The 107,839-nt window shown below is 33.1% G+C and overlaps 7 protein-coding genes, 1 long non-coding RNA gene and 3 other non-coding genes across 17 annotated transcripts; 7 read left to right on the top strand and 4 right to left on the bottom strand.

The window, feature by feature from the left end:
- Window positions 1–11,711: 11,711 nt before the first annotated feature.
- SS4 (starch synthase 4) lies at window positions 11,712–18,526 on the bottom strand. Of its 2 annotated transcripts, none has more exons than XM_078295882.1 (16): window positions 18,224–18,526; window positions 17,698–17,851; window positions 17,525–17,606; window positions 16,607–17,423; window positions 16,101–16,152; window positions 15,852–15,974; window positions 15,691–15,766; window positions 15,072–15,256; window positions 14,052–14,246; window positions 13,568–13,639; window positions 13,262–13,471; window positions 13,036–13,161; window positions 12,801–12,950; window positions 12,620–12,681; window positions 12,238–12,313; window positions 11,712–12,153 (listed from the first exon to the last, which is right to left on the bottom strand). In XM_078295882.1, exons 1-16 carry the CDS (start codon window positions 18,352–18,354, stop codon window positions 11,977–11,979), a joined length of 2,688 nt encoding a protein of 895 aa, XP_078152008.1. In that variant the 5' UTR covers window positions 18,355–18,526; the 3' UTR covers window positions 11,712–11,976. The 2 variants fall into 2 exon arrangements, with proteins under 2 accessions (XP_078152008.1, XP_078152009.1); XM_078295883.1 differs by having other exon boundaries at window positions 17,525–17,600; window positions 18,224–18,520.
- Window positions 18,527–24,859: 6,333 nt separating this feature from the next.
- Window positions 24,860–24,947, bottom strand: TRNAS-UGA (transfer RNA serine (anticodon UGA)). Its single transcript has one exon. It is a non-coding gene; the product is annotated as a tRNA-Ser (tRNA).
- Window positions 24,948–25,321: 374 nt separating this feature from the next.
- On the top strand, window positions 25,322–25,394 carry TRNAT-AGU (transfer RNA threonine (anticodon AGU)). The gene has a single exon. It is a non-coding gene; the product is annotated as a tRNA-Thr (tRNA).
- Window positions 25,395–34,000: 8,606 nt separating this feature from the next.
- Window positions 34,001–36,337, top strand: LOC144547576 (putative serine acetyltransferase 1). 2 transcript variants are annotated; one of them, XR_013509109.1, is made up of 3 exons: window positions 34,001–34,501; window positions 35,512–36,045; window positions 36,148–36,337. XR_013509109.1 is itself a non-coding variant. In XM_078296251.1 (2 exons), exons 1-2 carry the CDS (start codon window positions 34,056–34,058, stop codon window positions 35,993–35,995), a joined length of 930 nt encoding a protein of 309 aa, XP_078152377.1. In that variant the 5' UTR covers window positions 34,001–34,055; the 3' UTR covers window positions 35,996–36,337. The 2 variants fall into 2 exon arrangements, 1 of the variants encoding a protein (XP_078152377.1); XM_078296251.1 differs by having other exon boundaries at window positions 35,512–36,337.
- Window positions 36,338–37,600: 1,263 nt separating this feature from the next.
- On the bottom strand, window positions 37,601–39,352 carry LOC144547429 (Nucleic acid-binding, OB-fold-like protein). The gene is made up of 2 exons (XM_078296082.1): window positions 39,221–39,352; window positions 37,601–38,242 (listed from the first exon to the last, which is right to left on the bottom strand). Exon 2 carries the CDS (start codon window positions 38,195–38,197, stop codon window positions 37,784–37,786), a length of 414 nt encoding a protein of 137 aa, XP_078152208.1. The 5' UTR covers window positions 38,198–38,242; window positions 39,221–39,352; the 3' UTR covers window positions 37,601–37,783.
- A 1,586-nt stretch (window positions 39,353–40,938) lies between these two features.
- LOC144547299 (RGG repeats nuclear RNA binding protein A-like) lies at window positions 40,939–44,131 on the bottom strand. Its single transcript, XM_078295910.1, has 6 exons — window positions 43,772–44,131; window positions 42,781–43,141; window positions 41,961–42,102; window positions 41,667–41,825; window positions 41,467–41,526; window positions 40,939–41,336 (listed from the first exon to the last, which is right to left on the bottom strand). The coding sequence occupies exons 1-6, from the start codon at window positions 43,953–43,955 to the stop codon at window positions 41,136–41,138; spliced, it is 1,107 nt and encodes a 368-aa protein (XP_078152036.1). The 5' UTR covers window positions 43,956–44,131; the 3' UTR covers window positions 40,939–41,135.
- Window positions 44,132–49,987: 5,856 nt separating this feature from the next.
- Window positions 49,988–53,027, top strand: LPXA (bacterial transferase hexapeptide repeat-containing protein). 4 transcript variants are annotated; one of them, XM_078296349.1, is made up of 11 exons: window positions 49,988–50,150; window positions 50,272–50,321; window positions 50,527–50,651; window positions 50,855–50,963; window positions 51,066–51,158; window positions 51,242–51,358; window positions 51,555–51,638; window positions 52,164–52,268; window positions 52,518–52,604; window positions 52,681–52,821; window positions 52,881–52,998. In XM_078296349.1, exons 1-10 carry the CDS (start codon window positions 50,033–50,035, stop codon window positions 52,798–52,800), a joined length of 1,008 nt encoding a protein of 335 aa, XP_078152475.1. In that variant the 5' UTR covers window positions 49,988–50,032; the 3' UTR covers window positions 52,801–52,821; window positions 52,881–52,998. The 4 variants fall into 4 exon arrangements, with proteins under 4 accessions (XP_078152475.1, XP_078152474.1, XP_078152476.1 ...); XM_078296348.1 differs by having other exon boundaries at window positions 52,681–53,021; XM_078296350.1 differs by lacking the exon at window positions 51,242–51,358 and having other exon boundaries at window positions 52,681–53,027.
- An 875-nt stretch (window positions 53,028–53,902) lies between these two features.
- On the top strand, window positions 53,903–53,975 carry TRNAV-UAC (transfer RNA valine (anticodon UAC)). Its single transcript has one exon. It is a non-coding gene; the product is annotated as a tRNA-Val (tRNA).
- Window positions 53,976–56,893: 2,918 nt separating this feature from the next.
- On the top strand, window positions 56,894–58,550 carry LOC144547553 (uncharacterized). The gene is made up of 2 exons (XR_013509102.1): window positions 56,894–57,062; window positions 58,120–58,550. It is a non-coding gene; the product is annotated as an uncharacterized LOC144547553 (long non-coding RNA).
- A 25,829-nt stretch (window positions 58,551–84,379) lies between these two features.
- On the top strand, window positions 84,380–87,677 carry LOC144547455 (inositol oxygenase 1-like). The gene is made up of 10 exons (XM_078296106.1): window positions 84,380–84,515; window positions 84,761–84,881; window positions 85,042–85,123; window positions 85,242–85,446; window positions 85,642–85,701; window positions 85,792–85,844; window positions 86,279–86,401; window positions 87,030–87,178; window positions 87,276–87,357; window positions 87,468–87,677. The coding sequence occupies exons 1-10, from the start codon at window positions 84,497–84,499 to the stop codon at window positions 87,492–87,494; spliced, it is 921 nt and encodes a 306-aa protein (XP_078152232.1). The 5' UTR covers window positions 84,380–84,496; the 3' UTR covers window positions 87,495–87,677.
- Window positions 87,678–94,356: 6,679 nt separating this feature from the next.
- Window positions 94,357–98,361, top strand: LOC144547407 (calcineurin B-like protein 4). Of its 2 annotated transcripts, none has more exons than XM_078296048.1 (9): window positions 94,357–94,484; window positions 95,931–96,026; window positions 96,334–96,416; window positions 96,513–96,572; window positions 96,681–96,789; window positions 96,894–96,946; window positions 97,074–97,154; window positions 97,265–97,377; window positions 97,822–98,361. In XM_078296048.1, the coding sequence occupies exons 2-9, from the start codon at window positions 95,948–95,950 to the stop codon at window positions 97,889–97,891; spliced, it is 648 nt and encodes a 215-aa protein (XP_078152174.1). In that variant the 5' UTR covers window positions 94,357–94,484; window positions 95,931–95,947; the 3' UTR covers window positions 97,892–98,361. The 2 variants fall into 2 exon arrangements, with proteins under 2 accessions (XP_078152174.1, XP_078152175.1); XM_078296049.1 differs by having other exon boundaries at window positions 94,373–94,451.
- The last annotated feature ends 9,478 nt before the right edge of the window (window positions 98,362–107,839 follow it).

Here is a 107,839-nt window from a genome sequence, read left to right as displayed (position 1 = left end):
TATCCTCTCAGTTATCGCAAAGATCACCTCACTTTACGGTTTGAGATTAAATCTTAACCAGTTTGGATTCGGATATTTGTTGGCTTTGAGATTTGTGCCAAGTTAAAAAGAACGGTCTAGGTCGAGTAATTGTAAAAGATTCCCTTATCAGGTATTGGAGAGAATTTATTCTCATATTGTGGGGTTAGTTGTTTAAGCATTAACGGATATAGTGAAAAATATTCGGAGATTATTCGAGATTCTTGTATAGGAAAGAGAGAGGAATAGACGTAACGAGAACAAGCAGCCTTTAGAGTCTAGAGGGTCTAGAGGCCAAGAAAAAGAGATTCGGAGGTCGGAGGAATAAGCTCGAATATTCGTATCGTATTCCAATTTTGGTGGATAACACGCCGGAAACGACTTCTGGAAATCAATGGTTGGAGCAACGGATATATCACATTGTTATACTACGTGTCAAAACTGTGTATTTGAACTACTTCCTCTTGGAGCTTTTTTTTCAGATGGATATAAAAAAATGTAAGGTTAGAAAATTTAGATTTGGTCGTTTTCCTTTTGTAAAGAATTCAACTTGCTCGTCAAATTTCATTCACGTCAAAACAATCCTTGAATTTTAAAATATTTAAAATTAATTTTTATATATCAACAAACGATCCTCAAATTAAAAAAAAAAAATAGTCAATTTATAATTTTATATATGCAACAAACCTATAGTTAGAGTGATTTAATAAAATATATTATCAATAATTAAGATAACATATTCTCAAGTAATCCCTATATCAGAACTAATAAATTAACCTCTAAAGAAAACTGCCAAATTTACATTTTAAAAGCTTAACATTATAAAGTTTCTGCGTCTTATTATAATTTCTCCAAAAGTACTTGCCAATTAGCTATATCTCTATTGATGCTGCCAAAATTAATTACCGTATTTGTTTGAATTGGAATCGTTCAATTTGAATGTTAAAATTATCTCTCTTTAAATTTTTCGCTCCAGATATCGTCAGATAACCAACTCATACTGTGAATTACCTCCGCGGATAAGTGATAACACTCGGTAAAATATGGACTGTTACTATCAGTAATTGCTACTTCGTGTTAATGGAGGTAATGGATATGTCCAGTTTTATAAAAAAAGGAGTCGATGGAGTGTGGTGCTTTGATCCCAGTCCCCAGATGCGGACCACCGTGTAGTTGAAACTTGGAACTTGAAAGGAATCTTAATTAGAATATTCGGTTCGGACGCGAAGAATCTCCCGTGACCAAACTTCTACAGTTGTAAATTAGTTAAGTATTCTATGGACCTGGTATGGTATTTATTAGCCACGAATGGCTAGTGGTCCAAATTCAAGAAAGAAAAAGAAAAACGAATTGGTTTTGTGTTAAAAAATAACATGATATTTGTGATATTGTAATTTCAAGAATAGAAAATGTTAATGAGATTCCATCTGGACAAACATACTTTTTCTCTATTAAACGACCAAGTTAATTTTGGGAATTTAGGAGTTCATCGGCATGCTATTGATTTATTAAAGGGAAAAATATGTTTAGCCAACAAATATGGTAAATGAAATTATTTTCTTATGTTCGAATCCTATTTATTGATGTTTTTTTTAAATGTCTTACTTTAAGACTTTTGTGTGTGTGTGTGTGTGTGTGTGTGTATTAATGATATTTCATATTTACAAACTAACCTTACAAAATAATTATAATTTCAATTGAAAATATATATAATAATGATTAATTTCTTAAAATAGATAAACTAGCATTATATCTAATACATCATTAATTTACAATTAGCTCGTAATGGATTATTGCACTAATGTAAAACTTAATATTGTAAATTACTAATCCACAACTAAAATCAAAATTAATTGTAAGAGTACAAATTTATTAATTGACGGATAATTGGTAAAAAAAAATCATCTCTTACAATTGCAGAATAATTTTCTTGGGAATAAGAAGAAAAAAATTCTCATGTTTATGTGCAACCAAACTTGATTTTCCAGTTATAATTATTTCTCCATGTTTTTTTTAAGCAGAAATTATTCTATAGCTAATGTTGGGTCATACATGTTCGACTTTTTTATGAATTAATCTACATTTCTACTCGTTTTTTTTTTTTATTTCAATTCGAATATTTTTATATTACACATCCTTCCTCGTTAATTTTCTTCTTATTAAAATTTCCCGTTTTTATTCTAAACTTGACCAACTTTTAAATTGGCTTCATATATAGACTGTCAGGATGATTTGAACAAAAATGAAAAGACAAGTGCTATGTTTGAAAAGAGTCTCTTTTTTTTTTTAAAACCGGATAGTAGCTATTAGGATATGTTTGAAAAGAGTCTCAATTACAAAATTAATCTCTCTAATATGAAAATGCACAATTACCGCCAACCGTAAATATATATATATATATATATATAGAGATGGACTATGGTGAATTGCAATGCATGGAGGGTTTGTGCATTAGACCATAAATCTAAAATTAAAAATTCAACTGGCTGATCCAAACCGTTCATCTTGTTCTCCATATTAATATGTGCTTGGAGACCAAATTTTACATTTTTCTGAATTTTTTTACTATTTATTAAGTATTTTACAAAATTGTTGATCCAACGGTGGCTGCTGATTTTACTGTTTTGTTAAGCCACCGTTGGATCAACAATTTTGTAAAATACTTAATAAATAGTAAAAAAAATTCAGAAAAATGTAAAATTTGGTCTCCAAGCACATATTAATATGGAGAACAAGATAAACGGTTTGGATCAGTCATTTGAATTTTTAATTTTAGATTTATGGTCCAATGCACAAACCCCTCCATGCATTGCAATGCACCATAGCCCATCTCTCTCTATATATATAGATAGAGAGAGAGAGAGAGTAAAGCTAGGGTGTGATGTGCTCACCAAGAGAGTTTGGTGATGAGCACAACTCCAAAAGCATATCGGATCGACTTCAAACACCGAATCTAAACCGTTGAAATTCATGTACTTCATGAGTGATGCATGTACACACAAAATTTTAAAAGTTTAGAGTTTATTTGCTACAAAGTCAGGTGATCAAAGGAATGAATCTTTTATAAATTAATTTATAAGTTGTTTTATATATTCAATTTTTGTCATTTCTTTGACCGCTTGATTTTGTAGCAAATAAACTGGAAACTTTCAAAATTTTGTATGTACATGCATCACTCATAAAGTACATGAATTTCAACGGTTTGAATTCAATGTTTGAAGTCGATCCGATATTCTTTTAAAGTTGTGCTCATCCAATTATCTTGGTGAGCACATACACCCTAGCTTTACTCTCTCTCTCTCTATATATATATATATATGAAAATGCAAATGCCGATATCATTATTCATTACCTGTTTGTTTAAGCTGAAGAAAATAATTGGGATTAGTAAGAAAGGAACCTTTGATCAACTAATGTGACGTCAGAGCTGATGATAGATATTAATAAAATCATGTACCATGTTTTTGTAATGCTTAATTACGGACACGTGGTTCTCCTAATAATTCTTTTTTTTTTTTTTTGAAATTTTAGAAGACCTTGTTGACACAATTATTGAATTAATCATGACCTTTAGACCAAATAAATAAGTTGAATTTAACTTCTACACGTCTTAGAGTACGTAGTTGGCAATTGCATCAATTTGTTTGGTAGCTAGGTAAGCCCAAGGGTTTTATGATCAATGGTGCTAATGTATAAAAAGCATGAGCATGAGCATGAGAATTAAATCTTATCATCTTAAAATACAATAATTATTATTATTTTGCGCAACTTCTAACTTTTGTGGGACATATTTCCTACAGAAGCAAATTTATCTATTTTAGCATAATTTGAACCCTTCAATATATGAATATGGTTAAAATGTCTCATTGTTTAATTTCATACTTCAACCATATCTTACATTTTTATCTCTGTTTTTAAAGTTCAAATACTCCGAACCACTCAACATATTTTCTACTTTTTTCATATTAAAATGTACTTAGAGACCAAATTCTCTATTATTATATTTTTTTTTGAAAATATTTTAACTAAAAGAATAGTAAATATTATTCAAATTATATAAAATTTGGATTTCAAACACATTTTAATATGAAGATCACGTTGAACTGTTCGAATCGATTCTTAAAATTTTAAAAACAAAAATAAAAATGTAAAAATATGATTGAAAAATGTCAACCTTACTCTTAATATTATACATTGGCCAATATTTTTTATTCGGCAATAATATTTTATTATGATATTTCGACAAATGTCAAAGCAAATCCTTTGAATTGTGTCTGACAACAATGTTTGCATAAAATAACATTGTTATTCAAAATAGTATTAGAATAAAAGTTATTAAATGTGGTCTAGAAGAGTAAAAAGGTAACACGTTTAATTAATTGCAGTAACATAATTGCGATAATTATCATTTAGTTATTATTTTGAGATTAAAAAATGAGAGTCAAAAGTTTCAACTTTAAACACTTTTTAATTACAGTAGTAGTAAAGATATTTTAGTTGGATTTCAAATATTTGATCTTTTCACACTAAGGATATTGTCTTAATTAGCTACTTAATCAAATATTGATTTGCGTACTTATTATATAATTCTAATTTATATCAATCGAATTAAGGATAACTCTTCTATGCTGAATAAATTTTCTGTTTTGACTTCTATTTAGATTTAATTTGTTTCACGGACCGCCACAAAGTAAATTCATTTTTGAGTTTTGTATATAGTCTGTAGCTGTTTGACATGCAACTAGGTGTCACTGCTGCTTATAGCAACTTGGTAAGACATCTCACTCTCCTGCGGGAGAAGTGGGTTCAATTTCTACCAAAAGTAGAAAAAAATTGTGTGTGTATGGAGCCTACGGGCAATTCTAAAAAAAAAAATGCAACTAAGACAAGTGTCTATGCGCAGGTGGCCATAAAAAAAACAAAAAAAAAAAACCCTAGAGAATGACCATAATAAAAACACTCCATGTCTATTCAAATTTTGGTCCCCTACCAGCTATTTTTTAATATTTTAATATTTAATTTTATCTAGTTAAGAACAATATTCAATTATTATTTTTTTATTAAACGAATCTATTTATCAATCATACAACATTTAAAATTTGTAAAAATTTACAAATCAAAAATCAAAATGTTGTGTTGTACGAACTACATGTTATATCATCGTTGCTCTTAGGCGATCATGTTGAAAAGGTAATTCAGATTATTTACCTATCAAACTGTCGAAATAAATTTATTTTATGTCATTAACAAATATGTCGGTTTTACTAACATATAACAATATTTTATAATAAATATGTATTACTTATAATCATATCGCCATTTCCAGTTAACACAACAATTTTTCTTATTTTGTATATTTACAAAGTTATAAACCTTTTAAGCTACTTTATTATTAACGTATTTATTGCTCCATTTAGTAATTAACTGATTTATTTAATATTTAAATAATTATGACTAATATTTAGCGATCTATTAAACAATTTGTGATATCTGTGAATTGGCAGTATCTGAACAAATCTGAAATGTATGACTCATATTTCTCAAAAAAAAAGGTAAATCAGTTGAGTGATTTAAAATAATTGCCATTACATGTACGCTCGACAAGTGTCTACAATGTACCGGAATACAAAATAGCTAATCAGCTATAGACAGGTAATGTGGCCAAATGAATATCGATTACCAATGAAAGTTTTGGCTGTTTACCTAAGCACATGCCACGTGACACTGCATTCGCGGCCATTTTTATTAATACCTCAAAAAAAAAAATTTAATTTTAAAAATAATCTTGCATTCTATTTTTTTTCAAAAATAACCTAACCGCTTGGCCCACGGGCGGCTCAATAAATAAACAAACCGCCTGGTCCACGGGCGGTCTCCTAGGAGACCAAACCCCCCCCCCCCCCTCTTTTTTTTTTTTTTTTTTAGAGATCTGAGTATTTTGATTTAAATAATTTTGTGAATAAAATTTTTTCTTATTTATAGTGTATGCCAAAAAAAATAAGACATTTGATAAATTTATGAAGTAATGTCATAACTCTTTATAACTTTGGTTTTATTTGTCAGTTAGATATCACAAGTCTAAATATAACACTAATGAAGGACTTGGCCTTTATTCAAAAAATTTCAAGCTCTGACAGCTTGTTGATCTTTTTCTCTTTTTCCAGTTTTTATAATATATGTATAATATATACATATACACATATACACATACATACATACATACATACATATAGATATACATATACACATATACATACATATACATATACACATATACATATACATATACACATATACACATATACATATATACATATACATATACATATATACAATTTTTTTTTATAAACTCATTTTTTTATAATATATGTATATATGTATATATAAATATATACATATACATATATTATATAGAGATAGGCTAATGTGCTTTCGGTAGCATATGGGCTGAAATACACACGGTCCAAATTTAAAATTTCAAAATTCAAAAAGTCGATCTGAACCGTTCATCTTGTTCTCCATATTAATAAAAATGGCGAACAAGATGAACGGTTCAGATCGACTTTTTGAATTTTGAAATTTCAAATTTGGACCGTGTGTATTTCAGCCCATATGCTACCGAAAGCACATTAGCCTATCTCTATATAATATATGTATATGTATATATTTATATATACATATATACATATATTATAAAAAATGAGTTTATAAAAAAAAATTGTATATATGTATATGTATATGTATATATGTATATGTGTATATGTATATGTGTATATGTATATGTATGTATATGTGTATATGTATATGTATGTATATGTGTATATGTATATGTATGTATGTATGTATGTACGTATGTATGTATGTATGTATATGTATATGTGTATATGTGTATATGTATATATTATACATATATTATAAAAACCGGAAAAAGAGAAAAAGATCAACAAGCTGTCAGAGCTTGGAAATTTTTGAATAAAAACCAAGTCCTTCATTAGTGTTATATTTAGACTTATGATATCTAACTGACAAATAAAATCATAGTTGTAAAGAGTTACGACATCACTTCATAAATTTATCAAATGTCTTATTTTTTTTGGCATACACTCTAAACAAGAAAACTTTTTCTTCACAAAATTATTTAAATCAAAATACTCAGATCTCTAAAAAAAAAAAAAAAAAAAGAGGAGACCGCCCGTGGGCCAGGCGATTTGTTTATTTACTGGGCCGCCCGTGGGCCAGGCGGTTAGGTTATTTTTGAAAAAAAAATAGAATGCAGGGTTATTTTTAAAATTAACTTTTTCTTTTGGGGTATTAATAAAAATAGCCGCTGCATTCGGCAATAATATTAAGAAAAATTTATATATATCCCGTCAAAACTTCTCTTTTTAGATATATCCCCGTCACAACTCTAAATTTAGTTATATCTCCATCTAAACTCTATTGTTTTATTTATATCCCATTTTTTCATATAACCTCTTAAAATTTAAAATAAATATTGATAAAATAATTAAAAGACTGTTTTGCCCTTCATCAAAATTAATGTACTAATCTCTCACAGTTCTTTCCCGTTAAATCCTCCCCCCATTTTTTTTCCCAAGCTAACCTCTCCCTTCAGCTTAAATTTCATATAGAGAATAGAGAGATAGAGCAAATTTAAGGATCGTGTAAATAAGGAATGTAATTGTGGAGTCAATTTTGCGAATTATGAAGTGATTGTATGAGTTCCACCAGACTTGGCAGTTATGCCATTTGTATGAGTTTTCTGAGATTTTAATCAAATTGATTTCATCTATTCTTTGTTCAATTCTTGCACTCTTTGATCAATTGCGATCATGAGTGTTGCATTGGCCATTGCCATTAGTATTCTATGCTGGATTTAAAAAAAAAAAAAAAAAAAAACCTTGTCAGTTAGAAGCTGATTGAAAATCTTACTTACATGAACTAAAGGAAATAAATATGGAGATTTAAGAATTGCACCACTTGTGACAATTTACCTGAATTTTACATAATATTACATAAATGTGTGATTTAGTATTAAGAACCATCTTTCACTACTCATTTTTGTACCAGTTAGACTACTATAGCTGTATCTATTGAGGGATTCCAATACTGGTACAGATCATTTGCAAGAAGAGCCAAACCCACAACAAGCACAAGCGATTAAAATAGCCCTGTTGGTATTTCAACAAGTTTCGGGGCTAGCAATAAACCTTGGTAAGTCCAAGCTATTGCTAACCAATGTGGAGCAGCAAATTGGGACAGATATCACACGAGCTATTGCTAATCGACTGAGTATTGGCACAGCTAGGGAGAACATGGAGCGGAATCACCAACGGACCAGGTGAAGAGACGCAGGCAAACTGGTAAATAAAATAGGAGGAAAAGACACTAAGGTACTGTACTGGATTGGTACAAGCTGCACTTGTACAAAGGAGGAAGAGTCAGAACCGCTCACACGTTTAAAATTGTTTTCAATCAGAAGTCATACATTACTCTTAGAACTTGCCTTAACCTTTTTACAACTTTGTACTTTACTGTTTTTCATTTACATTTACATTTTGATTTAGTTTCATGTAATATTTCCGTTTATGAAGGCTCAACTGTTTTGAGCAAACCAAAATTTCAATTTCAATTTCAATTATCAATTAAATATGGACAAAGATCCATGTTTTTCCTCAAAAAAAAAAATTTCTTGTTTTTCAAGTAGTAAATAGGTTTTAATGTAAAGGTAGAAGTTTTTATTTTTATTTTTCAATTCCAGTAGAGATCAATTGTTAGATTTCATTTTCTGTTTCTAGCTTATGTTTGATGTAATCTGCACTTCAATTCTTACCTATAGCAATTTTTAAGTACAATTTAATGAAACCTAGAGTACAATTTTCAAGTAGTTACTAGGTTTTGCTCTTCACCTTTTCACAAGCTTTTTGTCATTTTATTTGTTTGTTTCTTTCATACTAGTTTGATTTATACCTATAGCAATTTTTAAGTACAATTAAATGAAACCTAGAAAACTCGACTTACATAGCACAGTATAAGCCATGTCTGCCAAATTCTGAGTTACCTTGTTTTCTCTAACTCATTTTTCAAGGTTTCATTCTTTGATAGGTTTCAAAACAAAATCGAAGCTAAAAGAAAGCTATCAAATACAAATAAAACAGAAAGAATTGAAGAGGAATGGGCATAGTCGCCTAGGGATGGGTTTAGGGGGAAAAAGAACAGAGCAGGAAATAACGATGATGGATTAGTAGAGTAATTTTGATGAAGGGCAAAACAGTCTTTTAATTATTTTATCAATATTTATTTTAAATTTTAAGAGGTTATATGAAGAAATGGGGATATAAATAAAACACTAGAGTTTTAATGGGATATAACTAAATTTAGAGTTGTGATTGGGATATATCTAAAAAGATAAGTTTTGATAGGAATATATATAAATTTCTCTAATATTAATTAAGAAAGTGTACAGAAGATTAAATAATGTTCATGCTGCAATCAAATGAAATATAAAAAGCGTCTTAAGATATATATACAATGGTGAAGGCTGCAGTGATAATTCGAATTGTTCAATGTGATCAAACAATAAATTAACAAAAATAATTTTTAATTTTTATATTATTATTTGAATAGAAAAAAAATAAATCCTTGAAAAAAAAGACGTGATTGTTCAAATAAAATGTTTTCTAGAAGAGTTAGGAAAGTTGAAGAATTTTAAGCGAGGTCCAAGAATCTTCTTAAACTCTTCAAGAATGATAGTTTCCATATAACCAGGGCTGGCCCTGGTGCTGGGCAGCCAGGGAGACCGCCCCGGGCCCCAAGATTTATGGGGCCCCAAAAGAAACAAAAATATTTTGCATATATTAAAAAAAATTAATTTGTATATATTAAAAATAAATAAAATATTACGGCCCAAACTTTGAATATTCAAAGGGTTCAAACTTTTCTATAAATAAGTATGATCTATTGACATATCAATAAAAAAATTGTATATATCAGTATTTTAAATAACGGTATGCGCTTGTCGAACGAACGAGATACTGTCAAGCAATTAATCGGTATGCGGCCGATTAATTAGAATTATGTGGACAATTTTGTATTTTCATTAAAATTATGTGTATATATTCGTAATTTATTAAAAAAATAATTTATTTAACTCATCAAACTTATCAAATAAACTTAATTTAACTTAGTTCTATTATTATAATATGAAACTACGCCTAACAATACACACACACTTTACATATGTGTAAGTAACACATTTATTTAATTAAATTTTTTTTCGAGAATTAAGCATTTTCAAACACTAACAATATATTATTTGAAAGACATGAAACATTCCAACATAAAATCACTAAAGTTAGGTTGTAATAACAACTTAATTTAATATATGAACATGATGTACTAATTGAAAAAATTACATCAGTAAGTAAGAAAAATATATAGTATATATATAATAGAGGAATTAATCAATTAATTCAAAATAAGTAAGAAGAAAAAACATATATAAAAAATTGAATGTATAGCCAAGCACAAATAAAATTGCAATACATGTTTGTGATACTTATTATCACACAGTTACAGAAAAAAAATAATCACTGGAATAAATGAAAATAAATGAGAATAAACGGAAAAAACGGACAATCAAACGAGAATAAACGAAATAATTGGAAATAATCGAGAATAATCGGCCAATTAATCGGAAAAATTCACTAATAGACCTCCGATAAGTGTATTCATAACTGTTTGACAGCCATTAACAATTAAACAGGCATATAATAGGCCGTTAACCCCCTTTTTTACAACACTGGTATATATAAAGGATCAAAAAATTTATTCCTCCCCGGGTCCCAAAATCTTCAGGACCGGCCCTGCATATAACTAAAAAGTTCTGTGATATAATGTTATAATGTTGAATTATTGTTTGTCCTTGTGAGATAAGATAACAATGTCGAATCCATGGTTTGTGGCTATTTAAGATACCAAGTCGCAAGCTGACAGGGGCTCACGAATCACGAGGTACATGATTCGCCATTGATAGCACGTCACAAATCAGTAATATATTGCAATTAGAAGATGATACGGCAATGGGCATAGCATTGATTGGTCCGTACTGCAAATTGATATTTTCATTTTTTAATTTAAAAGATTAATCTGAACGTTCAATATGTTCTATGTGATAATGTATTTGCAGATCAAATTTTATAATTTTCATAATTATTTTACTACTTTTTAAGGTAGGTTGTAAATCACTTTATCTAAAGATACTGGACCATTTAAATATAGTAATTTTCTACATATAAAAAAACAATAAATATTTTTTAAAAAATGTAAAATTTTAGTTTACAAGTATGTTTTCATAAGAAAATCATATTGAGACTTGAGACCTTTTCACAAGCATGTAAAATTATTTTACTATTTTAGTTCAAATGTAGTAATTTGCATGTAGAACCAGAAAACACAAAAAAAAACGGTGTCTAGACTTGAGACCTTTTTCGCGTAAAGAAAGATTATACCCAAGCATCATAAATGTGCTCCTGCATTACCAATAGATCTTTTAAAAGTTTTTGTTCATGATGACAAAAATTTTGCACGTATAACGCGCGTTGGATATGAGAATCAAAATAAATGTAAGTACATAAAAAACCATTCCGCCAGAATGTAGATCTCGAATAAGATGCAAAACAGCGCTATGTACATTTTTCTTTATCCAAATGAAATGACATATACAATAAAAAAAAATACAAGAAGCTATTTAGATATATGAACTTGTATTTATTCCAAATATACTTATTCTTTCATCTTGGCTACACATAAGCAGATAATGTTAGTTATATTTTTTGAAATTGAGGAAATGATATTTTATTTGGAAACATATCCTAATCATTAGGACCCCCCACCCCACCCCAACCTTTTTTTTTTTTTTTTCAACCAGAACGGAAAATAGAACATCGGAAAATAAAATTATGTCTGAGCAAAGGTTCTAGCTCTAGCAAGAGACTTCTGATAAAGCTCTTCATATTGCGATGCTGATGATTCCCAGCTGAAATCAATAGTCATGGCCCTTTTCACCAATTCTTGCCATCCCTCAGGATTTTGTTTGTAGTACTTAAATGCCCTTTCCATTGCACCATTTAAACTCTGCAAGAAGTATCAACAATATAGACCTCCGTAGAAAGTTTTCAATTTGTAAAATTTCACTTTTGAAAAAGAGAAATTGTGTACCTGCTCATCAGCATTGACAAAGGTGAAGCCATTTCTCAACTCCGCTGGTATCGAATTATTATCGAGATCAAATACACTGGCAGATAAAAGCATTTCTCAAATTAAGCATCAGTTATGCAAGAATTTTTACATTAATTTATTCTCAAATCTGAAAATTTAATTGTATATTGTTTGTGTCTACATGTAGACAGTTGACTGTGATTTAAGCTTGATTGACTTTGATTATTGCAAGTGAATTGCAAGCATAATGTGTGCCTTAAATGCAAACCAAAAGGGTGATACAAGATTGAAACAAAGTATAAAATAAGTTAACCGGTGACAAACTTGACCAACTGTAAAATCAATAAATAACCTTAGAGAAATATTACGTTATTGCCCATACCTGTCATTCAATCCTCCCGTTCTTCTTGCAATGGGAATGGATCCGTATTGCATTGCTATCATCTGTATAAAGCAAAGATAAGCATAAAGCAAGAGTTATATTCTATTGGGGTGATTGTTAGCATTCCTTTTCCTTTTTTTGTATAATGTTTCTTTTCTATATGCATGGTTGGATTCTTTACCTGTGTAAGACCACAAGGCTCGAAAATAGAGGGAATAATAAACATATCGGAAGCTGCATATATCAAATGTGAAAATACATCATCATATTTTAATATCAGTCGAGCATCAGCATGGCTCTTGAAATTCTCAGCAATCGACTCAAATTCCTTCTGTAATCCATAAAATTCAGCATAATAAATAATTATTATATAATAATTTATCTTTTCTAATAGATACCAAACAAAAGAATGTAACCTGTATATGTGGAACCGGGCTGGAACCAAGAAGCACAAATTGACCTCCCAATTCCAAGGTTTTGTACATGGCATTCCTTATGAGGTGCACTCCCTTTTGTGGTACCAGCCTTGTTATACAACCAACCTAATTCAGTGAGGGGGAAAAAGCAATAAGAATGCAAAAAATCACAGAAAAGGATCAAATAAAAAAAATATATATTAAACTTAGAAAAAGAGAGAATTACAAGTGGTTGAGACGGATTACTAGTGGAGAGCCCAAGTTGCTTCCTGATATAATCTTTGTTAATAAGCTTCCCTTGTAGATCATCATAACTATACTGAGCCTTAATAAAATTATCGGTACGGGGATTCCATGTGTCGGTATCAATTCCATTTAGGACACCAAAAAACTTTCTGGAGTGAGTTTTCAGAGCAAGATGTAGACCCCTTCCCCCCTAAAAATAAATAATAATACAAAATAAGCACAGAGGCAAAAAAAATTGACACTGCAGATAGAAGATTTCGCATTTTAGATTAATAAGTTTAATTACCTCAGGAGAGCGAACCTCTTGAGCATAGGTTGGTGAAACAGTTGTTACAATGTTAGAATACACAATAGCCCCCTGTACAATAAAAACAAACCAAAAATGACTAAATCAGTAAGAAAACAAGTAAATCACTAAATATAATATACAAGTTCACATTACTTATCTACTAACTTTCAGTGATTACATTGTGTATGCACTTTTGAAGGCATGAAAAATATAAGGTATAGCCCTACAAAAGATGAAACTAACATCTATAACTCTCTTCCCATCTACTTATAGACAGAAGGTACCCTCTCTTCAGTGGTTTCTGAACCAAATAAAGATCAAAAGAAGGTTTTGTATTTTATCTCACAAAACTAAAACAGGAGTTGGGTGATATAATTCACAAATAATGTATATAGTCTTTTGCTTTGTAGGCCCATATACTTTCTGCTTTAATAGGCGGCATGATATTTCTACAACTTTCTATAAAAAAAAACTATCTTACCTTAACAGCATTGATTCTACCATGTGATGAATCGTCTTGCAACCTATCAGGCCTATCTAAGTGATCCACATCAAGCCCACACGGTTTCAGGTCATGAGCAGGAACTGAACCTTGGTGCTCAAAATTGTGACATGTAAAACATATCCTAGCTGAGTTCAAGCCCCTGTTTGCAAATATATCCCAGTAAAGTGGGGCCTGAAAAGAAAAAAAAAAAAGTATTGTTATTAATACAAAATAAAGATGACTTCTAGAAACCAGAAAAGCTGTTGTTTGAAAGAACGTAAGAGGATTACTGAACCAACTGATCTATATACTGAAAAAGATATTAGTAATTAGTGGATAAACTATAAAATATATCTAGAACATAAATTGATACATAGAAGCAAGCAGATCAATTGTGGGAATGTTGACCCTGCCCAGACACTCAACTACTCCGACTCAGTAACCTGTAAGCTAGCTACCTAGATTTCTTAATATGCTGACAGGTTGGGTTTGGTTTAGATTAGAAGTTAATGACTCAATTTAGTGTCATACTCCTATTAAAAAAAAAAACTAAAAACTAAAAAAAGAAAAGAAAAACACTGTTATCAACATTTGCGGAAAACATATGTTATTTCTGGCATATCAAGCACCCATAGCCACAATGAGCACCAAGTGTGAGTAAAAAGAATGATCACTCTGCTGTCGCTCCCTAGAAAACTCCAACCAAATTAGACTACATCATTCCTCTATTGAATTTGTCTACCTTGATTTCTCCTTTTCCTCTAATTTTTGTTTTATCTATCTACAGAAATCACTCTGAAAAAAACTGCAACAATTATGGTATTCACCAAGCATAATGGAAGTGACAAACTTAAAATATTTTTGAAATCGGTGCCTTCTCTTTTAGAATAGCAAAAAGTTTTCAGTGTTTTCTGCTAGTAGGTATAAATATGGGTGTCTTTTTGCAAAAAGAAAACCAATTTTGTTAAAGCAAAATGTTGATGTTAATTTTTTTGGGTCAATAGTGGGAGAGCTTACAACAAAAGCAGTCTGCCAATCATGACAGTGTATTATGTCGGGTTTCTTCTTGGCCTCAAGAAGTAATTCAAGAGCTGCCCGGCTAAAATACATAAATCTTCTAAAGTCATCTCCATCTCCATAGAATTTCCCCCTCGAGAAGTACTTGGCTGGATGTAGTGGCTCTATGAAATACACAGGTAGCCCTGAAAAGTAAATCAATTCTCACTTTAACCTCGAAATATGTTACTGTTGTTGCAAATAGTATACATCCAGAAGACACAGTTTTCTTATGGCAAAAGACAGTCTGTGGAGGCATTTTGTGACCTGCTTATACATCTCAAGTTCATTTAATGGCATGCCCATCCCTGTAACCTGATAGGTACCTTGCATCCTCCTCTTCATAATATTAGTGAGGATGGAAGGAGGTTTGAGCATCTTTTCAAGTAAAAAAGGATATGGAAAATATAAAAATCATGTTTATTTTAGGAGTATACTTGTCTTGTGCTAAGAAATTGACCAATTTTACAGAGTATACTTGGCTATAGCCTTACTATGACAATTCAGAAAACTATGCCAGCAAGCTAAAAAAAACTTGGATATCGTTACTAAAAATGATAAGAAAAAGATTCTCATAGACCTTCCACAATGCCGACCCAAATCTTGTTTTGGAAAAGCTGACCTTCAAAATATGACTCCACAGTTTCATGTAATACCTGCGTCATAAATGTGTGCATCCTTTGTAGTAAGTCTTGATTTGACTTAAAATATCTGCATGAATTAAAATTACAAGGCATATACCTTGAGATCTTGAACTCGGTCGTGATCCATGCAATCATACTTGGGTAAAATAATTTCCACCAGGTTCCCCTTTCGCTGAAGTGCTTTACAGAGACCCGATACAACATCACCTAACCCACCAACCTTAAAAGAGTAGACAAATTCTTATTTGTTTACTGTACAGTTTTATCAAGATAACATTTACATATTAGTACTGCTGCTCTACACCGATAACAATACTTTGGTAATACAAAGAAGCTACTGTTTTACCTTTGCTATTGGTGCCATCTCTGCTGCTATGTGGACCACATGCAATCCAGAACTGAGTTTAGAGAAATAGAAGTTACTCCCACATCGCCAATTCAACATAGTATTATTTTTTTTTTTTGCATACAATGCCATTATTATCCAAACGAAAAAGAAAAATATCTTCTTTTATGTACACTGCAAAAGGGAGAAAAATCTCACATACTGCTCAGAAGCATAAAAAAGATATCACAGTTGCTCTCTTTTCATAATATATACGGAAGTGCCAGAAACCACTCTTTTCTTGCTCACTTGTGCAGAGGTTAATATTTAGATAGGAGAGGTATTTGCACTCCTCTTGAAGTGAATGAGGACATAAAGGCATGCATTAAATAACTTTCCATGATTCTCACATACAAATGATATTTGATTTGTAAGGGTATTCTTGACTTTTTGACAATGTACCGGGAATATATGAAATTACCTTACCGAAAAGAAAGTCACAAAGTTAGAGAAGGAAAATAGCATACCTATTCCTTGGTAATGTCAGTTTCAAAAAGTTGGCAATGATTTCACTTTCATTCAACCCCTTGCAAGACAAATATGTCTCTCGTAAGTACAAATCTCTTTTCATCACTAGGTTCCTAAGCTTCTCTGCATCAGCAACTGAGATCTTCTTCTCAAGCAACCAGCCATCAACCATGAGAGATAAGAAGCTCCAAAATTCCCACGAAACTTCCTTCAAGTCACGTACCGACTTCTCGCTCTCCTCTTTTAACTTGTCCAGAGTTTTCTGAAATTCCTCCACTGATTCTTCATACAACTTCATGAGAGCGTTTATCTCCTTGTCAGAAACCCTAAGTTGTTCCTCTAAGGTTTTCACCTTTTTTTGTAATTCTTCATTAAATTTATTTTCATCTTCTTCAGTCTGTGCAACTCTCTCTTGTAAGTCTTTGATGGATGCCTCCAGTTGACATTTTTCTCTCTCTAGCATCTCTACCCTCTTTTCTTTTTCTTTCAGCTCCTCAACTTTTGACTTAAGTACAGAATTCTCTATGCTGAGAGTGTTAATTTCACTGAGAAGAGAAGAATCACTACTGGTATTGGTCCTGGTCCTGGTACTACGAGTGTCGCTCAAAGAAGAGATTTGACTTTCAAATTGCTTAAGTTGTGCTTCTAAAAGCTTGGTGTCAGCCTCCTCTTGATTTGCAACTTTTAGTTTTGAATCAGTTTCGGCTAATTTTGTTTCCAAAATTTTAATTTCCGAATGTAAGGCCTCTTTTTCAGCAAGAACTTTATCTACTTCTTCTAGTGCTTTAATACGTGCTTCATTCAAGAGGAGAATATCTAAAGTAACAAGGAAAAAGAAAAATCAGAATTATTAGAATGTTTGACAGAATAACAGAAAAGAAATTCGGAACAAGGTTTACAAATAAAAAAGTACACACTTTCTTCTGCATTCTTGATCATTTTCATTAAATCTTGAAGAGGTAAGGTTGGGGGTTCTGATGTGCCTTCATCTTTCTGAATCTAGTAAAAAAAAATATTAGACTTAATTGTTGACATAATAAATTAAGAACAATGCTCAAACCCAAAATTAAGAGAGCATTGGTGGTAGTACCTCTTTTATTTCATCCTCTCCAGTAGAAACTCTCTCATCGATTGTTTTGTTGTTATCAACAAAGTTATCAGTCTCACTGGAAAGTGGGTCCAGGTCAGCCCTTAACTTCAACTGACTTGGCAGGGCCCGTTTAGTTTGCCTATTTATCTTTGGACTGTACATGCATTTGATACTAGTCAGTACTCAATCCCACAGTGAAGTAAAAAATGGTAACAGAACATAATTGATACTGATAAATATGTATCTGACAAACACAATACAGAAAGTCTTACTGACTAGATTTTACTGCTAGTAATGAAGAATTAACTGCATTGGCCTTAAAATAGTTTTTACTAATTCAGTAAAATTTTCCTAAAGAGCATACAAAAAGGAATCAATCAACAAACATTTTTTTATTAAAAAAATAGAAAATTATTTATTTATTCCATCTCACATATGATTCATGATCACAACCAATCAAATAAAGTGAAAATTGAACTGTTTAAAGAAGTTAACTCGTTTGCGTTAGACAGAGAGAGAGAGGCACCTGAAATTCCTGTGGCGCATCTTACACGAGACAGCAATAAAGCGACGAGAGAAACCAATTGGAGGGACAACCTTGCAATATCTCGGGACATGACCGAGAAATAGAGCGCATGCCTCCGATGCCATCGCCATGGGTCAGGGTTACGTGGGCGCCCAATGGAAAGATTTTACTGAGAACTGGAGAGAGAAGAGGGGATCAGTAGTTCAGTAGTTCGCCATCAATGGAGAGCTCCACGTCAGCGTGTCACGGTTTGGGCGCGACTAGGAGGAAAAAGCGAAAATGATAAAGATCTCCAATTTTCTAAACTCCGAAACAAATCCTCCAATTTATTAATGGGCCGTTATTGCGCCTCAGCTTTTGGTACATTTCTGAATAGTAATAAATATAAGCCCAATACTTTCAAGTAATTTAAGGCCTACTTCGGCCTCAACTGTCGTTCTGACGGTTTTAATTTAGATACTTCGTTTGAATTTTAGGCCTACTCTTCAACCATATAATTTTTTTATTTTGATTAAATAAATTATATGTTAGAAATTTGCGCTATTTCCGGTCTCTGAAAAATAGTGGGACCGGATATCTCCTCTCGGAGAATACAATTTTCCTCTCGACATGCAATATTAGACAACTAATATATTGTAAAAGTGAGGCGGGATAGTAGCACAGTTGGTTAGAAAAAAGTCTTAGAAGTATAGTTATCTCTATGATTACCTAAAGTTTGAGTGTTTGAACCCTGCTTATGCGAAGCTTTAAGAAAAAAATATATTGCAATATTTTGAATACATTATTCATTTATTTGTGAAATAAATTTTGAGATGATATGATCCAATGAGAACTAGTCTCCGTTCAGCAAATGAGTTTAGACGCGAGATGAAGAAGATGAAGATGTATTCTTTTCTTCTTCTTTTTTCTTTTTTCTCTTATTCAATTCAATCATGTAGCTAATTTAAAGGAACATCTAATCTCAATTTGAAACGAAAGGTATATTTGTTTAAATAACAAATTCATGAATAAAATGAGATAAAAAAAAATGTTAAATTTCTATGAGTATATTAAATATTAAGATATTTTCATAAAAGAATTAATTATTTTAAAAGTTTACGTGGATATACTAGAAATTTTTCCTTTAATTAATTCCTAGGGACCATTATTTATTTGTCTGAGTTCATGTACCAAATCAACTGTCAGTAGAAATATAAAATTACTGGAAAGTTAGGATTAAAGTGTACCAAGTACCAACAATCAGTCAACATGTAAAAAAATCACTTGGTAATAAAGATGATAATGGACTATTATTTGCACTGATGAAGGTGATACTTATAATAAGTCTAGATCAATTCACTGATGAAGGTGATAATGGACTATTTTCTTTCAATGCAAATATTTTGACTCAAGAAATATTTTTTTTCTTGTTTACGATGTACCGAAAAAAAGACCAAAAAATGTAAAATTATATTAACCATGAAAAAAATGGAACCAACTCCGTTGCTCTCCAAATAGGAGAGCAGGACCCTGTTATTCAAAATCGAACCGTTTAATTTTTTCATGCACGGATCTCAACACAGATAAACGGTTCGATATTGAATCACAGGGTCCTGCTCTCCTATTCGGAGAGGAAGTATGTTATATGACCAAGGCCCGTCCTGAAGATTTTGGGACCCGGGGCGGAATAAATTTTTCGATCCTTTATATATACCAGTGTTGTAAAAAAGGGGGTTAACGGCCTATTATATGTCTGTTTAATTGTTAATGGCTGTCAAACAGTTATGAATACACTTATCGGAGGTCTATTAGTGAATTTTTCCGATTAATTGGCCGATTATTCTCGATTATTTCCAATTATTTCGTTTATTCTCGTTTGATTGTCCGTTTTTTCCGTTTATTCTCATTTATTTTCATTTATTCCAATGATTATTTTTTTTCTGTAACTGTGTGATAATAAGTATCACAAACATGTATTGCAATTTTATTTGTGCTTGGCTATACATTCAATTTTTTATATATGTTTTTTCTTCTTACTTATTTTGAATTAATTGATTAATTCCTCTATTATATATATACTATATATTTTTCTTACTTACTGATGTAATTTTTTCAATTAGTACATCATGTTCATATATTAAATTAAGTTGTTATTACAAACTAACTTTAGTGATTTTATGTTGGAATGTTTCATGTCTTTCAAATAATATATTGTTAGTGTTTGAAAATGCTTAATTCTCGAAAAAAAAATTAATTAAATAAATGTGTTACTTACACATATGTAAAGTGTGTGTGTATTGTTAAGCGTAGTTTCATATTATAATAATAGAACTAAGTTAAATTAAGTTTATTTGATAAGTTTGATGAGTTAAATAAATTATTTTTTTAATAAATTATGAATATATACACATAATTTTAATGAAAATACAAAATTGTCCACATAATTCTAATTAATCGGCCGCATACCGATTAATTGCTTGACAGTATCTCGTTCGTTCGACAAGCGCATACCGTTATTTAAAATACTGATATATACAATTTTTTTATTGATATGTCAATAGATCATACTTATTTATAGAAAAGTTTGAACCCTTTGAATATTCAAAGTTTGGGCCGTAATATTTTATTTATTTTTAATATATACAGATTAATTTTTTTTAATATATGCAAAATATTTTTGTTTCTTTTGGGGCCCCATAAATCTTGGGGCCCGGGGCGGTCGCCCTGACTGCCCAGCACCAGGGCCAGCCCTGTATATGACTAGGTCCCAATTAATGCATATTTTTTTAGTTCACTATAGCTAGATTTACATTTGTTTGATATGGTGCTAGCAGCTAAATGTATTTACTGATTAACTAGTTAACTTTTTTTTTTTGGTTTATAACTGTGTATATTGAATTTATTCTAGATACATCTGGTATTGAGTATGGTACTATGCATAGCACATACCTAAGGCCTAGTTTTACATGCAGCAGGGCAGTTGGTAATTTAGATGCCCGTTTCGTTGAAGGAAACAAAGTTATAAAACTGAATTACAAATTAAACCATCAAAATTTGCCGTACTTTAAAAAAAAAACTCGTTTAAACAAAAACAAGCATGCAACATTTTGGATTTTCAAAAATAAGCTCCAGAATGGAACATATTGGGTGCACAGTTCGGTGGTTGTTTCATTTTACATTGGATTCCACCTCCTCCGCCTAGGGGTGGCAACGAGCTGTTAAAGAGCGAGCTAGGTCACACTTGTACTCGGCTTGTTGGTGTATCAAGCTGAGCGAGCAAGTTTGGATTTTAGGTCCCGAGCTAAAATTATTGCTCAAGACTGACTCGTGGCCTGTCCGAGCGAGCCGAGTTAGCTTGTTACTAGCTTGGCAGATTTATAAATTTGTATATTTTTTTTCTGCTATATCTTAAATTTTCATAACACATCTTATCAATTAGGACTAAAACAAAATAATATTTATATTACTAATTAATGAGGAATATTCTTAATTCAATTGTAATTATGCAAATCAACTACTATAAATTAACTTTACAGCTAAATTTATACATACAAATATATCAAAATTTTAAATTCATACAAACATATTCACAGAATAAATTCATGCATACAAAATCAACAAATTCATACAAATTAACTTAGTTGCTTATAATTAATTCACACATATTCCATACAAAATTACCAATCAACTTAAACACAGTCCAGAATGCAATTGCCATAACATTGGCTATAACATCCATAGACCATAATATCTCCAATCTGAAGTGAAGGGATCCGATTAAACTATTAAACTATGTATATTAAATAGCTCGTTAACGACCGAGCTGGCTCGTGTCGAGCCAGGCCAAACTCAAACTCATTAATTCTGGCTTGAGTATGTACCAAGCGAGCTAATTTTAACTCGATCCACTAACGAATGAGCTGTTACCGATCGAGTCACGGGCGAATACCAAGCGGGCCACGAGTCACGAGCTTTTTTGCCAGTCCTACCTCCGCCATAGCAAAAAGTGCTTATATTATTTTACATTAGACTCCACACTCTACCTTAATTAGGGTTGCAAACGAATCAAATTGAATCGAACTTATCTTAGTTTGAGTTTGGTTTGAATTAATTTCAAATCGAATTTTTTATGAACTCAATTTCGAATCTTTTACGACAAGGAAGAGTGATCGTAGTCGCCGAAAGCGAGAGGTGAAAGTCATATAGGGTTTTAGAACTGAGAGCGAGGATTATGACTTACGAGTTATGACTTATGGCTGGACTGCCTTATGTTTTAACTTTTAAGTAATCAGCGAACATAAGTCATCAACGGAAATCAACGGTTCACGTTACTTTGAATTTTGAACTAAAATAGTTCACGAACTAGGTCCAGTTTGAATTAATTTCGAACTATTTCGAATCAAATTTTTTACAAACTTTTTCAAATCAAACTCGAATCGAATCACGTACTACGAATTTTTTTTTGCAGCCCTAACCGTAATACTGCTATGGTGGAGCTTATTTTCAAAAATCCAAGATGCTAGTGCTTGTTTTGTTTAAATGATTTCTTTTTCTATTTAGAAAAAAAATCTAATTTGCCTACTTGAATTTTTTTTTTTATGATTGTCGGCAAAGTGCGACAACATATATATTGATAAAACAAAAGTATTTACAAATGTAAGCTAAAAAAATCCCTTGATCACTTTGTACAATTGATGGGGTATTTTCATTAAAAATGTAAAATTTGTTAAGCCGATCTAAAGCAATAAAATGAAGTCGGTCATTATGTAACCAACTCTCCATTTCAAGGGTGGTATTGTTGATCAAATACGGGACCGGTTTACGTCTGTTCAAGAATAGGCATATGTTTCTTTCTCTTCAGAGTGCCCACGACCCAGCCACCCATACCACATGCCAAATCGATCTCCGTCTTTTCTGAAGTTCCAGTTTTGCATGCTCCCATAGATGTTGTATGTTCTCTCCCTCTCAATAAGTGACCCCATGTTGTGCCATTAGTCCCCTCCAAAATCGTTTTGCGTAACTGCACTCTCACATGATATGGTCCTTTGTCTCGACAATGTCTTTCTCACAGAAATAGCAACCCATGGGAACAAGACAACCTCTGTAGGTAAGTACCTCCTGTGTCAAGATTTTATTATCTAACATTAGTCACATAAAAATTCTTGTGTTCATTGATACATTTATTTTCCAAAGTTTTTTTTTTCGTTGAAGAGATGATCCATGTATGGTGCATTGCTCCATATGCCAAAGAGTGAGAAGATTCCTGATGACGACCATCCCCATCCTGTGGTATCCCAATCGGTACCAATGAACACTTATAAAAAAGTAGGAGATCTATCAGGTCCTTCATGAAGAAAGATATTGTGTCTTGTCTTATCAAATTACTTTTGCCTACCCAAATTATAATTTAGATTCTTAAACCATATGAAAATTTTATTTTGATTAGACAAATTATATAATTTTGTGCTATTTCCGGTGTCCGAATAATAGTGGGACCGGATATCTCCTCTCGGAGGATATAAATTTTCTCTGGACTTGAAATATTAAACAACTAACCTATTGTAAAAGTAATTTGAATACATTATTTGTGAAATTATTTTCTGTCTCTATTAATTTTTCAAAAAATATGAACCAAAAAAAAATTGTTCAAAATATAATCAAACTAGACACTTTATTGTATCAGGTGAGTACGGCCTTTGATTAAATTCGAAATTTCATGTGACAACCAAACAGCCGATTTTTTTTAAAATACCCAAAAAAAATTATTTTATTAAAAATAATCAGGTTCTGAGTGAAATTTTAAAAATACTTAGGCCGCACATTTTTTCCGCGCCCCGGAATTTTTATTCCGGGCCGCGGAAAAAATTCGCGTCCTGAAATTTTTATTTATTTTTTAAATTTATTATTCCGAGCGCGGGTTTTTTCTGCAGCCCGGATTTTTTTTAGAGTTTGGAAAAAGAAAATATTGTTTTTTTGTTTTTTTGGCCCAAATTTGCACTTCTGGTTAACATATCAAAACACCTTCAAAAATCATGAAAATTTACCGACATGCATTCTTGACTTCATAGAACAAGACTGTGAAGTTTCATACAAAATCTCAAAACAGATCGTAATATATGATAAATATCTAATGCGTTCCCCAACTGGAGAGGTTATTTTTGGAGGAGAAACGATGCGTTTTTGGGATCTTCGTGCTCCTTGGTTAGAACCTCTAAGGGGTCCAAATGGTTTGGACTTGAGCAGGCTAAAAAAAGACATACAACCTTGGCAAGAACGACGTTCGGCATAATATATGACTCATGCTCCTTTAGGTTCTTTAAATTCTATGGGTGGTGTAGCTACGGAGATCAATGCAGTCAATTATGTCTCTCCTAGAAGTTGGTTAGCGACCTCTCATTTTGTTCTAGGGTTCTTCTTTTTTGTAGGACATTTGTGGCATGCGGGAAGGGCCTGTGCAGCTGCAGCAGGGTTTGAAAAAGGAATCGATTGTGATTTGGAACCCGTTCTTTTCATGACTCCTCTTAACTGAGATTTTCTATATCTATTCTATTGTTTTTTTTTGTTCTGGCTCGGCATCTAGCCGAGCCTTCCTTTCTATGAAAGAAAGGATAAGGGAAAAAAAACAAATGAAAAAAACCAATTTTTGCAAAAAATAATTGGAGAGAGAGGGATTCGAACCCCCGATAGTTCGAAGAACTATGCCGGTTTTCAAGACCGGAGCTATCAACCACTCAGCCATCTCTCCCAAAGATAATCTATATCTTATTCCTACGAATCAAATCATACCATATATTACTCATATGAGATGAGTAACTAATTATCTAGCCATCTCCTATATTAATTATTAATCTTAACCATTTCGAGATATCTATGTATAAAGTATACATAGATATATGAACGAGTATTAAATAATCGAGAGTTCTATATTTATCTTTTTTCAATTTATTCACTTTTTTTTCAAATGAAACTCAAAAATTGATTGAATCGAATTTAGATTGTATATTTATCTATTCTTCTTTATTTTTTTATTTTTTTATTTTTTATTAAGACCAATCTTTTCAAATTTTATATAACATATTTGAGATTTTTTGAATTTCAACAGTTTTTTTTCTTATGTGAGCTCACTTAGCTCAGAGGTTAGAGCATCGCATTAGTAATGCGATGGTCATCGGTTCAACTCTGATAGCGGGCTTTTTTTCTTTTCTATAGATTCTCTATAATTGAAAATCTTTCAGTTTTCAAAAAAAAAAAAAAAGACTGATAGAATATTTTTGATCATTTTCTTTCCATCCTTCTCACGATCTGTTTTGAGATTTTGTATGAAACTTTACATTCTTGTTTCATGTCTGTAAATTTTCATGATTTTTGAAGGTGTTTTGATATGTTAATCAGAGGTGCAAATTTGGGCTCAGAAGCACTTCTTCAGCAGTTCGGGCAATTTTTGAGAACCGATATCTCACGATCTGTTTTGAGATTTTATATGAAACTTCACAGTCTTATTTTATGAAGTCAAGAATGGATGTCGGTAAATTTTCATGATTTTTGAAGGTGTTTTGATATGTTAATCAAAGGTGCAAATTTGGGCTCAGAAGCACTCCTTCAACAGTTCGGGCAATTTTTGAGAGCCGATATCTCACGATCTGTTTTGAGATTTTGTATGAAACTTCACAGTCTTATTCTATGAAGTTAAGAATGCATGTCGGTAAATTTTTATGATTTTTGAAGGTGTTTTGATATGTTAACAAGAAGTACAAATTTGGGCTCAGAAGCACTCCTTCAGCAGTTCAGGCAATTTTTGAGAACCGATATCTCACGATCTGTTTTGAGATTTTGTATGAAACTTCACAGTCTTGTTCTATGAAGTCAAGAATGCATGTCGGTAAATTTTCATGATTTTTGAAAGTGTTTTGATATGTTAACCAGAGGTGCAAAGTTGGTCCAAAAAAACAATATTTTCTTTCTCCAAAAAAAATAAAAAAAAAAAATTTCGGAGCGCGAATTTTTTCCGCGGCCCGGAATAAAAATTCCAGGGTGAGGAAAAAATGTGCGACCTGGGTATTTTTAAAATTCCACTCAGAACCTGGTTATTTTTAATAAAATAATTTATTTTTGGGTATTTTTAAAAAAATCGGACCAAACAGCAACGGAGAGACCATTATCAATTCAAGCGTGACGAATTTAAATTTTGTTATAATATTGCACAAGGTGACACCCATGAGACATATAATATTTGCATACTTAAAAAAAATATAATAATGAACTGAAGATGAATTTGATTGTAATTACGGTAGTATTCATGGATGCACTGTGTATGTAACGTGGTATTGTTTTTATTTTATTTTTTAAATCTTCACAGAAGTTGCGAAGTCAATGTGGTATAGTTTGTGAAACCATTTTCTAAATGAACGGCTACCAACTTAATTATATATCCACCATTAATAATGTGATAGTGAAAAATTCATAATTCGACAAGATCTAAATTTTTTGATTCAAATATAATTGAAAACAGTTTGTATTATAATGCATACAAATATATTAAAATATTTAAGTAACAAGATTTGTAAATAAATCAAAATTAATTCAGAATTTTATTTGAGTCAATTCGTCACAAAGGTGTTGAAAATAGATAAATATGAGTGTCAAGAATAAGACAGAAAAATACTCTGTAATTTTATTTTGAATTAATAAAATAAAAAGAGGAAAGAAAACTTCATGAGAGTGATTGTGTTTGATTTCTTTCTTGTACATTTTTAATATTTTGTCATTTATCGATATATATGCTTTGTTACCAAGCAACTAATCCGTTTCATATCCAGATCCACTTCGGCTTGAGAACATTTTATTTATACAAAATATTATAAAATAATAGAGAAAAAGGGAAAAAAAAAAATGAAATTTAGATGTACAGATGGACTGAAAATATTTCTCTCATTCAAATTTTGGATCGAAAAATATTTCTCCCGATTGAAAGTGTGGTTTTTTCTTTTCAGATCATCTTAGATCCTATGAAGTCTTTACACACTATAAATTGGTCCTAAACTTCATTCTTTTTGTAATTTCACTATACAACATGTTGTAAAATTATTTAAGGCCATAGCGAATTCAAGACAATAGAAAAATAAAGGTTGAGACGGGAATCTTTTTCCTGTCTATCTAAGGATCTAAATTTTTTTTTTTAAATCTTTACAAAAACTGCAAAGTCTTGAGGAGAAATCGAATTCTCTCCTTTCTAAACATCTAAATTACAAATTACTATTTCTCTCTCCTTCTATTATTTTATAATATATTATATGAGTAAAAGTTTTTGCCCAGCTTGCTCTTGTGCTTCTGAAGTGTCTCGATGGCATTATCTATCAATATTTGATAGTGATGGAAGAATAACAATTAGTGAATTTTTAAACCTAGCACGGAAAGAAAATAAAAATCTAAGAACAAACAAAATATATATTTAACATCTAAATTATAAATTACTATTTCTCTTTCCTTCTATTATTTAATAATATATTCTACGAGTAGAAGTTTCTACCTAGCTTGCTCTTGTGCTTCTGAAGTGTCTCGATAGCATTATCTATCAATATTCAATAGTGATGGAAAAATAACTGTTAGTGGATTTTTCAAAACCTGGCACGGAAAGAAAATAAAAATCTAAGAACAAACAAAATATATGTTTAACATCTAAATTATAAATTACTATTTCTCTTTCCTTCTATTATTTTATAATATATTCTACGAGTAGAAGTTTCTGCCTAGCTTGCTCTTGTGCTTCTGAAGTGTCTCGATGGCATTATCTATCAATATTCAATAGTGGTGGAAGAATAACAGTTAGTGGATTTTTCAAAACCTGGCACGGAAAGAAAATAAAAATCTAAGAACAAATAAAATATATGTTTAACATCTAAATTATAAATTACTATTTCTCTTTCCTTCTATTTTTTTATAATATATTCTATGAGTAGAAGTTTCTGCCTAGCTTGCTCTTGTGCTTCTGAAGTGTCTCGATAGCATTATCTATCAATATTCAATAGTGATGGAAGAATAACAGTTAGTGGATTTTTCAAAACCTGGCACGGAAAAAAAATAAAAATCTAAGAACAAACAAAATATATGTTTAACATCTAAATTATAAATTACTATTTCTCTTTCCTTCTATTATTTTATAATATATTCTACGAGTAGAAGTTTCTGCCTAGCTTGCTCTTGTGCTTCTGAAGTGTCTCGATGGCATTATCTATCAATATTCAATAGTGATGGAAGAATAACAGTTAGTAGATTTTTCAAAACCTGGCACCGAAAGAAAATAAAAATCTAAGAACAAACAAAATATATGTTTAACATCTAAATTATAAATTATTATATCTCTTTCCTTCTATTATTTTATAATATATTCTATGAGTAGAAGTTTTTGCCTAGCTTGCTCTTGTGCTTCTGAAGTGTCTCGATGGCATTATCTATCAATATTCAATAGTGATGGAAAAATAACAGTTAGTGGATTTTTCAAAACCTGGCACGAAAAGAAAATAAAAATCTAAGAACAAATAAAATATATGTTTAACATCTAAATTATAAATTACTATTTCTCTTTCCTTCTATTATTTTATAATATATTCTACGAGTAGAAGTTTCTGCCTAGCTTGCTCTTGTGCTTCTGAAGTGTCTCGATGGCATTATCTATCAATATTCAATAGTGGTGGAAGAATAACAGTTAGTGGATTTTTCAAAACCTAGCGCGGAAAGAAAATAAAAATCTAAGAACAAACAAAATATATGTTTAACATCTAAATTATAAATTACTATTTCTCTTTCCTTCTATTATTTTATAATATATTCTACGAGTTGAAGTTTCTGCCTAGCTTGCTCTTGTGCTTCTGAAGTGTCTCGATGACATTATCTATCAATATTCAATAGTGATGGAAGAATAACAGTTAGTGGATTTTTCAAAACCTGGCACCGAAAGAAAATAAAAATCTAAGAACAAATAAAATATATGTTTAACATCTAAATTATAAATTACTATTTTTCTTTCCTTCTATTTTTTTATAATATATTCTATGAGTAGAAGTTTCTGCCTAGCTTGCTCTTGTGCTTCTGAAGTGTCTCGATGGCATTATCTATCAATATTCAATAGTGATGGAAGAATAACAGTTAGTGGATTTTTCAAAACCTGGCACAGAAAGAAAATAAAAATCTAAGAACAAACAAAATATATGTTTAACATCTAAATTACAAATTACTATTTCTCTTTTCTTCTATTATTTTATAATATATTCTACGAGTAAAAGTTTTTGCCCAGCTTGCTCTTGTGATTCTGAAGCGTCTTGATGGCATTATCTATCAATATTTGATAGTGATGGAAGAATAACAATTAGTGGATTTTTCAAAACCTGGCACGTAAAGAAAACAAAAATCTAAGAAAAAACAAAATATATGTATAAATGAGATATTTTTATATAGTAGGTTATAATTATCCTATAATTTATTTAAGATAATTTTAAATGAGGTATTTGCAGGGGCGGAAGGTAATAGAATTAAAAGGAGGCTAAGCCACTCTCATGTATTGAAAATTTATAATTTTATCCATTGAGTTTTATAATTTGTATATGTATTAATACTTTTAGCCTCCTCTATAAAATAAAATTACACTACACTTTATTTTCTAGCCCCCTCTCATCTCAATATTCTAGTTCTGCCACTAAGTATTTGTATTCTCTTTCCTTTTTCCATTTTTTCGTCTTTGTTCATCACAGCATCACTTCATGGGGAAGAAATTTTCAAATTCATAATAAAGAAAACGAGAAGCGAAGTCAGCGTTATAGATTTAGTACATCTAAGAAACTTTGAATCAACCATTGAAATGTACTTTATTGTTTTAAAAATATAACTTTCATTTTTAATAGGTGACGCAAAAAGGTGACAATACATTAAGAAATTTTGATCACCTTATTACACCACTAAGCTGATGTTTTTCAAAACAGAAAGATTTATCATCATACAGAAGAAAATTATCTCATCTGTCAGTGGGTTCTACTTTGTATGTGCATTTTGAACATAGTTCACAACTTTTTTAAACTTTTGTACACGGTTACAACTTTTTTTAACTTCTGTCTAATATAATTTGGTCTCAAACGATTATTAGGATATCTTTAAAAAGGATAAATTAATTGTTATATTAAGAAATGGTACAAGTCATATCACAATTTTTAATTCTTGAAGGTCAAAGGTTATTGCTACGAATCCTGCTTAATTAGTTTCCGGTACAAGGGTCCAATTGTTTATTGCAAGCAACTCAACTATTATTTATTACAAGCAAAAATTGAGATCCGCGTTGTATCTAACTTCTAATAAGAGGTTTATCCTCAAATCAGGTCTTAAGTTTGAAATGGCGAAGGTTTTCAATTCTTTTCCTCAAATAATAAGGTTCAGTTGTGAGTTGTGTGTTGTATGAAGTCAAAATAACTTTATTTATAAATCAGGTCTTAAGTTTGAAATGGCGAAGGTTTTTCTTTTCCTCAAATAATAAGGTTCAGTTGTGAGTTGTGTTGTATGAAGTCAAAATAACTTTATTTATATTTTTATTAAAATTTTAGTCTCTATTGATTGATATTAACCACAGTTGGTTACCGAATGTAAGATTTTTGAGAGAAAACTCTTACAAAACAAAAGCGGTTGAAACCTTGAAGATAAATGCATGATAAATTCACTATGCTATTTTTTAATATTCACTTTTATTTTTATTACTATTTTATTACTACTTATCTTTATTTTATAAAGTACTACTTATCTTTTATTTTATGATTGTGATTGGATTTCATTTCTAGTATATCTCAATTTGTTTGGGGCTAAAGGCTTAGTTGTTGTTATTGTCACTGTTGTTGCTGCTGTTATTTTTTATATAAGAAAAATGTAAAAGAATACTAAACGTTTCTTATACTAATATTTTCGATAGTTACTATCTTTATTATTCAGATTTTATAATTAATATTCAGTTTAAATAATTTATAAAATATCAAATAACTTGAAACAAAGGGGCCAAAAATCATGCATGAAATGTGAATGAAACGAGTGTTGAACCAATTTCTCTCCAGGGGATAAGGCTGCACACATGCATGCCTCGCTTAAAAATATCTTATACTATTTCTATTTAATCTCATGAATAAATCAAGTATAAAATAGAAAGGTAACTAGATTCCAGTGTACGCGAGATATTTTTTCCCTTATAAATATGAGACCGTTTTGCACTATTGCTTAATTATTTGTCACTGTTTTGATCAGGCAACATTAATTAACCAGATAAATTTATATGAATTATTATTCAAATTAGTTGTATAATATACAACTCTTGAACTAACAGTACCTAACCAGAAAAATGAAAAATAATAATAAAAGAGTCAATGTCCAAAAAAAAAAAAAAAAAAAAAAATTGACTCTGATCGGATGGATCGATCTATAACAAGTTACTTAGCATCTAGTCTAAATTAAAAATATTCAGTTGCATGAATTGATTAGCTCTATTTAAACTATGATTGAAAAAAACAAACAAAGAACAACCTTCTTTTATTTTATTTTATTTTTGTCGAATAAGAACCACCTTGTCTGTCTTGCCTGTGGTAACAAGGACAATGACGATAGAATCATAGAAGTTCTATCAGCTTCGAAATATTTCTGTAGAATATTTCGAGATCTGATTTCCATAGAATATTTCGATAAAGCGCATATTATTATAAAATAAGATCAATTAGCGATACATATATTTATGAAGAGGAGGATCCAATTACACTTTTTTTTTATGACACCGAATTACACTCTTTATTTTCAATATTTTTGAATTTCAAACAGTCGATTTAAACCGTTCAACATAATAGATATGTTAAAATGTGCTTGCTGATCAAATTATATATATATTTTTTTTTTTGGAATTTTTTTACAATTTATTAAGTATTTAATAAAATTATTATATTTAGACTGTTGAATTTTTGTACCCATCTTAATAAATAATAATAAAATTCAGAAAAATGTAAAATTTGATCTGCAAGCATATTTTAACATATCCATCAAGTTGAACGGTTTGGATCGACTGTTTGAACTTTGTAAACATAGAGTGTAATCCGGTGTCACCAAAAAAGAGTGTAATTGGATCCCTCCTCATTTATGAATGTGTATCCTCTGCATTAACTGTCGGATTTTAAACGGAGCCAATCCGGTCCCTGCTTATGATATAAGGGATCTTTAATATTAGTACGGATCTAGTGTGCACGAATCTTAAAACAGATCGGATGATCAGGATCCATTAACTCAAAAGATTCACTTTTGAGTTAATGCAGAGGATACGAATTCTATATTTATGCATATGATATGATAATATATTGAACAGTTGATAGAAACCTCTCTCATTAGTCATTAGTACGTGAAAGCAAAGTGTGAATGCAGGAAGATCCACTTCCACTTGAGTGATTAATTTGATGAGGTCCGTAAAAAGATGAATCTAGCTAAAGTCTAAGGAAACCTCATCCAAATACACTGAACCATTATATTAAAATAAAATAAAATATATTATGATAATGAGTGCTACTTGACGGTTGAAGACTGTGTGATTGAATTCGTTGACCACCTAAACTATTTTTTTAAAGAATAATTATATACCCGCGCACAATATTAGTACCCAAGGAAAAATAAAATAAAAAAACTCATACAGTATTGTAAAATTCTTGTCCAAAATGTTTAATTATGGTTAAGTCCAATATGGTATATCCAACTTTATATTATATATGCATAATTGAAAAATAGTATTCAAATTTAAAAAAAAATTGTAGATTTATTATTCAACTTTTAAATAGTGTCTATATTAAATATGGATTGATTTGAGAGACATTTAGGTTTTTTATAAAATAATTTGGAACTTTTACCGGTGAATCATTAATGATTTTATAACAAATGATCAATCAAATTTCAAACTGACTCAAATTTAATACTGTCATATCTTAATAATTTAATGATTTACATGATTACATCTATAATTTTATATAATAATTTTTTTTTGAAATATATGTGACATAAATCCCGGATGTATCATAAAAAATTGGATATAAGCTAGATTTACCATAATGAGTAAAGTAAATATACTTATTTTTTACAAGAATCGTACTATATTATATTACACTTATAATGACTCAACATTTAGAAAAGAATTTTTTTTTTGCGCTTTCAATATTTAAAAAGGGGCGCATTAAAGTTAATTGATTAAAAAGCTCGTTTATTTAGATCCCATGAAACAATATAAAAATTTCAAAGGTGAGTTTTAATTATTTTGAGATGGAAAAAGTGCACGACACCTCAAGAACTTTCAAATTCTACACCTATTAAGTTTGAACACATGTTCGGATTCTGATTTTTCGGATGCTATTCCATTGGCATTCCACATTAATTCGGATCACCCCAGGTACCTGACTCAAGCAAATTACAAACAGACGGTCAAAATTAGTTCTTTTAACGTGGCACGAATCTCAAAAAATCATCTTATAATTTCTTTAGACACGGATTGAACTTTGAGCTGGCTGGAAGTAATCTGAGCCGTCCATTTGTAATTTGCTTGAGTCAAGTATCTGGGACTGGGAGGGGTTACGGATTCATTTCCCACATAAACACAGAACACCACGTCACCAGTCACCCCTAACCTTTTCTTTTCTCCGACGTTTCTCCACACACCACGCACTCACCCACACACGCCAACCTGCTCTGATACATAGACTGATACTAAAAGCCTCTAAATGAGGCCTATATAAACGCTTCGCCACAACATTTCACCGCTCGTCTATTGTCATCAATCCACACAGCACAAATCACCACACATCACCACAACATGCCATCTGGTCAATCCAACTCCGCCACATCCAATCAGCTGCACAATCCTCCTGCGGAGGCGGTTCCTAGCTTCCCTCCGCCCGAATCCGAATCCGACGAGACTTGGGTCTGGTCTCAGATCAAAGCGGTGGCGCGCCGCGACGCCGAATCCGAACCCGCTTTGGCTTCTTACCTCTACGCCACCGTCATCTCTCATCCCTCTCTGCCTCGGTCGCTCTCTTTCCACCTCGCTAACAAACTGTGCTCCTCTACTCTGTTGTCGACCCTGTTGTACGACCTGTTCGTCGCCTCTTTCTCCGAGCACCCCACTCTCAGGTTGGCTGCTGTGGCTGATTTGATTGCGGTTAAGCAGAGGGATCCAGCGTGTGTGTCTTTCTCGCACTGTTTGTTGAATTACAAGGGGTTTCTTGCAATTCAGGCGCACAGGGTTTCCCACGTGCTCTGGTAAGAGAGAAGTGTTTTATTCTTCCTTTTCCTTGTATTTTTTATATGGAAATCACCGTAAATTTGGCATATTGAGCTTCATTCTATCTCGTTTAATTATCCAAACTTTAGGCCCTTATTCAAAGCTTTCATAAATTGTGATTAAGGATTTTTAGAGGAGTTAAATGAAACAAGGAGCTTCGGCTACTTTTCAAAAAACAAAACAAAAAAAAAGGTCTTGTGAGGAAAATAAATTTTAATGTGATGATTTATGAGTGCTCATCTCAGCTGTTTGAATAAGAGTCATCAGAATGATAATAGCTTGAGGATTTTTGTGGCTCTAAAAAAATTGATTTATGCAGGGTTATTCTCAGATTCATTTTTTAATTTAAACAAAAAGAAAAAAAAAAACTGTGAACCTCATTTAAGCTGAAAAGGAGGTTTAAAGTTACTGCTTTAATAAAGGAATTAGCTGTTTCACCAATTTATCTGGATCTTATGACGTTTTCGTATAAAATTTTCCTCGAAGGTTGTTCATTGCTCTCTGTTAAACAGATTTCTGAAAATAATGTTTCCTAAACTAGTTAATTATTAATGGTCGCCTGTTGTACTGTTAGAATCTATTGTAGTTACTTTCAAGGATTATTACATTTATGCGTTAGTGTGTCATTAGATCAGGTGAAACCGTAGGTTTAGTTAGACCCTGTGAAGCATTAATGTGCAGGTTCATAGGTTATACCAGCATATATTGGTATGGGACAAAACAATGTGAACTGGTACCATCCTGGTACTTGCATTAACCCATTTTCTTATTAAGGCACTTATTTGTAAGTGAATAACTATTGGATTTGTCCTGGGTTATTTTTTTTAAGTTTATCAACAACATTTATTTCTGGATCTGTATCTGTATTCCATGTTAAGTACTTTCTATGCAACAGCATATTCTATTTTATTGAAGCAGCTAAGCGTGTTACTTGTCATTCTTAATTCATTGTTGTCTCTTTCTGAGAAAACATTTATCTTTACCCCAGGACCCAGAACCGCAAACCTCTTGCACTGGCCCTCCAATCTCGCATCGCAGATGTGTTTGCTGTCGACATCCACCCAGCAGCACACATCGGGAAGGGCATCCTCCTCGACCATGCAACCGGTGTCGTGATTGGTGAAACAGCTGTCATTGGCAATAACGTCTCCATCCTCCACCATGTCACACTTGGTGGCACTGGCAAGGCCGTAGGCGACCGCCACCCCAAGATCGGCGATGGGGTCTTGATTGGCGCTGGGGCCACCATCTTGGGCAACATCAAGATTGGTGAGGGTGCCAAGATCGGGGCAGGATCGCTGGTTTTGATTGATGTGCCACCTAGAGCAACAGCTGTCGGGAATCCTGCGAGATTGATCGGACGGAAAGCAGGGGGAGAGCCAGTGAAGAATGAAGGGGATGGGGATGTCTTTCCGGGAGAGACCATGGATCATACCTCGTTTATTCAACAATGGTGTGATTATATCATATAGATTGAAAAATAGTGGCACGACTGTTGTTTGCATTTCTTCACTTTGTGTGAGTTTGTGTGAGTTTCTTCCATGCCTTTTTTGGCTATTAAGCTTGTCGTCTATAATTTATTATTGAGTATTGACATTTCTTCAATCAGCTATAGAGAATGCAGTCATATTTTGAGAAGACAGAAATGAAGGGCAGTATTTTGAGCTTTGCCATGTTTTGTCAGTCTTTGGGCGGGAAAAAGCAAAAAATAGGAAAGGTTGTGCGATGTCAACTGGTGTATTTTATAACAGTTATTGTTGGGAGTTATGTATTTTGTATGGATTTTAAATTAAGGATGAACTGGTATTCGATCACGCTGTGACTATCTGATATTCAATGAATCTGGACTGCATAGATTGAAGAAGACTGGATCATGCATCTTTTTAAATTTCGATTAATAATTTTTTTGATCACTTTTTAAGAACTATTATTAAATGAATCTCGGACTACACAGTATAACCAGGGTCCAGGGTGGTATTTATCCCTTTTTGTTTAAAAATTGAAGTTGACAAAGTCAAGTGGTTCACGCTAAATTGTAATAGGAACTCTGTACAAATTCTAGAATGGTTTCACCATTCACGCAACTGTGTAGGATAGGAAAGAAGATTTGTGGAACTTTTCACTCAAGAAAGGCACGGAAGAAAAAGGTTTTCTAAAAGTGCTGGTCCTTTATCTTGGTGAGCTGTTACAGTTTTGTTGTATTTTGGAAACCTTTTTGAGAAATTATTTTGGAATACTATAACACAACTTATTTACATCATGATTTAATTAGACGACCTTTTTAGTGATTATAACATTATGCAATAACAGGCATCAACACCAGTTTCTTTGCACAAGAATAAACTATCGATGATTTTTTTTTTAATAGCTCTTTGAATAACAATTTAAAATTTTATATTTCTTGGCTAATATTTTGGTGCCATATTTGATTCTTTTTTACACTTTCTTGAGGATAGGATAGCATGCATTTTTAGACATTTTACTTTTTAGTAGTTCTTACTCTGTTTTTTTTGTTGTTGCCAAGCCTTGCCAATTGATAGCGGGGAGCTAAAATATCAAATTATTTCTCCTCCATCTGACATTGCCAACATACATTTGGCAAGACAAAACCTTGCACAAAAACAATCTACAATTTAAGCAAACCTTTTTGCTAAAGATTATTTAGGTACACCTTACGATCCTCGGTAGGATATTTTGCCCCCTACGGTTGTTCCTAATAGTCTGTATTATTTTTTTCCTTTATATTTTGCTTACAAGAAGCTCTTTTGCCAAATAAAAAGAAACAAAGAAATAAAAGAAAACGTAACATGGAACTTCACAAAAGATACTTCTTTTTATGAAACATAAGACTATAAGAGGATCAACAATTCACAATTCTTTTAACAAACCATGTCATAATCAACACTGTAGAAACATGGGTATTGGATCGCCCCTAACAAAATTAACTTCTCCTGTCATACTTAGAACATAAGGGAAGTTCTGATAAATTCATTTGGTTTATGTATAAGCGAGTAATAAAAAAATATCCTTTAAAAAGAAGAAAGTCTTCATAAAGGGGGAGCAAGCGCAAAGAAGAATTGTGAGAAAACAAACAATAATAATTAATAAGTTATAGTTCAGAGTAGAAAAACCTCAACAATGTCGAATTCGGCCATTACGTATCTGGTATGGCCATATAGCTAGGCTAGTTGTAAAACCAACTGTCACAACTGTACACAAGTAAACTTCATTTTGCTGCGCATAGATAACGTCACCAACATTTACTGGGGTACGGATTTTGGAATTTGCAATTCAGGGACAAGCTTAGAAGGATGATTGGCATCAGGGACAAAGCGCATCTCACTCATATTAGGTGTCTCAACAAACACCATGGTGAACTCCCCCACCTTTTCTACGGCACCCTTTTTACCAGCCCGGAGAACCAATTTGTTTCTGTGCCTGGAGAAAATGCCTTTGTTGATGCGGATGATGTCACCGGGCTGAAAAGCCTCACACTCACCCCCCCACATCTGGAACTGCACGCTAGCAGTTTCGTCAGCAACGAGAGCAATGCATGTTTTTGTTTTCTCCTTGCCGTCTTCAGTGATTCTTCCCTTCTCCACAAGGATAAATTTTGTGTTGATCGTGTTAGAGGCTGCCGGCGTCAAGTCTTTGAGCTGCATCAATCTATCCATTCAATACTACTTGTTCTTTCTTCACTGCAGCGATACGTCAAACACCTGGATGGCAGTGGCATGTCAGATTTTACTAGAGAAGATGAGGGCAATTAGTGGAATAAACTGAAACCGAAAATTGAGGGAGTGCATCCAATTTCAAATATAGTAAATTTGATTTCCCTTCCCAATTTCATAAAAATGGTAAAGGGGAGATCCAATTGGTCCTGATTTTAAATACAAGAGTAGAGGGTGTAGGCTAAGAAGATTATAAATATGGTTGATTGAGATTCTGGTGCATCTTTCTACAAAAATAAGATTTAGAAAAAGAAAAAGAAAAATCAGAGATTGAGATGCTTTTTTACCCAATAGACAGCAAAGTTACTGTTCTATTAACAAAAAAGAAGCTAGCTTTGCAATTTTTGTCCTAATATAATCTAATTAGAAATATATAGTCAGCAAATTGATTTACTCTAGTTACTTCCAAGCTAAAATACTGAAATTTCAAAATTAGAATTAATTTTCCTTCATAAAAAGCATTTAAAGAAATCTAAAAGAAATAAGGTACGCGGATCGCTTTTGTATATTCTTTTTATATTTTTAACATTCCGTTTATCATTTTTCTATATTCTGTTTTAGGTTTAGTTACTGTTTTATTTTTTCACACAGTTCAAAATTCTTGAGCTGGATCGCTTTTGTATCCTTTTAGTTACATAACTCTTGTAACATGTTTTAATAAAATTAAATAGGGGCTTGACCTCTATTTTTTCTCAAAAAGAATTAATTTTCCTTCAATATAAAATGATATAACATATGATTCCAGGTTTATCTGGCAACAGTAAACCATATCAACCAATTAACTACCAAACAAATATTTAAAAATTAAGATTCATATCACTGAATATGCAAACTTGAGACTTGAGACTACTGAAATGGTATATTCCCATGCTGATTGTCTACTTGCTTCTCGATTGTATAGATTCTTGTAATTGTAATTTTTCCTGGGTACTGACTGGTACCGAGAGAGAGAGAGAGAGAGAGCACCTGAATGAGAGGCTACTATAGAAGGAGGAAACGAGGCTTCTCCGTGGGGCCACTAGAGAGTCGGCGACGCCCAAAGATACGGAGGGAAGTCGGAGGCAGAGTCGGCGACGCGCAAACAGAGGTGACAGGGAGGAGTCCGGTCCGGATCCTCTGAATATGAAGGGATTGCGAATATGCTTCACGGGACACCAAAACTCAGCCCAAAATCGGCCCTGTTTGAATTTAAGATTTGAATCAGGGCCGTCATTGGGCCTTACCCAAATTAATAGCAGCTCGGTTTTGACTTAATTGGTTGTCCAGTTCGTTTGTCTATGGACAGGCCTATGCGAAATAACAGAATTTGCATTACTAATTTACTATGCATTTCAGAATGAAAATTTAATTTCCGAAGAATTTTTTTATTAAAAAATCTCATTCAATTTATACGACAAACACGAAACCTTTTTTTTTATTATTACATCATATAGTTATGCAAGAAGAAAAAATGTGGCAAACAAATTAATTCAATTTAATATTTTTTCCGTATTACTGGGGTCAATACATTTTTTTTTTAATTGTGACACATGAATGAAATACATTAAATATTAAGATCGTCTTGCCCGTAACCTATATAAAACAAATTACGATTTGGAAAACAAATTATCCAAATTCGATATGCAGATATCAAACAATATGAAATTTGTTAAAAAATGATTCTGAATACGCTGCTGCCGATTTTTTTTTTAAATACCATAATAAAAAAAATAAACCAAAACACCCCCGTTCTGAGGAATTACATCTTTATCCAGGCCGCAGAGCCAATCTGTAACCCCATTTTAAAGGAACTGCAAAACCAATATGCGGCCCCACTTTACATGTTACAACAAACCATAACACCCCTACTACTCGTTAAGTGGGACCGCAAATTGGATAAATGTGAAATTCCTTCAAAACGGAAATGTTTTGGTTTATTTTTTTTTATTATGGTAGATAAAAAAAAATTCGGATGCTGATGTGCGGTCAAAAATAATTATCTTTCGCAATATTCTTGGATAAACAATAGGGGTGTCAATGGCATCCTTTTTACCCGTTTACCCGACCCGTATCGTATCCGAAAACACAGGTAAGGATAAAAAAAAATTTCGTTAGCTAATCGAGTACGGATAAGAGTAATAATTTTTTTTCATTATCTTATCCGTTTTCGTATAAGATAATTTTTAAAAATAAAATTATATAAATAAATATATATTTGTATGAAGATGATACATGATATAATAAAATTTTGTATTTTATTAAATTTTTATAATACAAATTAATTGTATTCATTATTTTTTTTCTTATTTTGAAAATATCTCCACCCAACCCGTATCCCGTATCGTACCCATTGACACCCCTAATAAACAAAGATTCGGCATCGCTAAGGTAACTACAGCGGTATACCAAGCAAGTTAAAGATTCAAGATCACCACTGCTTACCGCATGTAGTAAAACACCCCTCTTCCAAGGAAGATGTGGATTAATCCAGGTCAAAGGCAGGAAAATGTGTGAGACCTAAGGATATTCTCAAAAGAAAGAGTTAAAGATTCAAGCCACGTTTCAGTTCTCACCGATTAATGTAACCGTCACTTCTTACTAGCACAAGTCGAAATAATATTTAATTGCAACAACAGAGAAAAATAGAGACCAAGCAAAACTAATTACCCATCTTAAAACTATCCAATTACGAAAGCTCAAATATATATAGCAAAACAAGACAGCTCATACAAAGAGCAGAATGGATTCCTGATAAACTCAAGCATGCAAACAAGTAGATCAAACTTTTAATAATCTTGGATCACATTTTCAGACAAGAAAATAAACTCTTAACAAGATTTAGAAAACAAAACGAACAGGTAGTGAGATGAAATTCAACACAAGAAGTACTTTATTTTTTTTTTCACTTCCCACCAAGAGTGGGAAACTCGAGCTGGTCTTCAATAGCTGGTGCAGGTTGGGCCCTCGATCCCCCTCCATTGTATCCACCACGGAATTGACCACGGTCCTGATTACCACGGCCACGGCCACGACCACGGCCACCTGCGCTCCCATAGTTCCTCTGCCCTTCAGCCGGCTTCAAGAATTCGGTAATGCTCACCGACTAGTAATTGAAAAACAATAAGTAAAAATTGAGATTAGCACGTAATTAAAGTGCCATGTGTTCCTGTGTATCAGTGTACGACTGAATGCATGTATGCATCCGAATGAGAGAGAGAAGAAAGAGAAGTTACCTTCTTGGCACGCTCATCCCTTTCAGCATCTCTCTTCTTCTGACCATCCTTGCCAGAACCCTGATAAAAATCAGAACAAAGAAACACGCATATAAGAACTCCAACAAATATATGAAATATTTTGAAAGCAGATGTTATCTTACTTTTATAAAAAATTCCAAAAGCTACTGCATCAGGGAAAGTGAGAAATGGACACTCACCAGCTTAATAAAAACCTCCTCATTAGTCTTTTTGGTGGAGAGAAGCTGCATCGCCTGGAGATCTTTATCAATCTCTACTTTCCTCTCTTCGGTCTTCAATGCAAGGATCGCTTTCCTGTTTTCCTCCCTGATCTTCTCATATTCCTCCAGTGTCATTTCCTGCTTAAAATAAATTCAAAACACATAAGAACACTATTCAGAAAATTTGAAGACGATGCATTAATGATGTTTGATGGCATATTACAAAAGATATTTGATGGCACCCAACAAAAATAAAAGCAGTATAGAAAATACCTTGTCTTCCTCAGCCTCCTTTTCTCCAGCTTCATTTGCAGCCTCATCTTTGTTACCTTTTGACTCTGCATCCAGGGCCTCATCAGTTGGCTTCTCTATCATAGTAACCTTCTGTTCATCCTTTACGGTCTCCTCATGTTCCCTAAAAATAGGATTGGCAAACATAAATAAACATATCAATATGTAAAACTATTTTGCACAACAAACACAGTACAATGTGCAACTAACTAAAACAAGTTGGTCACAATAGGCAGTAAGTTGAACTCTAAAGAAATCATATAATGACAATAGAAAATTTATTAATCTTCAAAGATATATTGAGAATGCATAATCTAATACTATTGATAAAAATTATGTTTTTAAGGATGATCAGCAAGATATTTTATATTTTATCTAATTTGAAACAGAGCCAAGCATTTCTCAATGCAACAATTAATACTAAACAAATTGATTCTGCAACGAAGAAGCCCAATACACTTAGCATGATTTATATTGGAAATTTTGGCTCAATATATTAGCATCATTTTCAACTATCCACAAAATGAACTATAAACAAACAAAAATAGTTTTAGATATTGGATACCAAAACAACTTGGATTAAACTGTGAACTACAGAAATTGCTCAGTTAATATGCTGCAAGCAACTTTGTTGTATTTTTTCTCAATCTCATATTTTACTCCAATGCCTGTTTTCATTAGAAGCATTGTTGCAAGCAATCTTGAGACTTGCAAATGAGATTAATAGCAAGCTATAATATGCCAAATTTATATCCAGAAAAGGACAAGCTCATTAAATATAGGAATTTAGATAAGTCTTTACTGTGGAACCAGCTCGTCAGTGACAGAACCCCAATTGCCACGACCCGACCCTTGACGTGGCATCTCATTCCCACGACCAGTACCACTATGGCGCTCATTTGCTCTGCGTGGTTGCCTTGCAAACTCCCCCTCCTGATAATCTCCCCTGCGAGGCCCACGGTAGGGCTGACGTGGTGCCTCGGAGGATCTGTTGGCATCTCTGCCTTCCTCCCTGGCTGCAGCAGGAGCACGATCTGTCAACCCATCTGCATTATCAGATCTGAACTCACGAGGGCGTCCAGACCCGCCTCTGCCGCCAAAACGTCCAGAACCACCTCGGGTAAAACCCCCACGGCTAGTATTGTTGCCAAGGGATTCTCGAACTACATGAATTGACAAAATAAGTTGGCATAACATAAAATGTTAGATTATAAATTGACAATTCAAATCTATATATATTTCATTTCCACGTTACCTATCAAGGAGTTATTTCTTCTTTTTTTTCGTTTGGGTTATTGGCTTCGAGAGCTTATCAAATTCAAAATAGAAACATAAGAGTATGTTTAAGGATATTACCAGATTATCTTATTGATACGCACATAAATGCTGGATTGTCATGTCTAGCTTTGCCACAAAGCTTATCACATAAAGCTCAGCAAAATCTTAAAACATCACATTTTCCACTGGTAAATAAATCATGAGATACATTCTTGGTACTGTACAAGGAAAATTGTACTGATGATTCTCCATTACAACAATTTTTAAAAAAAGCTACCTATCATTCTTTTTCAAAATGGATTGTGGAAGGTTCTACAGGGAATAAAAGAACTACCTATTGGAGATCATTTTTACTATTTTCCACAACAGCTCACAATTTTTCACTTGTAGAATAATATAGCCCAAACCCCAAATTTCACGTTAATCAAGCAAACACAACAGATTGAACATAAATTAACCAAAAATATAGAATAGTAAACTATAAGAAAATACAAATTCTCAAAGAAGGTCCTGACCAGCCTGAGTCGGAGGAGCAGGCTTGGAAGGGAACTTCGAGGTGGCCGGAGCAGCCGGAGTGGGAGACGCCGCCGGAGCCGCGGCCTTTTTAGACAGTATCTTCTTCTCCTGCTTCGCGATCAACTGTGACGGGTCGTCGTTATCATCGTCTCCAAGGATATCAAACGGATTCGCCGTAGACATCTTTCAGATCACCCCCTGGTCTTCCCAATATTGTTTCGATGAACAGTTGCTTGTCAGATTAAGCTCGCCATCAGAGGTCTTATCTCCATGGTAGCCTAGGCGGAGGCCTGAGAGTGAATTTTAGGGTTTTGGCGATAGAGAAACAAGCAGAAATGGAAGAGAAAACCTAGCCGTCAGGCAACGCTTGAGAGAAACCCAATCCTGTTGCCCATGTGTTGCGTTTATTGATTTTTCCTGTGGTACTATGTCAAATGGCGATAATGCCCTCGGATTAAAATATATATAAATAGTATTCAAGTTAAATAATTTAGTCGCTTCAGTTAAGATTTAACATTTATCAAACACACGTTAATTTAACAGAGAGGATATCCTATAATCCTAATCATTATTAATTGTATACTAGCATTGTATGCGTGCGTTGCAACGTAAACAGATTATTTCATTATAAAATATTATAAAATGAAGAAGATCAAGCGTTTCATTATTTCATTATTTGTGTGACATTTTTTAAAATCAACCGTTCAAATACGTGTTGCACAAATATCAAAGCAAATAATAATACTGATATGATACAGATATGACGATACGACAATTTTCAAAAATAAAGGATACGATACGGCTATTAATATATATATATTTTTTTATTATTTTATATATGATATTTATATAATTATAATTTAAATCAAATTTGTAGAGAAAAATAGTTAAATACTATATTTATATACAAGATAACACATGTGAACTCTAGTGTAGTGATAAGAATTTTGGCACCAACAGAACCCAACTAGGTTCGAATCCCGCCAGGCGCCGTGCGTGGTTTAGAGGCGCGGTCCACAGGTGCGGCGCGCAGTCTACGGGTGCTGGGATCATATGCGGCGCGACCAGTGGCATGCTTAAGTGTTGAAGCGCATAATTTGGAAAATTCGTCTATGTGTGATATGAAAATTCAACGGCTGAGCATCCTTTCGAAAAAAAAAAAAAATCAGGACCCTTGCAGGATCTAGACATTAAGCTCCTTCATAAGGAGAAGAGATATATGTATGCGCTAGTCGGAACATGAGGTACCGTTAATCGGTACAATTAATCAGAATTTTATAATTCTATATAATTTTGCGTTCTTATTATATGTTCATATTTTTTGTAATTATTAAGAATAATAATTTAATTCGTCAAATTTATCAAAATAAATTTACTTTAACTTAGTAATAATTGATAAAACTTTAAGAAATTTTCATTTAAAAAGTTCAAATAAGACGAGACTATATAAACAAAAAACAAACGATTCGTAAGAGTTTAGTCATCGTCAATAACTAATCGGTCAATTAGTCAAATTAAACCGTTGTTTTTTTACTACACTCGTCGTGATATGCGTATTAAGATGGACCCATATTATTGATGCATATCTAAATTTTTAAAGTTTAAATTGTCAATTCTTGTGAAAATGTATTTTTATGAGTTTGACTAGTATAACATCAGTGTCATTTCAGCCTATATAACACCAACTATAAAACCTATCAAATCGACTTCGAACGACTAATCCAAACCATTTAAACCGATTTACATTATGAGTGATGCGTTTACATACAAATTTTTTAAATTTTCAAGTTATTTTAGTATCAAATCAAGCGGTAAAAGTATTGAAAAATGAATGTATTAAAATTAACTTAAAAACTCACACATTTGACCGCTTGACTTAATACTAAATAAATTCGAAAAGTTATAAATTTTGCATGTAAACGCACAACTAATGAAGTTGATCGGTTTGAACGGTTTGGATTCACCGTTTGAAGTCGATTTGATAGGTTTTAGAGTTGGTGTTATATAAGTTGAAATGACACTGATGTTATACTAGCCAAACTCTATTTTTATATGAAATACTATATTTGTTAGAACTTTTACTATTTTTCAGATATATAAAAAAATCACTTGATCAACAAATTCTGAAACATCCGAAAACAGTTTTAAATAGTAAATTCCTAAAAAAATGTAAGATTTTATCTTCAAGTATTTTTTTTTTTGAGAACTTGGAAGCGACTTCCAAGGTCAAATATATTTTATATGGGGATTATGTTTAACTATTAAAATTGATTGTTTGAACTTTGAAAACAGTAATATAGATTCATTTCAAGAGTTGATCTGTAATATGCATATTATTATAGTATCACTATTAATTTAATAAAATTAAATGTTGTTTACAAATAATTTATAATTTTAAAATATGACCTCTTAAAATATAACTTTTATATGTAAAAAATAATTAAATTTGATGCAAATTTGTGTTTAACATTTTTATTAGATATCAAACGACCATTACATCTATGCATACGGTGTCGAATATATTTAATATTGACTCTTTTTGTTAGAGGAGCACTATTAAAAAAATAAACAAAAAAACAAAAACTTACCTCGATCCATCACATCTAATCTCCATTTTATTATTAAGCACGTTGGATGTCCGATCCGCCAACGACTACGATTGAAAGATGAAACTTCGGATTTGATCTCAACCCTCCAATTACATAATTGGTCTTCTTTTGATTAAATGCATTGGTTTTATGTATAGAAGCCTAACTTTAGTTAAAAACATACTCACCACATGTGTTATTACACGATACGTTACAATTAAAATTGAACAAATTCTGAAATTTAGCTATATATTTATCTGTTTCCTTATTTCTTTGTTTCCATATTTCTCCTCTTTAATTGAGAAGACTCCACCTTCTATTTTTTTATTTTTTTGTTTTCTTATTTCTTCTTCGTTTCTATACGGATCACAATGGAATTTTTTTTTAATTTCCTTATTTATTTTTCTTTGTTTCTATACATATTGTTGTGGGCAGTTTATAATATATTTCCAATATATAACATATCAATGTGTGTGTGTGTATTCTAAATTAGAAACAAAGAAAAAGAGGAATATAAATTGGAAACAAAGAAAAATATAAATTGGAACGTGTGTGTGAATATATATTTCTCTTATAACATGTGTGTGTGTGTATCCTATACATATACACGATAACATTTTTTATTTATGTTTTTTGATATCATATTATATGTCGATATTGAATTGTTGTACGATATTTGATATTAGATTCGAATCGAGCTATTAACATGTGTCTTAATTTTTGGATAATTATTATTATTTTTATTGATATTTTTTTCTTATAGTATGTCCCCGTTGCAACGCACGGGTATGATACTAGTAAAAAATTATGGCCATAACCATTGTATTAAACCTTAACAAAAAAAAATGCATTTTCAAACTTTATAGGGTTTCTCGTACAATTAAAATATTAATTAAATCAGCTTAGGCTTTAATTGATCATGCAACCCTTGGCGTAGCAACTAAGCAAGTAAAGAATAACTATTTCAATGTTCATATCAAGCAAATACAAATAGATATAGTCGGAAGGAAAGATAGAATTTTAAGTACGGAGGTAAATTGTATTATTAAAAAGTTCCTTTCTAAAAAAAATTATTATGCAACACAGATAATATTTATTACAAGCAGACCAATCACTTTTTTATGCACATTTTTTTTATGTAAGTGATATATTCCTAAGATTTTATTAAAAATCATTAAAAAATTTAACAGGTACCAATCCACATCTGACATATAGAAGCTATTCTACGTTCGGATGTACTGATAATAGCGAGAATAGCACTGTTCCGATCCATTCAAACATACTCAATTGCTATTCGGAACAACGAGAATAGCAATGTTCAGCTATTTCTACAAAAAATCGGAATAACAATTGGTGCTCTCTCAAATGTTCAATCTCTCCATCGCTATTCTAAATGTTCAATCCAAACAACATTTTCGCTATTCCGAATAGCATCACATCAACACTATTCTCACACTCTTCCAAAAATCACTATTCTCAAATAGTAGTTATTTTAACTATTCTTGAGTGCATCCAAACGTACCTGAATATGTTTGGAATAGTAGGCGTAGAAGACATTTATGATTTTAGATTCATATAATTCTTCACAGATCGTTAGAAATATGGGCGACATTGAACGAATAAAAAAAATCCACATCTAAAAATGTGTAAAAGATGAGTATATCATCAGAGAGAAAATAAGTTGATATCCACTTTTTTTTTTTTTAAAGAAATACTTGATATCTTAGATATGAATACTTAATATATTAGAGGTTAATACTTGTGAGCATAAGTATGTATAATTGTACGGATCAGTTGTGAAAATTTTCAAATATAAGCGGTCTCTCAGTTAATTAATGATTGATACATGTTTTTTTTTGTCTTTTTATGCTAAAAATGTGGTTACCAGTTAATAATCATGGGATGAACGAGGGAAATAAATTGGAGAAAGAAATATTTATTCTATAAATAAGCTTAGATCAACTGTTTTATCAGATCAGAAGATGGCGACTATTTCCGATAACAAGATCTTATCCGATTTGAGTCTAACTTTATCTGATATAGGAGATCACATCATATCTCAATTTATAAAGGATTGCTTGCAAGATCTGCTGTTATTCCAAGAGAAAAGCAGGACTGCAGGACCATGTTTTCCTCTCGAGATAACAACAGATTCGAGCGACAGCTTACTAACCCAAAACGATAATTTATTTTTACCCATTGCATCAATTATTTAAGATCTTTCTTCCAACTGACAACAAGAATAACCAAGTCTTTTTTACTCGTTCAAATTTTGATGAAATGATTCCAAATTATTGTTATTTAATTTAATATAATAATCTATTTTTATAATAAGATATGCTATATTGATAATTATTTGACAACAACCAATCAAACAAATTTTTTTTTAAAACCAACCAATCAAACAATTTCAAAATTAAAGAAGTAAACACCGGATCCTCTGTAGTATCTCAAATTTTGAATTTATATCCAAACCATTCGATTAAAATTCAGGCCACTCCGGCTTTTAACTTTTAATATTTGTGCTAAAATAGATCGAACAGTGCAGATCTAAACTCAAAACTCGAGTTAACTAGTGATATGATTTCGCAACAGCCAGGTACGATTCCATATCCTCTGAGGTAAGGTAACAGGATATTTCTGTTTCCTCAAAAAAAAAAAAAAAGATATTTCTGTTTTGATTTGGACCGTCAGATCAGAATATGAGCCCATCCGGCTTAAGATGGAATGCACGGCCCTTTAATATTGGGTGATATGCATTCGACCGAATTGGCATCCTCGAGATATCTCAAACTTTGCGTGATTTTATGGGAAATCTCAACTGTTCAAGTACGTTCTGCACGAATCTCAAAGCACACACAATACTGACCCCAACATCACCCCCGAATAGGCACCGGCCACCGGACACGTCGGTCACGCAAAAGTTGAGATATCTCAGAGGATACGCACTCGCATTCGACCAGGGCCCCAGTCCAGTCGAATCCTTATCCTCTCCGGTATTGCGCGAAGGATCATCCTTACTTTACGGTTTGAGATTAAATTTCAATGGGCCACAATAGTCGAAACGCTATCCTCTGCGGAGGTTTTCCCTGCGGTGCTGTGCGGTGGTTTTGATCTAGTCTGTTCGTTTCGGATCGAACGGGCTGGATTAAGGGTTCACCAAATTTTGAGTTTTTTTAAAATTCAGGCAAGATCTGATCTGGTCTGTCCGATCCGAAATGAACGGACCAGATCAAAATCACCGCAGGTAAAACCTCCGCAAAGGATACGCTTCCACAATAGTCGGGCGCAATAGCGGCAGTATTTATGGGCTTTGAGATTCGTGCCAAGTTAAAAAGAACGGTTCAAATCTAGTAATTGTAAAAGATTCCCATATCAGTGCTATGTGTGCTTTGAGATTCGTGCAGAACGTATTTAAACGGTTGGGATTTTCCATAAAGTCACGCAAAGTTTGAGATATCTCAGAGGATACGAATTCGTATTTGGAGAGATGTGAATTCAGTCCAGTAGAAGTATGGCGTCTTTAACAGCATCTGTGGTCGTTAGAATAGAATCAGACGACCGATATTTAACATGTGTACAGAAGTACAGACGCTTAGTACAATACTAGATCTGTCCTTCCCTCGCTCCCTTTTCTTTCGCTTCTCTCTCCAGTTCAACCGAAGCCATCACATGGCGGCGTCTTCTTCACGAGCGCTTCGCGCCTTTCTTCGTTACAAACCCAACCATTCGATCATTGCAACGCAATCCTACACATCTAACGCGATTGCTTGTCGCCATCTCCACCAAGGTCAGATTTTCTCCTAGTAGAAAGAGAAAAACCACTCTTCATACTCTTTTTTCCTTCAACCTTTTATATTGTTTGCTTTTCATTAACATCTATTTTTATTTGTTTCAAATTGATTTATCAGGTATGGTCCACCCGTCGGCTATTGTCCATCCTGATGCAGTAATTGGTGAGGTAAGATTTGTTTTTTCGCGCATTACCTCTTTGAAATTCAATAAGTTGAATTTTAGATGGATGTAAGAGCTTTAATTAAGTGCCAATTCAGCTGTACTACCCCAATACACAATGAAAGCACACAGAAAGTACAATAGTATCCTGATAAGCAAGAAACGTAATCTAGGACAACAATTGTTTACTGTGAATGTCAAATTTCTTACAGGGTGTTTCAATAGGGCCCTTTTGCACAGTAAGTCGTTTTGCCAGGATTGGAAATGAGTGTCAGTTGCATGTGGGAAGCCATATAATGGGCCACACCGAATTAGGCGACAACTGTGTTCTTCTCACGTAAGCCACAATTCTGATGTATGCATTGACAACAAATTATCTAGATTTATATATAGGAAATGCTTCCTGAAACTCGACTATAGTTGTTAGTTCATTTTTTGTGACTACATTTAGGTACTTGTAATTTCAAGTAGGAAAATGTCAAGGCACCTGTGTTGTCAAATTTAACTCTTTTGGGGGTTGGAATGAAAAATGCCAGGCAGTGGTGCAGTTGTGGGGGCTGATACACCTGGTCAGACAACCATAGGAAACTGTAATATTATTGGACACTATGCAGTGGTTGGTGTAAAATGCCAAGATCTCAAATATAAGGTTAGCTTCTTTTTTATCTTCATAATATGCATTTAGTGTAATTTCTCATTCTATAACATGGGACTTGCGTGCCATTTTTTGTTAATTTTGGTTGCCTTTTAGGAAGGGGATGAGTGTTTCCTCCAAATAGGAAATAACAATGATATCAGAGAATATACTTCGATTCACCGTTCTTCTAATTCAACCGATATCACGGTATGTTGTTACTCAAATCTGAAATTTTTTCCTCTTGTTTTTTCTTTGTATTGCCTGTTAATATTGTAAAGCCACGTGTATAGGTTATTGGTGACAGCAATCTTATAATGGGGTCATGCCATGTGGCCCATGACTGCCAAATTGGTAGTCATAATATCTTTGCAAATGGCACCTTATTGGCCGGCCATGTTGTGGTTGAGGTGAGATAATTTTTAATATGAACTTTTGTTCACTTTTTTTTTATCACCGACATCTTTCCTCTCTTTGTTGCTCAGCTGATAGAGTCCCTTACTACCTGTCACGCACGGGCATGTACTGATAATGTTTCTTTAGTTTTGAATCGTAATATTAATTTTTCATGTTTTAAATTACTTGTATTTTGGTTTGTGGTATTAGGATTATGTGCATACTGCTGGGAGTGTAGCTGTTCATCAGTTTTGTCAGCTCGGGTCATACTCTTTTATCGGCGGCGGTTCTACGGTATACTTTCCTTTTCTTTGCTTTTCATTATCTGCTTGCGTTGTCCACAATTGCGAAGTTGAGGATTCAGTGAAATTAGTGACAAATTAAGACATAAATGAGACATTACTGCACAGTTTATATTTGTTAAGTAAGACATATTTGGTATTTGGGTATAAAACAAATACCCAGTTACTGAAGCAATTTGAGCTTATTTTTGTTCTAATATCAACATTGAAATTAAGTTGAGCTGCCAATTCCTTATTTGAGCAGTATGTGCAAAAAGTTTGCCATTTCTTGGTTGAAAATTGTAAAGCCTGTTTTTATGAAAGCAGAAAAAGATCAAGTTAGATATATTTTCTTTTTAAAGCTTGATCATGGAGATAATAATGCTTAGTTGAGGCCTTGCTACATTGGAGTTAATGAAGGTATACACTACACACTGTGTAGCTGGTAGAGAGTGATGGATTACCAGACCTTGGCAAGTCTAGCCATTTTACTTTTCTTGTGGTTACTATCGTCATTATATTCTTTATGATCAAGCAGATTTCACAAGATGTGCCAAAATATATGATGGTCTCTGGGGCAAGAGCAGAGTTGCGTGGCCTTAATCTCGAGGGACTACGGCGTAACAGTTTCTCTACTATGGAGGTACCATAATATCCACTTAACTTTATCCTATATGTATACTGTTGCATCATATTTTTAACAGTGGACTCGTAAGCTAGTGCCTAGTGTATATTTTATAAGATATGTCATTTATTCTTTGGTGATTCTTCATGAGTTCTTGTTCTATTTAGATTTAGTGTACAAGACAGTATAATCTTTAATCTCCCATGTGATTAAGTTGTCAGAATTTAGTTTTCTGACATACGTTTTTTTTTTTAAATACTGTTGAAGATTAAGAAAATGAGAAAAGCTTACCAGAAGATATTCATGGCATCTGATGCAATCAATGGAGGCTTTGATGATTGGCTTTCTCAAGTGGTAAGCACTCTCCTAACCATATGCATAGAAGTACAAGTCCCCTAAATTATCTATTTACGGTTAATAATCTTAACAGGAAAATATGGTAGAATTGGCTGATTCAGAGTTTATTTTCTCTATGATCAAATCCATCCGTGCTTCTTTTGACCAAGGCCGTCGGGGGATTTGCAAAGTCAGAAGTTGGTTCGGCACATAATAATTTCAACAATCTTCACAAGTTTATGTGGTTTTTTGTGTTTTTTGTGTTTTTTTTTCATTTTGATTAGAGAGAATCTGTATTTATCTTATTTTTGTTGTCAGTACTCAGTACCCATCTATAATACTCCTTTTCTCCGTGCTGTTCTTTTGTACAACTCTTAATCAAATCTTATTAAAGCAAGCATTTAATATCCTCATACAATGTTTCTTCAATCCAAATCACTATCTGAGAAAGAATTAGACTATATCCGCGTTGATTCAGATCAGTGGAGGTGGCATGTGTCAGGTGTCAGCCTAGCCAGTGAAGATACTATTTATATTATTTATTGAAAAAAATAATCTTATTTACCAGAACTTTTAGTGAAGATATTATTATATTATTTACTGACTTCCCTGTTGCCTGTTGCTGAAATATTTCTATTAAGTGTAACGGTCAACCTTAATTCATTTTTCCTTGATATATACTCGGGTTGTGCATTAGTGCTCTCATCTAGGATTGAAAAAAATGCCATTAATCTCTTCTTAAATTGGAGATACTTGATCAGATAAACACAATGAATAATACAGGGAAAAAATGTTTTATTACTCCAGAAATCTTTATGTGCATCCCACATTAAAAAATCTAACATTTCAGAGATTTTAAATATTTAACTAGAGTATATCGAAAATTAAATGTGTGCGTTCCGCATTTGTGATTGAACGTTGGTGTACAATCAGACTTGTTCGTGCATATATACATCCAATACTGGCTGAGTAGTTGCCATTTGGAATGAAATATTAACACATCAAAACAAACAAACAAAATTTTGAAGATCCTCTGAAAGACAGCATGGTTTAGAAACTTGGAATGAAATCAACGTGCAACAAGGCGTCGCTGTTGTTAGATCTTATAATCATCATCAGTGAGTGATAAATAGCTCTCCACGAAATTACATGCTCCCCGTAGCGGGCTGACATTGACGTCTAACTTTTTGTTGGGTGATCATAAGGAAAAATAAAATACAGAATAGCACACAAGCTGAAATACAAACAAATATATTTAGTTGCAAAAAACGAAATATTGTAATCAATTAAAGTTTCTCCGCTAACATTACAAGAACGTTGCTGTGGTGTAGTGGTTATCACGTCAGTCTTACACACTGAAGGTCTCCAGTTCGATCCTGGGCAGCAACATTTACTTTTTTTGCTATGTTCTTTTATCGGACCGCATGCGTGCGCCTACAATTTTCACAAAGGGAAATTCAGAAAATGCTCATTGATTGTCAAAATAGCCGATTGTTTTTGTTTAATATCCAACACTAAATACAATTTTACACAAAATGTCCATGAATACTGAATAATTTTAAAAATGCTGCAAAAAATGGCCGGTTCTAATTTTTATTCCAACCGGTCATTTTTTGGCCGGTCAGGATTTTTTTTTTTAAATGTTATGACTTCTTTTATTAAAATATTAGAAATATTTTATTTCTTTGAAAATAGATACAATATTTTAATTTGATTTATTAGAATGATTGTAACAAATAACTGTTGTTCGTACAATAATCTTTTACGTCTATTTGACTAATTTGCAAAAACATATAATTATTGAATTTTACGATTTCTTCTATTTTGAGAACTTATAGGTTCAAGAAGAGTAAGAACTGCGATATAATAAGCTTGGACTGAAGAAATCACGAAGACTTTTATCAAGAATACTAATTGTAAAATCAAAAGCTTGGTAAAGTATGTATGAGGTTGATTAAATTGAGATAAAACGTTAGGAACGTTTTCAAAACGTTGGTAACGTTTTATAATGATTAGAAGCTTCAAAATTATCAAAAGAAGAATCAAGTTATAACGTTATAACGTTATACAACCGTTGTGACGTTTTACAAACGTCATAACGGTTGACAAACGTTGTAACGTTTAACAGATACAGAACAACTGAAGTACAACTGTTCAGTACAAACTAGAAACGTTGTAACGTTCATAAAACGTTAAGTAACGTTTTACTAAGCTGTCAGAGAATTAAAACCCTAAATCGCATTTGAATAAAACGTTGGTAACGTTTTATGTCAAACAACTCATTTTTGAGCTGCCACTATAAATAGACTGAAGTTATCACTTTCAAATTATCTCAGCCGACCCTAATTATTCTAAAAGCGATTTTCTGAGAGCTTAGCATACTCCATTGTTGTGAGAGCTTAAAACTTCAAAATCCCTCAAGCAACCTCAAATCTACTTCACTAATCTTGTTATAGATTAGGTTAGAGTGATCTATTGAGTGTTTCTCTTGTGTTCCTAGACAATCGAGACCTTGTTCTCATCTCTTTGAGTTGGCCGTTTGACTTCCCGCTTGGTGTGTAAGGGCTCAACGGTTCACAAGTTGTAATCCTTTCGTATTGGGTAATAGGAAGGCGCACCTCACAAGGTTGCGAAGCCCCGGAGACGTATGCCTTTGTTTTGCCGAACTCCGTTATCACCCCGCGTGTCAAATTTCTCTAAACTCATCTCTTTACTTTCAATTGCAATTTAATTTCAGTTTTTGAGCAATTAGAGGTGCCCCTAAGTGTAACAATAACCCGAATCAACATTTTTTAGGCCAGATTTTTCGAGGTTATAAGAAAAATTAAAATATTTCTTTGTGTGTTAATGAAAAAAAATAAAAATACTCCGAATCTGAATTATTGATCCCGGTTGAAAAGTCATTTCTACTTCTCGATAAATACAGAAAATATTATGATCATTTTAGTACATTTAATTTATAAGATATTGTATCTTATAATGGTGTAATATAGACGGATATATAATTTTGTGCAGCAGGTCCCAGAAAAAAGTTGTATTTGTAATTGAATATGTAATGGACGCAAGAGATGTTTTTATTATTGGTCAAAAATATAGTTTTCGTGCTAGCAATTATATCATCTTACAATTTTGGAATGGAGCCGCGTTTAATATAAGTGGTGAGCAACTTTTTATTTTTTTTATTTTTTTTTGAAATGCTTGATAGAAACTACTAAGTTGCAAAAAATAAATGTGTTTACATCACAAACTTACACACAAAAATAAAGATAAAGATACTATTCTCACAACATCATAGTACCCCTCATCCCAATATTCCCTGTTGCTCCAGAGTTCTTGCAGAACCAGACTCAAATAGCCATATCCTCAATGATCTTGGTAGCTAGTAATGTTGGTGGCATAACTGAGCCTCGAAAGATTGCTCATTTTATTGCTTCCACATATTCCACAACACACACATGAATTTTGTTGTCCATTCTCTTTTCCCATTTGCCCTCCGTATCCGTCCAGGTACCTGAGGTGCAATTTATAAAAATGGACAGCCCAGATTAATTCCATCTAGGCTAAATTCAATCCGATAGCTGTTGAGGCTATAGGGGGTCTGCTTTGAGATTCGTGCCAACTGAAATGAATGGTCCACATTCAGCACTTGCACCTCAGGTACCTGGGGTGATGCGGATTCCTTTCCAATGCAACTGTCTCCCTCTTGAATTTTAAAACATATACTGTCCTCACATGAGTTCTCTCTCTATCAACAAATAACCGTAGGTGCGTAGCTATATGTTTAGATTTCACTCAAAAAAAAAAAAGCTATATGTTTAGATAAATGACTGTGGCTATATGTTTATGTCCTACCTTGTCTAATGTTTTTAATATGGAATCATCGCTTTATTTAAAATAAAAGAAGAAAAGGTGTGGTTTCATTCTCTCATAAACGAGGCAATTTGAAAATACTATATATTTCCAAAGCACATTTTAATATGGATCGATCACATCTAACGATTTGGATCGATTATTTGGACTTTAAAAATTAAAAAACGACTTGATTTTACGGGACCTCAGAAACAATCAATTGTTTATTAGCATACATACATACATACATATATATATAGAGTAAGGCTACTCTACTTTGCAAAGTAAAAGGCTCTCTGTGCTTTGCATTATAGACCATTGGATATGCTTCAAAACCTGTGCAGATCAATCTGATCTGATTTGAATTTTTTCGCTGAAAATTACTGAAACGTCTGTCCATTAACTGGACCGTCCAGTAGATTGAACCCCCAAACCCCGACCCGGCGACCCGTCTCTCTCTCTCTCTCACGTGTATTCCCCATGGGCCCTTTCAAATCCTAAATCGCACCGGGAAAAGCCTCTCCCGCTCCTCGCCCTCGGCGCCACCTTCTCCAGCGACAGCGGCCCCTCTCCAGCGACAGCGGCCGAAAACCTCTCTCCTTTCTCTAGACGAAGCTGTCTCTATAGGTAGCCTTTTCTCCTTTCTCTACAACTTCAGCTTTGTAGGTAGACCTTTTTTACAAAATTTTATTTATGTTTTAAATCTAGCGATTTTGATTTCTCTAGACGGAGCTCCCGTCCAAAGATTTGATTTTCTTTAGTTTGGATATGTATTTTGAATCTTGTAAGTATCAAATTGGTCCTTCTATTTAGCGGCAACCTGATTAAAAAGTTATGAAATAACTTAAGCCCTTCTCAAGCATAAGTATTTCCTAAAATTTATGAAACTAGGTATGGATCAAATTTTAGTTTTCGTGAAATTCAGTATGGGTCATACTTTTGTTAGAAGGTATGAGCTTTCCTGCTCAATAGTATATTCCTATTAAATGAGATCATTTGATGAAGTTTGTTATTTGTTAGATACTTCTTGTGAAATTCTAGCCATTAATTTTAAAGTTAAATTGAAAGTGGCATAAAAGTAGATATACTAAAGACTTTAAAAATTCACATTGTGAGTGACAACTGACAAGTCCTTGACTCTATCTACTATATATTTGATCATAGTAGAAATGAATGGAGCATGTATTGTTAATAGTGTTAAAAGGGGGTACAACTTTTTTCTGAAATTGCTCTTTGCCAGCTCTGATTTTACTTTCATTTTTGCAGATGTATTGTTTATCTATACTGATACCAGTTTGTATCTATAGTGTATGATTGCACAGTGAGGGTCAATTGATGATTAGTTTGGGCATGTTGGCAAAATGGGTTAGAAGGGCTTAATTAGACATAATTGCAATTGTTAATAGATTAAAGTAGAATACTTTGAGATGTTTATTTAACGTTTCGGAATGATGACTAATTTTGAAGATATAGTTTATTGAAGGGCATAGCATAGATGCATCTGTGCTATGGTAGGAGAAATAGAAGGGCATAGCATAGATGCATCTGTGCTATGCACCTTTGTGCAGTTTTGATTTTTTTTATGCTCTTCTTTTTATGCTTTTCTTTTCTTTTGATTTGTCCAGCGTTTCATTTTTAATATTTTAGTATAATCATTTCATTAAGCTGGTAATTATTTGTCTAGGTAACATGAGTGGCTAAAGTAGCCGGTACCATACATGGATCTCAGATGTATCAAGCCCTTGCAAGAGATATCAAGTTTCGCTATTGTGAAAGTTGCTGATAGTACAAATACTATGCGAAAATATTTTACTGGCACAAATCAGAGAGAAGAGCATCCTTGAACGAGTACCACAGAATGAGGAAATGGCTCCTTGATCATATATTTTTTTAAGTGTAGTCTAAGTTTTTGATAGGGGGTCTGTTGGTATTGATGAAAGGAAAATTCAAAAAACAATCAAGATGATTGTAAGCTTTGTTATGTTACAATTGTACTGGCTTTTTTGTAGACATTTTGCTATACATGTTATGTATTAAAGTTTTTAGAGATTGAGACATCCATTTATAACTTTCTTTGTCCAAATCTCTATGATATATGCCACTTCATATTTTGTATGTCCTTTGATCTTGTGCATGCTTATTTTAGTTTTAGTTTCTTTTATGATATATGTCAATTAGTATCTATCGGTGGTACGCTCAATTTGTATTACAATGTAACACTTAATTTTACTCAAATTTTTTTGAATTTGATTTAATCGATTTGAAGTAACTAAATTAAAGGAGCTCTACCAAAATGCTCCATCAAATGGATTTGATCTTTTCTTTCCCCAAACATTAAAGCAAGCAAAGCACAAAATGCTCCATCAAATGTATTTGATCTTTTATTTTCCCAAACATTAAAGCAAGCAAAGCACAATGTAATTCAATCATTTGGCAACATTGGTACCAATGGTACATCAGAGATACTTTGCACCAATATTCTTGTAATTAACTTGAAAAACAACATATATCAACAACAACAAAAATGAGTATATATCAAAGAAATTAATGAATAATTGATACGAAACAGATGCATACACTTCACTGTTCAGAAAACAACAAAGAAGCTGCCATTAGAGTAAATCGAAACAAACCAAAATACAAGCACAAAAACTGCTTTGAATATAGCTATGAATATAGCTTATATAAACTGCTTTGAATATAGCTTTGATCTTTGCCATCTTCATCATCTTCACTCATAAATTCAGATTTGTCTTCACTCGCATCTTCTATGGAAATTGGTTCTTTTCTTTTACCACAAGATGTATGAAATTATGAAATCACCTCTTTACTAACATTGCCTAAAAGCATAGAAAACCAATCAATTCAAATTGAAGATTAAACTATAATCCAATTAGCATGCATATGGTACTCATCATTCAAATTAAAGATTAAACTTAACCAATTAATAATTATGTAAATGATATAAGGACATCCCCATCTATCACCGTATATCACCATTGACATTCATTAGACCCCAAATCACAGTGACTTTTGTCCTAACCATAGCCCATAAAAAGTACCTTTTATTTTCACTATGACGGTTCAAAAGAAAATGTTATATTTATGAAGTATGCTTACCGAATCCCTAGTCTGGGTGATTGTCACTGGAGAAGGAGAGGAGTGGCCGGTTGTCGGTGGAGAAGCCAACGCTGAGAGAGGAGATTTGAAGGGGTGTGTCGGAGTAGGCACTTGCACCGAAATCTGGCAGCGAGAGAGGAGAGGAGCGGAAGCTGGTTCTTGCGCGATTTTGGTTAGGTCTAGCGAGAGAGAGAGAGAGAGAGAGAGAGAGAGAGAGAGAGAGAGGGGGGGGGGGCGGGGGGAGGGGTTTGGGGGGTTTAGCTCACTGGACGGATCCAGTGATTGGAGACGCAAAATCTAATTTCTAGCGACAAAATTTGAATCTGATCTGATTGATCTTTACGATTTTTGGAGCAGATCCAATGGTCTAAAATGCAAAGCATAGAGATCCTCTTACTTTGCAAAGTAGAGTAGCCTTACTCTCTCTCTCTCTCTATATATATATATATAGAGTGTGACTAATTTGCTACCGGAAGCACTTCGACCGAGGTGCTTCCGGGACTATATTAGCATATGTGATGTTCAAACAACAAATTCAAACCGTTAGATGTTTAATCTATATTAAAATCTACTTGGAGACCAAATTTTATATTTTTTGAAATTTTTTTTACTATTTATTAAGATGGTTTGAAAGTCGCTGTTTTTTTATGGTGCAAAATTTTAATAAAAACAGCGATTTTCAAACCATCTTAATAAATAGTAAAAAAATTCCAAAAAATATAAAATTTGGTCTCCAAGTAGATTTTAATATAGATTAAACATCTAACGGTTTGGATTTGTTGTTTGAACATCACATATGCTAATATAGCCCCGGAAGCACCTCGGTCGAAGTGCTTCCGGTAGCAAATTAGCCACTCTCTCTCTCTTTCTCTCTATATATATATAGATAGATAGATAGAGTAGAACTAGGGTGCTCTTAAGCTCACCAAAGTTTTGGTGAGCTTAACTCTAAAACTCATTAAATCGATTTCAAATGACAAATCCAAACCGTTGAAACCCGCCTACCTTACGTGTGATGCATCTACATGTGAAATTTTTAAACATTCAAATTAATTTAGTATAAAGTCAAGCGGTCAAAAAACGTTCAAAAATGAATTCACTAAAATTAATTTATTAACCTTCTAATTTTGACCGCTTGACTTTATACTAAATTAATTCGAAGTTTAAAAATTTCACATGTAGATGCATCACACGTAAGGTAGGCGGGTTTCAACGGTTCAGATTCGTCATTTGAAATCGATTTAATGAGTTTTAGGGTTAAGCTCACCAAAACTTTGGTGAGCTTAAGAGCACCCTAGTTCTACTAATATATATATATATATATATAGCAAAACTAGGGTGTGATGTGCTCACCAAGAAAGATTGGTGAGCACACCTCCAAATGGCTATCGGATTGATTCCGAACTACAAATCCAAATCGTTGAAATCCAAGTACTTCGTGAGTGATGCATGTAAATAAAATATTTTAATGTTTCGAATTCATTAAGTACATGGTCAAGCGGTCAAAACAATGATAAAAAATTAATACATAAAACATTTAAAAAAACTATTTATAAAATGTTCATTATTTTGACCGCTTGACCATGTGCTAAATGAATTCGAAACTTTAAAAAATTTGCATGTACATGCATCACTCACGAAGTACTTGGATTTCAACGGTTTAGATTCGTATTTCAGAGTCAATCTGATAGTCATTTGGAGGTGTGCTCACCAGCCCCTCTTGGTGAGCACATCACACCCTAGTTTTGCTCATATATATATAGAGTAAGGCTACGCTACTTTGCAAATTAAAACCCTTGTTTTAATTCGCGTCTGTGATCGTCCGATCTGCTTCAAAATTAGTATTTATCAGATCTAAAAAATGCGGAACTGGACGTCTCCTGTTCAACCCCACTTTACATATCCTTTACAATTATCGAAAATGGAGGTCTCCAATTAAAACCTTAGATAGCCCCGACCTCTCTCCTTTTCTCTCACGCGTAAAAGAAAAGAGGCGATCAACGTGCCTCTCCTACCAGTACTTCCCTCCGTCTCCGACTGGTCACTCGAAGTCTAAACGTAGCGCCTCTCAGTCGCTCAGTCGCTGCCTCTCTTGCCAGGTGCTCTCTCTCTTTCTCTCTCTTGACAAACTAGTAATGTTCAGATCTCTCTCTCTCTCCCTTAAATTTTTGGTAAATTGGAAATTAAGGTTAGAAATGCTCCGGTGGATTTGAGGACAGTAAAAATCAACAAGGTCTTATTAATGAGTAGAAGAGACAGTATATATTAATTCTTACCATTAAGTTTTTGTAAAACAATGATGGTCTAGGGCACATTTTCTTTTTCTTAAATAGTTTTTTTCTCTTGCGCAATTGTAAGAAGTTATCAGGAACTGAGGTATAACCGGCTTGGGAACCTCTTGCCCTATTTATTTTGGACTCCACAATGACTTTTTGGGTTGTTAGATGTTAAGGCACCGGTATAATCGGATCTGGATTTTTTGGGTTGTTAGATGTTAAGGCACCAGTATAGCTAGCTACAGTTCTAGCAATTCATAGATTATATGTTGCATTGAGGGTAACCGTAAAATTGAGGACATTTGTGTTGAAACTTTAAGTATTTTTGTGTCTAATTTCAGAATTTGAGAGATCACCACTGGTTCAATTGAGTCTAGATTGATATATTAAATTGTTCGACCTTGATTACAACACATTGCATATTAAATTGTGATACAGGACATGTATTGAAGTTGATTGCGACTTAATTAAGACGAAGAGATGAAGAGGTTTGAATGGACAAGGTATCAAATTAATATTTATGGAAGCTTGTCGGTTTTGAATATGATGTGGAGCTATGCGATCCAATGGAGACAGCCATTCATCTTCTCTTTCAATGCTCCCATGCAAGGACAATTTAAACACGTGCACTCTTAATCAGCCATTGTTGGTGCAGCTTTTTTATTTTCTTCTTCTGTAAAATAGTTAAAATTAGAAAAAGGCATTCAATGTGGGTTGCATACTTGAGGTGTAAACCAAGTTACCAGTAAAATCAAACACGTGCACTCTAGACTCTTAAGTCCATCACAAATATAAACAGTGCTTGAACTAAAATGAAGTTCTTTCATCCTTGTGAAATAAACCTATCACAAATATAAACAATGAAATCATGTACTCAACAATATTATTGCAGGACTGTACCAGTACATTACTTTTAATAGTTGAAGTTGAAAACAGAAAATAACAACAACAAAAAATCAAATTTTACAAAAATTTCAGATTTAACATTATCTTGTTATGAAGTTCTACCATCCTTGTCAATTAACAAATATGAACAATGGAGTAACAAGAAATGAAAAAAAATTGCATAAATCAAATGTCTAATTGAATATATGGCTAAAAATCATCTTTTGCAGCTTGAGAGTAGCAAACTGCTCCCCATTGTATCACATGCCAAAATTACATTGAAAATAGAGAAAAGAAGAAAGAATGTCAAAATCAGTAAAAATAAATATATAAACGACATCATATTAAAGAGGTTCCCAAATATTATAACAACAGTACAATAATGCATCATCCATTCTGAATTATAACTGCAACTAACAACATACTTACCAACAGTACAAAAATTTTCTGCTTTTAGTTATGTGAACAATTCCATCAATCAAATTAACAGCAGCTTATGTGCATTTCCTTGGTTGTATACTTTTGTGCAAGGGTGTTATAACATTTGCCTATTGAACTCGTACAGGTTACAATGAGACAATGAGTTATATCTGTCCTAGAAAAAAAAGGACACTCAAATATAGTAGATACTGGCACAATCTAAATAAATCTTTCATAAAAATCAAGTACAGGAGTTCTCTCTCGCCTGAGCGACTGAGCGACTTTAGGGTTTAGAGGGGTTTTCGCCAGGAGTTCGCCAGGAGAAAGAGAAGGAGAGGTCGCGTCTAGAGTTTAGAGAGGCACTCATCGACCTCTTTTCTTTTTCGCGTGAGAGGGAAGGAGAGGGATCGGGAGGCCTGGGGTTTAATTGGAGATCTCCATTAGATGAGGATATGTTAAGGGCTCTGTACAGGAGACGTCCATTTCCTCCAATTGTAGATCCGATCAACACCAAATTTGAAGCAGATCGGAGGGTCAGAAACACGAATTAAAACAGCCAAATTAATTTGCAAAGTAGCGTAGCATTACTCATATATAGATGGGTTACGGTGAGTTGTGAAGTAAAAACACGTTTCTACTTCACGCCGTATTTTTATTTTGAAAGTCCAAACGACCGATCTGAACCGTTAAATGTTTAATCCATATTGAAATGTGCTTGGAGACCAAATTTTACATTTTTTTACATTTTTTTTTACTATTTATTAAGCATTTTTTAAAATTGTTGTTTTGCTGTGAACAGTAAAAAACAGTAAAATTTTCTGGACCATCAGATCAGCGACTTTCAAATTGCTTAATAAATAGTAAAAGAATTCCAAAAAAAATGTAAAATTTGGTCTCCAAGCACATTTCAGTATGGAGAACAAGATGAACGGTTCAGATCGACATTTTGAACTTTAAAATTGCAAAATATGAGCGTGAAGTAAAATAGTCACTTTACTTCGCAACTCACCGTAGCCCATCTCTCTCTCTATATATATATTGGTTTACATGAACATTTATTAATTAATAATGAAGGCTTACATTTTGAAATATCTTGGCTTAGCGAAAATCTCTGACAATTTAATGGTATTAAAATCACCAATTGTCAAGTAAAATGGTTGCATGGCACGAATTTCAAGTAACGAATTTGAGTTAAATCAGTTGATATGAATTCCTTCCTAAGAGTGTGCTCCAGTCGGGGGTAGAAGTCTCTCATTAAAGGGAAGGGAGGGGAGACGCGCTCAGCCCGCTGCTGCCTGCCTCGTTTACTTGCTCCAGAAACGAGAAGATCAGAGAGGAGAGGAGGGGAAATGGCACTGTGACAGGGAGAAATTAAGTATAGAAAGTTGTGAAATTCGTACCTCCGATTCGAGATGTAAACAGAGTAACACAATCGCATTCCCCTTCCTTCATCTCCCGTCCCCTTTCTCTGCGTGACAGACTTCTGAAGCACACCCTAAAGCTCCCGATAGAATCCTTCATCCACCTTCCCTCAATTAATGGAGGATTAAATAGAACAACACGCATATCCAAGCCACCGCTCCATTAAAATAGAACATCAAAAATTTCCAAAAAAAAAAAAAAAATCCCCCAAAACGGGAGTGATTTTTTTATTTTATTATTATTATGGTATTTACAAAAGTTTCGGATATTTCACTAGTACAAGTACTTAGTGACTTTGTTACATTGGTTTGGTTTTATAACTCTGGTAAATTGAAACATAGGAGAAATTAAACTTAATTGAGATAGTATGCAAATTACTTTGAGAATGAATACAAATACAGTATGTGTTGCACTTGTATAGTTTTATAGGAGTTACTTTTTTAAAGTGTGTAATTAGTTCTACGTTCTGTTATGATTGGAATATTTTGGCTTAACTAAAGATTATTTTAAAGAAGATTAAAGAATCTCTCTGATTTATAATAAAAGTAATAACTACACTAAATGTATCTAGATATAAACTTACATGAATAGATATATCTATCCTAGAAATATTGTGTTACATATGCATATATAAGAGTTGCTATTTGCAAAATAGAGAACATTAATTAAAACCCGGCTGGAAATTAAGAGTGAAAGGTGATTTAAATCATTGGTTTTCAAAATTGATTCATAAATTAAAGAGAAAATTAATTGAATTAAGCTCTTTTGAGATCTATTTAGGGTATAAAAATAAATTGAACTTGACTGTGAACTTGGATACGGACTTAGAATTGAACCTTGATTTACTATCTTATTGGACACTTACACATTAGACTTAACCGAAATAGAATTTATATAAAAAGGATTAAGGAAATGATTGTGAATAATTCAAACTTCAAATAAAATATAAATTGTTTTGCTATACTAAATGATTATAAGTATCGATCATAATATATATTATCATTATATAGGTATAATTAAAAAAGAAACTGATGCACAGATTATTCATGAAGAATAGACTGATAGTGACCTCGCCTGTTGCCCTATGATACCAGGTGCGAGGTTATTGGATTAGTATGAAATTCATGACTAGGAATTAAAAGGTAATTCACTATGCATTTTGAATATTTGAATGATTGCATTGATTAAGTTGTTGCATCATATGCATAGCCCAATACAATTGAAACTGGGTTACAGGTAAATCTATTGACTGTCATGTTGATATTGTTTATCGATTGGTTAAATTTTTTTTATTGTAAATGATTGATTGAGACCACAATAATTGAATTGATTGAATATTAAATATTGTAATCCTTGAACTTCCATATGGTGGAGAAAAATAATTAATATATCGTAAAGTCTAACTAGCTACTAGACTTTACTCTAGGGCCCTTATGCGCATATGGTGAATGGCCCCAATTGAACCCAGTACTGGTTGGGTAGGGGATATTGAATAAATGTGAATTGTGACTGTAAAACTAATGAACTGTGGGAACTGTTTTATCAATGATTTTCTTTCCGTTAATGACAGTATTGTAATATTGATTTCGTATTGTTTTCGTTAACTAATTGTCATGATAGTTATAACAATATAAGCCTGACATGACAGATATATGTTATGTGAAAAGGCAGATGTGGGTTGTTGGATGGCATCTGCATGGCAAGTCGGATGGTATCTATCAGTGTTATTAGACTAGAAATTGTAAAGTTAGGAGACCAAACTGTTGGGTTTCGGGGTAACCAAAACCCGTTTAGGCTTAAGCTGCGGAAAGAACGTAAAACAAAAATTTTACTTCTAACTTAAGCCAAGGATTAAACGGGGTATGTCAGGAAACTTTCCAAGGCGGTCCACCTTCAGTATTCCTTTGGCATCAAAATCCAATTTAATCCTTTTACAGATCTACTCCATGATTGATTTCTAAAACTTTAATCTACTTACCAATTAAATAGATTAATATAACATATTTATACCTTGTTTCCAAATCACAGTTGGAATGCAGACCGAGCGAGTAGAGCTACATCACGGGAATGATTCTACTCGGAGCACCAAACGTATGGTGCCTCTATAGGTTATCCACCAGGACTAACCAGAGAGCGGTTTATTTCTTTTGCCAGAAATACCGTAAACCTTGAAATTATGCAAAAACACTATTCACGAGGAAAAGACGAAAACCCGTAAACACGAATTTTCAGCTACTCAGTTTCACAAGTAAGCAAAACTGACATACCACGAAATTCGGGAAAACACTATTCACCGATCCCGTAAATATACTTCACAACAACCCGCAAGATTATACGTCAACTACGTATAACTTTCTTTTCTCAACCGAAACACTATTTGGGAGAGAAACCGAGAAAGAGAGAAAATACCGATTCGTTTCGACACGAAATGATACGAGTGAATTAGTGAGTTTCTCTTTCCATGTACCCCTCTATTTATAGGCTTTTGAGGAGGTTCGCAGAAGACCGAAATACCCCTCAACATATGCCTATTTACAAGATATGCCATTGAATGGATAAGGATGATGACATGTCATGTGGATAAGATCGATGACGTGTCATGTGGATAAGGATGACATGTGAAAATACCAAAATGCCCTTGGCCTGAATTCAATTTAACATCCATATAATTATTCCGAACAATTATATTTCTTGCGGTTGTTGTTTCGGTAACTTTTATACAACGTGTCCGGCACGTTTATAAATTAACCAGTGTTTTTACTTTGTCATCCGTATGACATTTATATATATTAATTATAACCAGTATAATTAATTATAACCATCTTACTATTGATCATAACTAATTTATAATCAATCACAATAAGATTCTCCGATTAACTCCTATATGGTGTGACCTGATAGGATCTGTGTTATGTTGGTAAATAGAGTTAAAACTGTTTTAACTTCTATAATCATGAGCGGTATCTGGCAGTATACATCATGACCATCCAATTACACAGATGATGCTGTACAGTACAATATCATGATCCAGTAAACAATTTACTTGTGTCTGTTCTTCTGTCTCATAGCTATCAGATTAGTTTCAAGGTAGGTGTGTGTCATCCTTGTAAACTTAATCTTTTCTTGATCTTGAGCAGATTATCAAATATGATTACTCTTGTAATCATACCGCGCGCTGATAATCTTACTCTATCAAGGGGCCCAGTGATGCTATAGCTCGTATAGAGATACGAGGGACAATAGTACTTTTGGTAAACCATCACTACCTCAGCTAAGCCATGTATACCGAAGAGCTACCGTTATAACTGCATTTTACCGACAGCGTTTGATAACAATCACACATATACATTTCTTAGTAGGAAAGATGAATACCTCATACTTTAGAACTTAACACTGAATGAAAACATTAATGACACGAACACAATTCCGTATAATGTTTCATTCAGGGTCTGTCAGATATCATGTTCCTGGAACATATATCTATGTGATTAAAATGACAACTCCTTGTCTATGGTCTGTAAAACTTGACCATCATTTAATCCACATACTAACCTTATCGTGGTAATTAATGTTCCTGCTAATTACCTTGGTCAGTGACTTTTTTAGAGTATATATCATCTATATTATGAAGTTTCACAATTCCAGTCATGAACTCGAAATGATTCATAAATACAATAATACTCAAGGCAACAAAATGATATTAATAATCCAATTCATGAACAAAGCTTTATATATAATCAATTATCGTATTATTGACTTCTAGATTATTACACTAACACAAACGATACCATACTTTATGGTTTAAAACATTTAGACCCAAACCATTTATTTTGATAAGATTTATAGAGTTCTGATTTATTTATGTAATTTTTGTTGTTCAATTGGATATTGTTATTGAGCATTTGCATTCGTCATTATATAATTAAATATTAGTTTCTCGTGCGGAGATTTCATTATAAATATGATTTTTCTTCGAATCCAATAATCTGAGTGGCAATCAGCACATAGAGATAATTTATTATTTCTCACCCATTTTCTCTTGTGGGATTTACAGGCTTGTTAGACGAAGACAGAGAAACACTTTTGGTTATAACTAACAGCAGGACCACCTAAAGATATGGAATTATGGGTTATGTTATCTGTCAAGGTGAAGAGAGTATTTCTCTAGCATCATCCACTATAGATAGTCAGATAATTCTTGTAAATTAAATTAGGATGTGGCAAAAATAATGGACGATATTGGCAATGCATACAAAAGATTCTTGCCTTGTGTTATACATATTGTTATGAAAAATAGACACAGTAGATTGTTGCACCTTCGAATCAGAGGTGCGACAGTAAATAATTATATATATATATTCAACTTTGTCACAAAATTGTATGTCACTTTGTTTCATAATACGTTATAAAATAAAGAGCGAGGCTATGGTGGTTTACAAAGTACTGAGTGGTCTGTGCTATAAATTTATACCTTCATTTTTAAAATTTAAACAATCAATATCAACTGTTATACACAATTTTTGTATGAAAATATACTAAGAGACAAAATTTTATAGTTTTTTAGAATTTGTTACTAACTTTTTAATATGTAGAAAATCATTACTTTTTGATGGTTTAGAATTTTTAGATCATATAATTTTCTACTTATAAAAAAATAGCCATTTTTTAAAAATATATAAAATTTGACCTCAAAATATAAAAATATATTTTTATAGAGAGATCATATTATGCTATTTAGATCGATTGTTCGAATTTTAAAAAACATCCATAGCACGGACCAATTTACACTTTACAAAATACTACATGTTCAATTACAAAAGTGCCAACAACAAATACACTCAATGTATGTATGGATGGTGGGACTGTTTAGTAAACACTTTTGAAAGAAGTTCATACTTCACACTGTCTAGTGAGAGGAGATCATTATCAATAAAATTGTTCTTAATAATGTTCAACAGTTCAAGCATAATATTTGATGAAATTGTCTGATCAATCGTATGAACACCATAAGTATTTGATAAAAAGTACTTTTTAAAAAAAAAAGTGTAAGATAATTTGATGCGAAGACACTTATTGGCTGGTCGATTTTTAAATTATGGACTTTTCTATTTTTTTCCTTCTAATTTGTATATTGGCATGAACCCATTTTGGAATACATACAAATGATTTTTTTTAGCAAGTATAGTCAACGTCTAAACTAATTAAGTTGAGACATTTTACATATGGATTCTTCTCATCCTTACGAAAAATTAGCATTTGAAATATTCTGAAATGCAGTAATAAGGTTGAGTGACGCTATGGTAATATGCATATTACGGATTGACATGATAAATTTATATTTATATTTTTAAAATTTAAATAATTGATTTAACTGTCAAAACATGATTCTTATATGAAGAGTAAACTTTATATTTTTTAACTTTTTATTATTATTTTGTAGATAGATAGAAAATCACTAGTTTTAAATAGTTCAAAATTTAGATCATGTGATTAATAACATATAAAAAAAATAGTAACAGAAAAAAATCTATAAAATATAAAAAAATGTCTTTAATAATATTTTTATATAAAAATCATATTTAACTATTTAGATTAACGTATTTAAATTTTCAGAAATAAAAATATAAATACATAGTACGGATTTATCTGTAATATAGATATATTACGGCCATTTTTATTAATAACCCAAAAAAAAAACGTTTTTACCAAAATAACCACAAAATCTGAGTTTTTTCAAATATAACCAAACCGCCAGGGATGCTGGCGGTCCACTTCTATAGCGGACCGCCAGGGATGCTGGCGGTCTGCTTTTTTTTATTTTTTTTTATTTAGAGATCTAATTTGTTTATATTTTCATTTGTGAAGTTTTAGTTTTTTTTTGCTTAGGGTATTTGCCAAAAAATTAATTAGAATGTTTAAAACATAAACGAAATTTTTATTAAAGAACTGGGAGTTTAAATTAAAACAATTATAATATTAGTCTGAAATTTCGAAACAGTCAGACCTAATCGAATTAAAACAATTTATCATTTATCTCTGAATTAATTATTGAATATGCTAGATAATATAACTGTAGTTCTAACCAGACCGCCAGTGATCCTGGCGGTCCAGTATGCTGGCATATAACCACTCTGTCTCTCTCTCTCCAGCACACAGTATCATTTATTAAACCACAGAGAAGAAAGAGAGAACGATTTTGGCGATTTTGAAGCGATTTTAGGCGATTTAGATGCGATTGCTACAGGTATTTTATTTTTTATTTAATTATTTTCTGTTGAATTTTTAATTAATAATTATTATACCCACAGTCCGTAAATACTATAAATTAGTCTTTAATTAATATTGTAATTAAATTTTAAATTGCAAAAAATAATGAATCTATTATACTGTAATTCTTATGAATGTTGTTTTTTAAATGTAGTTTGTTAAGGACAAAATGCTGGTTGCACTGTACGTGGGCGGTAAGCTAACTAAGGGTGTAGAAGGCGTGTATTACTCGAAAGATGCCTCATTCGGCTTGCAGGTTAATGAAAGAACCACATTTATTGAACTTAAGCAACTAGTATATGAAAAGACTGGTATAAACCCCAACCGGTATGACTTAGAATTGGCTACCCGAATTGACACACAACGGGCTGGGGCGGGTAGACCTTACTTTGTGAGTTTTCCTATAACAGATGAGGAGTTGTGGAAAGCTGTGTACCAACAATTTGAGTCTAGGGGGGTCGCGATGATAGACTTATATTCCAGGAGGGTTCCCCAGGCCGGGGCTAGACCTTTTAGTGCGGCTGGGGCTGGACCTTCTAGGGCTCCCCCTGCTGGACCTTCAGGTTATGACAATTCGGCTTATGACAGCCAAGGGTACCACCATTCCCCTCATGACAGCCAGGGGTACCACCACTCCCCTCATGACTACCAGGGGTACCACCACTCCCCTCATGACAACCAGGGGTACCACAGTCCCTGTTATGACAACCCGGGGTACCATAACTCCCGTGAGTTTACTGAAGTTGTACCCCCACCACCACCACCCAGACAAGCACCCATAATCCCTACATTTCCAGCTATACCAGAGTTAGTACCGATACAGTTATCCGTTAATCGAAATGGTACTAATATTGATGTTGATGCTATTGATGCCATACCGGAAAGAGAAATGGAAACTGGAGATGAATACCAAGGAATTTGGGAATCTGATGACTTATCAGATGGTGATGCAAATGTACCAGGTTTGTCCAGGGAAGAAAAATTCCCAATCAAGGGTCGGGGGAATAGGCATCCTGTCGCCACATTCAACGATACCACAGCTTTTGAAGAGGCTGACATTAGTTTCTTTGGTCCTCGTGTTGTATACAATCGTGAACTTGCCCCAGGGCAAGTCTATACCAACATAGATGAACTTGTAAAGAAAATCCATGAGACTCATGTTCACGGCAACTGGGAATGTATATTAGAAAAAAGGGAATCAAAAAGATTGGTTGTGATATGCAAAAATGCCCTTCGTTGCGAGTTTCGCCTTTATGCAACCCCTGCGGGTTCGGGGGAAGCATGGATAATTAAAAAGTGTGAAGCACCTCATACATGCAAGTCTGCGTCCACAAGGACAGACCATTCAAACCTGACAGCATCACTAATTGCCGATGCAATTGAGGCAGACATTAAGTTGGACCCATCGATGAGCATCAAGGCGGTGGCTATGGCCGTTAGACACAAATACATACATGTAATCCCAAAATATAACAGGTTGTGGAGAGGTCGTGAACTTGCGATTTGCAGAATATTCGGTAGTTGGAAGGATTCATACGACTATCTGGCACCATTGCTCTAGGCTATGGCAAGTACAAATCCCGACACTGTATTTCAGCGGTGGCATGGCCCCATTTATGACAAGAATGGAGTACTAATAGAGGGAGTTCAACAATTCAAGGGCATAGCATGGGCTTTTGGTCCTTGTATCCAAGCTGTGCCATTCATCAGACCCGTTATCAGCATTGATGCATGCTTCATGTCTGGCCGTTACGAGGGGAGGCTACTGATAGCATGTGCATATGATGCTGAGAACCAGCTGTTGCCTTTGGCGTTTGCAATTGTTCAGAAAGAGGATGGTGAGAACTGGGGATTCTTTATGCAGTTTTTAAGAAGACGGGTGGTTGGGCCAACAAAGTTTTTCTCTGTAATATCAGACCAGCACAAAGGAATAAAATATATTTTTGATCGTGAAGAATACGGTTGGTCAACACACACTGGCGAGTGTGTGCACAGGTTGTGTATGCAACACGTTGCGGAGAACCTTAGCAAGGCAACCGGACACGATACATGGGTCCTAGAAACATTCAGACGTAATTGCAAAAAAAAGAAGCCGAGAAGGGTGGAAGAGATGAGTAGAGAATTTGCAAAGGTATGTGTTTGTTAATTGTTTACATGTCTTATTGTACTTTGTGAACTTATTTTTATTTTAATTGTTTACTTATATTATTTTATTTCCTTATTTATATGTAGTATATGCCAAAAACAAATCTCTACTTAATGAAGGTGAGCAAAAATAATCCCAGAGATGTCCAAGAGCCACCAGCATACGAGAAAATATATCAAGCACGTGATGGAGGTTACCGTTGGGGAATTATGACCACCAACGGTTCTGAATCGCTGAATGCAGTCTTCAAGGAGAGCCGGACGTTGCCTGTGGCTGCAGTTGTAGAAGACACTTTCTACAAGTTAAATACCTGGTTTCAGGAACGGCGTGCTAAGGCCGCATAATTAATAAGGATGAACCAGTCATTTTCAACAAGGGTGGAGGAGAAACTAAGAAAACACAGGAACAAAGGTGCAACTATGACCGTGATCCCGATGGGTAATGATGGTACAGAATTCGAAGTGCACAATCCAAATGAGTATGTTCCTTCCAGCCATAGACCAGATGGCACTATGGAGTTTGTGAAGAGGGCTTTCAAGTACGTAGTGCAATTCCGAGAGGTGACATGTACATGCCAAGGACCCCAACTAACACATATACCTTGTAGTCACGTGATGGCGGTATGCCGAGTGAGAAACTTCTGCGAGGATCACTATGTCGCTGACATGTATCGTACCGATTACCTTGCTTCTACTTGGGGTGGATCTTTCCATTCTTATCCCAACCAGCATGAGTGGCCTGCGTATGTCGGTGATAGAATACTCCCTTCAGAAGGATGGACAAGGAAGGGGAGGAGGAGACACAAATGTGCTATAATGACCATGGACGAGATGGGTGGTAGGAGGCCATCGGGAAATCAGGCTCGCCGTTCCGTTTCTGACAGGCGCAGGGCAGGTATGTAGCATTTTTCGGAATTAATTTATGATTTTATTATATTAATAACTGAATTCTGTTGTTATGTTCAGATGCCATAAACGAACACAATGAAAGAGAAAATGCGAGAGTTGTTGCTGAAGCAACTGGTAGACCATAACCACCTCTTGCGACCCAATCATCTAGTAGCCAAGGGTCTACAAGTACTGCCGCACCTGTAGCTGGCACCAGAAAATCTTCTCGTCTATTGGGTTTATTCCGACGTCGTGAAAGATGAACTTATTATTTTGCTTGGGTGAACTTATTCTGTTTGGTTTGAACTAAGTTATGAATATTGGTGAACTTCAGTTGTATAATTGAACTTTAATTGTATTCGTGAACTTTACTTGTTAGACTATGTTAGACTACTTTAGAACTACAGTTATATTTTCTAGCATATTCAATAATTAATTCAGAGATAAATGATAAATTGTTTTAATTTTAAACTCCCAGTTCTTTAATAAAAATTTCGTTTATGTTTTAAACATTCTAATTAATTTTTTTGGCAAATACCCTAAGCAAAAAAAAAAAAAACTAAAACTTCACAAATGAAAATATAAACAAATTAGATCTCTAAAAAAAAAAAAAAAAAAAAAAAAAAGCAGACCGCCAGCATCCCTGGCGGTTTGGTTATATTTGAAAAAACTTAGATTTTGTGGTTATTTTGATAAAAACGTTTTTTTTTTGGGTTATTAATAAAAATGGCCGGATATATTACCATAATTCATTTTAGAGGTAGAGCCGTAGGGATGACAAATAACTCGTAGCTATGAACATCCCAAATAAAAGTGTCATTTCTAATGGATTTCAATATTGGCATATTTTAATTCGTCCGACCCGATAAAACAAACGACCCGACCCGACTGGTCTGCGTATGAGCTGGAGGCAACTAAACCGTGGATCACTCGCCGACAACCACGAAATCTTGGCTCTGTTCTGACTTTCTGATATTTCTAATCCGCCACGTCAATCTTTGTCATTTTTGTATGACTTTATTGCTTTTCCCCATAAGCGAACATTTACATGTTATCTTCTTATCCACCTCTTAATTAATCACCTGCAACTTTTCCAGATTAAACCCATCTATTTTTCTCAATTTGGTTAAAAACCCATAATTTCTATTCTTCTTTCTTTTTTGATGGAAGCCATAATTTCTCATTCAACGATAAAAAGGGATCAATTACCAAAACTTCCTTTCTTTCCCCGTGACAACAGTTTCCTATCCGCTTCAACATCAACCTTTTCCAGATTTAATAATATGTTTGATTAGCAGGACTTTTTTTTCATAATCATTATATATATATATATATATATATAGAAGTTGACTACTCTACTTACATAAGCATATGAGGGTATATACTTATAAGTCATTTTTTCGTTTTCAAAATCTAAAAAGTCGATCTGAACCGTTATATGTGATCTCTATATTGAAATGTGCTTGGAGACCAAATTTTACATTTTTTTTGAATTTTTTTACAATTTATTAAGCCACTTTGAAAATCGCTGATCCAACGGTGGCTTCTGATTTTACTGTTTTGTTAAGCCTCCGTTGGATAATGTAAAATTTGGTCTCCAAATACATTTCAATATAGAGATCACATCTAACGGTTCAGATAGACTTTTTGGATTTTAAAAACAAAAAAATGACTTATAAGCATATACCCTCATATGCTTATGGAAGTAGAGTAGCCAACCTCTATATATATATACTAGTAATCGTGCCCATGCACAGCAACGGGAGCAAATTATGTAGTAGAAAACATTAAGCTCCTTAATAAGGAGGAGAGATAATTTAAATGAAATTTGTAGAGAAAAATAGTTAAATACTATATTTATCTACAATATAACACATGTGAACTCTAGTGTAGTGGTTAAAATTTTGGCACCAACAGAACTCAACTGGGTTCAAATCCCACCTTTAGCAGAAAAAAAGAAAAATGGTGCGTGGTGCACAGGCTCGGTCCACGGGTGCGGCACGCGGTCTACGGGCACTGGGATCATATGCGGCGCGACCAATTCATACTTAAGTGTTTTTTTTTTTTGAAAGAAGTGGAAATATCCACCGATTTCCAATAAAATGAAAACCTCATACAGTGTTTATCGGTACCAATAAACTAGTACCAGATACAAGAGTTCATCTACTGGTATTGATCAATACCACTATATTCTCTAAATCAAAATAGGACAATCCATATGTAAAGCAAAAAACAGTTTTCTTATCTTGACAATTCTAGAAAATAAGCATAAAAGACCCTAGAATTTTAAGAAATTGCCACAGATTGTAAGGAGCTGCAACACCCATCAGAATCCTCACTAAACGAGTCCTCATCACCATTGGAACTGCTCTCTATTCCAAGCATAGGGATTGAGCCCTGCGGTGCCCCCATGGAAATGGCCACCGTAGGCCCTATCAAATCCTTCAAATCACAAGGGAAAATTAGATTCAATTTACAAGAAAGATCTGTTTTTTGATTTAAAGCCCAAAATCTAGCTATCGTTAAGATTTTAGACCCTAAAACATGTACCGCTTGTACCTGTCCTCCTTGAAAAATAATTCTGTTTCGATCCAACCATAGACTCCACAAAACTGAACCCCTAATAATTTCAACAATATTTGGTTCTTTCAAAGGAATGCAATACTCCATTTCCCACAAAGCTTCTATATTATCATACACAAAATAGAAATTATTATATTGAGCAATCCAATTCCAAATTGATCTAGCAAAATGACAATTCACAAATAAATGATCAATTGTTTCCTCGTATGAACAATAAACACACTGAGTATCACCTGTCCAACCTCGTTTACTTAATCTATCTTTGGTTAAAACCCGCTTCTGTCTAACTAACCATAAAAAAATTTTAACTTTTAAAGGTATTCTAGCATTCCAAATACTATTGTAGGTTATATCCTTAATTCCACCAGATTCTAAAAATTTGTAAAGGGAATTTACGGTGAAGTTACCATGTGGAGTCCATCTCCATACTAATTGATCTGCCATATGGCTTAACCTAACAGAAGTTAATAAACTAACCAAGGCTATCCATTCCGTAAGGTAAGTACCTGTCAATTGTCTAGCTAATTGAATATTTAATCTACTATTATGAAAAGCAACAGCTATAGATATATCCTTGTCATAAGCAATGTCAAATAAATTAGGAAATTCAACACACAACAAAGATTCACCACACCATCTATCTAACCAGAACCGCACTGATTCCCCATTCCCAACCTGCCATGAAGTATTTCCCTGCACAATACTACGTAATTTTAAAATATCATTCCATAAAGGAGACTTCACTCTTTTATCTCATGTATAAGAATATTTCTCAATAATGATATCTTTCCAAGTGCCTACTTCCTTATTATCATAAAATCGAAATAACCATTTTGCCAAAAGAGAAGTATTCATTCTATGAAGATCTAATACCCCAAGTCCCCCTTGACACTTGCTCTTACAAACCTTATCCCAAGCAATTAGTGATGGTTTTTTCCTAACTGTGTTCCCACCAAACCATAAAAATTTACGTCTAATCCTATCAATTTTATACCTAACCTTACTTGGCATTTTATATAATGAAAGCCAATATAAGGGGATAACTGAAACCACAGAATTTAATAAAGTTACCTTCCCTCCCATTGACATCAATTTGCCTTTCCATGTTTGTAATCGTTTTTCAATTTTCTCAATCAAAGGCAACCATTCACTCTCACTTAGTTTTTTCCAATGTAAAGGAACACCTAAGTACATAATAGGTAATTTAACTAGTTTACATCCTAATAGGCTAGCAAGGGCTTGACCCTGTTCCTCACCAATATTCAAAGGTACCATCTCACTTTTATCAAAGTTTATTTTCAAAACTGATAAATTCTCGAAACCTAACAGTAACCACCTAAGCACGATAATCATTTTCCTATCAGCTTTCAAAAAAAGTAATGTATCATCCGCAAAATGTAAATTAAGGATATTGCCATTATTAACAAAGTTTCCTAATCCTTGTATCAAACCTGCCCGTTGAGCTCGGAATAGAATTTTGTTTAAAACATCAGCGATAAGATTAAATAGAAGGGGTGAAAGAGGATCCCCTTGGCGTAAACCCCTTTTACAATGAAAATAATCTCCTAATTCTCCATTTAAATTTATACAAGATTTACCACTATGCAAAAGAAGTGAAATCCAAGAAATAAATTTATCGCCAAACCCTCTCATGTGTAAAACCTCTAACAAAAAATCCCAATGGACCCGGTCGTATGCCTTTTCAAAATCCAATTTAAATAATACCCCTTGTTCCTTGTTTGATCTAACATTATGTAACACTTCATTCGCCACAACAATATTATCCATTATTAATCTACCCTTAATGAATGCTGTTTGGGATGAATCAATCAAATCATCTATGCATAAAGAAAGTCTATCAGTTAAGCATTTGGTAATGATTTTCATACTACAATTTATTAAACTTATTGGTCTAAAATTCCTAACTTCTATTGCATTATCTTTTTTGGGTATTAAACAAATTGAAGCCATATTAATCTTTTCCAAATCCAATTGGTTATTGTAAAAAGCCTCTACTAATTTCATAAAATCATGTTTAATATCTTCCCAAAAAGTTTGGTAAAATAAAAAAGAGAAGCCATCAGGACCCGGTGCCTTTGATGGATTACATGAAAAAACCGTTTTTGTAATCTCCTCTAGTGTAAAAGGGGCTTCAAGAGCCTGCTTTTGAACAGTAGTCAAATTTTCTGAGTCAGTCCACAAAGGCTGAACCGACACTCTCCTAATTGTAGTAGTTCCTAACAGATCTTGGAAAAAAAGAGTTATATTCTTCCTAATTAATCGGAAATCATGTACTAAAACACCATCTATCATAAGGGCAAAAATAGAATTTTTCTTTTTCCTAATAGAAGCTTGGATGTGAAAATACTTGGTATTAGCATCACCTTCAAGAAACCACTTGGTTTTAGCCCTACTCTGCCAATAAACTTCCTCATCCCTAAATAATTGTTTCAATTCTATTTGACATTCCTGCCACTGTTGCTGATCCAAGTCATCTAAAGAATCTAATTCAGCTTGACGTTCATAGCTATCTAATTTAGTTAACAATTGAGTTTTAACTCTCCGTTGAGAAGCCCTAAGATTATTATTCCAACCCCGTAATTTTTGCCTCATAAATTGAAGCTTTAAACGCCAACTATTACCTAAATCGTGAGTTAGAGAAAATGAATTCCACCATTGTATTAGCAAATCAGAAAATCCCTCTTGGTGTAGCCAATCTTTCTCAAACCTGATAGATTTATTCCCAACAAATGAAATTGCTTGTGTACTGACTATGATCGGATTATGATCAGATTGTATCCTAAGTAAAGAATATGCCCCTGAATTAGGAAAATGTGCATTCCAACTAGTAGAACATAGAAACCTATCTAATAAAGCTTTAGAATTTGAAAAAACAGACCTAGCCCAAGTATAGCATCTATCATTCAACCTCAATTCCATTAATTCAAGATCTGAAATACAATTATTAAACCTATTACTCAACACATAATTGTATGTTCTGCCAACTTTTTCACTTCTTCTCCTAATTAGATTAAAATTCCCACAAATCATCACTGCATCAGGTCCTAACTGACAAAAAAATTACCTCATAAATTTGAATTAGTAGGTCCATATACAACAGAAAAAATCCACTCAAAAGAGTCAACTTTATTTTTTAAAAGAATTGAGATAGAAAAATCTTTGACCCAAACCGACTTTACCTCAAATAAATCATCATTAACACCTAATAAAATCCCCCCTGAACTGCCTACTGATGGCTTATAACGCCAAGAATTAATTCGTGTACTTAGAGTACTAAGAAACCGGGAAGAATACACTTCTAATTTAGTTTCTTGAACCCCAACAATATCTATCTTATTTGTAAGTAAAATATCTTTTAAAATGCGTTTAGCAAGAGGATTTCCTAATCCCCGAATGTTCCAACTTAAAATTCTACTCATTATTTAAACTATCTAAACCCTCAGAATTCTCTAACATAACTCGGGAACTTATATCAATCGTTGAATCCCCCAAAGCCTGTTGTTGGACTAGCAAATCAGACATCACTGTTTCAAATCGCTCTTTATTAAAACTCCGTAAATAATGAATAACAATCAATTTAGCATCATAACATTCCCCTAATTTAAAACCAGCAATCTCATAAAGCTGAATCAGCTCATCATCTGTAAAGTCCACAAAAGGGAAATCATCGAAAAAATTAAAAGTACCTGGTCCAGCGGAAGGTTGTCTGCCTCCTCTGCCTCTACGGCCCCCTCTACCACGACCACGTCGGATGAAAACCTGTTGTACTTGGCCACCTCGTTGTCGTGTACTATGGCGTGTCGCCTCTGGAATAACCATGAGTGGTATGGCAGTTGCTGTTGATTGCATAACCGCCGCAGGTTGAATTTCCGTAACCTCTGGAATCTCAGTTGAACCCCCTTCATTTATCAGTACTTCGTCAAGTAAAGCCTCATCTGTAGTAGCATCAGCCACTGTTGACTGCATTATTGTCGAGTTATTTGACTTCATCTCAGTTGTCTTATCTTACCGAAAGCATATTAGCCACTCTCTCTCTCTCTCTCTATATATATATATAGTACGGCTAACGCGCTTCCTCTAGTATATCAACAATATACTTCCGGTCTCTAAAATCTATCGAATCGGCTTCAAATGACAAATTTAAACCGTTCAAACCAATGTCCTTAACGAGAGCTTCGTTTCCATATAAAAAAATTTAAGTTTCGAATTTATTTACTATGAAGTCAAGCGGTCAAAAAAATGACCAAAATAGTGCATTAAAATGCGCATAAAATCCTTCTTCTTTTGACCGCTTGACTTCATAGTAAATAAATTCGAAACTTAAATTTTTTTATATGGAAACGAAGCTCTCGTTAAGGACATTGGTTTGAACGGTTTAAATTTGTCATTTGAAGCCGATTCGATAGATTTTACAGACCGGAAGTATATTGTTGATATACTAGAGGAAGCGCGTTAGCCGTACTATATATATATATAGAGAGAGAGAGAGAGAGAGTGGCTAATATGCATTCGGTTGCATATGGACCGAAGTGCTTACGGTCCAAATTTGATTTTTCAAAATCCAAACGGTCGATCTGAACCGTTCATCTTGTTCTCCATATTAATATGTGCTTGGAGACCAAATTTTATATTTTTCTGAATTTTTTTACTATTTATTAAGTATTTTACCAAATTGTTGATCCAATGGTAGCTGCTGATTTTACTGTTTTGTTAAGCTACCGTTGGATCAACAATTTTGTAAAATACTTAATAAATAGTAAAAAAATTCAGAAAAATATAAAATTTGGTCTCCAAGCACATATTAATATGGAGAACAAGATGAACGGTTCAGATCGACCGTTTGGATTTTGAAAAATCAAATTTGGACCGTAAGCACTTCGGTTCATATGCAACCGAATGCATATTAGCCACTATATATATATATATATATATATATATAGGCTGTGGCTAAATTGCTGCTGGCAGCAGTTCTGCCCAAGTGCTGCCGGGGCTATATTTAGCTGTGTGATGTCCAAACAACAAATCCAAACCGTTAGATGTTTAATCTATATTATAATATACTTGGAGACCAAATTTTACATTTTTTGGAATTTTTTTACTATTTATTAAGCTGGTTTGAAAACTGCTGATTTCAATGCTGCAGAAAATTACTGAAATCAGCGGTTTTCAAACCAACTTAATAAATAGTAAAAAAATTCCAAAAAATGTAAAATTTGGTCTCCAAGTAGATTATAATATATATTAAACATCTAACGGTTTAGATTTGTTGTTTGAACATCAAAAAATAGAAAAAACAGTGGCAGCACCTCCGGCTAAAATGCTGCCGGCAGCAAATTAGCCGGACCCTATATATATATATATATATATAGGAATATGCTAGCATGCTATGCATAGCATAGAGCCCCTCCATGCAACGCCTTGGATTTCGACTTTTCAAAATCCTAATGGTCGATCCGAACCGTTCATCTTGTTCTCCATATTAATATGTGTTTGGGGACCAAATTTTACATTTTTTGGAATTTTTTTACTATTTCTTTAGATTTATTGAAAATCGCTGTTTTTTTATGGTCCAGATTTACTGAAAACAACGATTTTCAATAAATCTAAAGAAATAGTAAAAAAATTCCAAAAAAATATAAAATTTGGTCCCCAAACACATATTAATATGGAGAACAAGATGAACGGTTCGGATCGACCGTTAGGATTTTGAAAAGTCGAAATCCAAGGCGTTGCATGGAGGGGCTCTATGCTATGCATAGCATGCTAGCATATTCCTATATATATATATATATATATATATATATATATTTATTTATTTATTTATTTAAGTATTGAATATTATCTAAAAGGAGTAGGGTTAAAATGTATGCTTTAATCACGCTCGACATACATATATTGGTTTTCAAAGTTCGAATAATTGATCTGAACCACTCAACATGATCTTTATATTAACATTTGTTTGGAGATCAAATTTTATATTTTTGAAATATTTTAATATTTTTTTAGATAGGTATGAAATCATATTTTAGATGGTTCAGAACATCTAAAAACAATGACTTTGTACCTATTCAGAAAAATAGCAAATAAGTTCCAAAAATATAATAATGTCGCTTCTACACACATTTTAATATAAAAATTATGTTGAATTTTTTAAATGAAAATAAAAATGTAAAGTATGATTGAAGCACAAAACTACTAATGTATTTTAACCCTACTTTTCTAAGAGATGCAGATAATCTCATATACGAACATAAATTATAGATATTAGTTGTAAACTTGTAGATTAACTTAGCCACTTATCTTTTTTAAGTGTCGAATACTATCTATAGTAATCAAAATAATTAGAATAATATTACAAAAGTATAAATAAATAGTATATACTAATTAAAGATTTATGGTTTTATTAAAAAGTAAAACTGTGAAATAACATGACACAAACACATGTAGCAAACACAAATTGCTAATTTCTAGATTCATTTGGTTTGTAATTTTTTGATTAGTTGGAAAATAATACTTGCAGAGTTACACACAAAAAGAAACTGATAGATAAAACTTGTAAAGAAATTCATATCTCATGGCTCACTTGAGATAAGCTCTAAAAAGTTCATAATTAATTCGGTTGATTCTGATTCGGATTATCATTAGCGAGTTCAAGTTTGATCCAGCTCAGATTGGATTTACTCAACTTGTTTTCAAGTTCGTTACTAGAAGAAGATGAAGTTATTTGCAAACACTTACATAATATTTTTTTATACTCATTTTGAGAGAATGAAATTTATTGTAAGAAAAATTGAGTTTTTTCTTACACCTTGTAGTCTATGAAGGACTCACATCATCAAATTGTTGAAAATCCTTAATCTATGTATCATGCGGCTCACAACATGAACGAGCTGATACAACTAAGCTCGTAGTTGGCTCAACTAAATCAAAATTAACTCGGCTCATTTTGGCGCGATCCGAGTTCAGACTTTGGTTTGTTTGGCTCGGCGCGATTGGTTGACATGCTGTGAATATTTGTTAGAATATTAAAATTCGGTGGCAATGGGGTGTCAAAAAAAAATTGGTGGAATGTTCCATGTTGTGATTAAGGAAAATATCGGTGGGATGTTAACAAGTTTCCTCTTTTGAAGTTGAAGCCCTAAACTTTTTCTTAATTACCCCCTATTTACTCGCCTCCGGTTTGAGAACACCAAGGTAGGCACGTTCTAATAGAACAAATCTTTACTTTATGAAAAGACATCCTGCTTTATGGGAGGGAAATTTTTTATTCATAGAAATTAAGAAAAAGATAGAGAGAGAAACACAAAGAGTACAGTATTTGTTATATTGATAGAAAGATCGGTACAGATTCTACCGATCTAAAAAATCAGAACACTTAGGATAGGCAGAATTTCTACCCATCCTAACTCTTCTCGGATCTTCTGTGAAGACGGTGCCTGAGAAGATCAAGAATTGATCTGTTGCTATTCCTGTTTTGAAGACGGCGTCACAGAAAATCCAAGAAGAGTTAGGATGGGTAGGAATTCTGCCTATCCTAAGTGTTCTGATTTTTTAGATCGGTAGAATCTGTACCGATCTTTCTATCAATATAACAAATACTGTACTCTTTCTGTTTCTCTCTCTACCTTTTTTTCAATTTCTATGAATAAAAAATTTCCTTATGGGAGCAAGGAAAGCAAATCATTTGTTCTACGTAGAACTAGTCTAATCGTCAAATTCTTTCTACTTATGTTGCATGGTTACCCTTGTATATCTCTCTAATAACGGATGTGCCACTGAACACGATCGCAGGAGACATATCACTCGCAACGTGGTGAGTGCGGAATACAATTAATGGACAGGATGATGACGTGGCAACTTAGGGAGGAAGGAGATCTCAGGGGCACTATTGTTATTCCATAATTTTTGGGGGTTTGATCTATCCGTTCAAAGCTGTACGGTAGAAACAGTCTCTATAAATAGCCTGTTTCGCCCGCTCTGCATTTTCATCTCAAATCACAATTCTTTCTTGTGAACTTCATTTCTTTAGCAGCCATGACTGTGATCGTTCAAGGTACATTTTGTTTAATTTTATTTGAAGAAATTAATTCTTTTTTTTTTTTAATTTAAAAAGTTCAATAAGACTTTGAGAAATTCAACAAAATTAGATTTTTTTTTTTTACTTGTTAATTTCGGGGAAATTAGTTTGTGTTGTTTAACTATAAGATATGATACGCCCTTTCCATAATCCATACTATTTGAGAAAAAAAACTACAAAACTCTGACTAAATTGTTTAATTATTTAAAAAAAAAAAACAGAATCCGTTTTGGAGGAATCTTGCAATGGTGGAAGTGTAAAGGAGAGGCAAACCGAGGGCAAAATAGACCTTGCTGGTGAATTTATTGCGCCTGATAGCAATTCTTTTGGCCATTCTTTCAGGTTTATGTTCTCTTTTAATTTACACTTTTCTTTGCTATTTTATTTTTTTGCTGTTTTTAGTTAAAAAAAATTGTCATCTCTATTTAATGATAAAGAAGTCTAATTCATCAAAATTGGAAATAAGAACTTATCTGATATCTAAATAATTAACCTATTCCAGAGACTATGAAAAGGAAAGCGAGAGAAGAGCAGGAGTCGAAGAATTTTACCGAGTGAATCACATCAACCAAACTTATTCTTTCGTTAGTTTTCTTTTTTCACAAATGAATTATTCATCAACCTCAATTTCTTACAGACACCACACTCGAAAAATTTAGCAAACTCGGTAATTGAATGAATTTCGTAAATCAACAAATTTAGGCTAAGAGGAAGAAGGAAGAGTATGGGAAGCTGGAGAAGGCGGAGATGAGCATTTGGGAATGCATCGAGTTATTAAACGAATTTGTCGACGAGAGTGATCCGGATCTCGATGAACCCCAAATTGAGCACCTGCTACAATCTGCTGAGGCAATTAGACGTGATTATCCTAATGAGGATTGGCTACATCTCACTGCTCTTATCCATGGTAATTGAATTAATAATTAATTAATTTGTTTGTTTTTTCTCTATTTAATCCAACTTCATTTTGCAGCTCTTAATTTAGTTATTTCTGAAAGGGTTATATTGAAATTAGTAAACCTGGCTTAAAGCATAAACAAAATTGATCTGTTTTTTTGCACCTATTTATACTGATATTGCAACTAATAATATTTCATTTTAGATCTTGGCAAGGTGCTGTTGCATCAATCTTTCGGTGGCGAGCCGCAATGGTGTGTTGTTGGTGAGTTCATTTATATGTTATCCTATCCAATTAATGTTCTGACAGTTAATATTAAAATATTTATGTGACTAAATGGGGATAAACATGCAGGAGATACATTTCCTTTGGGCTGTGCATTTGATGAGTCTATTGTACACCATCAGGTATTGCACATAATCTTTTGGTCTAACCTTTAACCTACCAATTTTACTTAATTGAGAAAATTTGACGTATATGTATAAAATTAGAGGGATGATGGTACTTGTGAATGGCATCTTTACATAAATAATAAGATGAGGGATGTTTCTGTCATCTTTTACTTTCTAAAATGCCAACAAGGTATTTCTTGTTTTACAGGGCGAACATCAAAAGCATTCCTAAAGTTACCTAAAAAATCAAATTAATTGATAGAAAAAAAATCTAAATTGGGAGTAACAGATCTAGTAAGATAACAAAACATGGAATTTAATCAGGTATAGTTGTCAACTGTCAAGTTCACCCAAAGTGTCAGATCACAGTTGTTCTAAGACAAAATTTGAATGAATTATTATGATTTTTTTCAGATTATATATGCAAATTGTTGTTTTCTATTGTGCAGTATTTCAAGCAAAACCCTGATTCTACTGACCCGTTACTGAGTACTAGGCTGGGAGTTTATACTGAGAATTGCGGGCTTGACAAGGTCACCATCTCGTGGGGCCATGACGAGTACATGTATCTGGTATCCACTTGATTCCTTAATGGCAATAATTCTTTTGTGTTTATGTATAAAATTGGCTGAATGAGGCCATGGTCCTATGCATAGCACATAATGGTCCGTACTATGGATCAATATCTCCATTTTCAAAGTCGAAACAACTGATATGAGCCGTTCAATAGGATCTCCATATGAAAATGTACTTGTAGATCAAATTTTAATTTTTTTATAATTTCTTTACCATTTTTTAGGTAGGTAGAAAAGCACTGGATCTAAAAATTCTAGACCATTCACAAAGTAGTGATTTTCACCTGTCTAAAAAAATAGTATACAATTTCTGAAAAATATAAAATTTAGTCTGGAAGTACATTTTCATATGGAGATCACATGGAATGGTTTAGATTGACTATTTGGACTATGGAAAGGAAAATATTGATCCGTAGTATGGACCAATCTGCACTATGCATAGTAGTATAGTACCATAGACTGTGCTAGTACTGATCTGTTACTGTATTCAATTCAATTTGGTCTGTGAACTGATCACTAGATCATATACAAAGATTATTCCCCAATTGCAAAATCTTCAATTATAGCAAATATAGCAGTCTAACATGTAGTAAAATTATTAAAACTGAAAGTGCTATTTACACAGGTTATGAAAGGGAACAAGGCGACGCTCCCACCGGCGGCTTTTTTTATTGTGAGGTTCCATTCCTTCTATGCTCTGCACAGGTCTGGTGCGTACAAGTACCTCATGAATGACGAAGATAGGGAGATGCTTAAATGGCTTCAAGTTTTCAAGTTAGTTTCCTCTTTCACTTTGTAATTTATTTAAACAAAAAATTTGCCTTGCAAATTTCATTTTTGTGATATATAATACATATCTGTATGTGAGCAGCAAGTATGACTTGTACAGCAAGAGCAAAATCAGGGTTAATGTGGAAGAGGTCAAACCATACTACATGTCCCTTATTAACAAGGTATGAGTTTGATTTTTTAATGTGATCACCTCTTTATAGAAGAAGATATATTTGATTATTTTTTTTATAAATATGAACTAATTAAGGCTTCAAACTACTGTTTGATGCAGTATTTTCCAGCTAAGTTGAGATGGTGAAGCTGCAAAGAGAGAGTAGTGCAAGATTTGTATGCACTGGCAATTCTGAAATTAGTTATATGTGGAGTACATTATTCTGAAATAAAATATTTTACACATGTTTGTTGTAACCTTTGGTGATGTACATACACCCCATCCTTTCTCTGATCATCTTAGTAATAAATAAAATTATAAAAGTGAGAATCCTTCAGTCTAAAATTAATGTCGCTATTGACTTGAAAAAGTAGCACGGATAGGAATGTATTGCACTTTGTCAAGTGATCTCTTTTTTATCTATCATAATTTAACTTATTACCTTTCAGTTACTGAGATTTATGATTCTGAAAACATATTCATGGAAATGTTGTCCAATAAAAAAGATGAAAAAGCCATACATTTTCAATATTGATGAACGATGGCAATTGAACAATTTAGGCCATTTAGTTGTCATGACATCATGTGGCATAATACTTTATGGATACAAAAATCCACAAGTTAATTTGCAGGAAACCATACCTATAGATATGATATGTACGAAAATAATTATGTAAGTGTGCTGAAATAAATGTTCGGTTGTTCTATTTTTCTTTTTTAAAATGCTTGATATCATTACAATAATTATTATTAATAATTGTTAATATGATTAATATGGATTTAAGAAATAACGCAACAATACTTATTACTTATTTCGTAATGAGCCTTTTGCTAGTAAACTTGCTATTTAATTATTGAAAAAGTTAATTAACAATGAAATTATTAAATTGATCATTGCCGTGGTTACCTCTCGTAGATGGTAGTTCAGTGACCCAAGGATAGGTTTTGCCTATTTTGCTTAACTTTTGAAACCCGCTTTTTCTGCGTCTATCTCATATTTATTTTTCATATATATTGACCAAAGATTAACAATTAAAAAGAAGATTAATAATTAAAAAGTTGCACTTTGTTTTTGCCATTCATGATAACAACGGGAGAGAGTTTTAGGTGGGGAAAAAACGAAGTCTGAGCAAAGAAATTTTTTTTTTCTCACAATTTTAATTTTAAGAGAGTAAGTTTGAATTGGAAGATAATTTATTTCTGACATTGTTTAACAATAATTAATTTTTTTTCTTATTGTTTTTACTCTGTTGAAATTTATTTAAACAGAGTAATGATTTAATTGCTTCCTAACAAAGTTTTTCAAATATTTGTGTTTAATTTGTTCCCGGAATCTTGCTTTGTCACTTTTCTATTTGAAGCAGTTTAACATCATTGCACCTTTTCTTTCAATGCCAACATAGCCTTACTATCTGGAATAAGGTTCAATTTCTTCTGAATCTAACTATTCTGGTACCTGGTAACTCTGTTGAGCAGATATGGCGAAACTCATCAAGATTGCTGGTTCATAGTCAACCCCTGCAGAAGAAATGGGAAGTAGTGTTCAGTTCAGTTTGCTGGACGATCTGGAGGCAGAGAAATTGTTTGATCTTTGAAGGCACGAAAATGCCGATTGATATGGTTGCACAGTGGATTGTCAGACAGGCGACACTTTGGGAGAAATTTTGTGTCAGTAAGGGGGGTACTTAGCTTAGCAACCTATCTTCTTAATAATTCAGTTTCGTGTTTGTGCTGGCATGAGTTTCTTTCTTTAGTTGCAGTCATACTGTGATGCTCAGTGTACTGGTATAGTTGGGTCAAATCTGTATTCACTTGTTTAATATATATAACCTGGCAACCTCTGCCTGGTCTTCAAAAAAAAAAAAAAAAAAAAAAAAAAAAAGAAAAAAAAAGCAGTTTAACATCATTTTTTAGGAATAGTTTTTGACCCCAGATGGAAGTTTATTACTCCATGTTGTGTTGTATTGTTGCGTGTTTTTGTTCCTAAACAATACAAGAACAAATTTTTTAATTAGTTATCTAGATTTCAATTTTCTATTAGTTCTGTTCGTTTTTTTTTATTTAATTATTTATTCATCTATTTTTTCTTTTGTGGTGGTTGTAATTTACGAGTTCAGTGAGCAGAGTATTGATTTTTTCTTAACAAACACAAGAATTTGATACTGCATACTGGGCCTTATAAAGCTGTGATAAAAAAAATAACAATCAATAATTCAATAGGCGGTATCGCCAATTTTTTCATTAACTTCATTAAAAAAAAAGATTACCAAATCTGTTCATTAAGTCTAAAACCAGCCAATTTCATTGGTAAAAACGACCTTGCTCCAATAATGAGATGGTGTCAAGTACGACTGTCAGTATTTTCATTAGTTATCATTTTTTCAGTGTATTTGTCAGTTTATTTTTCCTTAATTTCTCAGAATTATTAATAACGAAACAAAATACATCCAACAAACTCCCATCCGTGATATTTGCACAACCCAATTTTATAAAAAATTATGGCAACCGAAGACTATAAAATATTAATTAGTTATGATACTACAAAATTTAGGCTTTTCCTGAACTTACTTTAAGAAAATTAAATTAGCTCCTAAAATTTTGTTTTTATCAAATTAGTCAGTAAAATCGTTTAGAAAAATTAAACAGGTTTCTGAACTTTCAGTCGTACCAAATCAGTTCTTGAAGTTTCATAACAAAAACTAAATTGATTCTTCCACTTCTCTCATCTTAACCATATTAATCTCTTAAACTTTGTTTTTTTTTTTCTTAAAATATAAGGATTAATTTGGCATAAATAGAAGTACAGAGACCGGTTATGCCATCTTTTAACTAACAATCTGCTCGATCCCGCCAGGTTATATTTCTCTCTCAATTACTATTCTTACTGTTACTTAACAATATGTAAATGTGACAAATTAATGGTGTGGTCCATATGGTAGTGTTAATTGTAAAGTGATCAATACCTAGTTTTCTACACAAATTAATGCAATATGTCTTCTCTGAGTCCAATTAAAGGTTTGGGCCATATGGACAATATGTATTGTTTAAGTCAAAACTGCAATTGGATACAGGGACGGATTTAGGATTTTTGACAAGTGGGGGAAAAAAATATCGAATTAGATTTAAATAACTAATTGAGTTTTAAACCATTAACTAATTGAGTATTCGATAAAAAATAATGTTTTGACTTATTATTTCTGATGCTCTTTACCAATCAAAATTCAACAAATTTATTTCAATTTTAACCCTAAATTTAATCCAAATTACAAATCAAACATTCAAAGAGGGAAACCGATCAGGACCGATAAATATCTACTAAAACTAAAAATCCAGGGGAGGCAACTGTTTTCCCCTGAAACCATGTAGGTCCGCTCCTGATTAGATAATTTTTTAAATCCAAAATGTGCATTTCAATAAATAAACCTAATTAAGAGGACAACCGACCTAATCTTAATTATCTGATATCGATTAGCTTGTAGATAGCAGGAGACTTGCTCAAATCTAAGAGAATTTTTTATATATAAAAATATTACAAAATAATTGAGAAAAAAGATAAAGAGTACATTGCTTTTTCGGTGCATCGAAGGATTGGTGGAAATTTTCCAATCCAATATAAACATTTTATCGAATCAAACTTTGAAATTTTTATTCATGCACATCTTCATTGCATCCTGGAAAGCTGTGCTAAGTGGGATATTTTATTTTTAATCGCTATAATTTTTACCGATGTAAAATTTGAATCGAGATAATTTTCACCAATCCTTTTTTATATAAAAATACTAAGGTACTCTTTATCTTTATTCTATTATTTTATTCTATTTTTTATAAATACAAATATAAATGATTTATCTTTTTTTGAAAACTTAGTAGTAGCTACCAAGGTTCGTGAGGGGGAATCGAACTCTCGATCTTTGGGTATAACAACTCTAGGACATTTTCCTAGCCAATTGTGCTACCTCCCCTTTCTCACCTATAAATGATTTATCAGAGAGTGAGTCTATGGTACTATGCATATCACGGGTTGTTACCGTGCTACGGCTCTATATTCGAGTTTTCAAATCCTAACGGTTGATCCGAACCGTTCATCTTGTTCTCCATATTAATATGTGTTTGGAGACCAAATTTTACATTTTTTGAAATTTTTTTTTACTATTTTTTTAGATATTTAGAAAATCACTTGATCTGAAAATTCTGGACCATCCAGAAACAGTGATTTTCAATAAATCTAAAAAAATAGTAAAAAAAATTTCAAAAAATGTAAAATTTGGTCTCCAAACACATATTAATATGGAGAACAAGATGAACGGTTCGGATCGACCGTTAGGATTTGAAAACTCGAATATAGAGCCGTAGCACGGTGCAAAATCGTAATATGCATAGTACCATAGACTCACTCTTTATCAGATGTCAGCAACATCGAGTTAAACTTTTTTATTTTAATTATGAGGAGGATTAAAATCGTATCATTATTTTCATACTCTAATTATGTCTTGCATTTTTATCTTCGTTTTTAAAATTCAAACAGTCGATTTAAACCATTTAAAATGGTTTTCATATTAAAACACATTTGGGAGTCAATTTTTTTCTTATTTTAGCATTCCTTTTAGATAACTACAATATCATTGTATTTGGATGGTCGAAATTCTTCTAAAAAATATAGTAAATTTGTACCTATTTACAAAAAACAGTAACTTTTTTTTTTCAAAAATTATAAAATTTGATTTTCAAAGACATTTTAATATAAAAATTATATTGAGTGATTCAAATTAATATTTAAGTTTTAAAAATAAAAATAAAGATGTAAGACATAATTAAAACATAAAAATAAGTAGACATTTTAACCCTACTCTTTAATTATATCAGTCTCACCGAGTTTATCCTCGTTCATTTTCAATAAAATAAATTTAAGCGAACCCTGTTTTTCTTTCAGAAATTTTCTATAAATTTCGCGTGTTTAATATGTAACGAGTGATTTTTAGAGAATTAGAGTAAAAGACAAAACTACCATGGCAAATCGGAGCTTAATGTGGGGCGGCCATTTTTATTAATACTTTAAAAAAAAAAAATTAAAACTGCCTCTGCATTAAGGTTTTTTTTTAAATTGCTCTGACCGCCTGGTCCATAGGCGGCCCACCCTCTCTAGCAGACCGCACAGGCCAAGGGCGATCCACTAGGGACCGTGGGCCAGATAGTCGGGGCAATTTAAAAAAAAAAAATCTAATGCAGGAGTAGTTTTAAAATTATCTTTTTTTTAGGGTATTAATAAAAATTGTTGAATGTGGGGTTGCAGCGAGTTTTTGAGAAATATTCTATATGTACTGTTGTTTATGTACATATATTCTAGTGTGTTTCATAACTATCATTTGCTCGTTAGAAGTGAGGATAAAGATTTTAACAAAGTATTTTTAATTTCATGCAACATATGAACTATTAAATTAAAATATATTTTTGAACTATAAAATTTGCTTTTAAGATGAAAAAAGGAAAAAAAATAAAAATAATAGTCTAGGTTCTTTAGCTAAAAGTTGAAAACCGATCGGAAGAGAGGACTCTTCAGCCCATATTCTTTAGTATAACATTTGAATTTAGATTCGGTCCGTTCAATCGAAATTTAAATTAATCCGGTCCAAAGTAGAATACATGAAGCCATTTTATATTTGTGTCTAAGCGGATCAAATAGTCCAAATCAGAGTTCTAAATAGTTAGTTATAGCTATACAATAGCTGTGTTATAATTTTTTCGAGCCTAAAAAATTATAACGTTATTAATCTTTTTCTTTTATAATGATTATAAATAGTTAGTCATGATTAGTTTTTTTTTTTAACTTTAAAAACTATAACGCTATATTTCCTATTTAGAACTATGTTACTCGGATACTTCAGTTTAGGCACCGTATTCATATCGGACACCGATACGCGTCTGATACGTCAACTGGTGTATCCTTACTCAGTTGAACCAAGTCCGCACTCGTGAGCCGCAACTACTTGCGAAGCCGAAGCTGTGAACCGCACAAACACCAGGGGAAATACGAGTTTTTTTTTTCTACTTTCCGCATGATTCGAACCTGAGAAGGCCCAGTCTAGCACAAAACAGTTAACCACTGCGCCAATTTATTTTTGTTGTTAGAATCTGCCAACGGTTAACCACTGCGCCAATTTATTTTTGTTGTTAAAATCTGCCAACCAACGTATTTAATGTATACTTGAATTGCCCTACATTTTTTATATTGAATCATAGTATTAAATTAATAATATTAATTATTATAATAAAAAATAATATATATAATAGACATATCGTATTCTTAATTTTTAAAAATTATCGTATCATATCCGATACGATATCCGTACCTGTCTCCATGTAAGATAGTTTCGATCTAGAAGATTATTGAAGTAGCCTCATGTATTCAATTTCGGACTGAATTGATCTGAATTTCTATTGGACGGTCCGCGATATAAACATAAATATTGTATTAGCTCATAATATGGAAAAGCACCCGAAAATGATTTACAACCGTAGCAGCGTAATAGATGAGATAAATCATAAAAAAAAAGTAAAGGTCGTTAGAAAGGAAGCCCAACCAAAACCAATATAAATCCGCTGTTATTCCATCCCTGTTATTTCGATTCCAACCGTGGATATTCGTTGAGATTTGTGCAAAAAACATTTTCATTAAAATTTGTGCATGGACTAATTTGAATGGTTGAAATCGGAATAACAGCAGATTTATTTCCATATTACATGTGCTGATGTGCATGCGTAAGTGCCTAATGAGCAAAATGAGCAAAAGGGACATTTAATTTAGAATTATCATCCTCTGAGATATCTCATATTTTGCGCGACTTTTTAAAAATCTCAACCGTTCAAATACGTTCTTCACGAATCTCAAAGCTCAAATAATACTGGCCCGCACTATCCCCGAGTAGGAACCGGCCACGTCGGTCACGCAAAATATGAGATATCTCAGAGGATACGCGCTCTTTAATTTGTGGATTTGATCACCGCCTTCCTTTTTTGTATGTAAGTGAGAAAGGAAGGAGACGATAGACGATCAAAGCATTTGGCGGCTTCTCTCTTGTCGCGCGCTCTCCTTCTCCCTCCCACTCGGTCCGTGTTCTCTCTCTCTCCTCTCTATTTCAGGTTAGCTCCTTTGCTTTAATGGTGATCATATTCGTAAGGAATAGAAATGAGAAGATAAAAGAAACAGAAGCATTGGTTGCACTTTGCTTCTTCTAAATTTAGGCGTACACAGGTTCAGGAGAAGTTGAAGAGTCGCACAAATTAATTAGTCTGGTTTTCTGTCCTCTCGCCAATTTAATTGTTCTATTTCCGTTACAAAATTAGGAATTCAGGATCGGTAATTCACTTTTTCTCAATGTCGTTTGCTTAAATATGCCTTGATACTCCTGTATAGACATTCGATTGTTTATCTTCATCCTTTTGGAGAGCAAGTAAATCGGACCCGATTGTTTAGATCAAGGCGACTTGCACATATTTTACACAGTACTTGAGCTTTATTTTGTTTAATTTTTTATATTTATTTTAATGTCTAATGCAAATTATAAGTAAAAAGGTAATCAATTCGGTTTTGCATTTGAATTAAACTACTGCTGAAGCTCACAAGTTGTCTTAAAATAATTATAATTTCACTTTATATTATGTTAATAAGTCTAAAAAGTTGACATAGCTCATTTATATTTTACTACATGAGGTAAACTTAATTGGTGTAGACGTGTGATTGCATATAGATGAGGTGTAACCTAACTTTTAATTTGTCTAGGATTATATAATAAAAAGGCAAAATGTGGGTCCCACCAGGATTTGTTTCTGCACGTGGAAGTGGCACCATTGTTATTTTATTTTGCAATAGCATTCTTTTTCTTTGTGAAAGATAGCATTGACCCACTTCTAACAGTAAGAAAATGTAAATTATAGAAAAGAACTCAAGAAATAACACAAAAAATAAATACATAGCCAAAAGCTGTGCAAAAGCAGTGGCTTAACTTGCTGGTACCGGTTCTAGTCACAGCTCATCAGTACCTGAACCCCATCTGGTACAGTATACCATGTCATACTTCATGTCAGATATTTCATAAACCAGGATTTGTAATTACGTAGACCTTAGTTATTGATGCCTCATAACCAATATTGTATCACAAACTAATTTGCCCCCCTATCCCTCCAGAAAAAATAGTTTCAAATATAAAGAACAAAAATATTGTTCTGAAAAATTTACTCCAGAATAAAAGCACAATTTTTTTTCTTTAGTCGTTCTTGTACTTTGAACTATGACCATTGAGAATAAAAATCATGTATTACATGGTTTTTTTTTCCTCCCCAAATTCTCTCTGTTCCTTCTTCTGTTATTGCTTTTTGTATAAATGGAGAAAATTTACTAGTCTTACAACCTCTAATTTTCATGAGAGCTGGAACTCGTTATTTTTGATGGTTAAGTAGTTAACTGAGGCTCCTTGTAACTTTGAGATGTATACTATGACATTTGGGTAAATTTACTCTCAAAGGCGTACAGGTGCTATATAATGAGCTCTTGGATACTAACTTCGTTTTTGCTTTCATTTTTTTTAGGTTGAAATACAAGAGTAATGGGGTGCATTTCTTCAAAACAAATTAAGTACACTCATAGTTATGAAGACCCTGTTTTGCTTGCCTCTGAAACCTCTTGTCAGTCTCTCTTTCTCTCTCTCTCACACACACACACACACACACACACACACAATTCATATTGTACTATAGGAGTGCAGTATGAAAAACATGTCATAATAACTCAGGGAGTCTAGGTATGTCCAGGAATGCAGATCTGTATAATCTGGACTGTACTAGTTCTGCACTAAACCCATCATGCTTGGTACCGGAGTATGATATAATTAGTTTAAAGTCATCAATCTAAAATAGCAAAAAAAATTAAAAAAATTTAGATTTGCGTGATGTTTTTTTATCATTATTTCTTATTTAAATTTTTTTAAAGCAGTTACTGTAAGTGAGGTAGAGGCGTTGTATGAGTTGTTCAAAAAATTGAGCTTTTCAATAATCAAAGATGGTCTTATTCACAAGGTAAATAATCTCTGAATTAAATATCCCTTAGTACTATCTCCTAAAATTCTCTATGAGCATGGTTGATTTGACTTCTCTCAATTTTTTATGTGGCAGGAAGAGCTTCAACTTGCTCTGTTCCAAAACAGTAATAAGAAAAATCTCTTTGCTGACAGGGTACTTCCGTCCCCTTTCCTTGTTTTCGGAAATATTTGGTTATAAAATTTAAGTCTTCTTCTTTTGTCCCTCGACATTGAAAAAACATTATGTTCCTTGTATGTGCAGATTTTTGGCTTATTTGATGCAAAGAGAAAGGGAGCAATTGAATTTGGAGATTTTGTTAGGGCACTTAGTGTATTTCACCCCAACACCCCAAAATCTGAAAAGGCAACATGTATGATTGTTTTGAAGACTCCTTATTCTTATTTCCATACTTCCTCAACCAGTAAGGGTGTAAATCTTATTCACTAATTTGTTTTTTTTTTTTACTAATGGCAGTTGCATTTCGGCTTTATGATTTGAGGCACACTGGCAGCATTGAAAAAGTTGAGGTAACTACCATGTTTTGTTTCCGGAGTGCCAGAAAGATGACATCAATGCAATTTATAAATTCAATTGCATATACTAGCACCACTGTGCAAAATTAAATCAAGTTTCATTTACTTTATGATATGCTAGTTGAAGGAGATGGTGTTGGCTCTCTTAAGTGAATCTGATTTGCAATTATCAGAGGATATTGTTGAGGCCATTGTAGATAATGTAAGAAGAAACTATCTTAGATGCTTGTTTAAAAGGGGAATTTTACAATGAAAGGAAAAAAAAATATTGTTTTCTCACTTGAAAAAAATTGTTTTTGCCTTTATGAGCAGACATTCAAACAAGCAGATTCCAATGGAGATGGAAAGATAGATGAGGAAGAGTGGGAGGAATTTGTAACGCAAAATCCTGCTATATTAAGAAATATGACTCTTCCATACTTGATGTAAGCCCAAGTTTTTTTATTATACCTTCAAAATATTTGAAAAAGTTTATAGCCTTCACTTTGGTGTTATGACTGAGAATCCTTTGTCGTCCGAAATTTAGAGCATAGAAAGATGCGTGTTGTATTCAGGGGTGGATGCAAATGATGAGTATGGGGATCAATTGACCCTTATATCTTTATCACAATCTCTTTAGAATTTTACTATATTTTGAAGTATTTTGAATGAAAATGCTAATGGGTATAATAAATTTGACTCCCATATTCTTTCACAATTTTTATAGTTGATCCCCCTACTTCCTCTAAGAAAAAAAAAATAGCATTGTAACTCTGTATAAGCTACAATCCTGCCTCTGTCCTAAGTTCTATTGATTCAAATTGCATTACTATTTTCTCTCAAGTTTTGATTTTCGTTAGTATCTTTTTCTAATCCTTCTTTTATTACAGTGACATAACCATGGCATTTCCTAGCTTTGTCATGTATTCCGAAACCAACGATGCTGATATAATAATCTAATGCTATCAAAATTGAGCCATCATTTAATTGGAGGCCGAATTGCCTATGCAAGATCTGCCAAATCAGCTATACGAGACGAAAAGGGCTTCAAGGTCAACAGAGTGTTTACAAAAGCTTAAAGAAGAGAGCAAAGAGGATATTACAAATATGCAAAACCCTTGTGTTGGGAAAAAAATAATAAATGCATGAGAAAATCATGTTAATATTGTGGTTTTACTAGGGAAACCTTTGAGTTCACTTATAATCTATCAGTATAACTGTATCACTGTTATCCGTAGTTATGTATGTATATGTATATAATAGGGAGGTTTTACTAGGAAAATCTTTGGGCTGAAAGCGCCAATTAAGCGGATTTTAAATTCTTCTTTTAGCGCGAGCCCGATAATCTATTATGTTACATTAGTAAATAATTTTGTAAGAGATGTTCAGAGTACTCAGTTTAAATATTTTTGAAAGACGAGGTTAATTAATTTTGTTTCGTTTTGCAATTTATAATTACTTCTTGCTCCTTGAAGAATAAACACAGAAATTACAAAGATATTAGGTGTGTATGTATGATACATCCAGTATTTGTGCTTTTATCATGATTAAAGCTTACATTAGGTTCTCTCTCAATTCCTACTGATTTCTATTTCCATTTGTTACTTCTTTAAACTTCATCTTTTTAGGCATGTCAAATGCATTGAATGTTGAACTAATAGTTCCACAATTTTTACATGCCACAAGTTGTAGTGTTTTTTATTTCATAAATGCTTTAAATTTAAAAACTCAGTGATAAATTCTAACAGTTGATCTTATGTCTTTATATTATTAAAAGAATTTGCAATTTTCATTTCTAACCATTTCTAGTTATGGGTATTCGTGCTTTAGATGGCTGCTCAGATCAGCTTCATGAAAATCTTATATTCCTAAGAATGTTTTATCACGTGGAAACGCTCTTTAATGAAACTTTAGTTTTAGCTGGCTGTGACTGATCAACACAAATAGTTTTATCACGCAAATAGCCATGTCACGCAACGTAATCAACACACGTGATGTAACTGATCACACCGTGACTAATTTCCTTCTCTAGGCGGAGCAATGAATTTATTTGATTAGATAGAAATTACCTTTTTGTCCCTGAACGCGATTTCCCATGGATAGACTATTCATTTATTGCATTAAGTGCGTTATTAGTATTACATGTCAAGAAGTCAGAGCATTCAATTTTAAGAAATAGCATCATACCAAAATGTAGATACATATTCAATGTATGCGGATTGCATTATGGTATCTTTCAAAGTACAAGTTGTGAAATAACAAGAACTTGGATGGGACCACCTAAGCCAAAGAGAGATGCGGTCGATCCGGGAGTGTTACGTTGAGATCGTGAATTGAACACGAACAGAGAAACAATCAAACAGTTTTATTGAAATTCAGTAAATTTGGATACAACGACACTAATGCCAATCTTATATAGAACACTCAATTTTCATAATAATAGTCTAATCTGATAGTACATATTTATTCCTCTTATATAGATGATCCTAATGGTACAAGAAACGCAAGAATTGATGAACTCTATCGCTCAAACGCTTCTCGTCACGCCATCTGTCGTCCAGGTCAGTGCCAGATCGTCTAAAGAAGCAGAGATGTATGAACTTGTCGCTTAATAGGCTGCTCCCATCGTCTCCAGTTTGCTTCGTTCCTTGCCCTCCTCTGTCATCGCGGGTCCCATCACTCAATGAATCAAACTCCTCTTCGGTCACGAACCTTATTAATTCGAGGGGCCCCAGCAGCAGAGTTACGTCTTTTAAACCAAGCCCTGACCGCGCCTCTGCCCGCTCGCCCAATAATTCGTCGTCTCATTCAATTACAGCGTTGACGGAGTCAAAATCAAAACTTTCCCCAAATTAAAATCTGGGATCGGGGCGAGAGAGCAAGAAAACGAAAATCAAGTTGAAAAGAATAATTCCAGGAAAAGCAGAAAGAAAAGGTAAAAGTTAATTCGTTATTAATCTATTTGTTTTACTTTATTTTGGTTGGATCCAACATTTCATTGTTGATTTTTTTATATTGTTAGATTTTTTTTTTTTTTTTTTTTTTGTGGTGACCGCGTAAGTTGTGGGTTTGAACCGCAACGATAAACAATGAAATATTTTTTTTATTTGAAAAGGAATAATAATAAAATAAATTTAAATTGAGGCTTTGAGTTTAACAACTTCGTCAATTCGTAAGCATAATTTTAGAAATTGCGGAATTGATTACAATGAACGACGAGTTTAATTATTGATATCGGTATATTTTACATTGCAAATATTTAATTTCTTTTTATATTTAATAATAAATTTTCAAGGTCGATAATTTGAATTTTTCAGTTGAAATCGGTCTAATTATGTTTTAGATTAAACTCATAAATATTTTAGTAAGCAATGTTATGTTCACAAAATCTGTATTAGATCAATTTTGAGAGATTTTGTGATTAACCATGTATGCTCTAATTATATATTTTATTCTTTTTAAAAGTTAAAAAATATATATATATATACAGCTGGTAGAAGCTATAGTGTACAGCTTAGGGGACAACGAGCTGATTTATCACGAGTTAGGTTCAGTTTGAACTCGTTACGAGCTGGTTCATCTGAGTCATGAGCGAGTTGACTTTAGAGGTCCGAGTTGAAATTTTTGCTTGAAATCGTCACGAGCTGAACTGAGTTGGATAGTATAAAATGTACACAAGTTTATACAAATTCACAAATTGATGTCTAGTCGAGCTAACTCGTGAGCTAGTGAGCAAGCTAGGTCCCAGCTTGTGACCTTGCTAGTGGTGAGCTGACTCGTTAATAATTCAGTCCAATAACGAACGAACTGTTAGCGAGCAAGTCAGATACAAGTCACGATCGAACCACAAGCTATGAGTTTTTTTGCCACTTCTGGTACCACTAGTATTTCTGACAATGCTAGTGGAAGGGACATTTTTTGAAATTTTGAAAAATCTAGGACAGTTGAACTTTTTTTTTTTTTAGGATATGAATAAAAATTTCGGAACAAATAACTAGTGTATTAATTATACCCTAGTCGGGTATACCCTATCCTGCTCGCCCGTACCCTATGCCCGCGGTATTCGTGCCTGAGCTCGGGTATAGGTCGGGTAAACGGGTAAGCGGGTACGGGCAAAAACCGGACCGGTCACTGTTTTTTCGGCAAATACCCGACCCTACCCGAACTGACCATACCCGTACCCGACCTTACCCGTACCCGACTTTACCCTACCCGGATACCTGTCTACCCTTGCCCGTACCCGTACCCTTATACCCGACACACTTTAATTCAAATTAAAACCCAAAATTTGATTTTCCCCCACCCGGTTCAAAAAAAAAAGAAAAAAAAAAAGAAAAAAACAGAAAAAACAGAAAAAAAAAAAAAAAAAAAAAAGAAAAAAAAAAATCAGAAAAAAAAGCAGACCGGACCGCCCTGCCCCTCAAGGGTACAACGGGTACGGGTATAGGATGGGGAGGACACGGTTTTAAAAAAAAATACCCTAGATACCCGTCTACCCGTGATACCCGTACCCGACCAATACCCTTGCCCCTGCCCAGGTATACCCAGCCCGCCCGTGCCCTACCCGACTTTAATCCACTATAAATAACCCTCAATTAATTAAAGCCAATACGTACGTGTACTGCACATGACATAGAGTTAAAAGAACTGTAATAATATCACGGTTCTTTTAAGGCCATTAATTTTCACATGCATCATCCTTTCTTTAACAAACTTATCATGACTTCTTATTTTGGTGACAAGAGTTGACAGGGGGTTGGTACTCACTAAACAAAGAAAACCTAGCATACAGAAGCTATGTTATAAAAGCATGCATAATAGTACAGCTACTGTGGCTGATTTTTTTGTTAGTTGATTGAGGCTATGGTTCTATGTATAATCAATTAATCCGTACTATCAAATTAATATTTTTGTTTTGAACGCTCGAATGGTTAATTTTTTAAGACTAAATTTTATATTTTTTAGAAACTTTTTACTATTTTTTCTAGGTAAGTAGAAAATGACTACTTTTGATTTTTGAATGGTCTAAATTTTTTAGATCAAGTGACTTTCTACCTACTTACAAAAATTACAAAAAATATAAAATTTGATTTATAAACTACAATTTCTTATGAAAATAATGTTGAACAATTCTGATCGACTGTTTAGATTTTTTTATACAAAAATATTAATCCTTAGTACATACCATTCCGCACTATGTATAGTACCATATCCTTACTCTTATTAGTTCTCTCCGGGACAGAGAGAAAATAAAGTTATTAGTTTGAGTATTTTTAAGCTCACAAAAATGTTAATGTGTTCCAATTTTAGAAGTGATCAAATTTAATCCATAAAAGAAAAACTAAAGTTTGAGTTTTCTTAAGCTCACAAAAATGTTCATGTGTTCCAATTTTAGAATTAGTGATCAAATTTAATCCATAAAAGAATTAATTTTCAAATTTTTGGTTAGGATCATGTCAAATTACAACGACGTGCCAAGCATATATATCATTATCCTGTAATTCAATAATAGATTTATGGAATAAATATTATCCAATCCGTTTCCATTTTTAAACCACACCGATAAAATCCAGTAACTATACGTCTATACTAGACACTGACAGACGTGAGAGATTTAAATTCTTTTTTTTGTTAGGATCATGATATTGTCAGATTGGAGCGACGGGCCAAGCATATCATTATCTTTGACACCGAGAAAGATGCATCCGCAGCAAGAGACAACAAAAGATATTAATTTACTATTCATTTTGACATTGAAACAGATGCATCTGGAGCAAGAGACAACAAAAGGCATTTGTCTTTGGTCGACTCATTCATGAGAGCATGAGACATCATAGAGCTATTATCCATAGAACCCCGAGCTCACAAAATATACTTGTAAATTAGAAGAAAACAATATCTTTTAGTTACAGACTTGTAAATAATTTTCATCATTCGAAATATACCGAAAATCTGAATACTGAAGGCATCATTAAATAAATGAAAACAATATTTATGTCCATAAAAGATTTGGGAACTTAAAATGGCCTAACAAAAAAAAGACAAATAATACAGTTGATGTAACGACAGAACATCATATTGCATAAAATTACTATATATGGTGAAGCAGTAGATTTTTTTTATGTTCGTTTTGTTTATGTATTTTATGAACTTAAATTTTACTATTACTTGATGTATAACACAGAAATCAAACTAAATGGTTCATAATTATCGGCTTTTATTCAAAAAAATTTTAGTACAACAAGTGTTTTGAAAAAAATGGCCGGTCTAGGACTGGACATACCGATCCAAATCGGTCCGGACCAAGGATAAAGATGATCTTAGCACTGTTTTTTATGTGTTTTTTCTACTAGATCCGGACTAACCAAGATGATTCTAAACCGTGGACCGAATCAGACCATAATCGGACTGAACACAGACCGAACCGCGCACAACCATGCTAACCCGTGGTCAAAACTATGCTAACCCGTGAAAAACCGTGCTAAACCCCTTGTCAAAACCGTGCTAACCTGTGGACCATGGACCGAACCAACCTGTGTGGGTCTGGACCATGATCCTTAGCACGGATTTGGACCATTCTCTTCAAATTTGGAATGTTTAACCCGAATTGTACGGACTCGTGAACAGAGGAGACCTGTGGACCAAAAAACCCAGTGAACGAGGAAGTTTTGAACTGCACCGTTTGCAAAATACTAAGTACAGCACATGCAAAAGAAGACTTCAACTGTACAACACAAATAGCGTGTCATAGAAACCTCTATTTGTAAACATTATTTTTTAGGACGATGATAACAATCCCCGCACCCTCCACCCCGCAAAAAACCCCGCAGAAAATGACAAAAATAATGACTGGACAAGTAAATCATGCGGGTAAAATGCGAATATTTAACATTGATCCGTAAAATGTTAACACTAACACATTGAAGTATTAATCCTTAAAAAGTTAACTCAATTTTTTAATACCAATTCTGTCGATCCATTATCCCCACACAACAATCCCTTCATTTTTCGTTTTGTCCCCGCACAACTATGTGGTCCCGGAACTTCTTGGCCCAAACTTCATAAGTCAGTACTATAAAAAAAATTTCTAGATAACTCATGGCCCAAATTTGTGGGCCGATACAGATCCAACTCGAACATTCTCTAATAAATTCAAAAGTTGCCTTAAGTACTCTGAGATTCGTGCTACTTCGAGATTACGAGAGATGTTACTTCTCAGAGATCGAAACGTTTTCTCGAATAACGAAAAAGTTAATCTGGACGAAAATCGATTCTAAACATCGTCGAATTATAATTGATATGCGTCTCTCTAGAGGGAGACGAAGCGACGCTTCGAACTCTCTATAAATACTATCTTACAACAATGCATAATACAATACTATACAAAAGATAAATACTGCTTAACGTATGGCTGCCATCAAGGAAGAACCAGAGGTGATCAACGCCGCACCCCAACCATTCGTGCCTCTTCCCAGGGTACCACCAGGGTTTGAGAAGTATCTCAGGAAAAGCTGGCCGTGGCCACCGCGGAAAAAGCCAAGAAGAAGTCCAAGGTGCCATCCTCAAGCAAAGCCCTACATCCGTAGGGCCAAGCGTCTGCCACCGCGTTCCGTTCATCCAAAAGACGAGCCATGAACTGATCTTTAATTAGATTTTTAGTGTCAACTATGTTTTGTTTTAATTGCTATTGGTTTTTTACAATTTTGTTTGTTTCATTTTGTGTTACCTGGAACTTTTGCTAAATGCATGTTATCGTTATTTAATATATTACGATTCTGTAATCTTTTGTGTGCTGTTTCAAATTCTCATTTATGCTTTCAAATAGTTAACTACCAAAGAGTGCCTAAGGATAAATACTAAATAACGTAAAAATTGAACTTCCAATGAATAATGATAAATACCTGCTTGTCAACGTCAAAAATTAAAAACTCTGAAATTTGAAGATAAACAGTTGTACCTTTAAAGTTAAATACTTCAATACTTAAAGATAACATAAAATAATTTTTCATAAAATTTGAAACTTATCATTATCTAGAATAAATACTAAATAACATAAAAATAAAACCTTCAATTGTAGAAGGATAACTACTATGCTGTATACATAAACTTAACAACTCTGAAATTTAATTGTAAACACTTGTATGTTTGAAGATAAATACTTCGATGCTTAAAGATAAACACTATGGAATTGAATATAAATACTTGTCAAATTTAATAGAAGGAAAACACTTGCTGAATTAAAGTTAAATATAAACACTAAGAAATAGTTACTTAATTTAATATAAATACTTGTCAAATTAAAGTTAAGTAGTTACTTAATTAAAAATAAATACTTGTATGTTTAAAGATAACTACTTTATCGAATTAAAGTTAAATAGTTACTTAATTGAATGTAAACACTTGCTGAATTGAAGATAAACACTTTTTCCGTTTAGAAAGAACGAGTGTATTTAGTTATACTTACAAATATTTAATTTAAATCTGTGAAGTATTTATCCTATCTAATGTAGTATTTAGCATTGCATAATATAGTATTTATCTTTGCATAATATAGTGTTACATTGTATAATATAGTATTCTGTAATGATGAATAGTTGCTGAACTGAAGATAAACACTTGCTGAATTGAAAATAAATACTTATGTTCCTTTTAATATTACTTTTTCCGTTTACAAAAAACGATTGTAATTAGTTGTACCTACAAATATTTAACATGCCTCTATGTAGTATTTATCCTTACATAATACAAAAAATTACTGCATTATCAAATGTTAAAAAACACCAAACAATTTTAACACCAAAATAAAAAGTATATCTGTTTTAACAACAAAAGAGTTTTAATATCAATAGCAATACCAAGGTGCGGTACCATATTGAACCGCACAAATAACAGGTATTAATACAACTAACAATAACAATAGTATCAATAACATCAGTAACCATAACAACAGTAACAACGCCATAAAAACCAAGTCAAAAGGTCAAGTGCTCTAGCTTCTGAATTTGCAGTCATTCTTATCGTGGATAAGCATATTATATGCTAAAGTCAAGCACTCCTTCCTGATTATATCCTACAATATCAAGAAATAAAAAAAAAAATTCAATTGTTGTTCAATCTCTTTTTTTATAAAAAAAAATTTGGTAAATAAATAGTAATAAATCTTTACCTGATCAAAGTCAAATGGAACTTTCCCTATAATACAATCAATGTATTGAAGAAGAAAAATTGCACAATCATCCGAAGCACTCTGCTTTGGTATATCATCCTGAAATTCAGGCTCAACATTGCTCCATTTTTCGTTGCCTAAGAAAACGTATAAAGAAGGGATAAAGAAAATTTTGATTTTGTAATGTAATATTAATTGTAAATACAATAACAAAAAACTAACCCATCCTCCAAGCAAGAAAATATTTCAACCAATCAAATTTTTTCAGGTGAGGGTGAAGATAATGTTCATTAGATGCCGAGTGACAGGACTGGTAAAGCTTCAATTCTTGATTTTTTAAGTCTGCAGCAACAAGAATCCAGTGTTTCTCGGCACAGAGTGGAAGAAAAAACCACCTCGCTTTTGAAAATTGTTCGGTGAACAATTGTGGTGCAATACCCAAAAGCAGGTCAAAGTCAGTTTTCGGAGCAAGGTCCTACATGAATATATAATCCAATAAATAATATGAAATTCAACAAAAAAATATAATAAATTATAAAAAAAAATAACAACTTAATCATCAACCATTCTAGTATTTATCATTCTGCAACCTAGAACTTAACCTAAAATATTGTAGTATGATCGGCGTAAAAGCGCAACGCAAGTTTCGGTACGCTTGGGGGCGTACCTTTTAAAACCGCGGTTACACCTTCCGATTAGGGTTGCAAGTGTACAACCCTATCGAGGAGTATAATCGGGTATCGATCCACAGGGACGGTTCCTTTATCTAGATATTTACTTATCTCGACTAAAGACTAGAAGTGAGAAAAAGGGATTTTGGTGTTTAATTTTCCTAAGGAATCAACTCAAGCAATCACACAATGATATAGAATAGTAAATGTGCAAGAAAAGGTATAAACTGTGTTTTGATTTGGGATAAAAGGTGTTTCAAGGGTTTCAGACTTCATCTCTGATATGCCTCTAGTGGTACGGCCCTTACCAAGTTGGTACGGCCAGGCCGCACCAACCTGGTATGACCAAGCCGTATGGGGCTTGGTACGGGTAGGCCGCACCACTCTTGTAAGGGCCGTACTGGTTTACCAGAACAGAGCTTACAAGTTCGAGTTGATGCATTTCTTGCTGGTACCTCGTATTAAACTCTTGATAAAGGTTCAATTGACCATACCTAAGGTTCCTAAACCTCAACTCTCGTTTGTTGGTTCAAGATCTAAGTTTTGGATTCAATTCTTCACCTTCTAGGGTTTCTAAACCTCAACTCTCGTGTTTTGGTCCAGATCCTCTAGTTGATTGATTGGAGATCTAAGGTAACCTCTAATCTGTCGATTAGAGGAGAATTCAACCTTTCGGCTTCAATTCGATCAAGTCTACCTAAAGGGATTGGTTTGGTTGAGAGAAGGCAATGGTCACATGACCTTGTTAGGGTTGATCTACCACTATAGGCACACCACATGCAATCACAGCAACACAAAGCAATCAAGACAAGCAAATTCACAATCAAATCAATCACAAGAGTTCATACAAGATCCAAATCAAGAAAAGCAACACAAATCAAGAAAATCCATCTACAAACCCTAGAAACGAAAGTCTACTACTCACAAGTCATGGATCTGTCCAGATATACAAGAAAAGAGATAGAGAAAGTCATGAAAGAACTAGATTGAAGATCGGGAATGGAGAAGGTGTAGATCCGTCGATTCTCGCCTCTTCCTCTTCCTTGATCTTCTCTTCTTGCTCCTTTGCTC

The sequence above is a fragment of the Carex rostrata genome, chromosome 31 (genome assembly GCF_964058835.1).
Source record: "Carex rostrata chromosome 31, lpCarRost1.2, whole genome shotgun sequence".
Classification (NCBI taxonomy): Eukaryota; Viridiplantae; Streptophyta; class Magnoliopsida; order Poales; family Cyperaceae; genus Carex; species Carex rostrata.
The sequence above is the reverse complement of the archived record's forward strand: the minus strand, read 5'-3'. Positions and strand labels throughout refer to the sequence as shown.

What these genes read in the sequence shown, in the direction of transcription:
- SS4 (XM_078295882.1), bottom strand. Translation starts at nt 18,354, where the DNA reads ATGGCGATGGCATCGGAGGCATGCGCTCTATTTCTCGGTCATGTCCCG. An exon ending in ACCGAGTTCAAGATCTCAAG is followed by an intron (nt 15,767 to 15,851) that starts GTATATGCCTTG and finishes TTTATGACGCAG; the next exon opens with GTATTACATGAAACTGTGGA. An exon ending in ACGGGAGGATTGAATGACAG is followed by an intron (nt 12,314 to 12,619) that starts GTATGGGCAATA and finishes TTTATCTGCCAG; the next exon opens with TGTATTTGATCTCGATAATA.
- LOC144547576 (XM_078296251.1), top strand. Translation starts at nt 34,056, where the DNA reads ATGCCATCTGGTCAATCCAACTCCGCCACATCCAATCAGCTGCACAAT. An exon ending in AGGGTTTCCCACGTGCTCTG is followed by an intron (nt 34,502 to 35,511) that starts GTAAGAGAGAAG and finishes TCTTTACCCCAG; the next exon opens with GACCCAGAACCGCAAACCTC.
- LOC144547429 (XM_078296082.1), bottom strand. Translation starts at nt 38,197, where the DNA reads ATGGATAGATTGATGCAGCTCAAAGACTTGACGCCGGCAGCCTCTAAC.
- LOC144547299 (XM_078295910.1), bottom strand. Translation starts at nt 43,955, where the DNA reads ATGTCTACGGCGAATCCGTTTGATATCCTTGGAGACGATGATAACGAC. An exon ending in TGCTCCTCCGACTCAGGCTG is followed by an intron (nt 43,142 to 43,771) that starts GTCAGGACCTTC and finishes CAATTCATGTAG; the next exon opens with TTCGAGAATCCCTTGGCAAC. An exon ending in AGGAGGTTTTTATTAAGCTG is followed by an intron (nt 41,527 to 41,666) that starts GTGAGTGTCCAT and finishes GATTTTTATCAG; the next exon opens with GGTTCTGGCAAGGATGGTCA.
- LPXA (XM_078296348.1), top strand. Translation starts at nt 50,033, where the DNA reads ATGGCGGCGTCTTCTTCACGAGCGCTTCGCGCCTTTCTTCGTTACAAA. An exon ending in GACAACTGTGTTCTTCTCAC is followed by an intron (nt 50,652 to 50,854) that starts GTAAGCCACAAT and finishes AATGCCAGGCAG; the next exon opens with TGGTGCAGTTGTGGGGGCTG. An exon ending in CTAATTCAACCGATATCACG is followed by an intron (nt 51,159 to 51,241) that starts GTATGTTGTTAC and finishes CCACGTGTATAG; the next exon opens with GTTATTGGTGACAGCAATCT.
- LOC144547455 (XM_078296106.1), top strand. An exon ending in ATGACGAGTACATGTATCTG is followed by an intron (nt 86,402 to 87,029) that starts GTATCCACTTGA and finishes CTATTTACACAG; the next exon opens with GTTATGAAAGGGAACAAGGC. An exon ending in ACATGTCCCTTATTAACAAG is followed by an intron (nt 87,358 to 87,467) that starts GTATGAGTTTGA and finishes TGTTTGATGCAG; the next exon opens with TATTTTCCAGCTAAGTTGAG.
- LOC144547407 (XM_078296048.1), top strand. Translation starts at nt 95,948, where the DNA reads ATGGGGTGCATTTCTTCAAAACAAATTAAGTACACTCATAGTTATGAA. An exon ending in GCAGCATTGAAAAAGTTGAG is followed by an intron (nt 96,947 to 97,073) that starts GTAACTACCATG and finishes ATGATATGCTAG; the next exon opens with TTGAAGGAGATGGTGTTGGC. An exon ending in TTGAGGCCATTGTAGATAAT is followed by an intron (nt 97,155 to 97,264) that starts GTAAGAAGAAAC and finishes CTTTATGAGCAG; the next exon opens with ACATTCAAACAAGCAGATTC.